At 38.6% G+C, this 144179-nt stretch overlaps 1 protein-coding gene across 2 annotated transcripts; it reads left to right on the forward strand.

Annotated features, from left to right (window-relative positions):
- On the forward strand, positions 8720-78104 carry LMBRD1 (LMBR1 domain containing 1). Of its 2 annotated transcripts, none has more exons than XM_021390813.1 (16): positions 8720-8794; positions 11078-11254; positions 16270-16330; positions 26100-26197; positions 26902-26969; positions 31115-31203; positions 35379-35452; positions 48949-49074; positions 50399-50551; positions 58998-59062; positions 59799-59901; positions 60980-61084; positions 62308-62457; positions 63379-63457; positions 76011-76102; positions 76214-78104. In XM_021390813.1, the coding sequence occupies exons 1-16, from the start codon at positions 8735-8737 to the stop codon at positions 76331-76333; spliced, it is 1620 nt and encodes a 539-aa protein (XP_021246488.1). In that variant the 5' UTR covers positions 8720-8734; the 3' UTR covers positions 76334-78104. The 2 variants fall into 2 exon arrangements, with proteins under 2 accessions (XP_021246488.1, XP_021246487.1); XM_021390812.1 differs by lacking the exon at positions 8720-8794 and adding an exon at positions 9920-10044.

The raw sequence follows: 144179 nt of genomic DNA on the forward strand, positions 1-144179 counted from the left end.
CTTGTGACAGTTCCTTGCTGTGGTAAAGAGTTTAGTGATGCCAAGCTATATCAGGTTGTTCTTTGAGTGTTAGAAACTCCCCTACTCTGGGGACTTGGTTTCACGTAGTGTATCAACCTTTATATATATCAACTATATAATTTTACATACACCAATTATTTTGTGGAATCTATTTTCAAAAGATGATAAGAATGTCATGGTACATACATGATTTTACAAAAGGATGGCACAGAAACTCTCTTTACCCTCCAAGAATTATGATGCAACCTTTGTCTTGGGTTCCTTGAAACATACCCTGCCAGTAGTGCTGGTTACGTTGAGAGGACCACTACATGTTTACCTTGTTTATGAATGTTTTCCCTAGATTCCACAAAATATTGAGAAGACTTTTTTTTTCTCCAACTCAATGTAACCATTTGTTTTTCCTTAACGTGACATCATTTTGAAAACTGTTCCTTTTCTTAGACTTATCCCAAATAAGAACTGAGCAGACTTAATCCAAGGTTTGTATCAGAAATAGTGTTGCCAGTAGGAGTAGGGAAGTCATTGTCCCTCTGTACTCAGCCCTGGTGAGGCCCCACCTCGAGTACTCTGTCCAGTTTTGGGCCCCTCACTGCAAAAAAGACATTGAGGCCCTGGAGCATGTCCAGAGGAGGGCGACAAAGCTGGTGAGGGGTGTGGAGCACAGGCCTTATGAGGAGCGGCTGAGGGAGCTGGGATTGTTCAGTCTGGAGAAGAGGAGGCTCAGGGGAGACCTTATCGCTCTCTATAACTACCTGAAGGGAGGTTGTAGTGAGCTGGGGGTCGGCCTCTTCTCTCTTGTAACTAGTGACAGGTCGACAGGGAATGGCCTCAAGTTGCGCCAGGGGAGATTTAGGCTGGACATTAGGAAACACTACTTTTCTGAAAGAGTGGTCAGGCGCTGGAATGGGCTGCCCAGGGAGGTGGTTGAGTCACTGTCCCTGGAGGTGTTCAAGAAACATTTAGATATAGCGTTGAGAGACATGGTTTAGTGGGGTTATTGGTGGTAGGTGGATGGTTGGACCAGATGACCTTGTAGGTCTTTTCCAACCTAGCTTATTCTATGATTCTATGATTCTAAGTTAAGGTCAAAATTTTTCGCAAGGTTCATAAAACTACAAACCTTGCCCATGCTGTTCATTCAAATGCTCAGTCATTGATACAACAGTAAGTAAGTAATGAAACTGAAAAAAGCTTAAAGGGAAAATGAGGTTTCTCTCCTAAAAAGCAGTCTGGAGACATTAGCACGATTGAGGTGCTTGCAACAAGGTAGCGTAAGGAAACTACAAGGAGCAAAGGACACATGATATTCTCTTCTAAGGAAAATAAACACTCTAGTCAATTTGGGGGTTTCTAAAATATTGTTAACTAGCATGCAGACTGACAAATTCCAATTTTAGCCAGAAAAAGTTGTTTGTTATTTTTTTTTCCTGGAAAAATGGAAAAATTAATTTATAGAATGAGAAATATCTCATAATAGTGTTTAGGAAGAAAAAGAAATCTGTGTAACTGGTTAAATAAGGCCAACTAAGCACTGAAGTCCACACTAATGGAAGGAAAGCTGCCAGCATTCACCTAATACAGTATAACTTCATCCAAGTTTAAGAGCTTTTAAGAAAAATCTCACTAGTTTTTATTGTCAATGGTTAATTGCATGCACTTGCACAGTACAAGGTAGAGTGCATTCTGCTCCATAGGGCTTACAGGCATTACTGGATTTTAAGCCACGCGTGACAAAGTATAATTATACCTTCAAGTACAAGGCTGTGATACATTTTTTCAAATAGAGCTAGCCCCATTTTTAGTAATTTCTAACATTAGAAAAATTACATAGATGAAGAAGAGTTTCTCATTTAGGGGATTTTAAAATATGCCATTCCCATTAGCCCCCACACTTTGAGCCCCCCTGAAACTTGTAGGATTATCAAGTGGGAGGAAAGCAGCTTAGTCAAGCGAGAAGGTGCACCTGCTCTCTTTTGGTACGTACACTATCTAGTTCAAGTATGATACTAATCCCATGTCCTGGTCAAAATGATCACTGTATAATGTTTCATATACTTTATTTTCTACAATATCTCTCCTCTTCTTTCACAGTCTTTTTACCACATGAATTTTAATAAGGAAACTTGCTACTCAAAAGTAAATTTTACATGTAAGGCATTTTGTATAGTTTATACTTATTTCTGACTACACACAGACACAAAAAATAACATAATGGTTGTTTTTAGACAAAGAAAAAAATAAAAAAAATAAAAAAATTATTCTCCATAAAATAAAATCTTTATAAAATACAATTTTTGCAATTTTTTTTAAGACTTCCAATGACAGTTCATAATGAATCAATTAATTATTAGCTTGCAGTAAGGATGAGAAGTCCACACAGGCTTATGAACCCTAACTAGCTCAAGAAAACTTTTCCAGAAATCATCCAAGCCCACTTTTTATACTGTTCTCACCATGTGACCTCATACACTAAATCCTACCCAAGCAATTCATAGTACTGCAGCTCTTCAGCACATTCTCAGACCTTGCTGCACCTTATGGTATCTTAATGATGAGATTTTACTCTTCCTTGCTCTTCCAAGTAACAGACAAAAAAGCAAATTTCTGAGCCTAGGCAGGAAGAAGCACTTTCACTACTGGAGTACAGAGGAGAACAGCACCATGTGGACAACGACCAGGCTTATTTTATGAGCCATGCTAACTTAACCGTGCTTTTGGAAACACAGCACTGATAACCACCAGTACAGCTGAGACCAGGTCTACTGATCATTAGGATTCCAAACACTCGTGTCACTGTCATTCATACCATCAGCTGTGAGATAATCAGCAATTTGGGTATGAATGAAGCCACTTCATTGGCTGGCCTGTATCACAACACTTTATCTTCTCTTGAGTAGTAACACTTCAGAAAATTACACCTAGTCTCCCCTTTGTGTGTAGTGGAGATGTTTCCTCTGCAGCAGTGACGAACTGCTTCCTTTCAGATTACTTGACTCATGATAACGAGTCTCTTGTTAATTAGTTTATTCTTAATTAGTTTTAACAATGAATGTGCCTTACAGGGTTTTATTCTGTGGTTCCTTGTTTTCAGTCCTAAAATACTAAGGCCTGAATAGTAGGCCTCAAACCAAAACTGACCTCTAGATGAATCTCACAACGTAGTGTTATATATCATCTGTATCTGATCATTAGCAAAATATGTATGATCATTAGCTATATATGTATTTTGGACAAAACATCTCATTAGTTTAGATGAAGTGTTATGAGAATGTATTAACCTTTCCTTGTTTAGAAGCATAGTGTCAAGACCTATTAGTACACAAACTTCCTGGTTCCTCCTTGAGTCCTGGCCAGGCTTGAGGGTTCATTCTCCAAAGGGAGATTGAAACCAGATGTTTCCACCTAATTGTCAAGTAAACTTGTTTATTAAACAGTATAAAAGATGGACCCCCTTGTAGTGAAGTTGGAGACCTCACCTATGAGTGTACACACTGTGTAGGACCTCCTAGTTTCCACGAAGGGTTCTCCATCCTCACTGCAACCAGGGCTCCCCAGCAACGGCAGATCTAGATGATGTCAAAGTATTAGGGCAACTGGTGATGTATCTTTCTTAATCACTATCACTATCCTCATGTAGTAATGGTTAGGTGCGTTGCCCTGTTCTGTATTATTCTTGCCATATCATCTCACTTATTCTCTCATTGCTTTAAACTTAAGTGAATATAAATGCACTTGTTTAACTTGGCATTTGACCTTTGTGCTGACCGCATCCACTGGCAAAACAAGTCCAGGATATATCAATGCAATTCAATTTTTTGAGTTTTTGCTGACACCTGCCTGAGCACAGCCTTAGGAATATCTTTGTCTGCACTACTGAATGTGCGATCTATGGACAGAAATCAGTAAAAGAGAAAGCTAGTGTTCTTTTTTGGACAATTTAATCATTCTTTGTCAAAGTTCAATGAGAATAAATGAATGTGTGCCCTCTTTTAGCTAGGATCTTCAAACTCACATTTAGCAAAATAATGACATACACAAAAAACAGGCTAGATTCTGTTTTCTTGTCCCTAATTATCCAAGAAACAGGCGTGTGACTGAAATGACAACAAACAATAACTACAAACAATAACTTTAGTCTCCTGTCCTCATTCAGATTTTGAATCCTGTGGGCTACTTAACAGACTGTAACTCTGGTTAAGTCTGTGAGACAAAACTCTATAAATGAAAGTACAATGTATACATAAGTATGCTATCAATACCCTCACACAGCAGAGAGGTATAGAGATAAAGATGAGGCATAGCCTTCTGAAGTAAAATGTAGGTGGACTTGAGGCTCTACAAACAGCAGTTGTCCTGCAAGCAATCTAAAATGCCTGCAGAAGACAAAATGCCAAGAAATGTCTAACCAGCATATCCTCAAAGGTGGTCCTGTCAATGGACATTGTGAACTCCCCAAAATTTTTCCTCACATGTATCCACGAGCAACCTCTTACAAAGCACTGTGTGAATACAGCCACGAAGGTTCCCCTAGTACTGGTTTTGGCTGAGACAGAGTTGACTGAGTAGGTCATACAGTGTTTGGGATTTATAACAAAACAGCGTTGATAAGATGCTGATGTTTTAGTTGTTTCTGAAGAGATTACAGAGAATCAAGGCCTTCCTTGTCTCCCTCACTGCTCTGAAAGTGAATAAGTCAGGGATGGGCAAGAAATTGAGAGAGGACACTTACAGGACCCTGGCACAAACCAATCAAAAGGATATTCCATACTATATTACAATATGCTCAATAACTACAAATGTAATCATTTGATGCATAGAGACGAAACCATTTTCACTGAATGCTTGAAAGCCTGTTCTGTTACCTAATTAATAGTAGGTTTGTGGAGACAAATTATATTTTCTACTAGTAAGAAATATACATATATATATACATATACAATTACATACACTCTAAACTGTTTAAATTAGCCATAATAGAAGGGAAAATATTTTTTTGATCATATTGAAGTTGCTTTTATGGCTTATTTACTAAAATAAGTTAAATATTTATGTAACCACTTTGGTCAAAATAAAAAGATGTGTGGTAGGATGGACCTATAGCATTTTCTTTTTTTACAACAGTCTTACTTCTAACTAGTTATGGGTCTCTGATGTTCACTATTTCAATATTTTATTGATAAAGGTATGCAGCACTGTAAAACTCATAAAATCTTTATATACCCCAAAGGCAGATTACTTTCCTTCCCATTTGGGAATAGTTTATTTTTAATGTTGTTCTTTAAGATTTTAATTCTTCATGGGGTCTAGGGTAGTTTTGAATTATAACATACATATTTAATAGTAATGACATCCAGAGAAAAATTTTCGGTGTTGGAGATAATATATACAAATAATTAGTAATATATATTAAATATATATATAATAGGACATACACAACATATTTATCATTTAATACTAGATAGACAATAAAGCATTATCCAAGGTAATGTTTTCCTTCTATGTGTTTTCATAGTTGAAAAGGAACAAGGACTGAAATGCTACTTCCTGTGACTCCTATTTCTTTAAATGTTTAAATGTTTAAATTATTCACAAGTCAGGCATTTCACTGTTATTTGCTGAAAAAATTAAGCTTATGTGGTATTAACTAGGTATTTTTTGAAAACTGTCTATGTGTACATCATACAGCATTCATAAAGGTAAGGACTGAAGAGACATTTAGCCTAACAGTACTTGTAGGGCTGTTTTGTGCTCTGCTTCTGCCACATTCAGATTATATGCATACAGAGAAAGGAAATGCCTTTTTGCCTTTAATTCCTTTAATCCTCAAGAATCTCTGCTTAAGAATAAATAAAAACAAAAAATAAAGGAACATTATGCTACTCATGACTTGTGTATTGACTCAGTAGAACCATTCTGAAGCCTTTCAGTAGTCACTACAGAGAACTCCTGAGTTCTGATATGCATTTTCAAATAATGTTATCACTGTATCATAGAATAAATCACCAAAAGCCTGACACACTCTTGTTTCAGTTTATGACTGCTGCCTCCTTCTCCCACACATCACGGTGAAGTGCTGTCTCCACCTTTTCCATGACCTTTCTGAAGGAGATGGCAGACTGACATCCAGTCACATCAAAACCACTTCTTTCCCAGGCTGACAAGCCCAGATCTTCTCACAAGGCAAGTGCTCCAGACCTCAGCATCCTTGTAGGCTTTCCTGAATTCACAGTAGCTTATCAATGTCTTTCCTGTACTAACAGCCTAAAATTGGACCCAGTACTCTACATGGAGTCTAACAAAGTGCCCAAGCAAGAATAAGGTAATCCTCAGGTCTACTGTCTGTGCCTCTGTTGGTGCAGACCAGGATGTTGAGGGCCTTCTGTGCCACCATGGAATGCTGCTGGCTCTTGGCCTTCCCAGCAAAACTGATTGTTAGCCAGCCTGGATTGTTGCAAAGGGCATTTTCTTTTCAGGTGCAGGCGTTTGTTCTTGCTAACTTTTGTAAGATTCCTGTTCGCCCATCCCTCTAATCTGGTCTGCTGGATCAAGCATATAAGTAGTTTCACCTAGGCTAGTGCACACAACAGCATGTGTACTCAAAACACGGGACTCCCAAAACAAAGATAATGGCTTTCACTCCTCGACACACCTGCTCAAGCTGCCAAGAATGGAACAGACTTAGCCTTCAACATTTCCTCTATCATGAAGGAACATTAGAGTGGAATGATAAATACCACACTGAGAGTTTTAGGAGTTTGGCTGGAGAAAGGGTGGGAAGGCCATCTTCAGGAACACTGATTTCTTTCACTGGGAGATGTGCTAAGACTCTACTGCCTCAGGTAAAAGAAAAGAAAGGATGAACAAGACAGAGGAAAAAGGACGGGTCTGATAAGGGAATTCAGATCAATTGGCAAGCATCTTCCACCCCATTAGAATGCTACTGCTAATGATCCTGGGCATACTCTTTGGCTGGCTTTAAAGGATGGAAACTGTGTGCACACATCACAGAATTATACTGAGTTTTTAGAATTACACTATACAGAGTGAGAAAGCAGATTAACCTCACCTCTTACAGAATCTCAACTAAGCTCCTGACAGCCATCGATCAACACAGCAAAGAAGAGGTATTAGATTTATACCAGCAGAATAACCTTCTAAAAGAGGTAGGAATGAAACAAGAGCAGTTGAAGCCCACTGACATGACATTTTTTAGCAGATGGAGTCCTCCTGCTGACACTTTATTTCACCTTTTTACCCATTTAATTGCAGAACAGTTATTACATGTACTGTTAATTATTACAGTTACTGCACTGCATGTTCATGTTTGGCAGTTTTTGCAACAATATTTTGTACTTTCTAAAATGACTTTATATCATTATAACTGTCTTTAAATAGTGATAATACAGAAGCAAAGGTGAACAGCATAGTGGTTTAGTCACATAAATATTTGAGAAATGAATGATGCTAGATGGGCAAATGAACTGAATTAGAAAACAGATCCAAGTGGTCAGAATCTAAACGAACAAGCCCCAGCTGCCCAGACAATGAATGTCCTCTGCGTTGAGACTGGAATAACCTCAACCCCATTATTACTTCGTTCATGAATGCTGTCACGTTAGTACCTTCCACACTGGCCTGACAGCAAACAGAAATGCAGCACATGTCCATTGCTCTGGGGGAAGCTTCCAGTTCTCCAGTCCCTCCAGCCACAGGTCCCTTCTTGCAAAACTACAGGTTCACCTGAACCCCTGCCCCAACCACTCTATGCATAGCTTGTGAGCACCACCACAAACCTCTCACAGTAAACTGGAGCCCAGCAAAATTGTCAGCCACTTCATAGCAGAGCTGTTCAACACACACACCACCAGGTACTGTCACCTAAGAGTGCCACATTAGATGCCCTAGACACAGTTTATGAGCACCAGTACACACTACCGTCCCACTGAAAGTTCTAAAAAAATAAACTAAAGATTAATAAAGGCAAAAGGCAGCCTTTGAAGCTCTCAACCACTCTTGGCACCAGCTCACCATTCGCTGCATGCAATTTCGGGTGCCACCATATAAGGATGTAAGTCTAGTAGTGAGTGTCCAAAGGAGGTCTGGTGAGGGTCGTGAAGGTGTATGAGGAGCAGCTGAGGTCCCGGGGTTTGCTCAGCGCAGAGCAGAGGAGCTGAGGGGAGGCCTCATGGCGGCTGCAGCTCCTCACAGGGAGCAGAGGGCAGCGCTGAGCTCTGATCTCTGGGGACAGCGACAGGGCCCGAGGGAACGGCATGGAGCTGTGTCAGGGGAGGGGCAGGTGGGGGTTAGGGACAGGTTCTGCACCAGAGGGTGGTAGGCATGGAACAGGCTGCCCAGGGCAGTGGGTACAGCCCCGAGCTACCAGAGTTCAAGGAGCGTTTTGACGCCACTCTCAGACATAGGGTTTGATTTTGGGTGGTGCTATGTGGGGTCAGGGGTTGGACTCAGTGATCTTTGTGAGTCCCTTCCAACTCGGGTTACCGTATGGTTCTATGAAAATATTTTAAGGTTTTTTTTTGGGGGGAGGGGGGAACTAACATATTGACTTAATTCGATAGCTCTGGGTCCCACACCGCTCACGCGCCTCGGAGCTCGCCCCGCCCCGCAGAAGCCGGTCACCATGGTGACGTGACCGCGCCTCTATAAGGCCCCGCCTCCGGGGGCGGGCTGACTGCTGCTGACGGAAACGAAGATGGCGGCAGCCGCCTCTGAGCTGCTGACGGGATGGTGCCTCTTCGGCCTTGCGCTGCTGGTGAGCGGGGTTCTCTCGGCCCGTTTTTCTTCGGCTAGTCCCACAGCTGTCCCAGTCAGACCCCGTGGCCTCTCACCATCTCCGTTCTTTTTCCTTTCCCGCCTCCCTTTGGGACGGGTTTTCCCCCTTTCCCCTTCCTTCTGTGAGCGGCAGCCCTCCACCTTCACTCTTTCACTTTCCTTTCGCTGCCCTTGCCGGCGGGCTCCCCTTATTCTCCTGCAGCAGCCCCAGCTTGCCCCGGCTGCCTGCTTCTCATACCCCACCCTGCTGCCTCCCGGCCGTGCCTCTGCCTCGCAGTGCCGTTGCTATCTCGGGGTGTTCCTGATACAGGCGATGTTGTAACGCTGTAAGTCAAAACAGAGTCCAGAGGTGAGGGCATGTGGCCATCCTGTTCTCCTGTCTGTATCACCGGCACTACTTGGTGGTGGGGAAGGTAAAAGAAGTGAATTGCATATAATGGATCTGTTGCTGATGCTCAGGTGAATAAGCATCCTGACGGTAGAATTGTAGTAGTGTAGAATGGTTTGGTTTGGAAGGAACCTCAAATATCATCTAGTTCCAACCCCTTGCCGTGGGCAGGGCTGCCCCTCGTCACCTCAGGCTGCCCAGGGCCCTATCCAACCTGGCCTTAAACACCTGCAGGGATGGGGCACCCACAGCTCTCTAGGCAGCTGTGCCAGGGCTTCACTGCTGTCTGAGTAAAAAAAAAAAAAAANCTCTGGGGACAGCGACAGGGCCCGAGGGAACGGCATGGAGCTGTGTCAGGGGAGGGGCAGGTGGGGGTTAGGGACAGGTTCTGCACCAGAGGGTGGTAGGCATGGAACAGGCTGCCCAGGGCAGTGGGTACAGCCCCGAGCTACCAGAGTTCAAGGAGCGTTTTGACGCCACTCTCAGACATAGGGTTTGATTTTGGGTGGTGCTATGTGGGGTCAGGGGTTGGACTCAGTGATCTTTGTGAGTCCCTTCCAACTCGGGTTACCGTATGGTTCTATGAAAATATTTTAAGGTTTTTTTTTGGGGGGAGGGGGGAACTAACATATTGACTTAATTCGATAGCTCTGGGTCCCACACCGCTCACGCGCCTCGGAGCTCGCCCCGCCCCGCAGAAGCCGGTCACCATGGTGACGTGACCGCGCCTCTATAAGGCCCCGCCTCCGGGGGCGGGCTGACTGCTGCTGACGGAAACGAAGATGGCGGCAGCCGCCTCTGAGCTGCTGACGGGATGGTGCCTCTTCGGCCTTGCGCTGCTGGTGAGCGGGGTTCTCTCGGCCCGTTTTTCTTCGGCTAGTCCCACAGCTGTCCCAGTCAGACCCCGTGGCCTCTCACCATCTCCGTTCTTTTTCCTTTCCCGCCTCCCTTTGGGACGGGTTTTCCCCCTTTCCCCTTCCTTCTGTGAGCGGCAGCCCTCCACCTTCACTCTTTCACTTTCCTTTCGCTGCCCTTGCCGGCGGGCTCCCCTTATTCTCCTGCAGCAGCCCCAGCTTGCCCCGGCTGCCTGCTTCTCATACCCCACCCTGCTGCCTCCCGGCCGTGCCTCTGCCTCGCAGTGCCGTTGCTATCTCGGGGTGTTCCTGATACAGGCGATGTTGTAACGCTGTAAGTCAAAACAGAGTCCAGAGGTGAGGGCATGTGGCCATCCTGTTCTCCTGTCTGTATCACCGGCACTACTTGGTGGTGGGGAAGGTAAAAGAAGTGAATTGCATATAATGGATCTGTTGCTGATGCTCAGGTGAATAAGCATCCTGACGGTAGAATTGTAGTAGTGTAGAATGGTTTGGTTTGGAAGGAACCTCAAATATCATCTAGTTCCAACCCCTTGCCGTGGGCAGGGCTGCCCCTCGTCACCTCAGGCTGCCCAGGGCCCTATCCAACCTGGCCTTAAACACCTGCAGGGATGGGGCACCCACAGCTCTCTAGGCAGCTGTGCCAGGGCTTCACTGCTGTCTGAGTAAAAAAAAAAAAAAAACCAAAAAACCCAGGAACTTCCCTCTGATGTCTAACCCTAATCTTCCCTCCTTTAGTTTAAAACCATTCAATTGTCCTATTACTGCCTATCCATGTAAAAAGTTGATTTCCTTACTGCTTATAATCTACCTTGAAACACTGGAAGGCTGTAGTGTGATCTCCTTGGGGTGTTCTCTTATCCAAACTGAACAAGCCCAGCTCCCTCCTCCTGTTTTCATAGGAGAGGTGCTCCAGTCTTGATATAGGGTCTGACTTTAGTAACTACTCTCTGATGTCCTTGTTGTGCTAGTCATAACTATCTTTCACTGTGTTTTTCAGGCTATTCTGATTTTCTCCTGGGTTTATGTGCGCAAGTATCAGAGTCGGCGTGAAAGTGAAGTAATTTCTACCATAACAGCTATCTTTGCATTGGCAGTTGCTCTCATTTCATCAGCTCTACTACCAGTGGACATCTTCTTGGTTTCGTATATGAAAAATCAGAATGGTACATTTAAGGTATGTGCTTTTAAAGATGTTAATTGTTTCTTTGAAAGAAGCAGCTCTCTTGTGTTAAGAACATGCTTTTTTGTTTACTTGATATGTCCAAGAGTTTAAAACCTCTTCTAATGCTGGTGCTATGGCTTCTGGGTTGTGTATTGCAAATATAGCATTGTCCTCTGTTTATTACTTGATCTGGGTTTCACCTTTATTACTTCATACTTTTTCCTGTAAGACTTCCCAAATGCTACATGTTTCCAAATACCTATTCCTTTTTTGTGTTAAAAGAGGTATGTATACTACTCTTAATCTGTAAACACACTTTGTAAATATTGCTTTTTGGTACATTGTAATGGGATGCTGTAGAATGAACTTGTTCCCCCATTATTTAAAAACTGGTTTGCTTATTAGCAATTCAAATGTCAGTTGCTTTTCCAAGGATTCTTTTATTTTGGTACTGAAATATTAACATAGTGAATCTGCAAAGGTCTTAATGAACCTGAAATGTCAAGTGTGAGATTAGCTGTTTGTGGAGCTTATTAAGCCAATGTTTCCAAGGGAAGCTGGAAAACCCCTTAAGGAGGGGGAGTATGTGTGTAGGAGAGGGTGCCTTACTGTATGTCTTACTATATTTCATGACATCTGCAGTTATTGTCTTTGTAGCAAGTTAATTGAGATATTTTGGCACTAAAAGTTTTGCATAGTAACCATGCAGTTCTTTTGTGAAGAAGTAGTGGTGCATGCACTTGGTTGTGATTATTCCTATGTATGCTGGAGTTCATTGAACAGAATAGTCACTTGGAAAGAACCTACAGAGATTGAGTCCAAAAACCAACACTGAACACCTTTTCTGGAAGCAGCGATTACTTCTATGTGTGTTCATAGTGTTGCCAAGCAGGGAAATGGATTTTTGATTATTGTACTGGTCAGAGGAACTTAAGAATTGCCTTGTAAACTAGGTTTGAGTAGTATTCACCAACAATTACTCTTGAAGGGTTTGGCTGTTCTCTTGGATGTATTCTATCTTGAGCAATAGACTTCAAATACATACAGTTAAAACGGATTTGTTCTGAAAGCTTGTTTGGTTTGATAACAAGCATTTAGGAGCAGAAAACCTCACCCCAGTTTGAAGACCTGAGATTGCAACTGGGCATGCAAGACATCATGTTATGATTTACATCTAAAATATTTAAAGCATGCTTTGCTACAGCAGTAGGACTGTTTGGATATTATCATTGATATGCTTTTTTATTCTATTCCTGAGGCAGCAAAGGACAGGATGATGGTGGGAACTCTTATTCTTGAAATGCATGAGTTCTTGCTGCTGAGTGAAATTAAAGGCCATTAGCTTTCAGTTAGGTTAGGTTGAACACTTTGCAAACCTTGCTTATCCTGAGCTGTTAAAAATTCAGTCATCTCCTTAGTGAAGACCCATCTATTTTATGGTAGGTGCTTTTTCAGACATTTCTATTACTTTTTCTGCCTCTTGGGAAACTTGTGTAGCTAGCAAAAAAAAAAAAACACGCAAGCAAACAGAAGACACACCCACACTAGAAATTCCAAGCCTTTTTATTCTAGGAAGGAGTTAGCTGAGATAATGCTTCCTGTCCTGAGTAGGGATTACTTGTAGAATAACAGTTACTGTCCAAAATGTTCATGGTAGCAGATATGGCTGAGATGTGCTTGTTTCTGGATGATACTTTCATCATTCAAAATCGTGGCTGTGTCTCACTTTTTGTGGTAACCCACTAGAAGATCTGAGATCTTGATGCTAAGTTTTTTATATCTAGCCATGTTATGACTCGCATTGCAGCCTTTGGTATTGTCTTCCTGTTGTTGGCTAAGCTTTGGGTGAGACTAATTAGCAGGATGACAGCTTCAGCTGCCTATGATGAAACATTACCTCCTGAAACATGTGATGTTGCACTACTTTAAGCTCTGTTGAGATTTACTTGCTGAGAGTGGAACAGTCTTCACTGGGGTACTTCTGAAATTCTTGCCCAGTCCAGCAGTGATAGTATTAATGTCCCCGTTAAGAGGGACTAAATGAAATTGAAAGCCATTCCCTCACCAAAATATGTGGAAGGTCTAAAATGCCAGACCAGCTTGTTTCCCTTTTGTATGGGGAAGTTATCTGTTGTGGTTTGAGTAGTGCTGTTGTGGTTGAATACATGAACATCAGTTACTGAGCACAGCTGTTAAGAGGACAAGGGAGATGCCTCTGACTCATACTAGTAAGGGAAGCAAAATGTTTTTTACGGCTAAATTTTTGTGATTATAATTAATAAAAGCTCACTCAAATGCTTTTTGCTTTAGTGTTTAGGTAAACTGGAACAGTATTTTCAGCAATCTTTTTATGTTTACATGACAACCTTTTACTGATTTGTTTACTTTAAATGTTTTTGACTGTATTTAAGAATTCCTAGATTCTTCAGCATGGCTTTTGTTGAGAAGTAATTAAGAGTTGTAGCTTAATTTAGGCCCCCATTCCCATTGCACACACTTAGAATTTGATTCCTTCATCTTACATTGTTACAGATGCTGTAAAGGTGATATGGTGTATTTTAGTTAAACTATTAGGAACAGAATGAAGTGGGACAGAGCTGTGTAGAATGCCTGAATTTGGTGGATCTTAAGGGAATTTGTCACATTTGCATCTTAAACTGCTCCTGAAGGCAGTATTGAAATCTCACCTCCTTAGTCTGTTGTGATTCTAATGCATTTGCTATGTATTTTATAAGTTTGGGCCATAACGGATGGAGAAGAAAACAGGCTGGACATTGAAACTGTCCTGATAAGTTAGTTCTCAACTGAGTCCTCTATGTGCTCATCCAATAAAATGATATACCTTTCAATTTGAGAAATACTAGTGCTGTTGCTAATAATGTCAAAGCTCTGATGCTCACTAGGTAGCAAGTGTGTGTCTTCTGACAAGGGCATATCTATAAGTTGGCTTGCATTACAGGTTTTTGTTGTGCGGAGTTGAAGATCAGGTGTACTTATATGCTGGAGTGAAGTGAATTTCTGTGTCTTTACCTATCTCAATGTGAGATGACACCTCTATTTTACTATGCTCTGATGTATGCTTCCTAGTCTATTACTGTGGTCTGGTACACAAATTGATTCAAGGAACAAAACTAAAAGTAATTATATTGTTCTACACCTTTATTCTGTTATCAGTCTTTCTGAAGTTAGATGAGGAACTGTTTTGGTTTTTAACAGTTAAGTCTGACTGTACTTCAGTTAATGTTAGCTCTTTTTGTAAAGTGGCTGGGCCACTTGAGCAATGATAGGACCAAAAGGTTTTCTTATGTTGTCTTTCTTGATGTCAGTTTTGAATCTCTTAGGTCTTACAAAATAGCTCTTATTCTAGTTGAAGCTCACATGCTACTGCTTTTCCCTCAGGCATAATTAAAGCAGCACTTTTTTAACACTTAGCAAATTAAACACTTTCATATTCTCTGTGAATATTCTCAACTTATTACTGTCAAATTCTTCAATGATCATACAAATGCCTAGAATTTCTTTTACTGAAATACTGCTAAGGACAGCCTCCGAAGACTGGACTTATTGTGTATGTAACAAGCACTTGACACTAGGCAGTGTTGCATCTATCCCTTCTGAGAAAATATTTTTCATGCTTTCTTTTTGCTGATTTAGAAAAGTATACATACATTTTTTTACTAAAATGCCATTGGCTAATCATCTGACTTTAAAGGTTCAGTGTCTTAAATGTGGTGGCTTACAGGGGATCTTAATAAATTAACACAAAGGAAGGTAGTGCTGACTTCCTGAGATAACAGGCTGTCATCTGTAATGTGTGTGGTGTGTTGTCAAGTCGATGTTGCATAGGAATTTACTTACTTCTGAGAGAACTGGTAAAGTAAATGTTGGCTTAGACTTACCTTATGCAGTCTTAAGCAGCGTGCTCTCTTCCATATTACATATGTACTATATATTTATATACATGCATTTTTATGTTTACCGAAAAGGCATGAATTTCTCAATTTGAAGAAAATATATGCATAAGAATTTACATATAAGAATTTAACAGTTCTGGATCAGGTATTTTGAGGCTTCAGTGTTTATGGAATTCAAGTCTTGTATTAGGCTTTACATTTCAATCTCACAGTCTTCACTTGGGTTGGAAGGGACCTCAAAAGCCCATCTAGTTCCAGTCCTCTGCTGTGGGCAGGGCTGCTCCCCACCAGCTCAGGCTGCCCAGGGCCCCATCCAAGCTGGCCTTGAGTCCTTCCAGGGATGAGGCACCCACAGCTCTCTGGGCAGCTGTGCCAGGGCCTCACCACCCTCTGGGTAAGGAATTTCCTTCTAAAATCTAACCTGAATCTCTTCTAGTTTAAAATTGTTCCCCTTTGTCTTATTAATGTCAAACTGTAGAAAGCTAATCTTTTTTTTAAAGCTGCCTTTAAAAGAGGCTTAAAAAGCTATCATTACAAAATGAACTGTTCTTCCTAATTTGAATTCCTAACAAAGCAGATGTTCTGCAAATGTTACTCTACCCTTCTTGAATTGCATCTGGAAAACACTTTGCATAACCTTTTTTATGGAAAGATGTTCCCAAACTCTGTGATGCCACTTCTGTGTCAGCTCCATGTGGGATTTTGGGGCTGTTTTTAGCAATTCCCAAACTTAGTAATGTGAAACCTTTTTATTGTGAGGAAATAACTGAAGAATGAGCATGTCACTGATTTGATCGTGACCCTCCCAGTGTCTTCTGTAGTGTTCCACCAGTGTAGGAAGAAAAGGGCTAGAACTGAGAACAACCATATTTTAAGTTAGGCAGGTGAGATGCTTGTAGTGTCTGTTCCATGAAACGTAGCACCTTCTTAATCAAATTTGTGTTAGTGAATTAGTTCGACTTAAATTCCAGTGATTAAAATCAACCAGCTGGATGCCTAATGCTTTCTTTTCCTTAGGCATTTGAAATAAGTGTGTTTTATGGCTTTTTAACTGAAGAAAATAAAATACTCTTCTTTTACTCTATTTTAAATGCTGTTATTCTTTATTACTAGGACTGGGCTGATGCTAATGTTTCAAGACAAATTGAAGACACTGTACTTTATGGATACTATAGTAAGTATTTCTAACGTTCTTCCTCTCTAGTTAATAGGATCCATCACTTGAAAGCTTTGTGCGTTCACTTAAAACTATTAGAGGTCGTACTGGATTGTTTCTATTTGATTACATAGTAGCCTTACATTTAGACCATTTCAGTGAAGTTTTTGCATTTGAGAGCCCCACTAAAAGCATGTATTGTAGACTTGTGTGTTTAGAGATCCATTTAGGGAAGGTCTTGGCTTTCGTATAGTTTTTATGGCACTGAAAATATGCAGCAGGGTGAAACTTGCATCAGGTGTCCAGTCAGTGCAACTGTGACTAATGCTGCTGCTGTACATGTTCAGAGTCAGCAACTACTGTATACAAAACAAAGAACTACTGTAAATTAGTGTATATAGACTACTTCAAAGGTGGTAATCCTAAGCAACACATAAACAAAGAGTTAACTGAATTGAAATCCTATAAAATACATGTTAACCAAACTTGAGTTGTTTTTAATCAGTTTTTTTGTTGTCCTTAGGAAAAGCTTCTGCTACCAGTAAAGATATTTAAGAGTTACAGAGAAGTGATGCTCATGACAATTGGAGTTAAATTACTGCCTTGGTCAGTGATACATATTCAAAGGAAGAATAATTACTTGTTTTTATTCTTCTAAGAGTTGGAAGGCTGTGGGTTTGCATCTTGAGTATCTTTTTTCACATCAGAAAATAATTGATTCCCAATAGTAGACTATTTCTTAAGCAACAGAATATGTATTGCCTATGGAGATAGTCGAACAAACTAGAATCAGTAGTTTCGTGCTTAGTGAAACCTAAAAGTAGAAGTTGTACACTACTTCCGTGGCTTTAAGTGAGCTGTGCGAACAGAAATTTCTTCCACAAAGTTTCTTTACTGTAGAATAGTAGAATCACTTTCTGTATGCTTCCTACTCCTGCTACATTGCTAAGGACTTGTTTCACAACTAATCATGTGAATTGGCTTCAAACTCCTCTCCGGACTGCCTCTGTAGATCTATAAAACTGGTGGATGAATTTCCATAAAATAGTTGGGGCCAATGATGGTATTAATCCTGTCTTGGAGGACTGGGGAACTCTCTTCAGGTCACAAATGCCTTTTCTGAAATCAAGTGTATCATTAATTCAGACTGGTTACTTTTGGTTTGTTTTGATTACTGAGTAACTTAAATAATGTATCAAATGGCTAGCTAAATAGTTTTATAAATGTGGAATTTGTTTTTGATAGTTAGGTAACTGCCATTACCTGCTCTCTATTAGGGGTTCAGCTAGCATTGTTCTCCCATACTTTACAGTGCTTCTGCAGCAGATACTTATAAGACAAGTAGGCTATGCACTAAAAGATATGTTTACGGATGCTTTTTAAACTTTTTTGTTCAAGAATTTAAATTTTATAGGTTGACTTGTGTCCTAGTGAAGCTGGTTTTCATTACTTCCATGAAGAAAGGTTAAGTGTTTTTGCCTTCTATTTGAAGCGCTACTAAGACTCAAAACCTGATTTAGTTTCTTTGGATTTCAGATTTTCAGGATTAATAGTGACTACAGTTTCTAATATCTTTGTATCTTAATGTTGATGAAAGCAATGTTCTTAGGGCATTGTCAAACTCCTAGTTCAGGATTTCTGGAAAATCGCCTTTTTTAAACTGCAATGCAGGAAGCACAGTCCCTAATTCAGCAGGTGGTTACTTGTAATTCATATCTGACATTATCAAGAATTTGGTTCATTTCATTTGCATTTAAAATTACACTAAATGGTGAAGATTAAGGTCTCTCTTTAAAGCAAGATATTCAAGGTTAAGCCTGAAGAACCTTGAAGCTTTTGATTTTTGGTCTACCTGCATAGGTTTCCTTGAAGTTCGGCAGGACTAATGTTTTATTTCATAGTATATCCTCCAGATGGTGGTAGAGATTTAAAGATGTTTTAAAATATTTTTCTTGCATAACTTTTAATTTGAGGAATTGCTGCATTTTTATAAATACAACTACACTGAAGTAATAAGTAACTTATTTTTCAGAAGACAGCGTCATTCCTGCATAGAAACACAACTTAATGATTCTCTTGTCTGTTTGGTCAAGAGCCCTGCTGTGTGATACAGTGAAATGAAAGCTGAGAAGGATAAAGTTAAACAACTTCTGTAGCACAATTCCTTTCTGATGTCTTTTAACAGTATTTGGTCTTGACATGTTTTAAAATAAAGTGATGACCAGACAGAAATCTCCTTTTGTACCTAGTCCTAATATTATGCATGTGAATAACAATACTTTCTTCTCCCTCCACGCAGTGCACTAATAGCTAGCTGTATACATCTTCTATCCCTCCTGTAGCTCTACTGTACTTGTAATTTAAACTGAAGGGCAGTGTCTTAAACCTACTAACTGACCGTACTCTACATCACCTCTAATTGTAGCAAGAACTTGGAGACTTTGGTTTTACTGCTGTTGGATATTAAGGACTGTTTCACTGCTTGTACTTGCAGCTTACAGGGAAAGCTGTCACTAAATTTAGGGAAGTGCTTTTCTTTACAAAATTGGTAGATTTCTTTTTCATACCCAACTGATGGATTGCTTGGCTTGATTATTTCAATGAAAGTAGAGTCGTTGTGTACCGCTAGCGAGAAAAATGAGGTAACTTCAAATAGGGCTTGAAATACCTCTTTGAAGTGAATCTAAAAGCCTGGCTTAGGAAAACAGTTCACTGATTGCTTCAATGCCATAGTAGCTTAGTGTATTATTTCTCATAAAACCAACAGTAGTGGAAAGGGTCTGCTAGTACTTAAGGGACTGAAGAGTGATCAGAGGTTGGCAGATGCTCTAAAACAGCATGTCAGCTTGTGTTTGGAAGGGAAACTGTTTTCAGAAAGGTTTGTAATTGGAAACCATGTAATGGCTCTTTCCTCTGTACCATAGGAATCAGGCTGAAACAATTCACAGCAACTTTAGAGTTGTTCTGTTGCTGTTCTTGTATTAAGTAAAGCCTGCTTATTAGAATCAGTAGTGTTTACTAAAGCATTCTGAATTGCGAAGGGATGACATTTCCATCTTCCTGTGAGACAGACCTCTTGACCTACATGTGTTAAGTGTCTGATAACTGTAGCGTGTTCAGGACTGTGCTAAACGCTACTGCAGTATCTGAGTATGTTTTACATTATATGCTGAACTTAGCATTAATAAGATTTCATTTCTATTTATTAATGGACAGCACTTTCTCAAGTCTGCAGTAATTGTATAGTGGTTCATAAATTTAAAAACCTAAAAATTAAGTGAAAATTTAATCTAATTTTTTTGATGTAGGTTTTTGATACTACATCATTGCCTTAAAGACCTGGACTTCCAGGAAGCAGTAGGTGGAAGTCAAACATAGCTGTATGTTTTCCTACTTTAACTGTAGCAGAAGACATGCTAAATACTGTGCGAAACTTGCTAGCTGTACATAACAAATGCTGTAGAGTGACATCAAACAAAAAAAACCACTCTCACGGTGTTTGAGAACCAGTGTTCTAGAGTATAAATACTTGTACGGTATTGGCAGCCTTCTAAACTTGAACTGTCCAGATTCAAACAAGTATTGTGATAGTTAGCTATCGGTTAAAACCAAGCAATTTGTCTCTGCAGTCTTGCTTAAAAATTGCTTTAACACATCTTCTATTAGATATGAGAGTATATTTCTGAAGGAACACATTTATCTAGGTCTTCTGAAATAGCTTGTAACTCACATTCTCAGTGGAAGTGAGGGAGTACATAACAAAGTAGTGTTTTAAGCATATTAGTAGCATTTGTCTTACATGATGCACCAGTATATGCTGCCATCTGGAAGAGCAGATGCTTTGTGTGATGGAGGAGACTTCTGATAATGCATGGCTGAGTCTGCTGTAGTTTCCAAGGCATGTGGGGGGGCTACTTATTTTGGGTGCTCTGCATGAAATCCTCCCAAACTTCTGAAGCATATTCTGGCTTCTTCTGCTTAGTGTATTTTGCAAGTCCTTGTCACTTCTAGCAGTATATGAGAGAAACTAGGAACAGGAATAGATGACAGGTCAAAACATAATGAAGGGACTATTGCAGTAACTTACTGGAAGAAGATTACTACCAAATCTGGCTCTAATTGTTGTCTTTGTATGGATGTGGTATAAACTGGAAGAAAACTCATAAGTCTTGCTGAAGATTGCTTAGATGTCCTCTGTGACATGAATTGTCATTGTGCTGGCTATATGACTCTTTTGCAGTGATACTGTTTCAAGCTTCAGATACAATCTAGGAAAAATGTTTTGAAGCAAAAGTTGAACCTCTGTGCAAGATCAGGGAGCAAATACTGATTTTGAACTGTTGTGGATAGATGTGGAATAACATCAAACAGTTATGCCACAAGGTCACATAGAAGGGAGTTGAGGGAACAAAATATTTATCACTTGGCTGACTGTTTGCTTCTGCAAAACTTCTGATTTTTTTGAAGGTTAGCTTTTAGGGAATAAACAGCCCATTCAGTGGGTAGAACAACAGTTAATTAGTTGCTTGCCCTAAGCGACTTGTTTGAGCTGTTGAAAAGTATTAATCTCTTAAAACAGTAAAGTTCAAATATCAGATCAGTCTGCTCTCCTGGGCTGGTAGGAACTTTACCAAATCTTCAAGTTTCCTTTGCAGTGTAATATAAAGAAAACTGTTATTCTGCTTTCACTAAATAAAATGAAGTTGTCTTAGGAAAGGAAGCTTTATTTTAGGAGATATAAAGCTTTCTTCAGTGTCTTCCTCGCATATGTTTTGAATAGGTAGTTTTAAGGCTTTACCTGATAAATGAAAGGTCTTGCATTGAAGGCAAAACAGAGGCAAAATTGCTTTTAAACTTGCTTTTCAGTGTTATGGCCCTGTAAAGTTACTATGGTAACATGGCTTTTTGACAACATGCTAGTGCATGTAAATTTGCCTTCAAATTGTAGTAACAAATTTTTCTGGAAATGAAAGCCAGTAACTCCTATAGAAATAATTTAGACTGAAGTTAAGGGCTAGATTCCAGCAGGGAATTTGTGATGGACGAGGAATTCAGAATGTTTAACCATGTGTGTAGGTCATGTCTCACAGGTAATAAGAAGTATGTGATTAGTGTTTGAGGCTTTAACACAACACCTGTTGTGTTGTATTTGCTGGCTGCAAACTTTAATTATTTTAGTGAAGTGTTATTTGAAGAATGTAAGGTTTAAACTCGTGACTGCGGGATAGAAAACTGCTGCTGATGTTTGTTGTTACACAGCTTAGGTGACTACCTGTTGGGTGGGCTTATGAACTGCCTGAAGCTCTTAATCTGTGCCTATGTGTTTACCAATGTCTTCTTTGCAGAACTCACAATGAGAGCCATTATAGCTATATGAGGATGTTTACTTTCACAATTGAGTTGGCACAAAAAGCTTTATCTGCACCTGGAATTAGCTTAGCTCTATTTTTGTAGTCAATAGCTTATAGTGCAAGAAGTATCACCTAAAGCTAGATGCTGCCTTGAAGTGTGCTATTCATGCCAGAAGGGGTCCAGTTTCCAACAGTGTGCTTTTTTTAACCTTTCTGCTTGGGCCAGTTTTTGCATTTGCTGGATGCTTGTGCTTTGCTAGTTAAAATTCAGAAATTAGTTGAAATTCACTTTGACTCATAGAAGTGCTGCAGTTGGAAAGAGGCCTCTGGAGATCATTTAGTTTAGCATCCCCCTTTGCAGCAGTGCATTCATGCATGTTGCCAGCTCGATTCAGAGCATCTCCAATGATGGAGACTCTTCTGTGTGTTCAAGTTGCTGGTCAATTTTCTGAATCATTTTGAAGTCACTGCTATATTCATGTCTTTGTTGCCAGTTTGGTGAGCTAAGATGACCCAGCACAAGGTCTAGCATACTGGAGATGGTGCAAAGATATGTTAATATGGCAGGTGGATGGAGGAGAGAGGAACTGGGACTACTCCTTGTGTCAGAGGTATTTTGTCACTTGATGATCACTGAGGTTCGTATAATCAAGTAAATACTCATGATTCTGTTTCTTTTGTTATCGGTGTGAGATGACGTGCTTCATTGTCTGCCTCGGGTGTTTGTCTAAAAATAGTTACACCAAAATAGTATCTTTAGCTATACTTACACAGTTTAATTACATACTGTGTATTTAATCTTCATCTGGGAAGCATGATCCAGCTCTGTAGTGAAGTTTATGTTAATGCCTTAAATGAGTCAGGAATGCTTTTTTTTTGCATTATGTTGTGACGTGCAGGAGACAAATCTAGAAGCCCCATCCCTGGGGCTTTGAGCAACCTGGTCTAGGGGGAGGTGTCCCTTCCTATAGCGGGGGTTGGAACTAGATGATCTTAAAGGTCCCCTCCACCCCAAACCATTCTATGATTCTAAGCAACTCATGCTATATAATTCTAAAGACCTGGGTTGAATACTGCAAAGAAAAATCTAAACTCCTCATATTTCTTAGATGAGGGAGAAAAGTGGAAGCTTCCCCATGGATTGGGGTGAGAGGGTGAGGGGAATGACTTAGTAAAAGCTGATTGCAGTCTTCAGTGTCCATTTATACTTATTACTTCTCCAAGTGTAAGTGTGGTTGCTTGTCAGTACCATGTAACAGCATCAGTCTTGCTGCTAGCTTGTCTTCAGTGTCGTTTGCTTGAAATAGACTAGTTCTGAATAGAAAACCTGTAAACATAATGAGTATCCATACCTACTTAGGGAGTTGAAAAATGAAGCTGCAGAAAGTCACTAGGCTCGCATGACTTCTCTAAATATCACCCATTGTTTCTGCCACTGGGAGGATGGTACTGGGCTTGATGTGCCTGATCATATCTTTTTCTAGTCTGTACAGAGAATTACAGAACAGTTTTTTCCAGATATGTATTGAGAATTGCAGAAACAACGCTACTTCATGGATTTCTTTAAGGTTTTGCTTATTAGAGTCTTCCAGTAGTTTAATAGCCAGCACCCTCCTCTTTAGAATGTATAAGGCTTGAGTTGGAGTTGTGTGTGAATAGCATCAAGTTGATATAATCTAGAGTGAGACTAAGCCATTGCAATCAGGCTTCCTCACCTTCTATGGGTATCATGGAGACTAGCTAGATAGATGTTGATGTTCTTGTAGTTTGCTATCTTTAGATTTCAGTTTTTGATTAGTTGAATCAATTTGCCAAAAACTCCTTAGCTCTGTCTTGCTGATTTGAATATACAGATCTAGTCAGATGTAGCTTAGCCTTTCCAGATAAAGACCAATAGCTATGTCTTGTTCCCTTCTTTAAGAAGTGGCATTTTTAATATTTGACTGAGTTTACTTTCCTTTAAAGCTTATCACAGGTACTGAAGTAACTAGTTAAATACAATTCCATTACTACTAATCTTTCAATTAGTTGAAGGATTTTGTTTTTTCTAGTTGATGGAAATACGTGCAAAAGGAGATGGGTAGTACTTCACCTCAAATTACTTTAACGTCAGCTTCCCATAAAAGGGATTTTTGGGATCTTTAAAAGGTTTTATCCTTCATTATGCCCAAGTTTATCTCCATTTTTCAGAACTCTACTTTGGGTTGCACAAAAGCAAGGCTAAAGCCTTCTGTATTGTTTTCATGATGCTAAACCAGTATGGATTTCTTTTCCTAATCTGATAAATTCCTGGTTACAATAATAAGATGGGAACATTGGTGAGAACTTCAATTGGATTAACTATGGCTTCACAGAAAGTGAAATGATTTAGCCTTTTGGTAAGGCTAATCTCGACAGTAATTTGCTTTGCTTAAACTGGCAGTGGAGAGAATCTTAGAGATGTGAACTTCAAAGTTGTGAAATCTAGGATGTCAGGAGCATTGTAATATTCTATTTAGAGCTGCTTACATGTGGATCTAAATTAGATTTAAATATTCTGGAATGCAACCATTATCTTAAATGTCTGTATTGTGTTTGTGTGAGCCATTGGATGTGGAAAAGGAAATGAATTTGAAGGAGTTAGAACTACTAGTAGCAATACATTCAGTAAGAATTAAATACATTCTTATCTTATTTGATTTTTGAATGACACAGACATGAACTCTTTGTATCTTCTAATGTATTAGAGAAATGGTGTACTTGTAGAACTGCTATAGATAGTTTTTGGACTTTTTACTGTAGGAGTTGAATCTGGTTAATTCAGGTGCTTTTATTTGGTGCATAAACTCCTAAGTATACATGTGGTCATGGAGTTGAATTGCTATGTCTTCAATAAAGGTTTTTAGTTTGTGGAATTCCTTCTGACTCAAGCTTAAGCTTCTTACTTCACTGTTTTAGTTGAAAAGCAACACATAAACAGCTTGGAAGTCTGGAATAGATTAATTTTGGAAAAATGTCTATCATCTTTTTGGCAACTAACTTGCCAAACACCTGTGACAGTCCTTGAAAAAACTAAATATGCTGTTGATAGCAGTACTTGAAAATACTTCTTGTAGAAGTGTTTTCTGTACTGAATTAACTTCGGCCATCATACTGTGTGGTGCTCAGATGGTTATGATATGAATGGCTTTTCAAAAACTTGTAAAGGCTGGGTGAACTACACTACAATTCAAAAGCTTTAAATATCCAATTAAATAAGACTTCAACAAAAATAGTTCAACTGATGATTAGTTTAGCTGATTGTCTGTATCTATTGATCATAGTCATCTGCTATATGGTGTAGAAGATCAGAAAAGCTTAGAAAACTGGATATTAGTTGGAAAAATTACAGAAGATGTCAGGAAACAGTTTCATAACATAAAGCATGCTATAAATCCCTTCTTTTCTGAAGACTTGAGTAAAAACCAAATACATGATTGTTATTAACTAGAGCTAAACCTGTAAACACCAGTAGTTCAAACTCAAAAAGGTCTTTAAGCATAGTGTCAGAAGCCTGAGCAGTTTTGAAAGTAAGTTACTGCAGCAATAGTGTATTTAGGTAGTACTGGTGTTTGCTGTAGCAATACCCTTATTTCACTCAGTTCTTAGGTAATTCATTTAGGTTTGAACCTTTCTTCCTTGATCACCTTGGAAGAAACATGGATCAGTTCTATTATGTGAGTCGTGGCCATACCTTATATACACACACACTCTATGCTGAAGTTAATAGATGTAAACTTAGAAGCAGGATGTTTTCTGGGCTTGCAGTGACCTCTGTATGTTGCTTATTTTTTTTATCTTTTATTGAAGTTATAGTCATCTTTAGTTACTGGCACACTGCAGCTTGTACTTATTTTTAATAAAAAAAGACTTTGACTGGGGAGGCTTGGCTCCTGGAAGCAGTCACAATATTGAAGCATTTTGTATCCTGCTCTAGAACATCTAAGAATGCTTTCAGGTATTTAGAACTGAATTTTATCGATGGATGTGAGAGTTTGTAGTCTAACCCAAAGCTGTTACTTGGTATGCTTGGGTACTCTGAATACACTACCCAAGATGAGAGGCCACAGAATTAAGTTATGTTCAGTTTTCTGTACTATAACTGTTATTCTCACCTTTTCCCTAGCATGCTAGTCCCATACGTTGCCTGCATGCAGGGGAGTGCTTCCTTTTAGTCTTCTTGTAATTGCTGAATGGCGGATTGTTCTGAAATAGCTAGCCTAAAGAGTTAATTCTGAAAGTCCTTTGGGGTAACAAAAAGCAGTAATTTACATGCCAGATGTTAAAACTGAACTTTTCAACATTTAAATTGAGATCTAGAATGATAAGAAACTGGCCTTTGATCCTTTCCTTATTATGCAGTAAATGAAGTGTCAATCTAACTTTGTATTTTTACTTAATTAAAATCTTTCTCCTAGCCTTATACTCCATCATATTGTTCTGCGTCTTTCTGTGGATACCGTTTGTCTATTTCTATTATGAGGAGAAGGAAGAAGATGATGGCAACACATGCTCAGTAAGTTGTCTGTAGCAAAGCACTACAGCAAAGGAAGTTAAAAGCATACCAAAAAGATAAGATTTTCCTTAAATTCTGGAAATATCTTTGAGTGGGTTAAGGCAAGAGAATTATACTGCTTCTGAGGTTGCAACAAGATACTCAGATTTAGCTTCTTCTTGTGAAAGTAGGCAGTAGTAATTTACCTTAAGCTTGCACTTGGTCGTGTCAGTGTAATACACTGAAGATTTTTGCCATACATGATATTCCAAGGAACACAAATGCATGCCATAAGCTGTTATCTTCTAAATTAAAACAAATGTTTACCTAAATAATCTTTTAATCAGTAATTTGAAAGGTCACTTTCAAATGCATTCATTTGTAATCTTAATGTGAGGGAAGACTTACAATTGTGGTCATAATAAGCAATAATGTAAAATATTGATAGTAAGAATTTATTGTGAGTTTATTGCACTGACCAAGTGCACTTTGGCTTCTGGCCTAGTTTAAGATGGAAGTGTGATTCAATGTCATTCGTTGTTCATAGTCCTCAAGTTACAAGAGTATTCAAGAATGTAGTTCTGAGTCCAAGTAAGTACTATACTTGATTATGTTTTGAAGTTCTGTAAGTCACCCACTGTGCTAATTATGATTTGTCATAACCTGCTGGACAAATCTTTGGATTTATTTTACATTAATATATTAAATTTTCTTTTAATATACAGCAGGTTAAAACTGCACTCAAATATACTCTGGGATTCATCACAGTTTGTGCAGTTCTTCTCCTAATTGGGTAAGTATTTATGTTCTGAATAGTAACAAGTGACATAATAAATAGAACCCTACATGGAAGTTTTTTCTGTGAGATATCAAAAAGGTAGATTATGATGCACTCAACCTATGTAATCAGTATTTATGTTATCTCTTTTAGGGATTAAATACTCTGGATGTTGTGCATCTGAAAAGCAAGAGTTTAACTAGAAGCTAAAAAATGATTTTTTTCCTCAGTTGTGGAGGTACTTTGCTTCCAAGTTCTACCTGCTTGTGCAGTATAAGCCTATCTCAAGAGCACGATGGCTCATTGAACATTTATTTACAGCTATACTGACATCTTAATGTATAACGGGGAGAAAGATACGTGCTTTTAGTGTTCACTCACTTTATGATCAAGTGCTTTCGTGGATGTCCCAAATGAGCTTTTAGGAATATGTGTAGCAGTCTCCCCAGTGGAAGTGCTCTGTGAATACAGTGTGGGGTTGTACTTGACATAGTTATACTTCATATGATAAAGGTTTTATTAGCATTTGTTTCAATTGTAGTCATAATGGAATGTATGTTAAAGTGATCCGTATTGAAGTATTGAAATATGAAGTAGAAACTAGTGAGGTTAATGCTTTTTGTTGCACACTGTCTTATTTGAGAATTGTTTCTAGTTTGGGAAAACACTTTGAAGTAAGTGTCTAAGAGTTCTAGTGTTCTTCCAATTGTAAGTCACTGACTGCTATGAAAGGTGATGGAGAGGAGGTTCAGGTAGTTTAACCAAGGTCTAAAAATATTACTTAGTGCTCTGACAGAAGCTGTTTCTCTCATCATTTACTTGTACTATAGATATACTTATAGAAACTTTTGCAGTATCTACTTTATTATACAATGTACCTGTGATGGGGTGCTCAGTCTCTGAATTTTTAAATCTGCAAGCAAGTTTGCTCATTTCCAATTTGGTTCTTGATGTCCTAATTATCCTTTGCTTTTTCCTTGTCCCTTTAAAATATGCAGAATTTGTAAGCTACAGTGGCTTCTGTGACCCTCTTCTGATACTGTGCCATGTAACAGTGAGCTTCTCTGCAAATTAATCGCAGCCCAAGCACTACAGCTTTAACCTTGTTAGTGAAAAAAATGCTTCTCCAAAAATTCAGAATAGCCACTGATCTACATCTGTTGCAGCAAAGCAGAACTCCTTAAGATACTAGTATGGAATACGGAATTTCTGGTTTGTAATCAGAAGCTTTTTTGCTTTTACAAATAAGAGGTTACTCGCTTTTATTTAAGTTAATTAGGTATCAAAACCATCCTAATGCCCTGGCAATGGTTAAGAACCCATATTATTTAAGATATTGCTGCAGAACAGTTTATTATTGACTGACTCCTTTAAGGGAAGCTTTTAAGACTGAACTGCTCAGTTTAGGAAACAAATGAGAACTGCACTGAGCGAAAATTTGAACTTCAGTTCCATTACCTAGTAGTTACGGGTGTCTGTAATCTGAATGTTTTATGTACGTACTGCTATGGAGAGGTCTTGGAGTTGGTTCATTGCCTGCTCAACAAGGGCAAAGAGAAGTATAAGAAGTCCCAGTACCATTGGAATGAGCTTAAATTGTGTTGGAGCTGAAGCCTCAGCATGAGAGGTTTTATTTAATGTGGAACTGAAGACAATCTGAGACAAATTGGCAAAAGCAGGAGAGTTTGTTCCCTGGTTTTAAGAGGTAAGCATGTGGTTAGGATCAGATCAACATTAAAACAGAGTGGAATCTTACATATGGGATTTAACTTTGGGAGGCAAGCTTAATGGACTAGGATGGACTCCTGTACATAGGTTGCAGTTGCAGGAGGGGCTGGAATATTTCCTGTTAACTTCCTAGTAAAATAGACTTTTAGCCTCTGTTGTTCTTGTGCTCATATTGTTATTGCCTTGTATCAGAACAGAAGTTTTCTTGACTGATTTAGCAAATTGTATTATTAACAGATCTGTACGTAGCTTGTCTAAATTAAAGATGTCTTGTGGAGACCTTGTCTTTCCTGTTAAGAGTTATTCAAAGAAACCACAAAAGCTGGATTAAGCTTGAAGTTTAAGAATAGCTTAGTCTTGGATAATTGCCTTGCTTCATTAGAGATCTATGTAATTGTTTTTAAAAATGTCTTGTTCCAGATAATCTTGTAGTTTTAATTTGATGACACACTCTGAGTAGGATTCCATTGTCTGAATTGTTAACATGAATATTTATACTCTAAACTTCAGTGATCTTGTTATGAAGCATCTTACTGTGGCAGCAATGTGTGTATTTGTAGTAGCACTCAAGTTCTCAGCACGCGATTTGCAGCTTATCATTGAAAGAAAAGCATACAGAAACAAACTTACTGGGATACTGAGAACTAAGCTTGTAATGCCCTTTCTTTCTTAAAATTATTTGTTTTTCTAATGTAATTATTTATTCCTGAAAATGTTCGTGGCTAGGTTGGTTGGAGCCTGGGGCAGCCTGTTCTATAGGATGGCAACCCTGCTCCTGACAGTAGTGTTAGAACTGGATGGTCTCTTCCAACCAAAGCTGTTTTATGATATTGTGTGCTGGAGGCAAGGAGCTTGAGATGTTACAGTCTACATTAAGACATCTCTATACAGCAGCCAGTTTTAAAGTATTTGAGGCTAATGAGTATTTCAGTCTGAAAATACTGTTTCTCTGACTACCAGCGTTCAGCGTTAAACTTGTTACATTAGCTTTCCATAAGTTAATACTGTCTGAAGACTTATATATTTCTAATTAAATTATAATTATTTCTCTATAGGTTACAGCAGAACTCTTTTAAGGAAAATAGTTTAAAACTCCTTTGAAATTGACTTGCTAGAAATAACAGCTAGTGGTGGTCTTTGATTTAAGGATCAAAAAAGACCTATCTGTATCTGTGTGGTGCTAGTTCTGCCAAATGTTAATAGTTTTAAACTGCTTGTCTAGCATTACTTCTGTTCTACAGCCTATACCTTGATTATAATATTCTCAACAAATCTTTGAAATGTAAGACAGCACTATTGAGCAGTTCTGTTCAATTGCTTTAGCTGAGTTCTCAGTTATACCTGTGAAACTGTGTATTGGCACTGTGCTCTATTCACTCACTGTCAGTAGACTGATGTATTGTAATGTGCTGGTGGTAGTTCAGTAGTTATTTAGCATATCACCATCTCATTCTGTTGCTAGCTACTATGGTTCATTAGCCATTTACTCAACATAGCAAAATAGTTAAGACTTCTGTCAAGTTTTTCTTGCTTCATGTGTGTGGAAAAATTAGCCTAAATTGCTCTGTACTACACTGGTGCAAAGCATGAGCTGTGTTTTAGAGCTCCTTTGGGACAAGACTAGATGCTGGTCTGTAGCATGCCTAGCTGTCTAACTAGGCCTTACTTTTGTTGTGATCAAGGGGGATAGTCTTCTGGCTGGTTGGCTACTAACTGAGGGACCCTGTTCAGAGTAGAAAAGATTCCTGCTTATTTAGGACCGAAGTATGTGAATTTCTAGCTACTGCATTCTGTAGTGAGGCCCTTATTGCCATATGGAACTTGAGAAGGTGCAGAATTGTAGACATGTATCTCCTTGTCAGGATTTATCTGAATCTTCATTGATGAGTGTGTAAAATGGGTTACTGTGGATTCTACTCTGCTTATTATTCTTTGACATTCCAGTTTGTAGGAACCAAACAAGAAATGGAATGCAGGTGTTGACGTAGTTGTAGAAGTGGAACATAGACATGAACTTAAATACTTCCTGTGGGGATCTTGAATTTTATTCTAGCTTTCAGAAATGGGGATATATAAGATAAATTGTTTCAGTGATGCTTATTTTTTGAAAAATGTGTGGGTCAAATCAGGTTAGTAAATCAGATTAATGCATCTTTTAATGATGCTTGAGTGTAGGATCCCTGCCTCTCTTAGGAATGGTAAATTGAAAACAATTTCATTGAACTCATACCTGACTGTGCACAGGCTCACACATGATCTCTGATCTAATTAAACCCTATGTGTGGAATGTGAATTACATGAAGTGTTGCCTTTAGAATTTTTAACCTTAAAACAATTTTTCCGCAGGGATAAATGTATTTCCATTTTCTGAAGTTGGAAGTACTTCTTAATATTTGCCTTCCTAGGATAAATAAGAGACTTTCTTGTTATAGTGCTTTTGTTCCTTTGGATATTCCCAACAAGAAGAATTCGACAGAGTGGGAGAAAGTGAAGCTTCTGTTTGAAGAATTTGGAAGCAGCCGTAAGTCTGAGATGATTTGTTCTGAACTTTGTTTTACTTGCTACTAGCTTATTCTGGAATGCTCACCATTAACTGAACGAAAAAGCTACTTTTCTGATGGTGGTTATTTTATAATTTGAGCTTATCTGTTCCCCTACAGGTTTTTCTTCATAGTAAGAGTGTTGTTCTAATTCAGACAAAAATAATCAGAACAGTTTAAGTATGTAATGCGGAATTAGTAGAATCTGCTTTCATTATTGTCCCTTTTTAAGGATTTTAATACTTTCTCCTATGATATTTCACTGTGGAGGGGCTTGGTGGGGGTGGGAAATGGTACTTTCTTCCATGGGATTCTCACTAATCACAGCTATAAATATTGCTTGGATACCCTACAGTCAATGAGCTTCAGTTTGGTCAGTGTGTATCTTGTGATATAGCAATCTTCAAGTGGGTTAACTGAGATATTACTGGTCACAGTAAGAGTGAGAATATTTCATAGACAAGAGTATCTTATGTATCTCATGAGCTTTTTTCCTCTTCATTCTTCTTGTGTTAACCTTTTCTAAAAATAGCATTAGAATTGGAATAGTTCAGTTGGAAGAGACCTACAAAGATCAGTAAGTCCAACTGCCTTGCCTCTTCAGGGCTAACCAAATGATAAAGTACATTATTAAGATGATTATTCAAGTGCTTCTTGAACACAGACATCCATGGGACATCAGTCACCTCACTAGGAAGACTGTTCCAATGTTCAACCACTTATGATTAAAAAAATTTTTTATAACAAGTCTGAACCTTCCTTGGCTCAGTGTTGATGACAGGATGAGTGGGAATGGCACAATCGCCAAGGATCGTTGCTTCCTTGTCTGGTTCCTTTTTATGCTTGAGTTTAGCCAGGAGCTCCATATTCATATGTGCAGGCCTCCTGGCACATCTGCCTGACTTGCTGCTTGTTCAGGTGGATCATTCTTGAGCTCAAAGGAGGTAATCTTTGAATATCAACCAGCTTTCTTGGGCCCTTCTTCCCTCTAGGGCTTTTTCCCATTGTACTCTTTCAAGCAGATCCCTGAGCAGCTAAAATTTGCTCCCTTAAAGTACAGAATTATGGTTTTACACTCTGCCCTACTTGCCTCAGGATCCTCAACTTTATCATCTCGTGGTTACTGCAACCAAGGATGCCTTGGATCTTTGCATCACCAATGAATCCTTTCTTTTCTTAGTGTGATACTTAGCAGAGCACCCTTCTTCCTCCTTCACTTAAGGAGGCTGTCACTGATGCTTTCCAGAAGGCTCCTGCTGTGTTATTTCTCTAGCACATGTTAAGGTGCTTGAAGTCCACTATGATGGCCTGCGCCTGTGAATGAGACTACTTACAGTGTGTTCATGACATGCTAATTCTGATGAATGGACTTATCTGTAGCTATCCCCTCCAAAACAAAATCTCCCTGCTTTTAAAACTGATGCAGAAAGGAAATGCTAAGACCAATGTAAGTAATATGAAGTACTGATGTATGCAGGTGTGAAAGTATTTAGCATTTCTCATAAAAAGTGAAGCTGTCTTTAGAAAACTGCTTTTCTCTGAAATAGGTATATTCTGAGCCTCTATTTCACATTAAGGTTAGGCTGAAATCTTAGCAAAAGATCTTAAAGCTGTCATGAACAGAACCTGTCGGCTTGATAAAGCATATTTTGAAGTAAAAGGGTTCTAATAATTACAGATTAAGGTGTTATCAGCTTGCCCTATTCCTATAGAAATGCATCTCTAAAATCATGCTTTGAGTAAAGCTTGTGCTTTTTCATCTAGAACCAATAGGTATTTGTTACTGATTCTGCAAAACTTTTTATTTATTCAGTGTAATATCTAATTCAATCAACTTTACCTTAAGAGCTGTTAAGAGCTTTCACTGAGAAAGCCAATACACCATTTACATTTCTTTAATGCAGTAGAATATGAGAAACAGCGAGCTGGTGGAGAGTACTGAATCTGACCTTTCCATCTGCAAAAACTGTAGCTACCTTCTGCTTTACAAGATTGAATTTGTTCTCTGGTTATTGAAAAGGAGTTTCTAAATCCTGCTTCTGTATGTCTTATGCACTCCCTTTTATTTTGGATATTTCTCTTACCACAGAAGATGCATGCAAGTATCTTATTTTTGATTTCAAGTCCTAGTCTATGGACCAAGTAAAGTCTTCTGAGACAGTAGTAATTGAGAGCACAAAACTGTCAGTTGCTCCATTGCTACCTCAATAGTAGTACTTTGCACATGTGTTGGTTTCTTGCAAGCTTTGGAATGTTTTTGAAACTTTTGAGCTGCTGATTCCATAGCAGGAATAAAATGACAAAGAATAATATATTTTTCATTTTAAGAGACACTTCAGTTTGCTGGAGCTGATTCCAGTGTGCTGCATGTACTCCTAAACTTGTGCATCTACTGTACACCTAACCCAACAGATATTTGTCTTTGTTACTGCTTATAGGGATGTAGCTGTTGGACAGGTCCGAGGATTCTCAGTACTTCAGCAGTGTTTCTTACAGAGTCTTTCATAATGAACTCTGATATAAGCTGTTCATACAAACACAAGGGACAGGAAGGATAAGTCCATTGTTTTCTTGTAAATTTTACTGTCGCTTTATTTCTCTTTCTGAAGCAAGAGAAGTATTCTGACAGTACAGAGTGAAATACTTCCTAAAAACTGTTTATGCAGGTAGTGACAGTAGTTGAGCTGAGATACAAGCTAATTTCTCTATGCGACCTTGACATGACTGTTAAATTTTCAGTTCTGTGGCTGTTCTTGGTCTGAAAGTATAGCATAGTTGATATTTATTTCTGGTATGCACATGAAGATACTGGATTGAGATGTGCAAGTCTGGATTTGGTTTCTGACTGTACTAGCATTTTACTGCGACCTTAACTTCCCAAGCTCAAACAACAGTTCAGACTGAAGGAACCTCAGATCTCAGGACACATCTAGTGCAATCTCCTGCTGAAATCAGGAAGTTGTAAGCTCACACCAGGCTGCTCAGGACTTTGTTAGCTAGTTTTTTGAAAAACCTAAGAATGGAAGCTCTTTCCACCCATGGTGGAAAAAGCTTTCTTATCAAGTGTGAATATAAACATTGTCAGCCTTTGCCTCCTGTTCAGCTACTATACACCTCTGAAGAGCCTGAGCTTTGCCACTTTGATAAACACCTCTGAGGTACAGCGATCTACATTTGGTGTCTCTAAAGCGGTCTCTGTTCCAGGATGAACAAATCTAGCTCCCTTAATTTCTCTGTACAGGATATGCTCCAGCCTCTTGGAAACTGGCTAGTGGATGAACACCTACTAACAGTTAAATCAAGTAAAAGCTATTGTGTTCTAAATCATTGAATCAGTTGAAGAAATTGGGAGGACAAGAGGGGAAATGATGGACAGTGGCTTAGTTTGCTGTTACATTACTACTACATTACATGTTACCATTTAAACAGAAGTGCTCAAGGAACTTTGCTGAATTACATCCTTCAGGGCAGCATTAGGGACAGGGCTTTTAAGTAGGATTGCACAGGAGGATTCCAAGTGTTTGATGTTGTTGGGGAAGAGTTTGGTGCTGCATTTCTTTTTCTATTCCCTCTAATTTTTGATAACAAGGCAGCAGCAGCTCCTTGGTTCTGACTCTTTTCTAGTTTGTATATGGATGTATGTGGTCTGAGCCAAGCTGAGGCCAACAGTCTGACTTGTTTGGTTACTTGAGGGATCCATGCTTAACTGATTCTTTGAACAATACTTTTATTATGCAATTTATGTGAATTATGAGAAAGAGGGGATAACAAATCTGAGATGAACTGTCCAGGATGTATGCTTAAATTGTGGAAAGTTATCACAATACTCTGTGAAGGCCAGAAGTAAGTCTTACAGATGTGTTAAGACAGTGGTGGGAGCAAGTTCAGCAGTGGCTATTCAACCGTTTGACTGAATGCATTATCTTCAGGCTTCTTGTGAAGGAGAGATTGCTGTCCTGCTTCTTGCAGTATTGAAGGAAGAACAAAAAGCTTTGCTAGGTGAATTTCATGTCTGAGTTAATATCCGATAGTTACAGTTTTCTTGTTTTGCTTTTTCAGTTCATTAGATTTAAAAAAAAAAATTCAGGAAATCAATTCAGGAAAAGTTCTCCTACCTCTGTTGTAAGAAATAACAGCAGGCTTGGTTTTTTTGCAGATGGCTTGACTGCTCTTTCATTTTCCATTAGTTCCTTGACTGTGATTGGAATGCTGGCAGCTATCACTTACACGGTAAGTTATTATGCAGGCACTATCATGGACCACACTTCTTTGCAAATCTGTTGCCATGCCAAGTAGCTTGAGCAGTATCTTCTAGCTCTTATTATTGTTTGAAGTAATACTTCTAATTTCTTGGAATTAGAGAAATAACTTTCTTTATTGCAGCTTAAGAACCAGTTTCAGTACTTGAAATCAAGTCTGAACTGTGCTCAATGCATTTCTTTGGGGGAGATCATTCTTCCATGTGGCTTGTAACACAAAGTTGCTGGTTTCTGCCATTTTAAGTTCTTTATCTCTTTTTCCACTCCGCAGTGGGGAACTAAATGTTCCTTTTTATTCATTGCACTATGGGATATGCTAGCTTGGTCTGGTCAGTCTACATAATTCTGAATGTAACTTTACTACAACTATTCTACGTTGATGTTTTTTTACCCCTATGGAGTTTTACAAACAGAAGTCTGGCAGAATAACTTGATATGTAAGGAAAAATGGGAAACTTGTTTTTCTTAAGTCACTGAATATCAATCAGTTTTTAGTCTTAAGTATTAAATTGTCATCAAGATACAACTTTGTGAATATGAATTTTCAAAGCCTAACATAACTGCAGATGAAGCTTTAAAGCTGGTATGAATTCAGTGCTTGATAGATGTTAATCTTTTAAGTATGTTCTTGCTAAAATAGTTATCTTTCATTGCAGGTTGACTAATAATGTAATAGAACCACATAGTTTTGCTAGTGAATTTTAAGTGGCTCAGTAACAATAGCTCAGAATAAAATTATTCAGTTATCTTGTGGTAGCTTGTTGTCAGGCAGAAGGTGAGTGAACAAAGCTATTGCAGAATAAGGATAAAGAGTGCTTTAGTTGTAACTGGATAAGAGGTTGAAGTGTTTACTAAATACTACTTTTTGTTTCCTAAACAAGTCTGAACTTACTAAAAAAACATAGCTAACAATTTTTCTTTATATTCATGATGTTCCGCTGGCATAAGTTACAGTAGGAGCATGGGAGTCCATTCGGTGTAGATTTGTAAGTGAATATCAAAACACTGACAGTTTAGTTATGATCAGGCTCTGTGGAGTTAGCAGGAGAGCAGTTTGGTTGACCAACTAACAGTACTATCTAAGGTGGTGTTCTTGGCTCTATTTACTAAGTGCTTCCTCTGAACTGAATCATAAATGTAATTAAGCCTTTTTGTAACTGACTTAGAACACTAAATTGTTCAGACTACCTTGCTGATGTCTAGATAATGTCCTGGTCAAAAAAAGACCTGGACCTTTGCTTAGCCTGTAACAACATGTCAGATGTTGAATTTGTTTCCCTTTATTATGGAAGATTAATCTCTTGTTGAATTACGTTAGTTTAGAGCGTATGTAGACTTTCTGACCTTCAGGAAACTAAATTTAAGAATGAACTTGTTACCTGGGAGAATACCCACAGCGTTCTGCTTCTTTTGTATACTCAAGTATGGGTTTATTAAATGGTAAAGGTGTCCATAAGCATCTAAAGTGCAAGACTGCTTAGTTTTAAAGAAGTTTATTATTGACTGAAGCATATACAGTGTTTTGGTTAGTAGCATTTGAAAGCTTTTGAATTCTAGTATTCCTACTTAATTTCTTTCTTACTATGTCACTGACATGAATTTATTTCTGAGCCCAGTTTTTAGGCTCTTTTTAGCTGTATTTCACATGCTTCTTTCCTCAAGGCTAACTGAACCTGGAAATGTGAATTTTCCTCAGTGTTCAGTAACTTCAGTATGCTATGCTGGCTGTGTGGGTTTTCAAATGAAGACAAAAACTTGTCCTTAATGCTGTTGCCTAGTTTTACTGTATTTAGGACTTGTAGAAATACTGAGTAATACATGAAGTTAAACATCAAGCATGATAACTAAAATAGGTGTCTTTAATAACCTAATTACTCAATTTTTTTATTAGTTTACCTTGAAAACTTTCAAGTATTTGTGCAAATGTTTGGAGCATAGAATTATTTTCTTTGCTTCTAACTGCTGTATAAGACTCTAAAACCATCACTTTTGTTCTACAATAAGGATTAAGACATGGTGGGAGAAATGAACTATTTTAAGGAGACTTAGGGATGAGCTCACACAGTCTACTTTTGAGTGCTGTGTGGCACTGCATGCAGGCAATCGTAGAATCTTATGCAGAAACAGTGAATTGATTTTGATACATGAGTGAACTGAGGTATAAATGCATCACTTTCAGTGAAAGCACCTAGCAGAAAGTCCATGTTATCAAAGTTGGAGTAGGAAATTTTTTTATGCTCTGGTGTTTCTTCATAGGACTTTACTCACAGGTAGTTATGGTAACAGAGTGACAGTACCGTACTAAAGCCATTCTTTGGACAACTGGAGCTGTGGTGCCAGTGACCAGTTGAGCGACAGTGCCTAGAATTGGATTTATACTGTGGGTTGTGCTTTCCCAATGGTAGGACTTAATGTGGAATTTAATTTAGTGAAAAATCTGTGTGCTGTTATAATTTCCCGAATCTCAGAAATTAGTAAGATCCTTTTACCCTGAACCACTTTGGATTACTCCAGACCCTGTGGCTGAAAGGAAAAGAAGTGTAATTTTGAAAGGAGTAACTTTTGCTGACTTTCCAGGTCAGTTTTTCATACAGTGTGCCTTTTAGACCTCTAGATTTAAAAAAAAAAGCATCAGTACCCAGGCAAGTCTATGATGCAGCATCTGTAATGCCTGCCTGTGATTTTTAGACATCTAACAACTAGTTGAGTACTGGTATTTTTATGCAGGCTGTTTATTACAGTTTCTGAAGATGGGAGGCCTTCATGGTTAGTCAAACTACTTCTTGGTAATTGGTGGTAGATTCTAAGGTCCAAAATGAATATCCCCTTCTGTAAAGGGAGCAGAAGAACCAAGATGCTCACTTAAAAACTTGGCACAGATGTTTAGCAGATGATGAGAAAAGGGTGGAGAATAAATGAGAACGTAAGGGAACTCCGTTACCACATGATGTCTGAACAGAGGTGATCTTAGATGTTTTCTTCAGCCTTGTTAAGAGTCAAGGATGCAAGTACAGGTACAAGTTTTTGTTCCCTGTCTTCTGAAAATCCTCAGGCTGTTCTGCTAGTTCTGTATTTTGCACTGTTTAAACGGTATATGGTTATAAAGAAAATCAAGTACACATGCAGATGTATCCAGTCTTCTGTATAATCATTCTTATTATTGCAGAGAAAAATGCTATTCTACATAAACATAATGATAGTTGAAGTGTATTAAGTGATAGGCTAGTAAATGCTTTCATACTTAGTCTGTATTATAACAAATTCTTAAACTAAGGATGGTTTTACGTTAGAGACCTACCGTTTTAAAGCAAAACACTTCAAGTGAACAGTGATGCTGTGCTTGTACTTGCTGCAGTTAACTTTGTTTTACTCTTTAAATGTTATTTCTTAAAGTACTGTGAAACAGACAAATTAAGTGGATGCTACTTAAGATGCTTGATATACAATTTATCTGTTCTACAATGAACCAAACATTAACAGTACTGCTCAATGTGGCCTTGAATGTTAAGGATTAGGTTATAGCTGTTCTAAAATATCATTTCTGTGCTGTGGTAATATGCAGTACTCAGAAGTTAAGAGCATATTTGGTATTGGCACCAGGAAGCCTTGAATTTGTGTAGATACTGAGATCCAAAGCTCACTTCTGCCTGTGTATGCTCTTAAGCTTTCTCTCTGGAAACATATTCTTCTCTGGGAAATGGTATTTTCTCTAGATTGTAAATGACTACAGTTCAAATTATGTAACTAACAAACTTACTGTAATGACTAATCCACTTGAAATCTATTTTTGTACTACTGTCAGCATTGATCTGGTATTTTGGGCCTCCCAAGTAACTACTGATTTTGTGTTACTTGTAAGTCTATGGTGAGCTATTCATGCAGTAAAGCACAGACTTGCCATGTCTGGTATGATGTTCTTTAGGGCTGTAGGGGACATGAATTGAAGCATCACACTGGACTAGGATTGCTGATGGTTGCAGACTTGTGATGTTGAGTGTGGTGGGAAGATGGATAATACTGTGGTTTTGTGGCTTTCATTTTCTGTCTTTAAATATCAAAATCAATCTACAAAACTTACTGATGAATGCGTAGAAGAGGTTTTTTTCACAGTATGAGAAGAACAGAATATTCACATTAAATTGTGGACTTCACCCCAGCTTCTAAATGGAGTATCATAAAACAAACTGATAAAGAACATTAGGTAATTTAGCAGAGGGAATTGCCAGGTCCTGCACCCTGGGAGGAATTACCCCAGATACCAGGACCTACTGGAGGCCCAACCGGAAAGCAGCTTGGCAGAAAAGGGTGGGGAGGTCCTGATGGACTCCAAGTTGAATATGAGAGAGTAGTGGGTATCTGTTGTGATCAAGGCTAATGGTATTCTTAACTATATTAGGCCAAGTATTTCCAGCAGATTGAGGTGAGGGATCCTTCCCTCTTAATCAGTGCTGGTTAGATTGCACCTCAAGTACTGGGTCCAGTTTTGGCCTCCTCAGGGAGAGAGAGAGACATACTGGAGAGAATCCAAGGAAGGACCACCAAGATGGTGAAAGGACTGGGGCATCTCTGCTGTGAGGACAGGCTGAGAGAGTTGAGACTGTTCAGTCTGGAGAAGGGAAGGCTCAGAGGGAAATCTCATGCATGTCTATAAATACCTGAAGGGAAAGTGCAAAGATGGCAGAGCCAGGCTCTTTTCAGTAGTACCCAGTGCCAGAACAAGAGGCAGTGAACACCAGCTGAAATACAGAAGGTTCCCTCTGAATGTTAGGAAGCACTTCTGTACTGTATAGGTGCCTGAGCACTCATGTGGGCTGCCCAGAGCAGTTCTGGAGTCTTCCACCATGGAGATCTTCATAATTTGCCAGGCCATGATCCTGGGCAACCTGCTTTAAGTGTCTCTTTTTGAGCAGGTGGTTGGACCAGAAAATCTCCGGAAGTCCCTTCCAGTCTCAGGAATTCTGAGATCCATCTACCTTACGGACCTGCAGGATTTATGAGTGTTACTAAGGGTCGCAACTGCTGTGTTATGCCTAAAAGCTTAAGGAAATGGAAAAACTGGATGGGACAGTGAATGATTCTTTTTTGATTCAGTTACTTGTTTTGCTGTTATAACCTCACCTAAACCATGTTGGAAAACTACTCTATTGTATCACAGCTGTTCTTTTATGCAAAGGATTTAAATTTTTTACTGTTTCTCTTTTATTCACTACTTATGTATCTAATGCTTAAACTGCATTGAGCATTTTGTTTGTAAACAGTATTCAGTGTCTTCAGAGAAGTAGGTAGTTCTGTGTTCTAGGAGTCATGAACTTTGCATGACTATGTGCTGATAAATCCTTATTCTATGCCAGGGAATAGTAACAACTTCTAAATGGTTTGGTAGGAGGTAACTTTCAGAAATTAGTTCTGCAAGTGGAGGGGGCAGTGATATGGAGAAAGGGGTAACATTTAATGCTTGCTCATAGTCTAAACATCACAAATCACTTCATTTTTCTTCATCTTGTAACTTGAGAAACTTGTTGTACAGGAAGCAAATGTGCATGCTTTGGCAAATAATTGTGGGGAAAAAGTATTTTAAACTGTGGAACCCCCATTACATTTCTTGTGACCAACTTTGGGTTGATTCCCATCATTAGCCTGGTTTTCTTCAATGTAGTACTGAAACTCCCACTTGATGTTGTATTTACTTGCTGAATATCCTGAAAAAATGTTATTTCCTGGTATGTATTCCTCCTTCAGGGAAGAGAGAGTAGAGAGCAATTAGGAAAAGAAATATATTCTGAATTTTAACTTGCTGAGGGTGGTTGATAGTGGTTTTACAGAAGTGTGTAGATGAAGTTGGTTACAACTTACATGGACATATCTATCATGTGATTACTTATGAGAGCATAAGCTTAAATGTCATTTTAAGTACATACATTGTTTAAGTAACATTGTTTTTTGGTATGGCTCAACTTTCAGCGTGTTCTTTAGAAGAGAAAACCCATTACAATTAAAGCCTTAACTCAGTCAACTTTCCTGGTGTTCTGTGATGTGTAATACAGAAGTACAGCACTTGGTATGGAAGAGTTTCGAAAGAAATGTGAATGATCCTTAGGGAGGCTCTACAAATCCATGACCTTGATGATCTATACTGATAGCTTTCAATGACTATAGCATGAAATATAACAAGGAAATGATAAATTAGGACTGCAGTGCTTTGCTTGAAATAGTTTCACAGATGATATAGTTTGAATCTATTTTCATTAATGTGTTTTGCATTGAAATGATTTTATGTTGCCTTAGGTATTTTAGGTATTAATACAATAGTTGTTGTCAGCTCCAGATTGCTATTTGAATTCAAAGCAGAATAACATATTACTCACACAATGATAGGCAGATTAATTTTTGAGTGATCTTGTGCATCTCATTTAGCATGTCCTTGAAGGATGATTATAATTGGCTTTGTAATTTTTCCAAAACATTTAATAAGCATTATTTGATTTCTCATGGAATCATAAAGTGATCTTTTCTCCATTGTGAAAGAAGAGACATTACAAAGCTCATTTTTGTCTGCTGACAAAATAATAACCTTTTCACAAATAATTTTCGTCTAGAGTAAGATTTACTTTGCTTTCAATTGACTTACTTTCAATAAAGGGGAAAAAGCTTAAAGCCTTTTGTAATCTGTCTAACCTTAAAAGGAGTCGTTTACTACTGATTTTCTGTTATGTAGACTTCAAACAGTCATTGAGAAACCTGTGAGTTAGTGGCATTTATGGTCATCGCTACTTAATCACTCCAGTGTCACTTCTTAAATGCAAAAGAAATGCAGTTATTTGATTTGGTTTACAAAGAACCAATCATACATAAGTAGAATAGCAAACCAATTTGTTCTTTTGTTTTAACAGCCTGATTCCTACTGCACTCCTGGAAAACTATAGAAGTTCAAGTGCTGATCAGTGTTAGTTTTCTTACATTCAGATTTTGAGAGAGTGCACTTAAACTTCATTTTTATCTTTTCTTGGTTGATAATACTCTTCTCCGCCTGATGAAGCAATGTAGAATATGACAACTGGGCATAGCAGCTATGTTCAGTATTTCAACTGATCAAGTTAACTTTTTTGACAGTTGAGTGATATATCCAGCAAGAACAAGCTCACTGCACGTGCTGTAGTGCAGAGGCTGTTGTCTTTGAACATAAGTATTTAAACTCCTTGGATGTTATCGCATTACCATGTGAACCATGATTGTCTTAGAGTCACTTATTCTTCCATAGGGCTCATCTTTTGAATCTGTGCAGTGGAAATGAATTTTTGTTAATATGAAAACTGAAAGTGAATGTATTAAAGCAGAAAGATACTGTCACAATGACTGTTACAGAAATGGATGACCCTTACATTCAATAAGGGCAGTCTGTTCTGTGCCTTGAGATCTTTAACGGTGTTTTTGAAGAAATTGATGTCCTCCTTTAGAAACTGAATATTGGATACTAAAACTTCCCATGAGAGAACTGAAGCTTACTGGTAAATGTTGAATGATTTTCCAAGGTGCATAGAATGAGCATTTAAAAAAAAAATGCACAAAGCCATGCACAAAAACAAACTGTCCATGAGATCATAGAATCCTTAGGGTTGGAAGAGACCTTTAAAGGCCATCTAGTCCAACTCCCCTGCAATGAACAGGGACATGCATAGCTAGATCAGGTTGCCCAGGGCTTAATCCAGCCTTGCCTTGAAAGTCTTCAGGGATGGGGCATCCTCCACATCTCTGGGCAACCTGTTCCAGTGCCTCACCACCCCCACTGTAAAAGACTCTTTCCTTATATCCAACCTAAATCTACCCTCTTCAAGCTTGAAACGATCACCCCTTTTTCTATCACCACAGACCCTGTCTCAAGTTGTGCTGGGGAGATTCAGGCTGGACATTAGGAATACTGCTTTTCCAAAACAGTGGCCAGATGCTGGAATGGGCTGCCCAGGGAAGTGGTGGAGTCACTGACCCTGGAGGTGTTCAAGGAACGTTTAGACTTTGTGTTGAGGGACATGGTTCAGTGAGAACTATAGGTGATAGGTAGACGGTTGGACTAGATGATCTTGTAGGTCTTTTCTGAACTTGGTGATTCTATGATTCTCTGGGCTGAACATCCCCAGCTCTCTCAACGTGTCCTCATAGGAGAGGTGTTCCATCCCTTGGATCATATTTGTGTCCCTCCTCTGGGTGCACTCCAGCAAGTCCATGTCTCTCCTATACTGGGGACTCCACATTTAGATGCAGTACTCCAGGTGAGGCCTCACCAGTGCAGAGCAGAGGAGATGCAGCCTGTTCAGATACTTTTAAAATATCACACTTTCTCCTTTGCTCTTCCCAACTTAGGAAAGAGCTAAACAGCTTCCTTTCTGCCTTCCCCTTGAGCTTCTTCATAGATAAGATAGTGATAACTTGTTAAGTTATGATCTGTTCTCATGTGACTGTCAAATGAGTTGGCACAGATGAGCAGAATGTCAAGTTTGGATTCCCATGGCTGATCGTACATTGAGGATACCAAGCATCTGGAAATTCCCATCAGTGAATAGCAGGCTGATGTTTAAACACATATGTCTAATATCATTTAAATGTCCTTGGCTCCCTGACTTGCCTGTGCCATCTCTCTGTCCTGCAATAGACTTAGTTGAGAGGTAATGGCCTCAAGTTGCAGTAGGAGAAGTTCAGGTTGAATTTTAAGAAAGATTTCTTCTCAGAAAGGGTGGTCAGGCATTGGAACAGGCTGCCCAGGGAGATGGTGGTGTTGCCATTGCTGGAGGTGTTCAAGAAACATGGAGATGTAGGACTGAGGAATGTGGTTTAGTGGGCATGCTGGGGGGGATGGGTTGATGGTTGGACATGATGATCTTAGAGTTCTTTTTCAGTGTTAATTATTTTGTGTGTGAACCACTGTCACTGTTTGCCATGCCTAAATAGTGCTTTGGAAATACAATGTCTCTAGTTGAGTTTTTTATCTTTAGAATGGTAGTAAGGGTAAATAGCTAGATACAGAAAAAAAAAAAATGTTACTGTTACTTGTAGAATCAGAGATTACTCTGGGGAAGAAACGTGCAATCTAGGTGTGCAGAAAAGAAGGGTAATGTTTAAAGGGAAGGTCCTTACACAAGCTTGAAATGCTGTTGCGACACAGCAGTGAATCACATCTAAATCTACTTATTTGTACTAGCTTGCCTGCTCCAACAGAAACAATGCTGATGAGGCTGCGTTGTATTAATATGAAGTAGTGTTGTAGTTAGTTGCCTGTACTTAGCAATTACTATGAAGAAAAAATAGCAGTTTCCCCAGTACTTAAGTAAAATGCTAATTACATAATATAGAATACTTTTATACCAAACTATTTTTGGAGTTTTTTTTGTGGGATCTTCATACTGAAGAAATCTAGCTCATGTTCAACACATCTGTCTTTAAAGCACTTTATACCCTAAACTAAAGGTGTTTATCTAATGGGCATCCATTTGTGTTAAGACTGTAGTTAGTAGAATTGCATGTTTTGCCTTCTGTGGTCATGCTCTCAGCTATGTCTTGAAACAAGCTGTTATGCAAAGACGGTAACTCAACTCTTTTTTTTTGGTAAGTTTAAAATTGTGGCAAGCACTTACCTTTCTTAAGCCTATTAAACATTCATACCATAGTTGACTTGGGTGCTTTAATTTGGCTGTTTCATGCAAATTCACTAGAGGGCAGTGTTCTGCAAGAAATGTTTGTCAGTCTAATTTGTGTTATGTGCAAGATACTGTATATGCGTATACACGCATACCTTTTAAAACATCTCAGTGATATGGACCTGCAAGATAGAACATGTACTTTCTGTTGTGCTGCACAAGTACTTTCTAGTTACGTTCTAGTAACTTAAAATTACAAACTTAATATTAAACATACATAAAGCTAGTAAGCTACTGTCAGTTATAGTGACATCTGGGTACTAAGATCAGAGTCCTTATTTTGATAGTTGAACACAGCAGGTGTAGACAGTGAAACACAGATTCTAGTTAAACGCAGCTTGATAGCTGCCTTTTGTGGTAGATTTTCACAACTAGCTTTAAGTCCTTTGACTTTTCTAAAGGTAACTGCTACCTTCATTTCAGTGTTTTCTTTTTCTTGTGTTTATGACTGATCTGTCTTCCTGTGGTTGGTCTGGTTGCTTACTAGGTGTTTCTACCTTCATAACACACTTTTCAGAAGTATTTTGGTAGCTTGTGCAATTTAAAAATGTTAGGCTAGCAGTTATGATTCCCAATGGCAAGCCTCTCTGGGTATTTTTAATATCAAGGATTTATCCTTGAAGTACTTGCTTGTTGCAGCTTTTGTAAAATGGGATTTTTATGACTTAGCTCAACTGCACTTTCGATTTTGTGCTTATGAGTCACTAAACTTATCTGATACTAACTAGTAAGACAGAGTAATGTGTTATGTAGCCATACGCTGTGGGATTTTGGCAACTCTAAGGTGTTGTAAGATGCTGAGTCTGCAAAAGGCAAAAGCAATAACAGCAACTGCTTATTTGAAAATATCTAGTTTTGATTGTGGAATGTGAGGATTGTAGCTGGATCTGTTGCTGACAGGGTAGGAAGGAAGGGAATGCAGGAGGACTGAAGACTAAACAAACTGAAGTAATGCTAATGTAATCCCTAAAGTAGTATCTTAGTGTTCTCTGAAGTATAGAGTAAACTTGCATTCTGTGATGCACTGAGAGAACAGCTAGAGTATGATTCTCATTGTTCTTCAGTGCCTGCTGATATTACATAAATAATATTGTACTAATTGTTTCCTTGTGACTTGCAGGTTTCTGGCCTACTGTGAATACAGATTTCTTTGCAAATTCAAATCTTGAACTTGCTATCACTCCTATGAAAAACAGACAAGATTGTCTTCAAAATTCTTCATTGTTTAGATTTGTTTTTAGAGGATAGGTGAGCTGGGTTTCCTTGTATAAGTTTTACATCTTCTCTGTTAGAGTTAGATTTCCTGAAGTAGGAGGTGTCCATGGAACTTATATATTAACTTCATCTATTTAGAGATGCAGTGTATGTTACCTGTGGGCAGACTATCAAATCAGAATGAAATGACTCTTTAAGATTGATGCCTCTCTGTATTTACTGGGTAGTAAGCTGTTAGGGTTTTAATTTTTTTTAGCTCTTAAGCAGACAAAAAGAGGTTTTCTCCAATATGAATCATTTGTGGGGGCTCAAGAGGAGAGAATCTTCTCTGAAATAAGTTATTTTTAACCATAATTTTGTGATTTTTTCCCTTACTTGAAAATGAGGTTTCAGTGAAATTGGGCATTATTTAACAGCTCTGGTAACACACAGAGACATGGAAGACCTAACGTTACAGTGTTTAGGAACAGATTCAGTTCACTTTAGAGAAATGTGGAAATTCTACAAATACATGGTGTAATTACTGGTTGTATTTGAATGACTGCTTTACTCATCTTTACTGCTTTACTCTTTAGGGCAGTTCTTCTCATCTGATCCAACATTTCTAGGCACAGGCTGTCTAAGAAATCCTAGAAACTGCCATTTCAGTGGAGTAAATATGTCAAGAATTGATTATTTGTTTTATCAGAATTTGTGTGTAAATTCACATCAGCTTGTGAATGTTAAAACTTTGCTCAGGGCAGACTTGTACTTATTCTGCAGCCTAAAGAGAAATGCATCCCTGAATCAGAATTAACAGATCCAGTGGAGACTTGATGTACCACAGCACATGACTTGTCCTTCTGTCCTTCATTCTATATATTGATATCTTGAAGGACCAGTACACCTTACCATCCCACTGATGATCAGGGACTTACTTTGGTAATCATTTGACTGTTAATATCTATGCTCAAAGGACTTAATCTAGTTATAAAGGCTGTATAAGCTTGATGTTTAAGTATGTAATTCACATTGGGAACAAAACAAAAAGATTGCACTGCTTTGATTTGCTGTTGGCTTTCTAGAAATGTAGGCTTAAATTTAGAGTTCTGATTTATTTTCCAATGTCTTGATCTGTAGCACCTTTTTGAAGAACAGATGGAAGCTTTCTGGTGGAATCAAATTGTTTCTAGTCTCGTGTTTGTAAAACTGTGTAGACCTACTGTCATAGCAATCTCTAATTGTGTTTCTGCGTACTGAATGTATTTGGCTCCAATTGGAAATGGTTTGGATTCCACAGAGGGACTGTACTTAAACTGTAGCCTGCATTCTAGTTAAGAATTAAGATGGTGTACTTATTCGTTAACCTAAATTCTAGAGCGACCAGACATGAGTGGAGTTTGCTAGGGTTGATATGTATCCAGTACTATTCACTGTCTTCATAAATGATCTGGATGATGCAGTTGAGTATACTTAGTGAGTATGAGTACATCAAATGGGGAGAAGATGTGCTAGAACAAGGGGCATGATATAGAGACAGACAGATGGGAAGACAGGGCTAACAAAAACAGCATAAGTTCATGGTGGCATCTTACTGGCAGAGGAGTGTTTCTGCTGAAAAGACTTGCAAGTCCTTGTGGATAGCCAGCTGAACATTAGCCAGTGGTGTGGCAGCAGAAAAGGAAGCAGTGTCCTGGGCTGCATCAGCAATGGCATAGCCAATAGAGAGGTGATTACTCCGCTGTATTTGGTGCTTCCAAAGTCTTACTTGGAATACTATATTGATGCCTCTGTTTAAGAAACTGGAAGATGGAAGCCTAGCTAGGAGAAAGCTTGGGGGGAGGCTGCTTTTTAGCTCATCTAGATGGCAGTGTAGTTTGTTCTCAAAGATTACAACTGTCCATATGCATGGCCCAGATTTCCCAATGGAGATGAGTCTAGCTGAAGTTAAATTCATTTCAGTATCTGAAATACTTAATCTTTTATGTAGATTTCTATGTGGTAGTAGTGTTCAAACCAGAATGGTTTGGAAAGCATGAAATTGCTTCCTGCTGTTACTAGTCTGTGATAGAGGTCTTCTTCCAGTGTGTGTATACAGCTCCTATACTTAAGAAGCTCTAACATAGGAACTGAAGTTGCTAAGTTGCCTTCTGTGGCTAAGGGGAATGAAATTTTACTTCACTAGCAACTCTATAAGAAAATGTTTTTGATATTTGTCAAAATTTTCCTTGAAACCATGGAGTATTGTTATTTGCAGAGCAAAACTGAAGTTTCTGAGTTCAGTGGCAGATACTTAATGTGTTATGACAGTGGAATTAAGTAGTTAATGAATTTTTAACCAAAAAACAAGAATTAGCTTCAGAAGTTTTCAGTAGGTTATGCTTACAGAAAGTCTTTAAAATATTCTGAGGGATACTGGAACCTGCATAGTGTTTGTAATGTTTTGCTCAAAAATTAACGGAATTGATTGTTTCAGAATGTGACTATGGAAGGAGAGAACAAACCAGTGATACTTTACAGCTATAACATACAGTAGGCTTAACAAGTGAAAACATAACAGAAAATGTATTTTCCTTCTTTACTTTAGGCTTACGGTATGTCAGCTTTGCCTCTAAACTTGATTAAGGGAACTACCAGCGCAGCTTATGAACGTTTGGAGAACACTGAAGATATTGAAGAAGTGGAGCAACGGATATTACGGATTAAGTCAAAGGTAACAACTTCACTGTTCTCACTTACCTAATGGTCTTTTTTTCTTGATTAGCTTACCATTTTATGGTCATATTAAGTAAATTTGTGTTCCAGACGAAACTAGCAAGCCAGAAGTGATTAGCTTGCAATTTTTGACTTATTTTGAAACAACTATGGCTAGTTGCTTAGTACAGATTGCTGGTATTTTTTCAGTCTGCCAGTTGCAGTTGTTCATGCTTTGCTAATAATGATGCTGAGGAGCTAAACTCAAACTTCTCCAGTCCTGTTTAGATATACGGAAGACATACTTTGTAGAAGTTAAGAATATTAACTTCACTTAGCTTGCTACCAGTTAGAGTAGCTACTCAGTGCAGTTATCAACACTGGATACTTGCCATATACAGCTGCCATGAGTTCAAGTTATGATTAATAGTTTGAATCTCTTTATGAATAAGTAACAGCTCCAAATATTCTTCCTTCCCAGTTAATGTACTTTGCTGTTATAAAACATTTATTTGTGAAGTGTATACAAATGGAAATCTGTTGTGAATTCCAAACATCTTCAGGATGTAATACCATTTGTAAATCACTGATGGCTTTGCAGCTCACTGAAGTGTTGAGAATTATATAAACACTGAAGTTCTAACAAGCAGAGAGTGCAAGCTGAACAGGGAAGATTTATCCTGTACAAGATCCCTCACCCTTTTCCCAACCCATTTCAGATAATGGCTTGATCAGTGATTTTCACAGTCCTGAGTGATGATGTGTTGGGGTGGAAGAAATTAGGTTAGAACATTTTAATTCTGGTAGTCCACATGTGCTGTAACGTCATAGTGGACTCCCAACAGTGTTTGAATGATTCTGACATTAGCACTTGGCTACCTTTACATAGTGCAAATACCTTAGATGTTGTATGGGTATTGTGTAATGAAATCTACGAAGTAGCTTTCTGTGGTATAACTTAAGTATGACTGGAGCAAAGGCATCTCTCATTGAAATAATGAGAATAATAGACCCCTGGTAAGTCAAGTATTGTTACAGACTATTGGGCTATGAAAGCTTGCAAGTACCTTTTGTTAGCTAGATTCCGTAAGATAATTAGGATCAAAAAGCAGGGTATCTTGTTCTAATTATTTCTACATTTTCATGTATTCATTAGTACAGACTAATTTTCCATTGCTTATGAGTTATATTCAAGGTTGTGCCTCAGTGTTTAATTCTAAACTTCACTGTGTGAATTATATGTCAAAAATGAATTGTTGTAATTCAGTAAATCAGGTATCAAGTCTATCTGTTCCATTGATTCAGTGTCCCATGATCTCTTGCGCTAATTTTCTGATAATTAGTGCAGAGATGGTCGACCTCTATCATCAAGGGATAGACGAGCTGTTCAACAACTAGAAGAGAGACTAAGGACGCTTCGAAGGAGAGAGAGGCATCTGGAAACCATTGAGAAAAGTTGGTGGTTGAAGTTCTGTGAAGCTATCCGACCTCTGAAGGTAAAAATTTGTTACAATTTTTGAGCGTCGAGTCGCATGTAATACCTTTCAGCTTCCTTCTTTCGATTGCTCTGGAAGTAATACCTCTTATTTCTCTGGAAACTACAACTAATGGAAAGAAGACAATAACACTATTTGATAGAGCAATTTCTCAACTACAGTACATTATTTTTCAAGATAGTTGCTGCCGTTAGCTATCCATTTATCAGTGATGAACAAGATCATGCTTGCTGTGCTTGTGTTTAAAAAAAATTCTGCCAGTGCACTAGCAGAGGTGATCTACTGTTGCCACTGCTGAAACACATCACCCTCTGCCTCACCGTTTGATCTCCCTAAGTGTTCAGTAGGTGTCCATGAATGTCAGTGGTTGCAGTTTTTCCACATGGGGGAATTCAGTCACACACCTTTGCTTCATACATACTTCCATATCAGACACCATTTTGTCAGTCTGCCCCTCTGCTGCCATCTGTTGCATGGCAACAAAATGTAACGGAATTATTGTTGTGAATGTTCAGCCTCTGCTGCCATACCACCAACATCCGCCTCTGGTGCTGTGGGCTGATGTAATAAAATAAGAGACATTACTTCTGGAGCAGCCCTCATAAATTATAGGTGAAGTTCATCAATTACCATGCTGAATATCAAGTGCTTATTATCACTATAATACTCCCATGACAATGCTACAGCAAGTAGATATCATAATACTACATGAATATGAGTCTTCTGTTATAATATACATCTAAATAAAAAAATTAGTTATTTTGCAGACAATATTCCTGTTTTGTTTGAAGCCTTGAAATATAGGCATAAGAAATATAGGCATGTGTAGTTGCTATAGCCTTGTGTATCCATAAGTGTTATTTCTAATATGTAGAATGTAAAACTGTAAGAAGCCACTTAATCATTAAGATATAAGGTCTAATGTTTGGCAAAGCTAGTTAGTTTGGTTGGACCTAATAGGGGCTTTATTTGTTGTCAGCTTGTTCAGCTTTTACTATGATAACCTTCTTTGACAGAATAGAAAAAATATTGATACTTAAAACTGCTTCCAGATCAGACTTGGAAATGCTTTAATTTTGCTTTATTGTAATCACTTTCTGTTATCCTGCAAGGAAAATGATTCCTTGAATAGATTATATGGTGTTGGGGGTGGAATATTGCTGCTCTTTACTTCTCCAGCCTTCTCACTTAAAAGAATTCCAGCAGCATGAAGTTCTGTTTGTCACGGTGTTATCTATGGATCTGTGTCCGTGCCAGGGGCACAGCAGGCCCACAGGCCCGGAAAGGAGAGAAGGGAGGAAAAAAAAATGTCGGCAGTTGAGGGAGCGAGCCGGCCCGGTCCCATGACTAACGCGGCACGGGACCTGCGGACCCACGCCCTGGGGAGAACAAAGGGAAAAAAGGGAAGCGTAGGAAAACCGTAGACGGGTCTAAAATAAAACAGCGGCAACGATCTGAGGAGGAACGTTAATTTACTAAGTATGATATCGAAATTGAGGCCAACAAGTAAAACAACAGTGAGAGAGTTCAAAGCTGAGTCCGTACTCTGTAAGCTGCAGGGGGACCACGTGCTTCTCCACTGCAAAACGAGGAGAGGAAACTCCCGGTCTGCCAGCCGGCTTCACCAACTCCCTCCACGTGCAAAAAAAACCCTGGGGCATGCAGCTCCTCCCTTCCCCCTCTGAGAACCAAGCACCCAGAAGTGGCAGTCCACAGAACCGGAATGTTAACTCGTTAACTGCCAGTGCTTTACATGGTGCTATGATGTGGAATACCGACAAAAAAAAATCACAAAACCATGGCAGTCTTTGTTTCAGTTCTGTTTTCCGTTCTGCAGCTCTTCAAAACAAAACAACAAAAAAAAAAGCTGGATAGGTGCTGATTTGAGCATCATGATTACCAACTTCTGTTTCTTTTCCTGTGGTAGTTTCAGTCAGTGCTTGGCAGCTGTAAGAGGTTTTTTCCAGTGTCCTCAACAGGCTAGGAGTGTCTTGCTGTGGATCTGTTGGAAACAGCTGTATTCATCATAAGGCTATTTCTAGCCTATTCTTACAAGATACACTTCTGTAGTTCCCTGCTTGTAAAACCTTGGCACCTGCACCCAGTATACCAGTATGTTATCTGTCACAGGCTTTATGTAGCCTGTGTATGTGGATAAAATGGTGTATGTAATGCATATGTATAGGACCTATTCAGAATAACAAGTGTCAACAATTCTCAAAGTCAGTTTGTATTTATGATGTGGTTACAGAAGGAAGATGGACATCTTGTGTGGAATAATAGAGTAATGCTTTGAATAGATCCCTGTAGGCCAAAGCCTTTTTATGCTCTTGTTAAGAGTAACTGTATGGCTAACAGGTTGTTGAAAACATATCTTGTAGATGTATTTACTTGTCTTCTGGTAAAGGATGTCTGGATTACAGATGTGATAAACTTTCTATGACCAGATGAGTCACAGAGAGCATGCAGAAATTGTTACTTGTAGCTATGTTGGACAAACAAATATCAAAGGACTGATATTTCTTACAGCTTGCATTGTAGTCTGTGATGTACATATGCAGTTAACATTAAAAAGTGGTGCAACATATTAAAAACAAGATATGATAAGGGAATGTGAAATGTTGTACTGTGATGTTGCCATAGCAAATTTGGATGTTATTTTTTCTCAGGCATGTGAACATAGGAAGAATAATCCTTCCTTCTCTATAGCTGTTAGGTGGCTTGTATTAACTGAAGTTGCTTGTAGCCAGCAGAAGTGAAGTGTTGACAAGAATATATGCATTTTGATTAAGCATCTTGTGAAATAATTGCTCGAACAATAGTAAACTAGATATGTAGAACTTCTGTCTTGATACTCATCTGGTGCAAAAGACTGTCACTGTGGTAAGTCTTTGATCTTAGTCTTTTGATCTTAGTTGGTATATACCTAGTTTAGAAGAAAAATGCTTCTATGGGACAAGATTGCTGTATAAAGTGTTTCTTACCAGCTGTAGGGTATAATTTTAGCATTACGTTAGCCTGTACTTCATAAAACTGAAGATGGCTGTAAGCACTTTGCTCTGCTATTGCTGCTGTTAATGCTGAGTGCCAATGGAAACAAGCTGAAATTGAAGTCCAAAAGCTTTCAGCTTGAAACTCTTAGTGGATGACTTAGAAACTATGCCGAACTCTTTCATTTAGGACAAATGTCTGTGACTCTTCACTTTACTTTCAAAGGAAACATCAAAACTGTTAATCTGTGTAGTTCCTTCAGCTTATTGCATTAACATTTGAGAAATGCAATGGCTGCATGTAGTGTCTGTATTACTTCAACAATCATATTCTTATAGGATGATTTACAATGTCACTAACTACTTATAGATTATTGTTTATGGTCAGGATTGTATTCAAGTGTCTTTCATGTTTTTGTAGTTTTATCCTCTCATTATCCTCTAAGTGAGTTGCTGACCTAAGAATGCCAGACTAAAAAAGCAGAGCTGCACATTAGTAGTTCCTCCTGGCAAATTTTAATTTAAAATAGGGTGCTTTGAAGCATATTACAAAACTTGTTTACTTTGACTCTTCCTAGAGCTATCCTATGAAGGTTATAATGTCCAGCATTCAGTTGTTAACATCTCAACTCTTGCAAAACTGTTTTACTGTTACTTCCATAATATTTTGAGTTGTCTCTGTATAAATATAACTTTTGAATGGTTCAATTAGTGGCCCTTATGAAGAGAAGGAGATATAGAATGGGCTGCCCAGGGAGGTGATTGAGTCGCTGTCCCTGGAGGTGTTGAAAAAACGTTTAGATATAGCGTTGAGAGACATGGTTTAGTGGGGTTATTGGTGGTAGGTGGATGGTTGGACTAGGTGATCTTGTAGGTCTTATCCAACCTAGATAATTCTATGATTCTATGATTTTTATAGCCATATATAATAGTCCTGATCAATGTAGGAGTTCATTAAAGTCTCTCAAACTTCACCTGAAGCTCTTTGTGTCAAATACTAGTCAAAGAGAGTGCTATTTCTGCTTTGTTTGGGGTGGTGAGGTTTATGGGAGTTGTAATTGTATTCTATCAGTTCCAAAGGCCTGCATGTTCAGAAATAATGCTGTAAAAAAACGCAGTGTTAACGTAATGTCTTCACTCAAACTTCAGTCTTTGTGTATTGTCCTCCTACACTCTTATTTTTGTTAGATTTGAATATCTATTATGTGATTTCCTGTCTAAGACAAAACTTTATTTTCTCCTGAGGAATACGTTTTCTTTGACATGGACTAAAAATTTTGCATATCAGACTTGTTTTACTCAAAGTCATATAAAGCTGTATCAGACTCAGAACAGAATATACTGAGTTGGGAAGGACTCATGTGAAGTCCAAGTCAAACATGAAGCTGTAGGCTTTGAATTTGGACAAAATCAAGACACCTGGAAGACCCTGAGGATGTGAGTAGTGAATGGTGTGGGGTTATCATGTAATGTCAAACTACTCTAGTTTTTCTACAAAATCTAACCTTTCCTGTCAGAAGAATCTACTCTAACATGTGAGATCTCTGTAGGCTGCAGTTCCTTAAAGAGATAGCTGCCTTCTCTAAGTGTGAATATCTGTTCCTCTGTGGTCTTTTCCATAGATGGCATGGAGTTCTCTACCCTGGTGCCTCCAGTATGTCCTTGTTTTTCTATTTCTGGCATTGGTGTTTGTAATGCTGTTACTCACTTTTTATTCTTTTCTGCTCTCTGATATTTTGCCATTTCCAAAATGGTTTCCCAGAGGTGCCATCACTGGCTGCTACGTTCAGCTGTGCACTGAAGTGAGGCTGTTTGGAGCTAGCTGGAACTGGCCTCTTTTTTGAAGCCAACTCTCCAGCCACTGCACTCTCAGCTCCTTGCTGACAGTACAAATACTGAAGTATTACTGTTGAGAAATCCAGCCTTGTTTATTGGTCAGTGTAACTGATCAATGATGTTACATTTGTGCCACCATATTTTTTTACTATATTAATGGACACCAGCCCTCAGAGAATGACTGCTCCTTTAAATGCTTGTTTCTTTGTTCAGAGTCATGGAACAGTTACTGTAAGCTGATTTGCTATTTCTTTTTCCATTGGTACTTGAGTACAACTATAGGAAACAACTGGGAAGGTGAGGACAAGTATTGTAGCTCTTTTTGTGAGGGACACCCTCCTGCTAACATGTGGTCATGTCTACTAAAAATGAATTAGGGTCAAAATTCCATGATCTCAGTAACAGTTAAGAGTTATTCAGAAACATTAAACAGCTTGGCTTCCCAGACTTCTGGGGGCAGGGATAGGATGCAAAGACCTCTCTGCATAACTCTAACAAGGATGATGTAGAGGCTAAGGTTTAGGAAATTGAAGACAAATAATAAAGAAAATGATGTAAGCAGAACATGAATAATGTTAGAAGAGCTTCAGTTCCTTGTATACAGCAGAAGTAGAAAAATACACTAATCATTATAATGTCTAAATAATTTGACCTGGTTTACCAAACTTGAATACAGCTCAACTTTCCGTTTGGACCTAGAAATGGCTTGCTTATACCTCTGTTACTGAGGATTGCCTATTTCCATGCTTTTGCCTTAGTTTTCATTTAGCCATGTATCTTTAATCTTGTATGTTCAAATATAAAAATGAAGCTTTGAGTAAACAAGTTCTTACTGTCCTCTGCTTATAGCTGCTTAATTCCTGTGGTTGTCAAGTTTCATAATATGAAGAGGCTAGAGAAACTCACTTCAGGAAGCAGCACATGCTGTATACTAGTGGCTGTTTGTAATGTCTACAGTCTCCTAAAAATCTGGTTCACTGGGTTTTTTGGCAGTCACTTGATACATACTGACTTACGGATTAGAAGACCCAAGCAAATGCTTACAGTTGATGTAAGAGATGTAAGTGCAAGGCGGCAGATCTGCAATCTGCTCAATAGCAAATGTATTTTGAGTTCAGGCAGTGGTGGGGTTACTGTTTTGCACCTGATTGTTTTAGGAAGTGACCTGACAATGGAGCAGGTCTGATTGATGTGGAAATGGTAACATAGCTTGAGTTGTGGTAGCATTGAGATCTTGCTTGCAAAAATACTATGGAGTAGAAATAAACCTAATCTTGTGTTGAAAGTTTTTAATTCCAATGTGGATTAAAGATTGTATTTTCTTTGGATAATGACCTTCTTCAATTCCTCTGTGTGCTGTTTGGCTGAAACCCAGGTTGTTTTTGCCTGTTCTAGTATTAAAAGGTTTTTAGCACCAGTTGATAAATAGTCTTGTTAGAAGAACAAGAGGTTTTGTTTAATCAAGTTCTGTCCTTTGCTTTAAAGTAGAACATGTTCTCAGGGGCTTGTATTCCTTCTCATTTGTGCTGTGACAAAGTGGAATTAGAACCCCTGGTAAATCTTTATGGCTGTATCTAAATTTAATTTAGGAGAATCTATTTGGCTTGACCTAGTAGATGGCAGTGCAGTTATACCAAGCTGCTTTTAATTTAACTTTGTCAGATTGATCTTTAGCTGATAAAGACTCAGACAAACTGTGTAAGTTGCAAGCTCACCTATGAGTCTGAGTGTTAGTGTTTATTCATCAGCTATATGGTGATTAATAGAGTAGAAGTGAAGTCTTGATTAGTCTGTAGTCCAAGTTATAAGGTATGGGGAGAATGTAGATAATATGAGAATTTCTTTATGTGAAAGATCTGAGTCAATAGTTGCTTTGAAATTACATGAATATAAGTTGATGTTAACTGTTTTAGTAGTCTTAATAGCATGGTAGAAGGATAAAAATGAACTAAGGCAGAATTATAGGGATAGAGAAGGCTTACGTTAATGGGACTGGAGTTGAGGTTAAAACATGAAAAGGAGCGCTTTCTTCAAAAGATGTATACCAGAGGAAGTATGGTATACTGCCTGTAGTTGATAGAAAGTCATAAAGTAACGCAAGCTTAACTGTTTTTAAACATCTGTTTCCTGAATGGCTAATTTTTGGTGAGAATTTACTGTAGAGAGAAAGGATCTTAAATTCTGTTCTTAGTTTGTACATCAGGCAGTTGTTATTGGTGTTCTAGATTTCCAAGCAAATTTTACCAAAAAAGCTTGCCAACACTTCAAAAACAGTAGTGGTAACTGATAATTATAGTGGTCTGTAGCAGTTATCTGTACTTATTGTGCCAAGTCATAAGCATAGCTAAGAGGGGAGGTTGTTTTTTGATGTTTGTTTCAAACCATTGAACAGGTTAAATAACTTGCCATAGGCAGCTGAAGGAATATGGAACTTCGGTTCTAGAACTCTATCTGGAGGAGAGGTTTTTATCTAGTTATTGTGATGTGCTAATGACAACTTCATCTTCATTTGTCCCCAGATGAAAGCATATTTAAGTATGGTAGTATTTGAGTTGCATTTATATTTTTCTTGAAACTCCAGTATCTTTTCTACTACTGTCATAGTTATCTTATTATTGTAGCATCTTACTATTTTCTTGTCTGTTCTCAAGTCTTAACATCACTTTGAAGGTAAGTGTCTAGATAACTTAAACCTATGAGTCAAAACACTCTGAAAGCTGCTCTCTGTAAATTGAGACTTGAAAACTACTTCGGAGTACTCGATAGTGATGACTGAGGACCTGCAGGCAGAAGTAAGATGCGAACCTAGTATATCAGTCCATCAAACTGATTTTGTCAGTGTACCTGCAAATAACTGTATGGAAGGGAGCTCTCAATTGAGAAGGAGTTGTACTTTGTTGGGAGTACATGCTCCAATCCAGCATGCTACTGGATGTGGTAGCATGGCAGTGGAAACATGCTTAATTTTTCTTAAGCCCAAATGCCTTCATATTGTAAAAGTTTTCCACTCTATATAGCAAGTATAGGTAGTGCATTCTGGTAAATGCTGTGTTCATTTAATAACATCTGTGTTCTTAATTGCACTTTTGACCTATTTCTAGACTTTTTAAAAGGATGTAGTGATAGGACAAAGATTTAGCCTGAAAGAGCATATGTTTAGATTAGATATAAAGAAGAAATTCTTTACTCGGAGCATGAGGTACTGAAATGGGTTGCCCAGAGAATTTGTTTATTCCCCTTGAAATGTTCAAGGTCATGTTGGATGGGACTCTAGGTAACCTGAAGGTGTCCCTGCCCATGGCAGGAGGTGCTGGAACTTGATCTTAAAACCCAAGCCATTCTGTGACGTACTTCAACACTTGACTCTGAGCTCAGTGTATTGACTAGACAGAAGTGGTTCTCATCTTGGGTGATTATCTTTTTGAATGCTTGACATAAAATCTGTTTGCTTGAGTATAAGTGTTTTTAGTGCTTCTGTCAAATCTTTACCAAAATTTTTTCAACTGCTTGAGCTCTGAGGTCCAAGATCACTAGTCCTTTATTGGAACTCACACAAGTTTTCAGTTATTTTATTAACTGCCAGCAATTTCAGTTTCACTGTAGAATATTTTTGCTTCTAGATTGTATGGGGAGTATTCTTCATTATTGTGGCACTGCTCTTCACTGTCTCCCTGTTCTTGTCAAAGTAAGTACATTTCAGCACTTTTCTTAACCACTTGAACTACGCACTTTCTCTTCTAACATCAAAGCCAGTTCAGGGGTGGCTTGCTTCAGGAGTAGTTTCTTTCCTGTGGTATGTTTCCACAGCTAGTGCTGCATTTTTTCAATGTAACGCATATTGAAATCAAAATGCCCTAAAACAATCAAGGGCACATTTCAGTTTAACTACATGCTGCTGAAAACAGTTCTGACGTATTAAAGAAATTATGAACTTTAAGGAAATTTGATTAAGGCTATGGAAGTACTGAGTGCTTGAATGAACCGAAGTGTGTAGGTACTTGCTGGGCTGGTTAACAGGTGCTTCTCCTTGCAATGAATGGCATGTATAATGTGTGATCATGTGCATTATAATTGTTTCATGGAATTGAAAGTAATGTAGACAGCTGCAAAGTAGAGATTTCATTGAAGATTGTTTCTTAACGAGAAGTTTCAAATGTTGGTTTCTCTAATTTTTCAGACAGGGCAAAAAAGCTATATGGCCTGAACTAAGAAAGAACTAAAATGTCAAGGAGATAAAGAAATAATATATATTTCCTTAGAGTGAGTTCAGTGAGTTTTATAGAACAATGGATCCATATAGGTATGAAAAAAACTCAATCTCTAGGCTTAGTTCAGCGTTTTTTTTTTGAGCTGCCATTTTAAATTTAGGACAACTCTTGGATAACCATAGTACTTACCCAGTTTTTTCTTCATTTCTGCAGTTTAGACAAAGCTCTACATTCAGCTGGCTTTGACTCTGGATTTATAATTTTAGGAACAAATTTGACCAATCCATTGAATATGCTGCTACCTGTTCTTCAAACAGTAAGTAAATGGTGACATACAGATATAAGGATGTTCCTCTGATTATCTAAGCTGTTAAAAGACAAACTGTACTTGTAAATAACTAACTTAAAGAAAATAGTCTAGATGTGTGTTCTGTAAAAGCAAGGCAGCTTCCGTACTGATGGATCTGTTCGAGTTAATTGATGTGGATATGAAGCTCTTGAGTTGATGAAAGTCATCCAAGCAAGACGAGTGTAGTGCTGGAGGCTAACTTTGAACTGGGAAATGTAGTTGCAGTGTTGATGATGGTGAAGTCGGAGGCCACTTGTTACATGAGTTCTGTGCAGAATAAAAACAAATTTTTTCATGCCCTAATTATATTTGAGTTGTTTAGTAACTTATCCCCCTTAAGGGAAGTAAATGTACTTCACTTTTCAGTGTATTTATTACGCCTTGAAAAGATATACTAACTATGCTCTGTGCAGTTAGGTGTGTTGTTATACTGCATTACTCTGAAATAAAATGTACATAAGAGAAAACACTAACTTGAGTAGATTTGGAAGACAACAATTCCACATTAGTTTTACAGACATGAACAGTAATGAGTAAACTAACAGAAGGGAAAGCTGTAATTGTTAGTGCTTTAGTGTCTCCTGAATTCTTTCCACGAAGCATTGCTTACTCGATAGTTTCAGAAACTACTGACCACTACAGCTTATCACTAGGAAAAGTGGTGTTCAGCAGCAGTGTTATCTCTAACTGTTAAATGCTGTATGCAAGTATGTTCAGAAACAATCACATGCTTATATAGTTTTAAGATTAGTTTTGCTACTGTGGGCTTTCTGTTCTGAAAGTATTTCAAAAAAGCAAGTATTTCTTGGCTGGAAAGTATGTAAAGTTTTGAGAAAAACACTTAAATGCTTTCACAAACTGTAAGCTCTATTAACAGCAAGCCACGCTAGCTCTATTTGGGGATACCTACGAAGCTTTTTAAATGACTCTTACTAACTCAAAATGACTTGGATTAAGCTAAGTAGTTTCTAAATGGGAAAAGAGCATGTTTTCTAACTGAAGAGTTTATTGTCATTTCAAGTCCTTGTATGCTTTTTGTTCTTAGGTTTTCCCACTTGATTATATTCTTATTACAACTATTGTTATGTACTTTATCTTCACTTCAATGGCAGGGATTCGAAATATGGGTATTTGGTTCTTCTGGATAAGGGTAAATATCACTTAATTTTGTAAAGCAAACTATTAATGTTTAAGAAATGTTCCATGGAATATTTTTAATAAATGGTTATTTATGTACTACTTCATAAATAGAGATGCCACAAATGTTATTTATATCCGTAATGAGTGCTAAAAGCATACTGTGCAAGTTTTGCTGTTTTTGAAAGCTGCTCTGTTTTGCAAGTTGTCAGACAAAACTTTTATTGCGATAAACAATAGACAGCTGACTCCTTTGGCATATGAAATCAGTGGCTTCTGGCTTTTCTAAGTTGAAACCATATGATTCTGGTGCACTGGAAATATTAATGAATTTCTTAAAATCAGAAATGTGGAGTCAGTAAGGCTTGACTTGATTTTAGGTGGCAAGCAAGTTTCTCTGATTTGAGAGTACAGTGATGCCATATCTAAGTATGATGCGAAGAATATTACTATATTTGAAAAACAGCTTTATATCCAACAGCATAGCAATCATACCTATGATCCTTGGCTTAATACTTCCCCTCTTTTGCTCCTGCATTGCTTTTACTTCTGTCACTCTTTTCTGTGGTGACATCCCAAAACTGCAAATGATGACACTGAGTCCTGGCAATGAGCTGAGGCTTGCTGCTGTTTTTGGTCTTCATCATTTACCAGATGCCAGATTCTTTTCTATGGTACTTCATCTGAGCCTATGGGAATCACAGTAGAGTAGAGAAGTTATCTACAGGTAACAGCAAGGGATTATACCATTCGCTAGAGAAGTGGAGAAGATGCAACTCCATAGTGCACAATTTTTTTCATGTTGTTAAGAATACAATCTCACGATTCCCTTCTCTGGTTTTCGGTCTGATTAGAGAAGCAGTGATAGATGACATTACACCTTAGCCAGCGGATGCAATACTTGGCAAACCAAAGCACTGCTTGATAAGTGTGATAAGCAACACTATTTATTATCTTACTATCTTGCTATTAATTGTTCTAGGAAGCTTCCTGATCTATAAATGTTCTGGGTCACTGGTATAATTATTTTGATTAAATAGCTATGTTTAGAACTTTATGTAAATATACCTGAAAAATCTGCTTTAACTCACTGGAATTAAGTTGCCAGAAGAGAATTTATAGCAGCTTTCCAGTAGAATTGTATTTGTTACTTAGGTTTAGGAGAAAGTGGAATTTTTTTTACCTGAAACCAACTTGATTTTTAATCACTAACTCTTGTATGCTTTCTATTTGTAGCTTTATAAAATCAGACGAGGAAAAACTAGACCTCAAGCACTCTTATTTCTCTGTATGATACTTCTGTTGATAGTTCTTCATACAAGTTACATGATCTACAGTCTTGCCCCTCAATATGTAATGTATGGAAGTCAAAAATACCTGGTACAGGTAAGATGTAACATGGTATGTGTTTATTTAAAAACTTCATGTTTACGAAGACTTCAAATTGGGCTCCTTCTCAGTTTTTGAAGATTTTGTACCCAGGTTTCTTCAGCTATTAGTACATTGCTTGGTACTGCATAAGCCTAAAATGGCTATACTGTGTGTAATGTGACTTAATTCCTTGATAATCTTTACACAGTGCCAAACTTGGAATTATGCTTCATTTCTTTTGATAAGAAGCTGCTTGCTTCCACTGGACTTCGTAGGTTACATGAGTGACTAAAAGTGATGCTGTTGTTCCACAGTTAATATTCTCATGTGTACATTTGAGATGACAAAGGTACAGCCTTGTACAGCAGAGGATATTCAGAAAGCATCTGAATTTGCACTGATGAATCAAATGTAAGGGTCAATTTTTCTAGCTGTATAGCAGTTTGAGTTTGAACAGGAGTATTTGAATTTTCAGTATTTCATTTGCAAAACCATCTTCCTCCTATCTGGCTCCTTCTCTCTATTGGCTAAGTATATTGGAGGCTATCAAAGTGCAATGGATGCTATCATCTGGCTCTTACACCAGGTTGTAACTGTATTCAGTATCATTATTCAAGCCTAGTACTTCAATGGTGTCTTCATCGCTGAAGATGAATTTAAAATTGTATTTATGAAAGCATAAGATTTAATTTTGGATATAAAGTATTTTGCACTAGCCTTTAAAGGCCACAAACATTTATTCTAAATTGAAGCATAATTAGAATTTTTCATATGAAGCTACTCTTAAATGACAGCTGCTTAATGTAGATACTGATCAAATCTTAATCCTTCTGAATGTAAGAGGTCCATGAAAGCTTTTTTAAAAAAAATAAACTAGTAATGTACTGAGAAATGTTTATTTGAGGGAGTGTGGAATAATCTTATGTATTTATGTAGAGTAATAAGACAATTGATGGCCAGCCAAAGAATGTCACAACATTTGTATCAAAAGACTGTGATGCAGATGCACCTGAAGGTAAGAAACTTGTTTTTTGTATATACAATATATGAAATGTGTGCTTAGCTGTAATAAGGAGCTCAAATCTTTGCCTTGATTTTGTGCTCTAATATGAGACTTTGACATACAATTACGTCCAGAAAACATACTACTGACAACTTAATGAAGGAAAGATTTTTAGTAGAAGCAGTTTAACAGTGCACTGCAGTTAACTTTAGTCTTCCATTTATTTTAATATGTTTGTAGAAGATCTTAAAAATAAGCCCAAGGCTGTGAATAGCTTAGCATTTTAGCATCTGAAGTGCAATATTAGTGTGTATTTACTATCCAGACATTCAGGGAGATGTTCTATCAACATCTGTAATGTACTCAAGAAAATTAAGATCTGAACTTCTCAGTGCCAATTTGCAAGTAAGAAAATTCTGCAGTTAGGATGCAAGTACGCACTGTTCTGTGAGCAACAAAACTGGAAGAATTTGACATCTTAGACTATTGTCCTGCAATCCGCTTAATTTTAATTTCTCTCTGACATTCAGTATAATACTTCATTATCTGTTATTAATCATCCCTTTTTGACTGCTGTTTGGGTGGAAGTTGTACTGTAGATAATATGGAGCTGTGAATAGTGACTAGCAAGCAGATGAATAATGGGGGAGCTTTTCCTGACTTTATCTTTGCAGTCCCTAATGTTGGATATTTTGAGACAGTTTTTGTAGATATTGTTCTTCCTTTACACTGCTCTGAAGGTGGGAATTCCCTTAAGTAACAAAGCTAATAATGCTGGATTTTTTCCAACGCTGTCTGCCCTTTTTTCTTCTGCATATAACCAATTCTTGAGCCATTTGAATTGCACTAGTTATTTCAATATTGAAACTGCAGTTTAAGGCCACTATCAATTTTTGATTGCTTTGATCTTTTTCTAAAAAAAATCAGCTCAGCAAAAGATTTATGGCCTTCAGAATGGTCCATGTTTTTTTGTTGAAGCTCTCAATTGTTTTCTTTGGCGAACTTTCGGCTACTCTGTGTTAAGAAGTTGAATTGAGTATGCGTTTTAATATGCTTAGAAAAAGGTGTGACAGTGTCTGTAATTGATAGAAAAGATAAATAGTGGTCTTATGTCCTATATTCTTACCAACATTCTGTAGCTACTGAACCCTGACTATACTTTTAGAAGATCTTAGCAACTCCTCAGTTTCTCTTATTTGTGTTATTGGGAAACACAAATTGTGTTTAATTTCAAATGCTTGTAGTAGTGGAGTTAACTGGACGTATGATCTGTTCTCAAATTTTTGGTCTTTGCAGGGTATTTCCTATGTATGTACCCTTCTCAAATTTAGTACATTGTTCTGTTCATATTCCTCTTGTTTTATATAATCTACCATGATGGATGGATTTTTCTAGACTTCATTGTAATAAATCGTTCATCCACATTTTTTGATAGGTACTTTTAGCTATAATGCAATTTGAGGTGGTTTTTTTGCGGGATATAATAGTTCAACTCAGTAACTACAACAGTATTGCAGTTTCAAAAATAAACTCTTCTGTGGCAGAGTTCAGAAGAGTAAAATCAGTCATCTTGCAAAATGAGATCACTTAGAGAAGGTTTTACAGATCTTCATTTTTTGTAAGCAGCTTCTCAGCTTGGCTAGTATTTGCTGGAAGAAGAATGTACTCTTGACATTGATAAAGCTCATTAGTCTTGACTTCTCTTGGAGAAATTCAGGTTTGATCTTAATCAGACTTTGCTGTTAAATTTAAGGAAGTGAGGTTGGGCTGAGAAATTTCTTAAGTTCCACCTGTAGTTGGTGATATTCATAAATACTTTAAATACCTTCTCTGTTTTTTCCTAACTTTCCTTGAGCAATGGAAACAATATAGCTGGTGCTTAAGCTTGTCTTCTGATGTGCTGGACACAAGAGTTGGCCTGTGTAAATGAAATGATAGCTTGAATTTGTTAACGTGCATCATTGCACTGGATATCTTTGAGTCATGCCCTCCTTCATTATTGGTAAGAGATGGTGAAGGTATTGATATGCTGTCCTATGCTAGCCTAACCAAAGTAGAAGGTGAGTTAACTTTTTGTTAGATGTGAATACTAATGTGATCCAAAGGCTATAGTAATGTTCTATACAGATGCAGTCAAGTTGTTAAGTTTTCATCTATAAAAAGACCTTTCAACTTCACTGAATAAGTAAGTCTGTTAGTGAAAACTGTTCACTGTTTCATCAAGTGAATTGGATGGGCTGTGTTAGAAAGGTGAAATGTAGTACTTGTCTGTGCCTTACCTGCTATTGTAATGTCTGTTACATAATTTAGTGAAAGAACTGGTTCAAATCTATGTGATCAACTAGAAAATGTCAAATGAAATTTATATCGAAGTGAGGAACTGGATTTTTTATTTTCTCTTCATAGGGATACCAGATGCATATTAAGCACAGATATATAATGAACTTTAGAAAGAGGGGCAAGCAGTTGTTTTTTATTGACCTCCTTACTGCTAGGGTTTTATCGTATGAAAACCACTGAACTAGAACTAAGTGCAAATATTGATTTTTCTTCTCAATGCTTACTGTATTTTGTTTTGCTTGAACTGAATTCATTCTATTTTTTTCTTAAAGGTATAACTTTTTAATAGCTATACTGATTGACAGATACACCTATAGCAGTCAGCTCAGTTTTATTGAATACTCGGATACTGTGGAGATCATGTCTACTATATTTACACTATTTCTGAGATGATGGAAGAGATCTGATCTTGTTTAAGGAGCTAATACTCAAAAACTTAAGTATTGTTAAAACTTTAGCATTTAGTGGGGAATGTTTCCTGTATATACTTGTTTCATACTGGTATTCAGTTTGAAGGAGATGATGTCTTCCAAAGAAACATGAGACAGTTGAAATACAATATTAGAACAGGTAACTCAAGTATTTAGACATATATATATATTATTACTGTCTGGTTTCATTAAATGTTATTTCCTTCTGTTATTCATGAGGTTAAATTGCTGTATACTGAATGCCATAGGCCATGATAGCACACCTACAGGAAACGGACTTACCAGAAGTAATAGAGCAGACTATATCTTATAATTCAATAAAACACTTTTACTTAGTTGCACTTCAATACTTTGTGCAAAAGGCTTGGTCTTTGGAGCAGTAAATTGCCTATATTTCTTATAGGCAAAACAAACATTTTTTCAGAGTTTGCGGTTGGGCAAAGATCTCATTTGATTGTTGTTCTTAAGGACTAATGCCAGCTGAAGTACTGGGTCCACAGTTCCTTTCTTTTTAAGGTCAAAAAAAGGTTTAATTATGTGGTTAGAACTTTGCAGCTGTACTAATGAACTGAAAACTTGATGTAGGTTAAGCTCAACTGGTTAACAGGACTTAATGTAAATAATGTAAATGAGCAATGATTCAACTGAAAGCTTTAATCCCAGACTTCTCCCAGCCTCAACTGTGTGATGTTATAAACAGTATCTGCCTCTTGTTAGATCAGAAGTAATGAAAATGTTTGTATAATACAGGAAGTGTCATTTACTTGAAGTGTATAACATGCTATGAATCATCTTGATTTGGGTTTTCCTTCACTTAATTGGAGAAATGAGATTTATCTGAGGTCTGTTAAATGCTAAGCATAGTCTATCTGCTGAGCTTTTTCCATAAACCTGCTCTGACTTGAACTGTATATATGGAGAGAGGAAAAAAAACATGTAAATATTTAAGGCTTAATCTGAGCAGGACTTATGGTACTAATTAGGTATGTGTTTCCTTATAAAACTGTCTTGTCATCTGAAAATCAATAAATGCAGGTTTTATACTGGCCTAGATTTACACCTTAAGTTATAAAGAAGTCCCAGATTAGAATGCCAAATGGGGGTGTGCTCTGTTTTCTATTTAAATAGAGAAATCCAGGTGATGTGCACAGTGGAGGTTCAGTGCAGCTTTCTTATGTGTATATTGTCATTTCTGAAGAATCCTAGATCATAGATGACTCTTTCCAGTTGGTGGTTTTAACTTAGTTTTTGAAGTTTTTAAAAAAAGAAAATGACAAAAAGCCTGAACAGGAGGAAGCTTTTAGCAAAGACTTGATCCTTTCTCCTATTAATTTTCTGAATGACCTAACCTAGTGCTTTGCCCTCAATGTCTACTTATATATTACACCATGGAAGCTCTCCATAATCATGACAAATCAATTTAAGCACCATGGTGCATATCTGACTCCAGACAGTCCTATTTAGCAGCCGTAAATAGTGTGAGTAGCTAAAATACCCTTAATTTTTCTTCTGCAGTACAGTGTTCATGGACACAATCATAGAAAAATTAATTACTACCAATTTATTTTGCTCCCACTACTGTGAACAGTTATGAGCTGCTCTAAACTACCTCTTTTCTTCTTCCAAGAGCTCCTAACTAATAAAGAGAGAAAAGGATACATTTAAAAATACTTCTGTTAAATGGAGTTGAACAATAAGGGAGTGGCAACTGAGTACTTTATTCTTGGATCAACACCTTAATTCTACTGCCTGTTGAATTTAAGCGTAGCAGTAAAGTGAGATGCTCTGATATTATCAGTGCTATAGAATAACACATGAATCTCTTTGCAAAGAACTGGAGGGTATGTATGCATTCTTAAAAGGGAATAATGAACCCAGAGAGAGTACCTCTTTGAGTAAGAAATCAACCAACACTGTCTGCAAAATGATACTTCAAATAAAGCCAGTACTCTTGCCGTAAGAAGGTATCAGATGTGATCTGGGTGAATGGCAAAAGCCACCAAGTCTTTTCATAACTGAAATGTTAGTTGTAATGTAAATACTTTCATTGAAGTATAGGGAGCGGCTTCTGTTGGCTTAATCAAATCCCTTTTTTATTTTGACATGACAGCGGATGATTCATACTATAACATGCTCAAGAGCAGCTATGCAGGGGAACTGGACAGCAGCCTGTTATTACTGCTGGTAAAGCTTTGTACAGATGTTTCTTGTCCAGTAGACTTAGACCACCTTTTTGAATAGATCCTCTTGATTTCAGTCTCCTAGGACCTCTTGTCCTGCAGCTCTGCTGGATGAATATCATAATATTGAATAATTACTATCTGAATTATGAGAAGATAATGACTGGACTAAAGTCAACTGCATGTATGAAGGAGATGGAAGATGTCAAAGGATGGGAACTTGTTTTCAGAGCATCATTAATGATAAAATTGCTAATCACATCCAGATCTTATTTAAAAGAATTTGGCATCAGGACTTCAACTCTTTAATGATAGTCGTAAATTTCTTTGTTATCCAGAGAATAATAAAGGCGTTCCAATGCTGAAAGTTGCTCTGTTTTGTTAGAAGCCTCTATGTATTAACTGGCTGTAAAGGTCTTCTAAGGACAGGAGTGTTTCATGTGAAGGTATTACAGAATCAAGATCTGTCTGCTAAAATATCGTCAAGTGCATTCTCCAAATTTTTTTCCATATAGATGGAAAGTATAGGGAGCTTAAGACAGTATGAATGCAAATACAAAAAATGACAAAAATTGGGTTAGTGTTGAAGGCCAAGTGGTGTACTGTAGTTTCAAGGAGTCTGAACCTAGTGCAAGATGAAGCTTGTACTAAGTTAATACTGTTAAAGGAGGTAGGTGGTTAAAAGTGCTTTGATTAAAGTGAAAATGATGTTTATGCTGTACGTTGTTTCCTTGCTTTCTGAAATCTTGCATCTATGCTCATCTCGAGGATATTGCCCTCAAAGTTAATACATATTTTTATGGTCTTTAAAGTGGGGAATTTGTTGCCTTGAGTTACTTAAAAATGTGTTCAGAGGAGACTATCAGAAAATAGCTCTTGCAAATGTTCAAACTAAGTCTGATTTAAAAACAGGAAATGACAATTGTATGGTCTGTGCCCAAATGCTTCAAGACAGGTTTGATGATTAACATAAATGTTATATACAACTTTATATATATTTATATCAGTTTCTCTGAAGCACAGAATGCACCTTTTACTTCTGCCCGTTGATTGCAGTAGTTTACTGCTTCCCTGTCGGATGTGGTCTCTGGAATTAACATTGTTACAGATTCCAGTCTTTGGTTAATGCTGTGTCTTCTCACTAGATGGTGTCTCTTCAGCACTTAGTATATTCCCCACTTAAATGTATTTAAATGTTACAGTTAAATCATCCTTTAAACTTGACAAAAAATGAGATTAATGAGTTTAGCTCTTTGAATCTCATTAAAAGGTTTCTCTCTATTTTGTTAAAGGGTGCCAAGATCTGCATGTATTAAGATTCTGTGTAATCTAACTAAAGTAGAAGATGTATAGCTGGGTGCTGTTTTTCATAGTAATACCACAGCTTTAAGATGAACTCCAAATCTAAAATGTCGAGGAAAAGCATTCATAGGCTTTTTCAATGTATACAGAGAAAAAGAATGAGAACTTGCCTATATTTAGTTAAAGCTTGCTTGTTTTTTGTTCTCTAAGATCAAATACCCTTTTTCTGCAACTGACCTGAACTTTTTGTTCATATGTGCCACTTTTCTTTCTCAACAGTCAAATTTAAGCAATGGCTGTGTGACTCAAATGATTTTATAGGACTATGTTCTCAGTGTTAAGAAACTTAGCTGACTAGTGACTTTACTAGTCAGCTCTTATTACTTTTTAGCACAAAATCCTGGAGGATCTTACTGGAAGCCTCCTTATTCTATCAAGTCCTGCTAGCACTGTTGGGGCAGCAAATTCTTGAACTATTTAATACAAATATTCAGTGTCTAATTTTCAAAGTTGTATGACTGCTACAGTAGTCACAATATCAGACTGATTCATGTTAATTACATCATTTTCTGGCTTTGTCTAGAGTTGTATCAAGTTGAGTTTAATTTGCAGGTATCTGATATAAGGTAACCAATATATGGCTTGAGTCACAGAAAAAGCAGAAATTGTCTTCTAAATATTAAGGTGTCCTGAATAGTTTGACACTTAAGAAATCATGTAACAGCATCTCTAGTTTAGAGCTAATAAGCATTTTCAGAGGGAATGTTATTCCATCTGAAACTAGCTTTCTCGGAATTTAAATATCTACTGGAACACTGCTAACTTCATTTTGAGTGTTTGTGAAAACTTGAATATCTTCCAGTGGGAACAGGATTTACTATGGAGCACTTAGGAAGTTGGGATCTTCCTTCTTTTTCTGCTGACAGTGAGCCATGTTGCAGGTTCCCTATTAATTCCTGGTTTCCAAGCTGCTGACTCATTAACTTGTTAAATTTTTTCTTTGGAGTTTTGACTAGCTTTGGAATCATCAGCTCTTGTTGAATCAAGTAGGTTTTGGACAAGAACTAAGCCTATTCTGCTAGACTTCTGTGTGGTGTCCATGGTTCCCTAAAAGGTGCTATCTCACTAATGCTCTGGCCAAACACAAAATATTAGATATATTTTAAGTCTCTAGGTAGTTGCAGTTTGTTTAACATCTGAGTGATTTATGTCTTACACTTCTGTTGTGTATTTGTACTTTAAAGTTCTGTAAATTTGAGTTGTCAGAACCTTTGTGATTCATGTGTCTTTAAATGGGGAGTTATTGGTAGCTACATGGAGTCTGATGGAAAGTGTTTTCAGGTCTTTGCAGTACATGAATGAACCAATTTCCCAACATCCTTTTCCCTCTTACAAGGAATCAGAGGTGTAAATTTGTTAAAGTTGACTGTGAAGTTAGTATAGTAGTGGTGAAGGTCTGATATTAGCATCAGTGTGAAAGCTGAAGGAGTAATAACTCAAGTTTAAGCAATTTCTGGCAAGAGTCAGCTGAAGGAAAGGGACAATTTGTATGTGATGCCACAAAGTAAAAACTGTAGAAGCTTATTGTAGCAGATGGATTTCGCTAATGAAACCAGAGAAGCAACAGCAGAGGGACTGCATTGTGAAGTGCAAGACAGCCTCAACAGCTGCAAGTATTAACTGTGTGTATGCCACAATAAAGAATAATATGGGACTAAGAGGGAAGTAGCTCAGATGAGACATGATAGCAGCTACTTTACATGGAGAAACTGCTGAGTAACATGCAATAAAAAGCCACTTTTTCCTTGTTTAACCACCAGTAATAAAAACTACAGTAGTTGTGGCTGCTGTTATTGCCACTCCATAAATCTCTTTCCTTTGAAACCTTAGAAAGTGATGTATAAAATACAATTATAAACATCAAACTTCAGCAGCAGCTTGAAGACCTGGAATGACCTTAACACTTGCAGAAAAGTGGATGAGTCTGTTAAGATGCTAGATTATAGGTACAGAGGCAAAGAGGAAGCTTATAATTAAAAAGTTTTGATACACTTGCTTAAATCTGAGGATGCCTGAAGCTTATTTTACCTTGTCTGAGTGCTTTGGTCTGTCAGCAAAGTTGGAACTGGAAGCAAGTCCACGTTCTGTTTCTTGAGGCATTAGTCTTTAGCAGAGTATTTAAATTTAATTACTTGGTGCCTGTTTCCACTATTTTGTGTAAATAAACATTTTTGAACTGAGAAACCATACATGTCTCTCAGGATACTTTCCAGTGCTGTAGCGCTTCTTCCATCTGGTGGTCAAAAGGGAATCTGATCTGCTCAACATGAAACCATGGCAGAAGTGTAAGTTTTGCTGTTCTGTTGAGAGAAATGAATTGGATGTATCACAGGATGATAAATATGACTTTATGGGTCTCTTGCACTATTGGATGTCCCTTGATTTCTTACCTAGTTGAAATGTGTTTTTTTGGCTGTTATCTTACGCAATTTCCTTTTATAGATTAAGTTACTTAATGTTTATTTTAGTCAGTTTGGTTATTATAAATTGACTCAATTTTCTTATTTCTTAGTGAAATGTAGAGTTGCAAGACAAAACATAATAGTAGGACTTTTCTGTATGCTCTGTAGTCACAGATTAATCCATGATTCTTTAATGTTTCTATGGTCTTTCTAATGGTTTGAATAAAACCATACAACTTTCTTGTCCAAGATGAGATATCCAATTAAGAATTCTTTTTATTTTGGAGTTTGCTAAGGCATTACTTACATTGCTGAGATATTGCCATTATATTCAACAAAATTTTTTCAGAGCCCTTAGTCTACCTTAGAGACATCCCTTAGCAACTCGCTAGATGGATAGCAGAGTGATTCCAAGAAAAGGCTTTGCTATTATAGCTTGTTCAAATGAATCCACAATCTGCTTCATTTTCTGCTGCTGTACACTCTAAGTAAAAGGCATATTTCTCTGAGACCATTTTTAAAACTGAGATCTCTGCCCTTTCCTACTCAGCTCATAGGAATTTTAGTGTTTTTCTCATTTTAACAGAGGAGTAGTTATATTGATACAACTTGTAGATTACAGATGGAACTTCTAGAAATCTGAGTGTTTTCTGGCAAGTATTTCATGAGTCACTGCATCCGGACTCAACCATTCCTGCTGTAGTTGTTTACCCTATTTGTCAAAATACAATTTAGCTCTTTGTTGCGGGAAAACCATAGTAAGGTAAGTTACAAATCCTTAGGTGAAATCTCGCATCTCAGTCTTTGGAACTTAATAGATGATTAAAGTTTATAAATGCATCAAACCCTTTCTTGAAACTCAAGTTGCAAGTTGTACTGTTAGCAGCAGCTGCTTTCTGCTACAGAGCTTTTGAGTGAGTGGCAGCAGGGCCATATGAGATGTTTTTTGAATACCTGAAGCCATGCCTTCAATGCTTGTATAGGTTTTTTAATATGCAGTGCATTCTAACATATACCAGGCTTTCTTTTAGGATTACTTTTGAGTGCATTTTAACGAAAACTAGGTTCTGCTTGAAATCAGAACTTGACTTTGTGTGTAGATGACATTATCAGTGTCAACCTCTGTTTTCCATCCAAAATACCATGTAAACTATTAAATGTTTGTGATGTCCTTGTATATACCTTGATGTAATATGGATTATAATTAATTTGAGCATGCAAGACATAGATATCTGTGCTAACCCTCTAGCAGGGTTGGACAGAGCAGGTTGCTCGAGTCATGCACTTTCTGTAAGTGTCTCCACAAATGAATTCTGAAACCTGTGTGGGCAGCCTGTTGCACAATGTTAAGTATGCTCATGGTGAAGTTTTACTTGTTACCTGACAGGAATATTTTTTGCTGCAACTTGTCTGTTATCCATTGTCATCTTACTGTGCAGGTCTTCAAAGAGTCTTGCCTTCTATTTTTAATCCCCTGCTACATAGCAGAGGTAGCAATAAGGCACACCTGCAAGCACTTTTACTCCAAACTGAAGGAACTAAAATCTTCATTGTATGCTGTGTGCTCTAGCTGTTGCAGTGTTCCTCTGCCAGACTTGCTCCATTGTGCCGGTGTTTCTCTTATACTGGGGAGTCTGAAGTAAAACATTTGTGGTTCCAATTAGAATAGAAAGAAGAATTCTCTTCCTTGGACCTGCTAACTGTGTTCTTGTTAGTGAAGAATGATTTTCAGTTAGATTTTTCAGTTGCAACTGCACACCAATAACTATGCTTCCGGTTTATTTACCAGAGCATTGGGGCACTTTCTTGTTGAATGAGTAGCATTTGCAAAGTTGCAGACTTCGTGCAGAGTTGCTTTGTGCCCAGTCAGTTTTTAGCCTGCACTGTTGCATGGTGTTATTTTGTTTGAGGTATGGGTACTTACCTTCCTTGTTGAACTTCAAGGATTATTTCAAGGGGCTGGAATATTAGGCTCCCTCTGAACAGTGGCGCTACTATATCGTGTATTAGACCTCTGTTCTCTGCTGCTCTGTAATTTCATCTGGGCTTACTGTGGGTGTAATCTATAATTGTCCAGATCATTAATGAACAAGTAAAGCCAGTGTGTACCTCAGTGAATGTCCGAAGAATGTCAGTGTTCTAAAGTTTTGTGTTCACAACTAATATCTCTCCCTTAAAACTATTTTTTACATCCTTTTGTGAAAGCTCACTATATTTTTAGATTCAGAAAAGATAAACTGCTACTATAACCTGTGCATTTCAGTGTATTAAATAACTGTTTAGACTTTAAGGTTTGTTTAGAACATATTTCTTTATCCTTGTAATTCACTTCTAAGAAAAAGCCTTTGTTCAAGAACATAAGTGGATTGAGCTTAAGGGTTTTCTAATTCACCGGAATGAAAAACTTTCAGTGGATCTGACAAAACATAGTTGACTTCAAGTAATTGTGGCTATTAGCACTTGTTGCTGGGCATCCTTTGTTTAAGAAGCTGTTCTATCTTGAATTCTTGATTATTTTTTTGGTTCTGTTCCTCGGTCAGCTCTATATAGTATGCTCTATTCTTAGTGGTAGATTGCCTATCAGGCATGGTACATTTCCAACCTTTGTTTAGTGTTCACAAAGATCAAGGAACTGTCAGTAATATTCATAACTATCATTTGCAACAACGTTTTTATCTAAATTCAGTTATTCATCAACTTATTCTAAATTGTCATTATAGAAACTTAAATGTTGTTACATCAGCCTGTTCAGTAACATTTTAGTCCAGAGGGAATTAATGAAAAGTTGGTGGAACTTCTGACACATTCCATTGAGATGTTTTCTCAAGGTCTAAGTGTTCTAAAATATTTACCATTTATTTAATCCAGTTACTGTAGAGAGACATCTGAAAGCCCTTTTAGCTGTTCTTTAATTGAAGTAACCAGCTGGAGAGCTGCAGATGGTGTTGACAACACTAGCAATTGTGAAGCACCTTCATGTTAGCAGTATTTCTTACTTTATCAGTAGTGTGCTAAATTATTACTTTTCCCCCTTTTCATGGTATGTACTATTGAATGGTGTTAAAAGGGAAATAAAATCATTGATCTCCTTTCTTTGAAGAAGAGAGCCAAGAAGGATTACTTCAGCAAAATTCCTTTTCCATTCCCTTTTGCTTTCATTTGATAGTGGAGAAGTCTGCTTTCTCTGCTAGAGCTGTTTTACACCTGGATTATTTGTAGAATGTGTCAGTGTTGTATGTCTAATGTTTAATAGCTGTGAAATCCCAGTTTAACTTTTTGTTAATGCTATCTCATAACCTGTCAGGCAAATAGAGATCAGTGTGCTGCATAACATAGTATTTAAACTTAAAACTAACAGAAGAATTTTAAATATTGTCAAGTATAAGTTACTGAACTGTTAAAGGACTGGAGTTTGTCTGTTTTGATAAAGGTATTCTAGGCAGCATAGTTTTGTTCAGGGAGAAGGTCATCTTGGGATGGTCAAGCAGAAGGCCTTCCCTGATGAGGCCTATCCTTAACTCATACAATGTATCTAAAATAGAAAATGAGTATAATAGGATCTGTCAGAAAAGGCAGTAATGTACAGATCTGTACAAGTACCTGATGCTAATGGATTTACTTGTGTAACCATCAGTTTCCAGTGCCATCTGTATTTCTATTCAGTATCTCAAAATCAAATATCCCTCTCCTGTACCTTTTTGATAGAGTAGCATACTTAATTTAATGAGGTGAAGTTATTTTTAAAAGCTGAATACCCTCTGGAAATGCTGAACTGTTGTGCTATAACTAACTGGAATTAGCTGACATTTGTTTGTTCTCTGCTAATCAGTACTATTTGCTTTCCTTTTAGATCAATGTATTGTTACTCGTACATACCTTTTTCTTCATAAATTTTGGTTCTTCAGTGCTGTCTATTACTTTGGGAACTGGGCATTCATTGCAGTAAGTATTTTGATGTAGAGATCACTGAAATATTTGCATACTCACACTGCCATTCAGTTTTCTATGTGTTGTCCTTAAGGAAAAGTAATTTTACTAATTTTAAACTTGCAGGTCTTCTTAATTGGATTAATTGTATCATGCTGCAAAGGCAAGAAATCTGTTATTGAAGGTGAAGTGGATGAAGATGATTCAGACATGAGTGATGATGAACTGTCTGCTTATTATTGTTGATAGCCTTTTGCCTTCGAAATAGGAAAATGCAACTTAATATTTTGTTGAAAGTAATATCCATATGGAATTGCTATCCAAATAAACATCCTTGCGCCTATAAAATAGAGGAAATAAGTGTACTTCCTTAAATGGAGTCAAAAACTGAATATCACTTTTAAATGTCACTGTATCAGAGCAAATTGTGAAACTGAATTTGAGTAATATATAGATAACTGTTTTATGATGTATGTGTAACTTTCTAATGTACAGTTTGATAAACTGACTGCAATTATTTCATAACTCATGTTTTTCTCTTAACTTGTGCTGCTTAAATATTTTCATACCAAACTTACAGAGCACAATTCTTTTATTCAAGCTTATAAATAAAATGAGCTAAAATCCTACAAAAACTGGTATAAACATTGCTAGAAAGATTTGTACTGACTTTTCACTTTCAGATGGATGCAATTTCTGCATTAGTATTGATTACACTGGTGGAATTCCCATTTAAAACTATAACTGGTAAGAAACTGTTGTTAAAATAGACCAGGGACATGAACTTGAAGTAGCAAGTCCCCAGTATGTGAAGAATGTCCTTTTCACTGTTATCACCACTAAGCTACTGTGGAATCCTCTAGTAACTATGAGGTGTCTTTTGCCTTGTCAGAGGAAATCATTAGTATAAATGACAATATTTATTATTGTTACAGTGTTTTGGTATAGTTCAGTTCTGAAGCTGCCACGTGCCAGGCTTATAACCAATGAAAAAGTGAAGATCTGATTAACTTTCGATATTTTTTCTCTGACATATTGTCTAGTTTGAATTTTTCAGTATTTAACGTGGATGTTGCCAACTCGTTTAGAAGCCTGTGTTTATATAAACACAGTTCATGAATGTTTTGTCATTCAGTCTTTTTAAAATAAGGTTAGCTACACCATTACTGAGCTATTTTTTTGAGGCTGAAAAAGTATCTTCAGCTAGTCGTTAGTGACAAGTGAAAGAGAATTAGTACAGATTTCTAAACGTCTAATGCTACCTGAAGTTATAATCCACACAAGCACATGAAATGTAACTTAGATAATCTTTTTATAAATCAAACTGACCATTGAACTATCTGGAAATTAAGTTCTGCTCATGTGTTTGCAGACTCTTGAAAACTGACCACCTTCTAATCCTTTTTTTGAAATAACAGTATACCTCTCCTTGCAGTATTTCAGAACAGCAGACTCTTAAGAACTTCTGAATTTTAATTTAGTTCCCGTATTGTAAGTCTTAAGTGAGTTTAGTTAATTTGTGTATACTGGTAATCAATACTGGACTCTTGCAGAAACAAAAAACCTGAATTTCTTAGTAAGTATTCTGTGCCAACTACTGCAATATCCATGTTGATGTGGCAACCTGGATTTTGGATCCTAATCATAAGCTTAACATATGTAGTCAAGACTGCTCAACTAATGGCAACAAATTTGTTTGCTACCAGTGAGACATTTGAAAGGTCAGATATATTCAAATGCTGAGAGCAGGTACTGAAGCTTGATTAGACATTCTGTGCTCCCTTTAACTAGAATGAGCTGAACACTATTTAAATATGACCATGGGGAAACTTGCAATGAATTATTTATAAGTAGTTCAGAGGACTCAAATTGAATGTGGAGCCTGATACTGGATGTCTGGAAACTCCCTACAAGCTACATAGAGAGGATATCGACAATTTACAGCAAATGCTGCTTTGGGTACCCTGGTGGAAAAGTTATGTGAGCTAATTTAAATAAAGTCAACTGCTCAAATGTTCTCATTCTTCTTTGTGGCTTTTGTTGATATTTTCACCAGCAGCTTTAACTGACAACTCACTTTCCTTCTTTGGCTATATAATACACCAGTTCGTTTACTAGTATTTGAGTGTAAGACTGGGTCTTGATACCTGGTTTTGTAGAGTTGCGTCCATTCATTCTCAGCTTTCCATTGGGGGAGATGGCTACTTATCTGGGGAGGATTGGCAGCGAGATACTCCTTTCATGCCATGAAGCTTCTTGTGAACTGCACACAGTCTGAAGCCGGGATACCTAACCATTCCTAGATACTTACTGCTCTGTTGGTATCTCCTGCTTCTATGGTTTTCATCATTTCCCATTTCTAGGTCCTTCTCAATCTATCCTGGTTTCACAGTAGTCTATGTGTGAAAGTACACTGATCAGCCTTTGAACTTGTGTTGCCTTTCAACTCTTGGAGGATTCAGTAAGTACCACCTACTACCACCTACTTGATCCAGGTGTTGGCTAAGTTTTTACAACCAGCCCCTTACTACTTTAGTTGCAACTATTAAGAAGCAGCTTTTCTCTCTGAATGAGAATTTGGAAGGTGTTTCAGACACCTGCTGTCATCTACTGTCATGCAAGCAGCAAGTAATTGTCGGCACTCATAATCTAAATTTTATTCATGTCATACAGTTTCTCAAGAGTTCAATGAATATTTTGACTGTGTGTACTAATGTACTATGTGCTATTGTAATTTTCTTGAGTATACACTCAGGAATTCATTTCTGTTTAGTATGGCCTTCACGTGATGGAAACTTGATGTGTTCGGCAGTGCTGTGCCCTGTAAAATGAGCCAGAGATGCTTCTGAAGTTTGGTAAAGTCAGCAGCTGGATTTGAACATCCTGTAACAGCCAATAAAGAAGACTAGCAGTGAAATGCAGTGTAGCTCTGACTTAAAATACATATTGTTGATCAACACTTGGAGCAACTTTAAGAAACAGAACTTCCAGTATATTTTTTCCACTGTTGCATCTTGTGCTGTTTTCAGTAAAATACTAGTAATATAAACAACAAATTGCTTTACACAAGTTTATTCCTTTATTCCTTCTGTGGCAGCTTATCTAATTTCACTGATAAAATTGACTAATTTGACTGTTAGCTGTGAAATGATCATCCAGAGTTTTTTGCAGTTTTGAGCAAATTTAGCCTTTCCAGACATAACACAATATTCCATGTTAGATATTTCCTTACTATCAAGTTTCAGAGATTGAATTTGTCTATACTAAAGTTACCTGAAATAGCATCAGAATTGTTTTGCTGAGTATATGAATATTTCACATTCATCTGTGAGCTTTTGATAGATGTAGTGCTATAGTCAGATCTAGCTTGATTTCATTTTTCTAATCATTTTCTATGTTTGAGGCTTGTGAATGTTTAAAAGCTATAAGCCTTAAATTTTAACTGATGTATTAAGCGAACAATTGTCATCACAATTGTTTAATGGAATTTGGCAGCAATGCCTGCCAAATGAGACCTCTTCTTGCTACTTATTCTGTAGTGATTGGTCTATCTAGAACTACATATCATAAATACAATAAAGCCTATAGTAGGCTGTTAAATTTTTTTAGCTGACATGATACTATGCAGCAGATTTCCTGCTGATTGTTAAAATCTAGTGAAAATATTTTCCTGTTTAAGACTGCAAAGCAAAACAATACCATTTCTGTATTTTTGCTGCTTTGACTCCAAGTGAAGTTGTACTTAAATTGAAGATGTGAGAGTGATGTTAAGGCTTCTGACATGGTCCCACACCACATTCTAATTTCTACATTGGAAAGATGTGGATTTGAAGAGTGTACTGTTTGGTGGATAAGAAATTGGTTGGATGGTTGTACCCAGAGGGTTGTGATCAATGGATCTGTGTCCATATGGAGGCCAGTAACTCTTGATGTCCCCCAGGAGGTGTCTTTAGACCAGCATCTCTATCAGTGACCTGGATAGTGGGACTGAATGCACTCTTGAGCAAGTTTGCTGATGACATCAAGCTGAGTGGCACAGCTGATATGACAGAAAGAAGGGATTCTGTCAGGATGGACCTGGGCATGCTTGAGAAATAGGCTTACATGAACTGAATTGAGATTCAACAAGGCCAAGTGCAAGCTGTTGCTCTTGGGTCAGAGGCAATCCAGGGTATGTGTGCTGACTAGGAAAACAGCTCACTGAGAGCAGCCCTGCTGAGAAGGATTTAGGGGTTCTGGTGGATGAAAACCTGGACATGAGCTAGTATTGAGCTTGCTTTTGCAGCACAGAAGGTCAACTATATCCTGGGCTGCATCAAAAGAGGAGTGGCCAGCAGGTCCCCGTCTTTTCTACTCATGTGGCTTTATCTAGAGTATTGTGTCTTGGCCTGGGGCTCCCAGCACAAGAAAGATATAGCTGTTGGAACAGGTCCAGAGATGTTCAGAGGGCTCGAACCGCTCTCGTACGAAGGCTGAGGGAGCTGAGCTTGTTCAGGCTGGTGAAGGCTCCAAAGAGACTTCATTGTGGCCTTCTAACACTGGATAGGCTCAAGAAGTGGGCCCAGGTGAACCTTGTGAGTGCAAGGTCTTGCACATTGGTTCTGGCAACCCCCACTACCAATACAAGCTGAGTGATGAAAGGAATAATTGAGCGCAGCCCTGCCAAAAAGGACATGGGGGTACTGGTGGATGGCAAGAAGAACCTGAGCCAACAATGAGCCCTCAGCCCGGAAAGCCCACTGTATCCTGGACTGCATCAGAAGAAGCGGAGCCAGCAAAGCAAGGGCAGTGATCCTGACCCTCTGCTCTCCATGGGTGAGACTTCACCTCGTGTACTTCGTACAGATGTGGAGTCCTCAGTAAAGGAGAGACATGGACCTGTGTCCAGAGGAGGGCCACCAAATCAATGCAAGGGATGAAACACCTCTCCTCCATGGACAGGCTGGGAGACCTGGGGCTGTTCAGCCTGGAGAAGAGACAGCTCTGGGAGAACTGAGAGCAGCCTTTCAATATTTAAAGGAGGGCTGTAAGAAAGAAGGGGACATTCTTTTAGCAGGGTCTGTTGTGATAGGACAGGGGAAATGGTTTCAAACTAAAAAAGAGGAGATTTAGATTGGATGTAAGAATATATTTATCTTATCCATGTTAAGGTTGGTGAGGCACTGGAATAGTTTGCCTGGAGAGGTCGTGGATGCCCAATCCCTGGAGACATTCGGGATCGAGCTGCAGGGGGTCTCAGCAACCTGATCTAGCTGGAGATGTCCCTGTTCAGCGCAGGGGAGTTGGACTAGATCATCTTTAAGGGTCCATTCCAACTTGAAGGATTTGATGTGGTGAGGCACTGCAACAGGCTGCCCAGAGAAGCTGTGGATGCCCCATCCCAGGAGGTGTTCAAGGCCAGGTTGCACAGGTCCCTGGGCAAAATGATCTAGTGCCTAATTTAGTGGTTGGCAACCCCATGGCAGGGGAGTTGGAAGTAGATGATCTTTAATGTCCCTTCTAACCCAAGTCATTCTATGAACTTAAGGTTTTGTGCTCAAAACAATATTCTGGTAACCTGTAATTCTGGACCCTGTAACAGAATTGTTCTGCACAAAACGTTCATTTAATGTTGTAGTTTAATGAACCCCTTCAGTGCTCATGTTTTGCTTATAAATTTTCAGTGTAGGCATAGCTGTTAATATTCTATTAATATTCTACTAATCTTCTACTCTTTAGAAAGTATTTTGGGGCTCATAGCTGTTTTGTTATCTGACTTCTTAAATGCGAGTTCCTGAACTGTATGGTAGCTTACAACAGAATTTGAAGAAACTTTGCCCACCTCCAAAAGCTATTAAACTGTTTATTCCAAAACACTGATGACTACTAGCATGCAAAGCATAGTTACAGTTGAAGTTTAAAAAATACATTGAAAGGTTGAGCATAGAAGATAACTTGTCTGTATGTAAGTAGATACTCAACCTGTTGTGACAGCACTAGAACAGTGAAGCTTCAGTATGAGAAGGAAATAAAGCATAGCTTGTGACATTAAGTAAGGAAATCAAGTCTAAAATCATTTGAAATATGCAAGCTATAGCATTCTTCAGGCTCTCTTAGATTGAAATGTACAGATGGAGGTCAGTGACAAGTGGTGTTCCTCAGGGGCTGGTACAAGGACCAATGCTCCTTAATACCTCCATCACCAAGTGCACCCTCAGAAAATTTGCAGCTGACACCAAGCTGTGGTTGTGGTTGACGCACCAGATGGGTGGGGATGTCATCAAGAAGAACCTAGACAGGCTCAAGCAGTGGGCCCAGGTGAATCTCATAAGGTTCAACAACTTCAAGTGCAAGGTCTTGCACATGGGTCATGGCAACCTCCACTACCAATACAAGTTGAAGGATGAAAGGATCATAGAATCATCCTGAGGATGGTGTGAGGCCGGTAGCGGCCCCCCGGCGCGCCGGGCCCGGGGCTTCTCGGAGTCGGGTTGCTTGGGAATGCAGCCCAAAGCGGGTGGTAAACTCCATCTAAGGCTAAATACCGGCACGAGACCGATAGCCAACAAGTACCGTAAGGGAAAGTTGAAAAGAGCTTTGAAAGGATGGAGCACATCCCTGCTGAAAAGGACTTGGAGGGAGGTATTGGTGGTTGGTGAACTGGATATGAGCCAACAATGTGCCCTCACAGCCCAGAAAGCCAGTCCTTAGTGTGAGAATCCACGTGTCTTCTGCAAGGCTGGTTTGTGAATGTTCAAAGCAAATATCAAGCACAACATGTGCATAGTTCCTACTGTAACTCAAGTTTGTGGGCTTTCCAACAGAACTTGTCAAACTTTCTCTCAAGGAGATAAAACAGATTGATTTAGTAGCTGTTGTTCTTCTGTGCTGCTTAAGCATAAATTGTGATGTTACTGTGAGCTCTACAGAGTTTGAAAATACTCCTGCAAGCTGGAATTGCATCACCTCAGCTGGGAGTATTTCAGAATTAGGGCAGTAAGAAGGATTTTTATTAATGTGAATTTTTGCAATATTTTTATTCCTCCACCATGCTGGGGAAAAAAAGACAACTTGCAGCATGTGGACTTAATTGTTGTATTAAGTACTTGAAAGATTGCTGGGCAAGGATATTGAATTCTGACATTTTATGTGTGATTTAAAGGTATTCCTTAGGTTTTGAGCTTCTCTGAGTTGTTCTTCTCTAAGCTTTCAGGTTAGAGCAGTACCAGTCTGCATCTGTATTGTTTGCTGACTTTACATTCCTTACAAATCAAAACGTATAAGATATTGATATCAGGTGTCTAATTTGCATGGAAAATTATTTTGGACATCAGTGAAGAAAACTTCATTTTAAAGAAATTTTTTTTCTGTTTTGGGATGTGTGTAGGCTCGACTGTGTAACAGCTTGCTTTGCCCTAAAAATTAGGTTCTTCAAATTGAGTACCTCTTTCTGCTGCATGGAAACATCACACTTTCAATAATTACATGTGAATTCCAGAGGAACTCTCATTTTACCAAGTACTAAATGTAGCAAGTGCTAATTTTTTCACAAACATCAAGAAGCAATAGTGACAGCTCTTTTAAAATCCTTGACTAGAAAAGTATGGCTGTTAAGTTGTGCAGATAGTGATGTTAGGATAATTTCATGGTCATATTTTTAAAAATGGGGAGTACAGCAATTGCTGAAAACCTGTTGGAGTTCCTATCTTAAGTGATACAGAATATGCTGATTTGATTTTGTATTTTCCCTAAGCACATCCAACATAATAACATGTTTTCTAGTTCATGAAGGAATTAAAAAATAAATCATATTTTAAAATACATTCTTGATATGTTAATACTTCACTAATGCATTTACTGTTGAAATTTTCATGCTTTGCTATTCGTGCCCCTTGTTCTGGTAGAGAGTAGAATAGCATGCAGAAGAGACTGGTGTTCAAAAGCTGGATTGTATTTTTCTTGAATATTCATCACATCGGTAGGAAACTTGATAGAGAACTTTAATTTATTTTTTTAGATTTTTAATATGTGACTTCTAGTCCTGTGCTTTTTCTAGTCTACGTAAATGCTGCTTGACAATATGTTGGAAGATGCTAATGTCTCTAGGGAAACAGCATCGATGAAACAGCAGCTTGTCCCAGATGAGACAAAGGCAAGGGGAAAATACTCTTCTAGTTGCTGAATAATTAAATAACATAATTTGCATTGTGGGGCTCAACGCAACCAAAGTTAGGTGCTGCTTCACTCTAGGCTATTTTTCTTTGTGAGGGCAGGTGTTGCTGTTGGATAGTGTATGCAAAACTAGATTGCTAAGAAAATTATTTCTGTTAGAGGCAGGCAGAACCTAGTGGCTCATACTTAGTTTCCTGGGTTTTGATCTACAAAAAAGCTTTCATTGCTTAATGGAAATCAGATCTTTCCTGATGAGATAGGTATTGACAGCTATACCACCTATATGGGAATATCACTTTGCATCTTTTATGGGTGAGAGATATTTGTCTGGGGGAAGCTGGACAGGTTTTTTTAGACCTGACACTTGAATTATTTTGGATTCATAACGAGGATTGATAGAAAGGTGTGGGCATAACTTAGTCTGAACAAGCTCTGTCTAAATCCTGAGCCATCTAAGAAACAATGCTAGATTTGGGCTACTCAGTTTGGTAGCGGACATCTGTAGTGAAGGTCCTTTCTATCTTCAGAGGTTCTCTCTGCAGACGTGTCTGACATCTGATTGTATTAAGTTAGAAATACAGCAGGAACTGCCCATTCCTTTCTGGCTGCAATACTTTCCCAGCACAAGCAGGCTACGATACTGCTGAATTTGAATGGAACAATCATTTGTTTTTGTATTTAGAGAGGAATCTTCACCTCTGAATTCTGATGAAAAGCGCTCTATACCCCTGCTGTTGAACAGGGCTATTACAGATATCTAAACAAGTGTTGACATAGAGAGAAAAAAGCAAAAGATGCTGCTTCTGTAGCTAACTGCTCTGCGGCATATGCACAAGATAAGAGCAGGTGAGGTGCTCTGACTGCGGAGGATGGAGCCCCTGGATGGCAGCAAATTAAAATTTGTGGCGTTGGAGGTATTCTGGGAGTGGTGAGATGTGTCCTATAGGATGGAAGAAAGATGCATTGTAATGTAATTGAGCAAAAGAGCACTCGTTCATCCCTTATCTTGCTGTTACCCTGCTGAACAAAGGATTTATCAAGCTGTAGAACCAGTGCTACCCGTGTAATGTGTGGGGTCCAGTGCTGATGTGTACGACTCGCTGAGCAGACAAATGAGCCAGCCATAAGCAGTAACAGTAAAAATCTGCATCCCACTAACAGGAATGCTGCCTTCTTCCTGAGGTGAAGCACATCCACTTTTGCATTAGAAAAAGCTTCAGATCAGCATCCTGACAAGCTGGCATCCTCCTACAGAGGAATGGAGAGCTGTTTTAATGCCTTTCAACTGCTTCCTCAGATTTCCGATGCAACTGCAGAAGTCATGTGAGGATGGTTCTGTCTCATCCTCTTAGCTACGTGTGAACAGTCCCTGTTTTGACAGGCTTGCTGGATGTGTCTTCACAGTTCCCAGTACGGCTCCCAGGTCTCCTGCCAAAGACACAGTGATAAGTACGTCATTGAGAGTTGGCAAATCTGTGTCTGGGCTGGATGAGTAATGTGGAGAAGGGCTGTTCTTCACATACATGGATTTGTCTTAAGAAATGTAATCTAAATAGAAATGCTTCTGTATTAGTGTCCTTTTTTAGGCTACTGCCCAAACAAATCTTCCTAGCAGCAGCAGAGTTGTCTGATACGATGGGGATACCATGAACTGAAGAGTTCATCTCTGAAAAATGCAGGCACGTTGCTCCTGATAGTGTTTCTTTAAATCTTACACCATCTGTTTTTTCTAGGGCCTTATGTAAATTACCTGTTCATCTTAGGTTAAGCGTAGAGCTGAACTCATTATTCTCCAAGGAGGAATTTTTAGGCTTTGATTTGCTATTGTTTTTTAAGTTATTTTTAACTGCCTTTTCAGGATTGTAATCCAGTTCTGTGCGCAAATGATCTCAAAGGGCTGTGAGGAATCTGCTCCATTTTCTATCAAAATGTTGCCAGATTTATCCTCAAATCATATACCTATTGCCCTGTTGTTGCTGGCTGATGTGGATGCATTGTTTGGACCCTTCCCAGAACTGTTCTTAGAGTCTCTTTTGCAAATCTTCAGCTCTTTAACTGCAGAGATTATGCTGCGAGTTGATGGATGTGCTTTTTTATTTCCCATACATTTTATCACAGTTCATGCAGCATCATTATTTTTTGAAATATGCCAGTACTCCCGAATCTGTAATGCTCCTGTGTGAGCAATTGCAGTTATAAAACTTTACATATTGGACTTGACTATTAAATTGCATGCTGGATGAGAGCTATTCTCCGTAGTATAATGGATTCAGCTATCTCCTCTTGTTCCCGCTGTTCTGGAGAGAATCCTGCTTTGTAGCCTCCTACAGTGACTGTCATCCATATGAAGGAGGAAAAACTATCTAATGTGCTCCTGTGGGGGATTGGCATGGTACCTCTGGAGTTCCCCAGCCCCAGAAAGCCTCATATAGTTTTTAACTATTCGTAAAGCACTTTTAGCTGTTTGACAATGTGTTACTCTCTGAAGAGCAGGTAATGAGTCCTATTGTTTGCATCTTACGCGTTCATTTGATTAGTTCTTAGTTGTTATGAGAAACACTACTCTACTGTGATGATGCAAGTCTGACTTTAAAAAATTCCTGGGCTGAAAACTATGGCCCCTGGTGGTGTTGCTGTGGCTCACCTCAGTCAAGAGATAAGTGTAATTGTTGTAATGTGGAGACTTCTATGTTTTAATAATATTCAGGATGATGCAACACATAGAGATGAATGTAAATTATTTTGCATTTAATTATACTTTGTGTTATTAGAAGTGAAAGTTATTAAAAACATTGCTTCATTCTTGAAGCAATTTTTTTTAGCCAGACCAATACAAAAATATATTTAAGGAAGAGAGGCAGTGCCTATTTGAATTAAGAACAATCACATTTCGCTTAGGAAAGGAGGAAATAGGATGAGGATGAAACTGTGTCATGCTGCACTGTTTTAACAGCTTGCTGCCAAAAGGGACAATTCTCCTCCTTTTTTTCTGCCCCTCTCTGTGTGTTTCTGCTGCATCTGATACTCACCTTATCTGTTCTTGAGCTGATTAATTTGCTGCTGTAATAGTAAAAATGAGCTGTGACTGGAAGATGCAAGGGAGTGGGAAGGATGCATGGCAGGTGGAAGGAAAGAGCTGGGGAAGGAGCATGGCTGCCACTTGCACAACAGACAGCAAGTTGCCCACAGGATCATATTGGGATTCTCTAAAGGAAGATTTTCCATCCTCTGGAAGACTCCAGAAAGACATCTGTAAGAACTGATATGCTCTACCAGAGATGAGGAAGATCCTTTGTCAGGGCTACAGGCTCAGTTATTGGGGTAGATGTCATGCTCTCTTAGCCACTCTGGAGGACACTTATTCAACTAAGGGAGAACTTTCTGATCAGCCTTAGGCTTGCCTAGGGAAGTCTGATTGCCAAGGGCTCCTTCTTTTCTCATCCCTTCCTTCGTTCTGCCTCTAACTCTTATCATGCCCTAATCTTACCCACTTCAGCTGGCTGAACTAGTGGTATGTAGGTTTGGCTTTTGGTTTGTTTATTTATTTATTTAGGAGTGTTTTGCTGTAGCTTGGATTGAATGTATTCTATAAGGCAAGTTGATAACATTCTCCGTTTTGCCTGGAGGATCTCCTGTATGAGGAAAGGCTGAGAGACCTGAGACTCTTCAGTCTGATGAAGAGAAGGCTGAGAGGGGGGAATCTCATCACTCATATGTTCTCCATGCAGGTAATGGTGTGTAATGGGTTATGCCATGATGGTAGCTGTTTTGCGGAGAGACAGCCTGAGGACTCAAAAGGGGCTTCTTCCCAACTCTTCTGGGCCATCCTGGCGACTGGCTTCATTTGAAAGGACCAGAGGAAATGTCATGAAGCCAAACTTGTCAAAGTACTTCATAGCTACCATCAGGCAAGTTAACTACTTCTATATAACATTCCAATATGAAATTTTAGCCGCTGTGTTTCTAGCAAAAGCACTGGATATCTCAGATTTTGTAGGTGAAAAAGTACATGTGCAATAGGGCATAATAGATGAAGTACTGCATCAAAATGAAAAAAATATATACACAAGAATGGTTAGTTTACATTCTGGCTGTTCATGAAATCCTTACTTCTGAAAAGGTATGTTTCAAACCATAATCCCCCAAAAAACAGGGCTGGAAGAAATCTCAGCTGGTCATGTAGACCAGCTGGGACAACTTTCAATGCTGGACAACTATTTGTGCAGTATTATATCATATCTGTTAAAGGTTTTGAATCAGTTCAGAGCTAGCTCTAGATGGTCTCTCTCAATGGCTGTTATCCTTTCAGACACAGTTAATCAAAGTGCATTTTTGCAAATGAAGTTGACATCTTTTTGCTATGTGGGTATGGAAAATACTTGTTCACTGTTTCCTTAGTAATCCTGATTTGCATTAAAGGACTGCTGTGACTTCTCTCTTCTCCTTGCTTCCTGATTTGGTCTTCATTTATTTTAGAAAAGGAATTTCCTATAGTCCTGCCCTGTAGTTTGATTTTTTTTGAATCTCCTTTTGTTCTCACTGCCCCTCTGTGGATGCTTTTGACTTTGCCTATGCCTTTGTTCAGTTATGTTAAAAACAGGACATTCATCAAGTGAAGGGTATAAGCACTACAGACTTAATAAAGTCCTTCATTTTTTGGCTGAGTTTCTACTTAGCTTCTATTCCATATTCCTGCATTTTTTTTCTCTTTACTAAGATGTTATAGGATAAAGAAAAGAGCTAATAAGAATATTGCCAAACAGCTTGCAAGTTGAATTTATTTTTGACAAAGTATTCCCAGTGGGGAAAAATGTGTAGTACAGGAAAATTCAGAGCTTCTTTTCTTGTAAATGTATTTTGGTCTGTCCTTTTTATGTCCTTAGACAACAGAAGTGGAAATTCAGTCAGCTACTAGAGTGCATAAAATGAAGATGTAATGCCTGAGTTGAAGGCTAAAAAGGGATGCAGAATGAGATTTAGAAAGAAAGGATTTCAGTAGAAGTCAGTCCTATAAACATCAGTAAGAAAATGGAGGGAGACCCCCTCTGCTGCTCAGAGTGGGAAAGATAATTAACATGCATTGCTAAGATCATCAGGAGTTTCATTGGATTTTTGTGTGTGCCAATGTTTACTGAAAGGGTTATATGGCTAACTGATTTGGAACAGAATTTCTGAAGGTAAGCAAATAATTCAGAGAAAAACAAGATGTGAGAGTAAGCTGCAACCTCCCTCTCCATTCCTATGTTAAAGAGCATGTGTGTTCTTGTTTTTATATTGTGGCACTAGTAACGAGAATAAAATGTTAAAAAAAAAAAAAAAAGGTGGAAAAATGCTGTAAAGGAAAATGCAACTGATTTGACTTATTCTCACAGGTTGAATATTCAGTCTAGGATCCTGAAAACTCAAAGGAGGAGATAAAAAGTAAGGGGTAGGTATAGTAACGCTTTCTAATCTTCTCAATATCCAGTGGTTCATTCGGTTCTTGTCTTTTCTCTCTATTTCCAGCCAGAATTCTCACTGTCATGGATACCAAAAATTCTTAGTCACTGTCATTAGCAAAGGACAACATCTGTCTCATTCTGCCCTGATTTTTCTGCTTTTCATTTTTGTAATGTTCTTCTATTTCAAATTTTAAGCTGCTGAACGCATCATGACTTCTTTCCTTTTATCTGTGGAAGAATCCTTTTTAGCTGTGCTCTTAATATCATTCTTTAAGAGTTGGAAAATCTCTCCCTTCCCTGCCATTAGCTTACCCTTGTCTTCTGACTGTCCTAGCTGGCCAATTTTTGAAGACTGCTTTCTTAAAATCTGTGCCCTCATTTCTTTACCTAACTATTGATGCATCAGCAGTATCAGATCATAGAATCATAGAATTAGCTAGGTTGGAAAAGACCTACAAGATCATCCAGTCCAACCAGCCACCTACCACCAATAACCCCACTAAACTATGTCTCTCAACACAACATCTAAACGTTTCTTGAACACCTCCAGGGATGGTGACTCAACCACCTCCTTGGGCAGCCCATTCCAGTGCCTGACCACTCTTTCAGAGAAGTAGCATTTCCTAACATCCAGCCTGAATCTCCCCTGGCACAACTTGGGGCCATTCCCCCTCATCCTGTCACCAGTTATAAGAGAGAAGAGGCTGACCCCCAGCTCACTACAACCTCCCTTCAGGTAGTTGTAGAGAGTGATAAGGTCTCCCCTGAGCCTTCTCTTCTCCAAACTGAACAATCCCAGCACCCTCAGCCGCTCCTCATAAGGCCTGTGCTCCAGACCCCTCACCAGCTTCGTCGCCCTCCTCTGAACATGCTCCAGGGCTTCAATGTCTTTCTTGAAGTAAAGGGCATCATCACTTATGTTCAAGTTTACCTCTTACCTTCATGTTTTCAACCAACTTTTTTTCTGATTCATGTGAATGACTTACAGGAGAATCTTCCTCTTTGTATTTTCTTCTACTCAAGAGTCAAAAGTATTAGGTTATCTCTTTTGAGACTGATGAAGAGTCTGTATTTACTTGTACTTCCCTTCTCCCCGACAGCAGAAGTCTAACTACTAAACTATCATTAGATTAGAACACTTTAGAATATTTCAATGGATAACAAAAATTAAAAATCCTAATTCCTCCCATCTGCCTGGTGGTCTTCAGTAGTTCCTACACTGTGATGGAGAGCTTGCTTTGTTCTTTTTCTTTGGATTCAATGTCATTCCAATGCAGTCACATTCCAAACCAGTCACAGGTTTACAGCCTACATGGAGGAAGGTTATTATAACTTCATCTACTATTTAGACATGAGTAATAGTAATTGTCAGAAGAGATATGTAGGGATGTGGGTTGGGTATGATTTTAGGTGAAGCTCTCACCTTGAAGATTTGTTTTTGGATTTCCTGTTGGACCTACTGAAAGCACTGCATTGTCTTCAGATATCCCAACCGTGTGTTCTGTCTTTCAGGCTGGTGGCAGTCTAAGCCTGAGTTTCAGCCTCTGCTAGTCTGAAGTTATTCTACACTACTAAAATAAACAGTCACTAAATGAGAGTTTAACACTTGCTTCTCTTTGTAGAGCCTCCAGCCACTTAGGCCACTTTCTAGCCTAGTCACTGTGGGTTCACCCCAGCAAGCAACTGAGCACCCACCTCATTGCTCTCTTGCTGCCTCACCCCTTCTGCAGTGGGATACAGGGGGTAAAGACTGGGAAGAGCCAAAACAAGAAGATGTGACTTGAGATAAAGACAGCTTAACAGGTAAAATAATGCTGTGCCCCCAAGGAAAGCAAAACAAAGGATTAATTTGTTACTTTCCATTGGCAGGAGGGTGTTCAGCCACTTCTGGGAAAACAGAGTTCCATCAAATTTAATGATTTGTTGGGAAAACAACCACCATCACCATGAATCACTGTCCATTTTTCCCCTCAGTTTCATAGTTCTGCATGACCCCATATGGTATGAGATATTCCAATGGCCAGTTTAGGTCAGCTGTCTTGGTTCTGTCCCCTTCCGGCTCCTTGTGCACCCTCAGCCCCCTTGCTGGCAGGACAGCACAAGAAGCTGGAACATTTTTTGACTTAGTGTAAGCACTGCTCAGAAGCAACTGAACCATTGGTTTATTATTAACACTTTTTATCAGCAAAAATGCAAAATACAGCATGATATGAGCCTCTTATGCAGAAAACTAACTCTATCCCAGCCAAAACCAGGACAGATAAAAATGAGTTGTTCATTTCTGAGAGATCTGATACCTGTGAAAGACCAAAGGAAACTGATGTTGGTGCAAACATATGGACCTGGCTGGCCATAGAATGTACCTTGTCTGTTCAATAAAACAAAACTTGCAATGACTGTGCAATAAAACTTGTGCTGGCAATAAAATATGCCTTGGGATAAAACAGTTGATGGTTGACCTGTTCTGAAACTCTCTATGATGAGATTCCAAGAATCCATAAGGCTTAAAAGTGCCTTTTAGCTGTTTTGTTAGCTTTCTGTATTTAATGTTTTGCGTGGTGACTTGTGGCTGGCAGGAGGGATGAGAAGTACTTTTCCCTTCAGCTCTGGCCTAACACTGAGTTTAGAGAACTGCCCAGGAAAAAGTATGTTGCTGAAAGCCTTCAGAGGGAAGAGCTGACCCTTTGTCTGCTGTATCCTGCCTGAATTCATTAAATACTTTACGATGCTGATGTGTATACTTACTCTTTAGCCCCAGGTTGTACATAGCTAAAATGTTTTTGTGTATCTTAATTGAAGTATCTCAGATTTTGAAGCTGTTTCCCATAGGCACCCTGTGTTTTCTTACAGATGCCCAAGTAGGGCATCTTTGACCCTGGTCACGCTGCTGTATGTCCCATTCTTAAGTTACTGTGCCTATTAGCTTTGCAATGAGCTGAAGTATGTAATTCAACCCCATGTAAATCCACATCGTATACTTTGTGCTGGAATGTTTGATTGTCATGACTTACACTTGATGCAAAAGAGATTTAAAGCTTTTGATAACAGCAGTGTTGCACCATTAAGAATTATTAGTTTGTAAGGAAACAATTGAATGCCAGCATTCCTTTGTTACATCTCCTGGGACTGATTTCAGAGCATTTATTGGAGAGTCACAATCATCAGTGTAGAAATCAAATACATGCAGCCTATTCTACCATGACAGCCCGCTCATCCATTCATCTCTAGAGCTCCTGGATGCAGCAGATTGACTTTTTCTCTGTATTCTGAGTTACTGGAGCTATGAGGGATGAAAAACAGCAGTTGTCATATTTTCTGTTTGAATTCAAATGTTATAACCTCAAATGTAGACCCAACTGTTCATAGCCATAGTGTGTAAACAACACTTTCTTTACAAGTTCTGTTCCTTGAGCCTTTTGAAGCATTTATGAAGGATGACTAATAATGTTCTCATTAAATCTTTTTTCAATCTGTGAATATTTACTTTGAAGGCTAGTATTATTTGCTTTGTTTGATGGGTGTTACAGCTAAAATTTTTATGCTCTTAGGTGAAATATGTTATACTGAAAACCCATCAAATGTGCTCAAGAGTTAAATCCTGTTACCATAGGAATTCATGAGTAGCAGAAGAGTATTTAAAATTTTAAGTCTTTTATTTCTTCTTGGAATTACATTTTATTTAAAAATGTAGCAAAACAGTGTCTTGTTTCCAGAAAATATTGTCTGAAGGCTCAGAAGAAGAGACCGGCCTCACTGCTTTTAAAAAGTGGTAGTGGCAATACAAAATTATCACTATTGGAGAGGAAAATAAGTCTGGCTTTTCTGTTTTCTGAATCTCAGTTGTTTTCCTGAAGGCTCTGGTCTGATTCAGAGATTCACAGTGATCTTAAAATGTCATGCAACATTATTCTATGCAGAGCTCATGTGGGAATCCATTGCAAATGAAATGAAACTCCCATCAGCTGTTACTGTTGTAGTTTCTGGATGCAAAGCTAAGCTCCAGCTCCTCCTCACAGAACCCTGCAATAAGATGTGCTTGAGCTCATATATGTGCACTGGTTTATGGCCAGAGCTTTGAAGAAGGAAGTCTGGAATAATTGTATTTCATAGTCTATTTCAAGTCAGTTTTGGATGGGATGTTGTATATCATGAAACAAAAAAGCTTCAGAATGTCTGTAATCTGAGATAGTTTTCCTTGACCATATAACTGGAAAATAGCATAGCAATTTGCCTTGCCAAAGGGCTTCAGTTTTCAAAAGAAGCAAGAAGACAGAAAAATATCACAGATCTTAAGAAGAGTACACTAAAATTTTAAAATAAACAGTAATGACTTGAAGGATCATATGACTGGAGAGGTGTGAAGATGTTAATGGGACTGGAGTACCTTTCATACAAGGAGAGGCTGGGAGAGCTGGAACTGTCCAGCCCAGAGAAGTCTCATCTTATCAATGTATATATTATATATATGTGGAGCCAGGCTCTGCTCAGTGGTGCCCAGCACCAGGACAAGAGGTGATGGGCACAAGCTGGCATATAGGAGCTCCCTCTGACCACCAGGAGCACTTCTGTGCTGTGCGGGTGACAGAGCACTGGCACAGGCTGCCCAGGGGCTGTGCAGTCTCCTCCTTGGAGATCTTCAAAAGCCATCTGGACATGGTCCTGGGCCCCCTGCTCTGCGTGTCCCTGCTGGAGCAGGGGTTGGGCCAGATGGACACAGAGGATCCTGTCGGCTTCATTCATTCTGTGAAAATCAGTTAACAATTGCTGTAGATCAGAAGCACGTTTCAGAAGAAATTATTATTTTCATGTCATGATATTTCCTGCTAAGCAGTAAAGCTCTTGAAATCTCCTCCGCTCTTTCCTCTGCTCATATTCTCTGTCAGTTCTCACTTAAGGTTTGGTTCATCATCTGATCAGTCTCATGCTTTTCCTCTTCTTGAGATAAATGGTCTTACTGAGTGCTAATGGTTTAATGTTCTCAATGCCAATTCTTCATTAGAGGCTATGGGGAAATAAATGATTAACACATGGCTAGCAGTCAAGTTCACATGACACACGCTCTTATGCTTGTATGTGTGTGCATATATATACTTTTACATGTAGGCACACAAGCATAAATATGTATTCCTGTGTACTTTAGCTGTTATATTACAGCTCAAATGCATTCACAGCCTTCCTGTACTCATCCCATTCTAAATTTTTACTTGTGTAACTAGATTTAGCTAGTAGTTGACTGTAAGTGCTAGGAATGAGAGCTCTTTCTTTTAATGGGTTTGTGAAATGTCAGTAATAATGGAATCCAATCAGGATCTACATCCCTCAGGATTCTTGTTGTATAGAAAAATAATCTCATCTCCTGTATTGCTCAGCCCGCAGTGCAGGGACTTTTACTATTTTCAAGCAGAAATTAAGCCAAAGCCCATTTATACTAGGTTACTCTAAAGTAAATGAAACATTTGTTATTTAAATGATTTTTCGTACTTTGTTCATCTCCTTTGTGTTGTAGCTTATCATAGCTTTTAGGTCAAGGTTTTAGTAATACAGTCAGTTTTTTCTGGTATGCAGGGGAAGCAATACAAAAATGTGGTGCTCTGTTTAAAAAAAATATGTTTGTAGTATCTCCTTTAAAAAGTTACATATGAGAGGACCATGGTCATAGTGACGAACACTATCCGAATGCTGATTTACAGAATTCTCCCCAGTGTGTGACTTTCTATTGAGAATATAGTTGCAAATAAAACTACCATTTATATTAATTAAAATAATAGTGAAGGCTGGTTCTGTTTTTCTGTTGCAAGTTTGACTTTTTGTGCCTCCACTCATATACCATATCTCTGTTATTGTACCACAGCTTCTAAGTGGTAGGGGTAACATCAACTCTGAGTTCTATTTTTTTCTTGAATACCACCTGACATTTTCAAAGTCCTGGATTTTTCTTTTTTTTTTAAGTGAAATAAATGATATGTATGCAATAAATTCATTTATATTCTCCAAAGACTATCTGAGCACTTGCAGTTATCAAGTCACATGAAATAATCCTGGATTTCTTTTTACAGTCTTAGTAATTTGTGTAGGCATGTCTAAATTATCTGTCTCCTTCCCTTCTCCAATAGCAATCAAACCAACAAAATGATGATTAACAAGGAAGAAATATGTTATGCATTTACTTAAAAATTTAGAAATTCCCTGGATATTTTCTTCTTCAGAATTTCTTTTATGGGAGTTCATGAATATTCAGTATTCTCTGTCTGAAGTGATTGGCATCTCTCTTCACTCCAGGTAAACTACCTAAAAAGAAAAAAACTTCCACTATTTAATAATGTTAGTATGGTTGAGTCTATACTAATGGCCACAGATTTCCACAGTCCCTCAACAAAGTCATTACTGAGAAATAAAATTAGATGTGATGCTAGCAAGAAGTGAAGTTGAATTAATAATGGTATGACAATTGTATATTCAATTAACCATCTATTTAGGCAAGACAATTGCTTATTCTTCAGCTGTTCCAGTTCTGGACACACAGTGCTTGCAGATTCTAATCTGATACTTAGCTGACTGACTTTGAACAGTAATTTTTGACAGTGACTTCTCTATGTGGAAAGTTAAATGTTTATTTGACCAGAGGGGGGGGGGAAATCTTTCTATTTGAAGTTCTCGTCCCAAAATCTAATCTGAATCCTTAACTTTTTCCTACAGTAGAAGTCAGTATGTTTTCATTACTTCCTGGTGATGATGGTTTTTATTGTTTTGTTTTATTGAGTGCCTCACACTGAGGAATTCTTCTCAGTATATGTAAGTGCTCCTGTGGGAGCAACAAGTTATTCTGTACATTGAGAAATCAGATTTTTAATTTCTGTACATGCAGAAAATTAAACTCATTAAAAAATAATAAATTTAAGAAAATTCTGATAACATGACATCTCCAAATTGCTAAACTATGATGTATTGATTGGTCTAGAGTGGCAGACAATCTTGTTTGCAAGTGAAGATGGTGACTTCTGTCATGAGAAGGGAGATAGATGCTTTATGAGTGGCAAATGTTTCCTGTAAAGATTTTGCAATCAGGTATTAATAAAGTGTGATTTTTCTTTTCTTAAATCTCATTTTCAGAGAGGGAACTAAAGGCAATTTTTGAATGAAGTGGGATCTTTTAATACTGATCCTGATAATTTTAGAAAATTCTGGAATTCCACTGAACAACTTATAACAGTGAGTTTTAGCACACACAAGCTTAGGGCATTTCTGAACTGGCAGTAATCCAAATCATTGACTCACAGTCTGAGAAATTGGTATGGATGATTTATCTAATGGCCTAGTATGGTGCGTTTACTCCAAAGCAGAGTAAATCACAACCTGCAAGACTTGGATGTGTGACCAATATGTTTTGTTCACTCAGTCAGCAAGTAATTAAAAGGAAGATTCAAGACCTGGCACACAACACAAGCCATCCTGGAGAAGATGAATACCCCCACAATTATAAGCTATATCAACCTTCAAACATTTTCTGTTTGCTTCCAAGTCCCGTCAGCTTAAAGTCCTGTATTAACTGCACTGCTTGTTGGAGCTACTCCCGTTCATAGGTGCAAACCCAGAAAGATATGAAGAGTATGCACATCCTTTTATCTCGTATCATAGTTCCTCCATTATGTCTTCCTTTTTGTATTCTGTTTCATTTACTGACTTTAAAAAAAAAAGTCTGAATGTATGTATGCTTGTAGGAGTACTTGGACAGTCAGATGAAGAAGGTGTCAGAGAAAGAAAATTCCTTTTGATTAAGTATTTATTTTTTGAAAAGCAAGAGATGAATTTTACCTTTCTGTACAGCTATTGAGGAAAGCTGCCATCTGCACTTTTTTTTTTTTCGTGGAAGGATTGTCTGATTTTTTTATTTTTTATTTTTAAAAATATTTTATTACAGTGTGATAACTGAATGGAAGAAGGACTGATAAAGGGTCTTTGATCATGTAAAACCTGAAACTTTTGCAGGAAGCTTTACGTGCCTTTTCTGCTTCAAGTTAAACAAAGCAATAATTTAGTTATGAATCCCAAGTACAGAACTTTACCAACAGCAGTAAATGCAGATCTTACTTGGCTGAATGTTTGAGAGGATGGCTACGCCCTCTATGTCTTTTATTATGTGCAGGGATAGATTGATTGCTGCACTAACTTTATGATCCAAGTAATATGTCTTCAGACGAATATAGCAGGAATAACCTGCTGCACAAGTGGATTGTTTGAAATTAAATTATATACAGTGGTCTAAAAAAGGTGACAAAGGGCCACGTTCTTGCAGCTAGGCATAATGCACAGTAGCAACCTGGTAAGCGTCCAAGAGAACTTTTCCTGTCTGTGGCAGGAACAGAGGAATTCACTACTGAACTAACCTTTATTTTTTTTTTCCTCACCTGAGTGCAGAGAGACTGCACTTTATATTTTGACTTATTCCTGAGAGGGGAACCTTGCTTCTAAGTCCAAGAAAAGAAAGAACAAATGTACAATGTCTAGTTCCTTTCTGCAAGACCCCTTCCCCATCCTTCCTCTTTTTGGATGCTTTCTGTTCCAGTCAGGTTAATCAGGCATTCTAGGCATGGGTGCTCTGAATTGATCAGACACCACTTAATCTTTTCCTTTCACAGCTGCTGCGAACCGAGTCTTTTTCTCTTCTCTGACACTTGCTTTGACCTGCAACTTCTTTTTCAGACCCAGATCCTTTGGTTTCCAGGGAGAAAAATTACTTTGTGTTGACTTTTCTTCCCTTTCCTCAAAAAATAATGGCATTAGAATGACAAATAGCTGCATTTGGAATGCATATTCTTGTTTTCTATGTTGTTCAGTCGAGAAAAAGGTCAATTTTTAATGGAGTTTTTTTACTCGGTCAGTAAGCTCTATCTGAGGGTTTCTTTTGTCCATTTTATTACTACTGTCATCTTTTCTGCTGCTAAGTAGAAACTTCCCATATGAAGGGTTTTGGGCTGAGATGGAGAATGAGATGTTTGCTAAATTCTATTTGAGGAAGGCCTCTCGAGTATTGGTAGTGATATTTCAGAGAGCAATCACTCAGAAATGGTACTGAGCAGGTACTGACTCCTTGCAGAACTGTCTTTTCAAAGGTGTGAAGGCTTTCCCACGATCATCTGTCAGCCAAGCTTTATCTCTCCGTCACTGTACACCTCCTTACAGCAGCTGGGCAACCAAGTTGGATTTTAGCATAACGAGCTGTTTTTCCCCCCCATGTCAGGCTTCAGTAGGTTTGTGCAGTAATTCTGTAGGTGCTCTGTCTTTACCAGGAGCCTGATCTCATAACACCAAGCTACTTCACATGCCTTGGCTGCCTCTTTATCATATATCTGGTTGTTTTCTCTCTGCTTCAAGGTATTTACTACTTCTTGGAGGTCATAACAGAACCTCTGAAATGCTACACTAAAATTATTTGCAGTAGTGGTCTGAGATTTTGCAGGTATTGTTTCATGGATGGCGTGGGTCTGAATAATGACAGTGTTCTGATTAAATTATTTTGAAGTTTTAGCATGCTTAAATTGAAATTATTTTGCCATCAAAATGAAAAAATAATTAAAAAGGGAGAAAACTCATTTTCCATTCCAGGAGTGAAGACCATTTTCTTCAAAATACTTTCTCAGCTCTTGCTCACTTGCTCTTCTTTTGGAATTGGATGTCACCCATTAAAAAAAAGAGCAAAATGTGAAAATTAATTCTGCAGAGCTCCCAAGGATCTCTTTTATACTGAGGATTGTTAAGACTGGAATCTATTTGCTGTCTGAGTAGCAATCAAATCTTGTTGAATCTAGATACCCTTCTGTGGATACATCAAAAAGAAAATGTACTCTATGCTCCTCTAAGTGCCTCAGTATAACATTTAGCTCCTGCTAATGTTCACAGAATATCCATTAGACTTGCAGTCACTGAAGCTGACTCTGCAACTAAATTTTACTCATCACTGCCTAAATCTTGATGACTTCAATCACTTAGTTCCAATCTTCTGTATACTTACCGACAGAATTGACAGAACAGACATTCGCTCTTCAAAGAGTGAGGTTCTGGTTTGCGCTGTGATGTCACCTAACATGATTAAGGGCATCTTTCCTCCTATCCCACTTGTAGAGACCATTGATTTAAGATGAATGGAGTAGGGGATTTTTCCACTAGTCCCTAAGTTTTATCATCTTGTAATAAATCCATTTGGTATGTACTAGTTAAGTATTCATGGGGTGAAAGACAGAAACCAGAACAGACTAGAGCTGTACAGGCTAGCAGTTAGGACACCCACTCGGGAAGCAAAACACCATCATTTTGTCTCCTGCTCCAATGAATACTTAATATGAAGTTCTGAAATATTTATTGGTAAGTGGAAATGGTATCTGACCACATAAGAAGAAACATCTTCGGTTGCATGAAGTTAAAATGAAGGCAATCCTACAATGAGCCTGAGGAAAATGGTCCCATTCCTGACACAACATTTGTATAATTAGCTGGTTTGTGGGACTTTCCAAAAAGAAAAGAACTTTGTATGCGCTACCACTGAGAAATGTATTTCTGGGTTTTTATTAGGAATATTAAATAGTACATATTTATGATAATATAAGATGTAACAACTTGTTTCCATTCGATTAGGCACCGCAAGAAAAGAGCATGTTTTTGTTCATAATGGATTGGTCAGTACCAGAACTAAAAAAGATGCTGCATATTAAATAATGCTCAATATTCTCTTTTCTAAAAGAAATAACATTTTCAGTGTGCCATGAAGTGATGAGCACCAAACTCATGTATTATTGTTCAGAAATTCTTATAACACGCATTAATATTTGTTTTGTTGCATAAAGTCAGGCAATTTATTACAGCAAAGCAGGGAAGTCCAAGCTTTCTGTGAGGGCTGTGCAAATGGTGAGTAACTCGTGCAAATGTGTTGCTCAGAACAATACAGATGTTCCCAATAAGATGGGTATGCAGTTGCTGGGAAGATATAAGTAGTAGGAGCCTATAGACAGATGGGCATGTCACAGAAACTGCCACCGAAATTGCCATTAAATGGAAGCCTTTGTTGGTAGCTTCAGCTGAAAGGTCAAATCCTAAATGGACACAAATTAATCTAGCATCTCTTTCTGGCTTGTTGGTAATAATTAATTTGAAGGATCTTTTCCCCCTTTTACTGATCTGACCGAGGCATTTGCATTCTGTTGTATTTTAAGAACTTCGCTTCCTCTGTGACTCGATGGTACACAGGTAAGGTGAACAACTAATCACTTGCTATCCAGTTCTGCCAAACACATCTGTTATTTTTTTCTTAGTGCAAAACGCTGAGTAGAATGTTGTTCCTTTTAAACAGTTATGGGGGAGTGGCTTATATAGCACAGGTATTTTGCTTTTAAACATTACATCGTTATTTAGATGTAATGCAGTCATTATCTTCACATTTTATTCTCTCACAAATAGTCCGTGAAGGATTTAAAATATAAGTACTTGTCTTAAAATGTTGGAGGATGCTGTATAAATGTATTCAAATTGTGGTTTTTGTGGAGTTGTTTTTTTTTTTTTTTTTAGAATTCTGTATTCAGGTAGTTAATTTCTCCTTAACAAATATCATTTATTATTTGATATTTTTTGAGCATTTGATCAGGCGATGTAGAGGTAACAATATGTTCTGCCCTCCTAACAAAATATGGTTATAAAATTAGCCTGTGTTTAGTTACCATGGTGATGAGTTTTTTATATAACTTTGTTCTTTTACCTTTTTTTCATCTTAGTGAACATGTATACGCTTCAAGACTTTTCTTAAGCCTCCATAGGAACAAAAATTGAACATATAAAATGTTCAGAGATTTCATATTAAATGCTATATCAATTCACACTGATAGTTCACAGTTTTAGAAGAAGTATTTTCAGATGTGTATTTCCTTTTAAGCTATCAATCCAGGCAATGTATATCTTTAAAGGGCTAAAATATATGATACAATGAAAGAGATTAAAACATGAGAAATTTGAGAGGTCTCTTTAGTTATCGTGTGCTTCAAGGATCAACTCAATTACTCCTAAGGGACAGTGGCTTTTTTAATTCCTGGCAACATCCAGTGATCAAAACTTTGTTTTGAGTTTTTTAGTGAGAAAGAAACTAGAAAGAAATGGAGGAAATAATTGCAAATGTGGTAATCTCAGTGTTATATTATCTATAAATCCATGCTTATTTTTAAGTTATGCACACTTTTGCTCCAAATCCCGTTGTACGTAACCCTAATACCTGCAGCAAATGTGCATGAAAAGAGGTTCTCGGAGATACCATCTTGGGGCAGCAGTGGGGGAAGGAGAAGGGAAGAGGGTGTCTCACTGGCAGACACAGGTGTGGGTGTCTTCTCCAGTGTGTTAAACTGGGGAGACTTTGTTATGCTTTTACACTGGGGATTGGTTATAAGAGCCACAGATGACAAAAGTAAGCCAAATTCAAATTATGTTTTGAGTCTTAAGTGCATTTTAAACTTGAAGACGTATTTACGGCTAGTACCAATGTAATCATTGTTTCTACTAATTAATTAATTGGAGATACATATGAGGTTTCAAAAGCAAAATGTGCAGCATTGTAGGAGTGGGATTGTGTAGACAGAAATAGGAAATGACTGGCAATATAAAACTGCAGAACCAGATGTATTTAATTGAACTACTGTGATTAAGTGATGCGGCTGTGAACACTGAGACTTGGAAGCTGAGAGAGCAAAAAAAATGTTTTAGGTGAAAATGAAAGTTCTGGTGTTTAGAGGGACAAGCACACAAGTCTGGAGATGCCTTATGTTTGAAGTACAATTTTAATGCGGTCATTTTTTTCTGTTATCTTTGGAAGTTCAATAAAAGAAGCTAACAAGTTCTGCCAAATGACATTTAAAAATACCTGCCTTTTTTTAGAATAGACCTTAAAAATGCTACAGATGACATAAAATTCTTGAATATTTAATTTCTAAAATATTTTATCTGTATTCATATTTTCTTACATTTAAATACCCAAACTGTGTTCACAGTCTAAAAGCATCTTTGAACTTTGCCATGACTAGACTTCTCAGATATAACAGCAACACCACAGTTTTGTAACTTTTATTCCCCCAAACACACTATATACACAAGACCTTTAAATGTTCAGTTTGTTTACTTCACTTTCTAAAATAGTAATCTGGATTTTCAGAGTACTGCATGCAATTATTCCATAAACTGAGCAATGCAAAATAAAAATGAGATGCCCTGTGAACATCCGTAGTTTAACACCAGTGGCTCTGTTCACAGCGGTGAACCCTGCAATGGTTCACAGTCTTGAAGATACTTTTGACATCAGATACTTTTCTTTGTTTTTTCAAGGTTTTCACCTTGGACCCCTCTGTGTCACAGCATGCAACTCAATCTTATGCCAAAAGACTTGAAACCAAATTACACCTTGTTTCAAAGGAAGCTTACCTGTTACAAATCCGTCTATGGTGTAAGGTGCTTTCATGGCACAATATTTTAAAAGGCAGATGTAGCCATTAACAGACTTGCTAGAATACATTTGGACATTCAACTTAATGTGACAAATGTACGTCCAGCTATACACAGGTCTAGAGTGAGGATAACAATTTCACTTTCTTTCTCAGTGCAGATAGACAACAGCACAGAGACAGCTGTTACAATACATTCCAGAACTGGTAGTCTGGTCTTGATTTGTATTAGACTCAGTAGTTGAATACCTTTAACAAAATATGATGGTTTCAGTTCCACTAAATCTTCAGCTCATAAGAATGTACACAGGGCACAAACTTGCTTTCATGTAAATCTGTTCTAGTAGTGATATTGAAACATTCACTGACAATAGAAAGAAGAAGTGTAGTCATTAACTTGGAATAGTCTTATCTCACTTGTCAACCCCCCAGGGAGGCATATGAGATAAATTGTATCGCTACCAAAGTTATATGTCTGAGCAATAAGATTTTTCTTTGATGTGAAATCAGGTTGTAGGTGAGACGAATGACCAATTCACAACAAGGTAAGAGAAGAGATGTAGAATATTTTTTTAAAAACCGAATTAAGGATTGCCAAGAACAGATCTGCTTGGGCTACTCTTTCAGAGAGTTCTGGGAAGTGTGGATGTTGCTCTGCAATAAGGAACTACCTCTAGCTCACTTGCCTGCTTCTGCATTTACTTTGGACTCATTTTTCCTGGGAAATAGGCGCTTGTGTGATTACTCAAGGAGCTAGGCTTGTTCGTATATCTACCAAACATCATTTACAATTGTGAGGCATTTCAGCTGAAATTCATTTCAATACACAGAACAACACTTCAAGAACTAGGCATATCCTAGATCCTTTTAAGCTTTATTTTGAAAACTGTATTGTTTGTGTGATGGATAGGCCTAGTGAAATAGCGCTCTACAGAAAATCATTTCTATCCTTTCTGAATTTTCTAACTCATCTGTCTCAAATCCTCTTCTTCATAAGCATGTAACTTCTGCAAATGCCAACCTACCGTGCATTACGGTCCTATGGTTCTGATTTTAAATTCTTTCAGGAAAATAAGATATTACACAGACGCATATACTTACTGTCCCTTAGTGTCTGCAAGCACTATCTTTCACTAAGCCTTAATGCATGTGGTCTGACCACAGTGGAGCAAGAGTCTGGCTTCTAAATCAAAAGTAACATTGGCTGTACTGTTGAAGATGTTTGAAGAAATTCTCTAACATGCCAGAACCTTTTGGTTGACAGAGTTTATTGTTGAATCTATATTAATGCTTAAGTTTGTATCAGAAACAGACTTCTGATGTGAATCTTCTGACTGTTCTTACTAACCATACTTTGAGTTGTATTGTGGTGAAGTCTCAGGATGTGTGAACTGAAATGAAATCTAAGGTGTGCTGAGGAGAAACTCTAGTGTGCTGCAGCCACTAGTGAAATTCAGTCTGTGGGACCAGAACAGAAATTGTCTGAATTAAAACCTTCAAAATGCATATACTGTGGGTATCTGATTCTCAGCACAAAATATTTCCCTCTGCAAACTTTCCTGTTGTGCAGCACTACTCTTTAGTGTAGGCATAGCCTAGATTCCTTTCTTTCTTCCTTTTATTTTATTTTTTTCTTTTCTGGCAGCTGTTTACTTACTGTTGAAGGAAGAATGAGCACGCTAGGCTTAATTCCTTTTTGCAAATCACATTTTGTTCAAATTAACTCTCTTTTCAGATGGTTCATTACCAGTAAATCACAACCTGTGGATATCTGTCTGTCTGAGTACTGTGCTAGAAGTTTGATGGCAGAACCTCATCTGTCACTTCAAGGTTTTAACCTGATCTCAATCACAAAATCCTTACGTTAAAGGGAAGAGAGAAATTTACTAAAAATGAGTCTTGTTCAAAATACATGAAGTCTTGTTTATAGTGATGGAAAGGAAAAAAAGAGAAGTTGACACTATAGACTTTTCCTATTATTCACTAACATTTTTGTCTCCTCTTGACTACTGATCAGTTGGCAAAATAGCACTGTACAAAACTGATCCCTGAACTGATTTAAAAGGAGACTATTCAGATGGTTTAAATAGGCTTTATTATTGCCACATTAATAATTTAATAATTGGGTCTACCTTGAAAGCACAGGGAAAGTTTCTTCAAAAATCTGTCAGCATTCTGTTGGCTTTTTCAGTGATTTTTCACAACCCCATCTTACAAAGAGTGAAGCTGTTTAATTTATTTCCAATTCCTAATTCATGTACTGTGTATAGCAATATTCTCACTAGTAACACATCTTCACGTGGCACCTTGCTGTAAGAATTGGACTCTTGCCCCACTTTAAAAATTTCCTGCAACTGGCACTCAGCATGAGACTGCAATTATTTGGGACCTCTCTTTCTCCCTCCAGTTCCTCCTGGTGTGAGAGCTGCCGCCCTACTCTTTTCTGTGTGTCTTCTTGTGAAGGCAAGAACTTCTATATTTCCAAAAAAAAAAAAAGTTGAGGTACATGAGAGAGAAAAAAGCAGTTTGCTGCTGCGGCATGCTTCAAATAGGAACTCCAAAAAAAGGGAGAAGAAGTAACTTGTGCCCTTCTCCAGAACAGCTTGAGTTCCCAGGGAACTAATTGGAGTGCAGAGCAAGATGAGCTGAGAAATACCCTGCAGTCCATGCTCTCCCTGTAAATATATTGTTGGCAGGGAGGATGTTCGTAAACACTCTTAAGAAAATCTTTCTTTTCACCTGTAGATGGATTTTTTGCTATTAACAGAGTTATTAGACATACATTAATTGTGTTCTAACCAGATATTTTATGTCCAAGTAAGAAGGGGCATAATTTCACTTCAAGGCTTTTTTTGGGCAATCGAAGATCCTGGCACAGTGCTGCAAAGTCAGATGTTTCAGACACAAATATTCTCTCCATGTCCCTACCTCTGAAGAAGGAAGAAGATCCCTAAAGAAGACATCTCATTTTTTTCCACCCTGTATGGATAGCCCCTCCTCTGTCAGTGTTGGGAAACTTGGGTCCTGATCTGTAGACTCAGCTCTTGTACATTTCAAAGAGTAGCTGACTATTTTTGAGAAAGCAGCAGACAAGGATGCAAAAGAACATGTAATATAATACCAACTGCCTTTCCATTTCAGTTTGTGTTCTCTGAATCCTCAAATCACCAAGCAAGACAGGACTTTTGTACCCAGAGGACAGAACAAACCACAGAGTTATTTTTGTCTTAAGTCGTAAGTAGAAGTGATAACTGTTTGGCTTATCCTGTTAACATAAGCCTTGGGTTTGTGTTAGCAGAGCAGGGCTGAAGTTAACTGTGCAGCACTGTGAGAACTCACACAAGCACTATAACTTCTTTCAATCATTCAAATTCAGACCTTGAGTGAATCTGCTTCTGAACTCTCTTGTGCTATGTTTGAACCTATCTGCTGAGGGTTCCCATATGCAGCTTCTAGCTTTATGCCTGAGATGGTCTCTTTTTCAGTGGTCAAGGGAGAATATGCAAGAGTGGCTAAAAAGCTGTGGTTGAAGGTTGTACCTTCGAAGTTGCAGGCAATAAAAAGTGATACACTGCTGCCCATAGTGAGGGCAGTGCTGTGAGTTGAGGTCTGGCTCCTTACAATGCCATAAATCAGACTTGTATAGCTATAATGGGAGAACACCCTAGAACACTTTGTCACAGATTCTCTTCCACCCTAACTCAGACCTGTTGATTACACTTACCCTGATTGAGGTGGTGTCCTGCCCAAGGGGACATGCAAATGACTCTGTGTGGTAGAAGCAATGTCCCAACATCGCCAGCCAGCACATCAGGTTGTACTGAATGTGGCTGGAAATTTGTGGAAGGTGGGTTGTGCTCACCAGCTGTGGAGCTGGATGGTCTCCAGCACAATTGGAGCAGCTGTCCCTTGCACAGCAGAGCTCTGGGAAGGATATAGCTTTCTTCAAATCAGTCTGCAGATGGAGCCTATTGCCTATGGCTGTTGGCGGGGCAGTCAGAAGTGGTGGTGTCTGCAGAAGGTGTGCAGTGGATGTGGAGTTGTGGCCAAGTTATGGAACTGTAGGAGTAGATGAGCAGCCTGTATAGTAGGTGTTATTTAACATCTTTGTAGGCAATATGGACAGTGAGATTGAGTCCACCTTCAGCAAGTTTGCAGACGACACCAAGCTGAGTACAAAAGAAATGTAGAACTGTGGCTTGAACCCACATTCTTCAGTACGCAAGACTGATGCTAGGTGTGTGCTCTATCCACTAGACCAAACCGGCTCTGAATTGACAGGGTCTTCCCTGAAACCTGGGGAAGGAACTCCTAGCTGTGCAGATGGAGGGGAACCTGGAGTCTCTGCTCACTGGAAAGGCAAATGGAGACTTGTGTTATGGGGAGAATGGGAAACCTGCAACTTTGGATGCCTCGATGAAAGCTCCTTCTCCCCCATTCAGTGCTCTTCAGAATAGGTGCTAAACTACAAGTTCTCCACTGATATCTGCTTTTCTTCTCTGGGGAGAAATTCAACTTCTGAATAGGTTCAGTACCCTTCTAACAGATGAGTCAATGTGCCCAAATGGGCAACACTCACAGAAACGTGTGCTGTCTTGGATGGTTATCAAATCATTTCTTGAGATGCACAGAGGTGACAAGTGAGAATGCTGACTGAGGTGGCAGCAGCTATCCCTACCCTTGCAATGACCTTCCCTCTTACATTTCATTTACACTTACCTCTCTTACACTTCACACCCAATTGAATTCTGAAAGATGCTTCCCAGCTCCAATGCAAATGGGGATCTCAGACTGGAATGGTGTTTTCAACAAGATAGACTTTTAAAGGAAATGTGGTCATTTCTCATTTTGCTTACACAACTCAGTTTGACTGCGGTCATAATTTGGAAGTGTATGTGAAAGGATGGGTGTGAAGGAATATTTTAGGGTTGCATACTGTAAGGCCTTGTGGTGACTGACATTCCTAAACTGCTTCTTTGAGACCTTATAAGTTGTAAATCAGGACTCAAAAATTGTGGCATGATACATTTATATGTGTCATAACACATTCATATGTATGCTTTCTGACAAATACCCTTTTGCCCCTTCTGGTTTTGTAGCCCATTTTTAAGCTTTTATTTAGAACCAGTAGGATAAGGAACGCAATGGGATTTTTTTTCCTCAGACTTTTTTCAGACTTTGCTTTTTAAACTTCATTTAAATTGGTAGTAATGTTCTGGTGTGTTCATACAATGATTAAGATAAAGGCCCGTGATAAGAATTTATGAGCTGGGAACAACAAAAATTAGATGCAAATATTGTAATTTAGACTCATTTTAGATATGATTCACATGGATGTACAATGTAATTCTTATGTCTATAATCATAATTCTTCTTAATGGACTGCTTAGCGTGTGATTATCACAGTAATTTCTGGGGCTTAATACCTGTAATAGAATAATGTTTGCTTTTTCTTTTAGAAAAAATTCACTGACTTCACAAATCGTGGCAGAAATTTCTCCCCAGCAAAGAAAAGCAGCTATCAGTGGAGAACCTGTAGTTTAACAGCAGGCTGTAGTGTGAATTTAAAATTCTCAGTTTCCAGGGTGAATTATTATTTGCAGATTTATGCTTAGAGCCATACATTCGGTGTTTATATCTCATGCTAGGCTGCAGGGAAATATTCCTGACAATGTTTTCCTTGTGCCCTGCACTGACTGATTGAAATTTACAGCTGACCTCCCTGACAATAACTCTGTCAGAGGATTGGGCCTTCAGGCAGCTTGCCAGCTCAGACATGAAACGCTGCAAATGGGAGAATGCAGAAGGCCTTTTGCATTAAAACTGAAGAGATGTAAATATTTCCTGACAAAGCTGGCATTGTAGTTTCTTTTGCAGCTTTTTCCATCATCATTTTTCTTCCAGCTGAAGAGGGGGAAATGATATTTTTCTTCTCCTAGGGATTTTCCAATCATCCTAAAACACAGTTAAATTAAATGCCAGGGACTCATTAGCGTTCCCGAAAATTGGACTCGCTAATGGAAATTTGTGGCCTCTAAGAAAGTTTCAGATAGTTCCCAATTCCACGAATCAAAATGACTTTGAAATGTCAAAATAGAAGAGATTAATTATGGATTAAACTAAGAGAAAGATTATTTTCCTTGCAGAGGTTTTACTGATAGATCATACCCCTTAAAAACTTTATGGCTATCAGTGTACAATATGCTGTAAAAATGTCAGTGATTCAATTTTTATTAACAAATTGATACATGAGACGATTTCACAGGCATTATGTTGCTGAAAGTGCTATTTTTGAGCTGGGAAATACATTAAGCTATGTGACTATGTTCTGCCTTATGATTCACTTTTCATATAATTAACAATTTACTTCTTTACCCACACACTCTGTTGGATGTTGCCATGTCCTGTAGAATAACTACTGTATTTCAGTAGTTCAGGAAGATGAATCCAGAATTAAATGAATAATTAACATGCAAATTTCATAGGTAAAGTGCCCTGGAAGCCCCAGGGATGAAAAGTACCATGCAGAAGTGCTACACTGACAGTTAGGGTGAATTTATGTTGAGTGCAGACATGATCTCAGTTCAATTCCTGTTTCTTTTGGAGCCTTCCCAAATAGTTACAGGTAATTCATTTAGGCATAGGTTTTTGTGCCTGCTCCCTGGAGCAAACCACTGCCCCCTTGAAGGTGTTCTTCACTGAAGCGTTCAGGAAGCTGAAATAAGATCCGTGTTGGCCAGAAAGCTGATAGAAAGTGCTCCCAGGCAATGAGCAGCAGATGATGCACTCAAAATCTTTTTATGGCCAGAAGGGAACACATTATGTATGTGCTAAGACTTTATTGTCAGGCCACTTTAACACTCTAATAAAAATACAACAAACATTTATTGTTTGTTTATTAGCAGGAATACCAACACATTGTCCAAACTGATTAAGAAAGAAAAATAAATGTTTCTTTAATACCCTTAAAAATGTTACTCAAGAAAGCCTTCAAATATCATCCCTTTTTCTTGGATGTCATGCTCATCCTTCCAACACAGCTTGGAGTCCTCAGGCTGACAGCTTCCTCCTTAAGCAGAAGGGGCAGGAGGCGTTATGACAAATCATCAACATCCTGCGGTCCTGTCAAGGAAGGAGCATGATGCTCGTGGTGGTTTCTTCTCCTCAGTCATAGGATTGCTTGTTTTTCTTTCTCCTGGGCTGCTGGTCTCAAGCTGGCAGCCCCACACACACTAAGGGCTGTTATCTGTCACGCAGTAACTGGTGTTGATGTCACCCCTTCAGTAGAGCGGGCCTTTCCTTTAAAGCAGGGGAGGAGCAGTTACTGGGCCCCAGTGCAGGGGTGAAAGCATTGTGACTCTGCCAGGTTCTTCCCCTTCTCCTTTTCTCTCTATTACATGTGGTTCTATAGTTAGCTATTCACTGGTAGATACGGTCCCAAGCCAGAGATTTCTGATTAATTCATTGCTCATCTGGTCTTACACTTCTGCTCTGTCTCTAGTTTGACATCAGCAATGTTAATTTCATTGACTGATTTAAATATTTTCAATACTCGATCAAGAAACACAAGCACTCTTTAGCTAGTTTATAAGACATGATGCCCATAGCCTGAAATGTAAGGGTCATGGTACTAAGGTGAACTATTTTGCTCCTATCAACTCCAAAATAAAAGATGCTGATGGGCAATGATTTTCTCCTTCCTGCAGGGAAAGATGCAGTGGGATTTAAAATGATTCAGGAAGTTTTCTTTTGATAGTTTGGTGCACTATGGGGAGTCGGGTTGAATAGCAGGCAGGAAAACACACAACGATAGAGCACTACCCAGGAAGCTGTCTGAGTTCCTGGTTCTGGCTAAGCTCTGACCCTTGGTTTTATGCTGTTTTCAGGGTGTCCACACTCACCAAACTCTGATTTCCTGCAACTCCTACCTGCTTTTGCAGCAGGTCATACACAAGGGAAAGGTCCTGGTTATCTTTAAGCTCTGCTGACACAGCGCAGGAAAATGAGAGACTAAGAGGCTGCTTAGACCATGGAGCCTGATGAGAAGCATTGGCCAGTGCTGCTCCTGAGGGTCCAACCCCACACCATGACTCCAGGAACACCATCAGATGAGCCACAGAAAACTCCTGCCAGCACGCACTGTTGCCTGAGCTCACCCTTGTAGCTGTTTTCCATGATAGAGTAGACACAGCACTTTATAAGATGATAATTTTCGAAATTATCTCTCGGTTTGCTCCACCTGGCGTAATCTTACCTCCATATACGTGGTGTGTTCTCCTCCATCCTTAAGAAGAATTTAGGTGTAACAGCACACATCCTGAATTATACTATCTAGAGAGCTCCAGCAACTTGGAAATTATGTCCTGAAGTTGGATGCTTAATTCCATTCTTCTAAATAATGAAAATAGGGTCACTTGTTTGTTCTGTGGCACAGAAAGATCCAGGCAAGTTTCTTCCCTTTTATAGTTCAACTTTGTATGTAAGACACTTATCCAGATTGTATATAATTCAGTTACTCAACTGAAAGGGTTTCCATTCCCTGCCTTCACAGTTTCATGCCCCTCCCCTCTAGGAGAATGTCTCACATGAGACTATTTGGGGATGAAAAGGAAGGGAGAAAGAGTTCGCTCTCCTTGAAGCTCTGTCAGTGAGATGAAATACGAGTCTCCTTGTGCCTGTAAGTGTAGCATGACTGTACATCCTACTCAACCTTCAGAGCTTCTTTAATGAGAGAGCACCTAACTTTGACTTCTTCTCCTGGATGACTGTTACATTTATGAAACATTTATCAGTTAAAATTGATAAAGAAACCTTTGGAGACCCAAAGATGTCTTTATTTTTAGCATGCTTATTTTAAGAATTCTTTGACTTGAGAAAAGATGGCTGAAGGGTGACATTGTTGCTCCCTTGAAACTTGAGTATCTCAGGTGAAAAGGGGCTAGAACATGAGGAGATGGACTCAAGTTGCACCAGGGGTGGTTTAGATTAGGAGTCAGGAAGAATTTCTGGATGAGGGGATTGAGTGCACCCTCAGTAAGTTTGCAGATGACACCGAGCTGGGAGGAAGTGTTGATCTACCTGGGAGGAGGAAGGCCCTACAGAGGGATTTGGACAGACTGGATAGCTGGGCCAAAGCCAATGGGATGAAGTTCAACAAGGCCAAGTGCTGGGTCCTGTACTTTGGCCACAACAACCCCAGGCAATGCTATATTTTTGGGGCAGAGTGGCTAGAAGACTGTGGAAGAAATGGACCTGGGGGTGCTGGTTCACGTTCATCTAAACATGAGCTAGTATTGTGCCCAGGTGGCCAAGAAGGCCAATGGCATTCTGGCATGTATGAGAACTACTGCAACCAGCCAGAGCAGGGAGGTGATCATCACTCTGTACTCAGCTCTAGTGAGGCCACACCTTGAGTATTGTGTTCAGGGTTGGGCCCCTCACTAGAAAAAAAAACATCCAGGCCCTGGAATGTGCCCAGAGAAGGGCAATAAAGCCAGTGTGAGGACTGGAGAACAAGTCTTATGAAGAGTGGCTAAGGGAACTGGGATTGTTTAGTCTAGAGAAGTCTCAATCACAGGGGAGACCTTATTGCTCTCTACAGCTACTTGAAAGGAGGTTGTGGTGAGGTGGATGTTGGCCTCTTTGCCTGCATAACTAGTGACAGAACTAGAGAGAATGGCCTCAAATAGCACAAGGGGAGGTTCGATTTTGATATTAGGAAATATTTCTTCTCTGAAAGAGTGGTCAGATGCTGGAATGGGCTGCCCATGGAGGTGGTTGAGTCACTGTCTCTGGAGGTGTTCAAGAAATATGTAGATGTGGTACTAGGGACTTGGTTTAGAGGGGAAATATTGGTGGTAGGTGAACGGTTGGACTAGATGATGTTGGAAGTATATGCCAACCTTGGTGATTCTACAATTCTATGATTCTTTACAGAAAGCATGGTTAGGCATTGGTATGGGCTGCCCAGGGAAGTAGTGGAGTCCCCATCCCTGGAGGCATTTAAGAGATGTGTGGATGTGGCACTTAGAGATCTGGTTTAGTGGTGATCTTGGTAGTGTTGCATTATGGTTGGTTTTGATTATCTTAAAGGTCTTTTCCAATCTAAATGTTTCTACAATTCTGTGAAATATATAACAACCAGAAGAAATCTCATATCTGAATTAACAGAAATATAGTTAGATTAAATATATGATGTTCAAAACAATTTCCATAACTTCTTTGTGATCTACATAATAGCTCATAAAGTACATGTCTTCTTGTTCTTCAATCATAACAGTTTTGTGTGATCAAAAAAAATGGGTTAAGAGGAAAAGAGATTATTTTGTTTGTTAATTTCACTTTTCTGTTAATCTTTCTAGAGCAGATTAATGATTTGGTAACTAGTAGAAGGTTCAAAGTTACGGAATTCTGTATTTTGGAAAAACAAAAAACAATGATCAAAAACTGTGCTAACAGAAAAAAAATGAGTGGGATCTCAAAAAGGGAAATTATTTGCTCATTTTCCTTTTCAAATAGTTCTACTTACTTTGCAAAACTACTGTAAAGTGAAACTAAGGCATCCAATAGCATCAACACTCAGTTTCCGAAGAATTAATCTGCCTGAAAAAGAGAGCAGTCCCTTTTCCTCCTGTATTATACAGTTAATTAAAATCCAGGGCATGGCTGGGCCCAACAGCCAAGATGGTTGTGCCTCTGGGAAAAGAATTTAAGAAAAGGTAGAACACAAGATCAAATCAAAGCAAAGCAAGACATAAACCACAGAGAGAAGCAGCAGAGGGAACATGAAGGGCAGAGGAAGAGGATGAGATGGTGGAGGAGACAGATATCTATATTGCAGCCCAGGGAGAGCCCATGCAGGGGCATGTTTGTCCACAGGACTGCTGCCTGTGGCAGGGATCCATGCTGGAAACAGGAGAAAAGTGTGAGGAGGAAGGAACAGCAGAGAGGAGCTGTTCTGCTCTGCATTCCTTGTGCCCTTGAGCTGCTCTGAGGTGAAGGAGTTTGGGGAGTGAAGAAGGGAAACTGACTCTGGAAAAAGGGACTGGGTAATGGAAAAGTCTTGTTTCTCACTACCCAAACCACTTATTAAGTATCTATTTCAATTGCAAGCAACTTAATTTTCCCTGAATTGTTTCTGTTTTGCCTGTGATGATAACTGGTAAGCAATCTCCCTACCTTTCACTGCCAATGAGATTTCTCCTTCCAGTTCTATTTTCTCTCCAGTCCTGCTGATGAGTGGGAGGGATGGGGGCAATGATTGAGTAGCTGGATGGGAGTTGGGCTGTTAGCCATGGCTAACCCACTACAGGGACTAATTTTACCCTATCCTTTAATAGCATCTTTTTTGTGTGTGTTTAGCAGCTGGAAACAGAATGTGCTATCCAGAAGAAAGGCATTAATTCCTATCAGTTTTAAGTCTGAGCAGCTGGGGAAGCAGTTACTGACTTTTTTTTTGTAGGGTCACAGGAGAGCTGAGGCTGGAAGTGACCTCTTGAAGTCACCTGGTCAAACCTTGTTTTTTTGGAACCAAAACAGCATCATACCAGACACACTGAAGAAAACAATTCTATCCCAGCTGAAACTAAGACACCAGGATGAAGATCTCCAAGAAGGAGACTTCACAGCCTCTCTGGGTAACCTGTGCCAGTGCTCAGTCACCTGCACAGCACAGAAGTGTTCAGGCAGAACATCCTCTGTTCCAGTTTGTTTCCATTGCTTTTTGTTCTGGCACTGGGCATTACTGAAAAGAGCCTGAATTGGTTCTCTGCACCCTCTCTTCAATTATTTCTAGGCATTGATGATATCCCTCCAAGCCTTCTCCAGGCTAAACTGTCCCAGCTGTCAGCCTTTACTCATAGGAGACACATCCCAGTCCTTCCATCACCTTGGTAGCCCTTTGTTAGACTCTTTCCAGTGTGTCCATATCTCTCTTTTACTGGGGAGTCCAGACTGGACCCAGTGCTTGAAATGTGGCCTCAACAGTGCTGGGCAGAGGGGAAGAATCACTTGCCTTGTCCTGATGGCAGTACTTTGCCTAATACGTCCCAGGATATCATCAGACTTTTTTCAGCAGTGGCCCATTACTGGCACATGTGAAACTTGGTGCTCACCAGAGCTACCTGGTCCTTTTCTTCAAAGCTGCTTTCTAGCTGAGTGCCACCCAGCATGTGCTGATGCCTGGGATTGTTCCTTACCACATGCAGTACTTTGCATTTCCCTTCACTGAGCTTCTTGAGGATCCTGTCAGCCCAGTTCTTTAGCCTGCTGAGGTTTCTCTGGATGGCAGCACAATCCTCTTGTGTATTTTATGGAAAAGAAGAGGATCAAAGCTGCTGGAGACTTCAAATGAACAGATTCCAGAGAGAGACCTCTCCAGAAGCCACTGATGGAATAGACCCCATTTTCAGTTCAGTTGTGTAACATTTGGAGTATTCTAGGTAAGAAATTGTTTGGCTTTTGGAATACTAAAATGTTTTTGTTTGTCCTGGCTAATGAAAGCATCAAATGTTCACCTGGCAAACAGTCTGTCTAATCTATATCACAATCTGTCCAGTTGAGTCAGACAACTTAAACAAGAAACTCCGTTCCCATCTCTACAGAAATACAATCAGGGAAAATGTAGTCCTAAGAAACACACCTGATATAAATGAGATGCTTATCTGGTAGGCAGACACAGAAGTCACTCAGTTTTCCAAAATAAGGTAAGAGACATAGTTAAAGACAAAGACAATATATTTATTTTTAATTTTGTTAGAAATGTTTGCATATGAAAAATTGCAAGGTGAGTTTCTTATAATGTTATTTACATGACAACAGTTTCATGTGTTGATGCCAGCTTGGTGAAGAAAATTTGCAAAATTAATCATCATTTTTTCAATTATTTTAATTGAAATCAATGCACTAGCTAATAAAATCAAGACAAGTTTATAAAATTAGCACATTCAGGAGACAAATTAAGATGGAAATCTATGCAAAATAAGGTGGCTTTATGGATTTTTTTCTGAAACTAGTTCTTGTGGACCTGTGATGTCTTCTTTTTTGCTAGGACATGCCAAGGTAACCTCAGTAGCCAACTCTAGTCTCTGAACAGTAAATTCACTACTTGATTCCTGCAGTGTTTGCAATAACTTTATTCTGCCTGGTCAGTGACAAACCCATCTGGTGTAACAGATGTTGTATGAGCCCTGTCTAATCTCATTCTAGTTGGAGGACAGTAGAGAATGAGGTTCCTCTCACATGAGGGAGTGTCCTCCTGTTTTGAAGGAGTTTCATAAGTATTGTAAGTAAATGTGAAAGTTTAGTACATAGCTAAGGCAGCTACAGGGCAGACTGGATGTGGAGGCAGCTCGAGGTGCAGAGCAGTATATAGGTGATTTGATCTGATACCCTTTGTTTAGGCAATTGAATTCTGTGTTAGTGGAGTAGAATACTTGTTGAATGGCTGTGTAATAAATAACACTACTTGAAAAGGGAGGTTGAGGTCCTACATACACATAGTTTGATCTGGTTTTGTTTCCAGAGGAAACCCCTACATTGTTGCACCCAGATCTTTTTGGCTTTGCAATGAGTAAGGATTTCAGTCTTGGTCTACCTACACCAGAGTTAAAAATGTGAGGACGTGTCATGTTGACCTACCACAGTAGAAATATTGTGATGAATCTATACATTATGGGTGTGGTTTTTTTTTAATGAATTTTTGAATTGAGCTTAACAGGGTTATATGTTTTACCTGCTCAGAGGCCAGCAAAATGGCATGCGATAATCACAGTAGGATGACATTTATTTAAAAGAATGATACTTGAGTTTTAGTTTTCTTCTTTTCTCCTTTAGCCTGGTATCATATCAAATTTTTAATGGCAGAGGTAACTTGGTTCTTACATGTAGTGGGCCAAACTGCAAAGATTGTGTGTAAAGAATACAATGCCTATGAATCAGATTTTGTAGGAGTAGGAAATAAGAGACCAGTCTCCCTAGTACCATCTGTGTTCACCTCTGATTTAAGTCCAGTGAAGCGGGGTTTTAATGAACCATGTACTCTCGTCTTAAAACACTAATGTAAACTCTTCCAGCTTTGAATAACAGAGGCAGCAAGGTATTAATTTTTAAATGGGACATTCTGTGCAGGGAAGCTTTCTGCCAAAGTATATCTTAAGTCTTAAGATGGATATCCAAACAAGGTGTCAGATGAAGAAATGAAGTAGTACTGCCAGCTAAATTTTACTAGGAGAGATTATATAATATTGCCAGTAATATTACATTACACTGAAGTCCAACTCTAAGAATTACTAATAAAACAATAAAACTTTTATTAGACTCAATTATGCATATCTGAAACCATTATGTGGAGCTCTTTGTTTAGCCATAGCTTTTAAATGGACAGCTGCATTAAATCCCTTATCCACTTCCCAAGCCTTTACTTCACCATTTGTTTTGCTAAACTGAAATCTGCTGTGTTTATTCTAAAACCCCCCTCACTGAGGGTGGATTCAGAGCTTGATGTGGACACTTCTCAGTCTGCACAAGGACTTGAGACAGGAACAACTGTGCCTATATATACACATTTGCTGCCTCTGTTTTGTCCCTGATAGTGTTGGTTTGTCACAGGCTGTTTGCTCTGTATTGCTGTACAGTTCAGAAAAAGGATGATTGTTTAAAACTAATTTGAGAATTAATGGCCACTGTGACAGAGATTAACCTAAAGCAACTGGTGTGTTCTTCAGTATACAGAATATCATATTTAGGAAGGGATTCAGTGCCTTGAGAGAAGATGAATAATACATTTTTCCCCATGACTAGACAATTACATTTGCAGTTTGAGTCAGAAGTCTGCCTTTGTTTCAATTAGGATAAATAATTTTCTTGGTGGTTCTTTTATGAAGATTGCTAGCCCAATTCAGTTTGAAAATTCCTTAATGGTTTATAATTTGTAGCCATCTGTCAGTGGCCTGGTAAGGCATAACAACTGTCTCCTGTTCTCAATCATACACGTTACTCTGAAACATCTTTTTCCTAAACCACACCAGTCATTATAATTTACCCTACATTCCATTATGCTTTAATTGCCTGATCATCTGTGCAATTGTGGTTCAGCATTACAAAAAATAAAAAAGGGAATTTCACAGTGTCTTTTAGAAGGAACTGTCCTTTTCTCATTTTACCTGCTGGGTATGTTTGCTCTAAATTAAGCTAAGGTTGCTAATTGAAGAAATTAAAGAGATTGTGTGACTGAAAATCAATTTGGTGTATAGGAACATACAGCACAAAAAATGCCTTCTTATGAGATATTCATGTTTTTCACATTTTAATATACCTGTAATTATTTATGCTAATTATAACTAAGCATCTCTCATTACATGCCCATAAGGATGGAATTTATATGTGACCTGCAAGAACAGATATTTATAAGGAAAAAGTTAAAAATATAATGCTAGAAAATAAAAGCCCAGTTATTGGAGCTTCTTGCATTGTTTTATTTGTCCTGAAATGCAGACAGCTCTCATTCCACTGCACAAAAGCACAGCTAGTGTTTAGAGTAAAGGACTTGTATCTTCTAGTTATGTCCTGTCTGGTTATATCACCAGAAGATTTCATTTAAGAATATGTTTTCCTTTGGCTGAGTTTAAGCCAGATCCTTAACCAGAGAAATTAGCTTGTCTCTGAATCCACCCAGTTAGGTTGATGCACCAGCTGAAGATCTAAATTTGTGATGAACAACTTAAAGAAGCTTGTATGGGATCTGCTGAGTGATGATCTGAACCACTGATTGAGCACCTGGAGGAAAGACTAAGTCAGCCCTGGGAGCACAGGTGAAGGCAATTCACCTGTGTGACCTGAAGGGGGGGTGGAGCCTGGCTCTTGGGCCTCATTTAAGGGCTGACTGCCACCCAGGAAGGTTCTTTTTCTGGAGATCCCTCCTTGGTGGAAGCTTTTCCCTGTAAGACCAGAGTCTTCTGATACAGGTGAGTGATCTTCTTCCCTTCCTTCAGAGCACATTTCTGTCATACTGGTCCCTCCACCTCTTTTGTAATGCCTTTTCCATTGTGTTGATCTTCCTGATTGGTACAAGCTGTTATGTAGTATGGGGAGTTGTGCTGGTTGGGAGTCCCTCTCCCTTGCTGATGTGTGGCAGACTTCTCCATGCCCTTGTTCCACAATGCTAGCACTGTACGCCTATGCAGCAACATTTCGGTGCAAAGTCCAAGCAGAATTCCTCATGTGTTTTTTTTTTTTTTGTTATGAGCAGAAGTACTCTGTACCTAGAAATCAAGAAGCATCAGGAGAGGGGTATTCTTTACTACTTTATTTATGAAACTAGGGTAATAGAAGTAGCTAAAGCAACATTGATCAAATAAAATTTTTATTTTGCTCTGGGCAATAACAGTACCAAAAAATGGTGTACTATTCAGGGTGGTGCTTTATTTTGCAGCTTCATTAGTTGATTTTATGCAGTTTTAGCTGATGAGGTCATGATGTGAAACAATACAGTAACTGAACAAGTTAAATAAAATTATTATTTTTCCTGCTAATTGTGGAAGTTGTGGGCTTTGATTTCCAAGTTCTGCTTTTGAGGAGGAGGGGAGATTGGAGTTAATTTTATCTGAATATTGCATGTTCATTTCACACTATAACAATGACTGAAGTAAGTGCCCATTAACCGCATACTCACTACATTTTCCAGATGTTAATTGTTAGCATTAATTGTTGTAGTCCCAAATCTTTTTATTTTTCCCTTATGTGAATGCTGATGAATTGTATGAGCTAGATGTATCCTTGTGTAAATGAGAAGTAGGGAGGCCATAGACATGTCATTTGAGACAGGTGCCTCATCAGGTGAGGTCACATGGCATGGTGTCCGTGGCAAGGAACCAAGCCAGGGCTATGGCATGACAGCATTTGCACTAATTGTTGTAATTAGATATATTTGGTAATTAAATATTTTGGATAATAGTAAGACTTATTGCTTGCAGAGTTTGTGGAAAATCCTGCAGATGTGGCTAATGGCATATTTCTGATATGTTTATTAACTTCAATGCTAATGTCATCATATAAAATATTAACAAATTTTCTGAGTACTTGATGGTTTGAGGGCTGTGTTAGATGAATGAAGTAACTCCTTTGACTGTACTGATTGAAAAAAGATTCCCAAGCAAAAGAACTAATGCTTGACAGCCTTTACCATCAATCTGGAATAGTTCACATTGTCATGGAAATTTAGTTTTTATTTGTAAGTGAATTTGTGGAGGGGAAATATCATGTGATAGGCCAGTAGCTGATGTTATGTACTAACTTCAGGCTTTCTGGATTTTAGTCAAGTCGCAGAACCACCACTGCCTTAGCTATTCTGTTATTGGGAAGTAGAAAAATGTATTTGTTTAATTAAAAATCAGTCTGCAAATACTAAGGTAATGAGATAAAATATTCTTAAGATAAGGCATTTTCACCCCATTGATCCAAGGATATGCATGCACACTAAGTTTCTGAAGTGCAGTAAAAGCATATCCAGACTGGCTCTGAATGAGCCAGCTGGGATCTAGAAGGCAAGTATCTCTTTTTGCACAACCACATAAAAGCTGAGGTGGCCTGTTGACTTTGATAAATTATCAGATGGCATGTTCTGCCTTCAGATCTTGGCTGGATGTCCATTTTGTATTTGAATGGTACCGTATAGAGCCTTGGTCTTATTTGGAACAGGGATCTCAGCAACATCCTTCACAGATGAAAGCAAGTTACTGAAAGTGTATGTAGGAAATGTAGCTTACATATATGTCTGTAGATGTATACTAAGCAGTATATAACTCTATATTAAGTAATATTAACCTGGAGTAGATTAGAAGTGAATAGATTCTTATCTCTTCTGAAGTGAAGAATGGTTCCTGAAAGATGCTGCTTTTTTGGTTCTTTAATATACACGTGATTTTTGAGGTATTGATAGCTGTCTGTATGAGTGAGTTTGAATATTCAAGCTATACATTTACACATCTCCTTGGATTATATACCTCTGTATCGTGCAAAGATACTGGATCTTGCAGAGATGCTTGTGAGACACAGTATAGTCATGTGTTAGTAAGTGTCAGGTTTAAAGAATCTAGATTAACAACTATAATAAACTGACAGGAAAAATGCTGTGAAAGATTGAATTATGTACTGAAGAACCAACCACAAATAAATGGCTTATTTAGCTTGTAACCCTTTGGTGTTGCATCTTATCTTTGCACTGTCTCATACTTTGCACTTATTGGCAATACCATACACATAATTAATAGAAATTATGATTTGTGATAGTTCATACTAGTCCTAAAAGTTCATTTGAAGAGGACAGGTAACTAAAATGAAGAGACAAATTCCAGATGAGTTTCTTGCCAAGAAAACATAAATTCATTATAAGGATGAAAACTTGTGATAAGGATGATAGTTTTTGTGACCCGACTTAAACATAGTTCTATCACCTCCTACAAGATAAATAACAAAAAAATTCTAGTTTCCCTTTAAAGTCTTCACCAGTATCAAGAATTTGCCCCAGTAATGACTTTGTGAGGATGAGCACCCTAAATGCTTTTGAAAACATGATGCTGGAGATAACAAATGAGTGACTCAGTTCTTTGGTACACTCCTGAAAATGAGAACAGTTGGGACCTACAGCTAACAGCAACAGATGGGGAGTTCTCCACCTTTGAATGTTCAGTAGGAGACCAGAGTAATGCTGCCAGCATGCCGAGGAAAACACCAAGTTGGAAGAAATAATTATTAGATTTGCATCCTCCTAGACTCTTCAGTCTCCAAAGTTATTGTTTGATGCATTTGTTCATGTTCAACTGATTATTGCACCATCAAAATATTTCGCCTTGTAAGCAGTGTCAAAACACCCAGAACTGCTCGATTTCCTACACTACAAAAATAGTCAGCTTCGTGTCATCTTGGTTGAAGACTAGCTGAAGGCATTTCATGTGAAAGCCTCAAACTGGATGGGCCATTATATACAGGTTTATGTGGTAGGTGCTACTCATGGCACAGTTTATGAGTGTCACCAGCAATCACACTTATATTTTGTCCTCTTCATGTCAAACTATTTGCTGAACATTCTGTCTCTGTATTGGGCCACAAGAGAATTTGATGAGGCTTGCAGTGATTTTACTGGCACACAGCTGTCAGCATGACAGCCTATAAGACTGAACACTTAGGCCAGACTCCAGGTGTGACCAAGGACAAACTGTGATTCTGTGGCTCTGGGAAATAGCTAACCCATCAGGGATTGTACTGTGCTAGGAGCTGGAGAAAACATCAGTTAGGGAAGAGAGGCTGAGATGAGATTTCTGACACTGATCAAGACCTGTGATTTGACACTGCATCTGGCCATAACACTGAGTTCTTATTTTCACTTAGCTGACTATTTTGTAGCATTCTGGGTAGTGTTTTCTGTGTCTAGACCTTCTATCATGAACTGTGAATCTACCACTTCAAGGCTTCGTTAGTCCTGGAGGTGTAACCACAAACGTAAGTTGTTCAAAACACAAATAACCCTGACAAGCGTAAGCCATACGTGAAGCAGCACCTTGCAGTGCTGGTTATTACAAGGCTACACTAACTGTTCAGTGATTTCCAGATGATTGCAAGATGTCACTTTTCACCAAATAGAACGCAGATGGTATGGGAGTAGACAAATAAGTCAGGATTCAGCCCATATTACTGGAAACTTAATAAATAGAGCTAATAAAGTATAATATATACACTTTAGGTAACTAAGTTCAGATACCTTCTTCAGGTGATTTGAACTAATTCCTTTTCTCCTTTTTCTGTACTGGCTAGATCTTGGTTGATTATAATAGGAACTGAGACATCTAGTATGCATATAGACCCTCCCAATTGGACACATAAGGGTAGGTGGCTTAGAATGGAGAAGATTTTCACTCTTCCTGTCTGGATTACATTCTGTCATTGTTAGAATTAATTCAGGTTGATGCTAGTGAAAAAGAAAGGATTTTCAGCTAGAACTATTTTCCCTTAATTCTCATTTTAGAATACCTGATGTCACATGAAATTCCATACCTTCTACAGAAATACGTAAGTTAGTGGGTGCCACAAGAAGTCTAAGGCAACCAATTATGGTATCTTTGACTAATAGCTGAAGTGTCTATGTGTATGCTTTAGCTTAAACATAATTTAAAATGGAAAGCTGTGAATTTAAGCTCAACTATTAGAGCTAGCAAGCCTTTATTTCTATTTGTGGAATTAACAGCAGCAATAAGGCTGCATATGAGAAGCATAGCTGTATCTGTAGCTAAATCTGTATCTAAATATAATTAGAGGAAATATACATAGTAAAACACACTGCCTCCTAATGATTAAATGTTGTTTTCCCCTGTGGTATTTTTGAAAAATATGATACTAGGGTTAACTGTGGCATTATAAAGGAAAAGAACTTCCTTGTAAGGATCTTCGGTTTGTTGGTTAAGCATTCCAAACGGCAGCATTAGTTCTGCTCTAAAATCTACCACAGCACTCTGTAGTGAGTACTCTGTGGGCATGTAACATACTTTGTCCAAAATCCTGTCAGACTGGGTAACGCTTGCTGGGCACAACTTAGATGAGCACTGAGTTTTGGATCTCAAATTCACCTTGTGATGAGGAAAGGGAGAAACACAAGGGAAGTGTGCCTGCCTGCCTGCCTGTCCCTCTCTTCACAGGCATGCACAAAGAGATTTTTTTTCCTTGAATAGTGTAGGATAAATAGCTAGGACAAGAGACAAAGAAAGGAAGAAATTTGTATATTTTGCTGAAGCACACAGCTTGAGCAACCTTGTACAAGGTCATAGAATCGTAGAACATCTTGGGTTGGAAGGAATCTCAAAGATCACTTACTTCCAATGCCCTGTTGTGGGCACGGTTGCCAACCAGTAAATCAGGCACTAGTCAGGCTGCCCAGGGCTCCATCCAACCTGTCTTGGAACAGTTTCAGGGATGGGGCATCCACAATTTCTCTGGGCAGATCATTCCAGCACCTCACCACCCTCTCACTGATAAAATTTCTCCTAATGTCTCATCTAAATCTCCCTTCTTTTAGCTTAAAACTGTTACCCCTTGTCCTATCACTATTAGATTGTGTAAAAAAAATTGGTCCCCTCCTGCTTATAAGTTCCCCCACAAGTATTTGAAGGCCACAGTGAGGTCTCCCTGGAGCCTTCTCTTCTCTAGGCTGGATAAGTTCAACTCCCTCAACCTCTCCCCATAAAAGAGGTGCTCCAGCCCTCTGATCATCTTCATAGCCTTCCTCTGGACCTGCTCCAACAGCTCCATATCCCTCCTAAGTGATGTTTCCCTTTTTCAGTCACTGGGGACTTTTCAAATGTGACAGAGACTTGCTTGACAACCACATCAGACAGCTCCTTCTGAACCCTCAGAAGTGTGCCATCCACTCCCATACACTTGTGCATATTCAGTCTCATGCGGCTGTCTTGGACTTGCTCTTCTCTTACAGTGGGGGGGATTTTGCCCTCCCCCCCCCCCAGGCTCCACCTAAAGGTTTGGGAGTGTGAGAGACATGAGAATCCTGGCTACCAGTGAAGACTGAGGCAAAGAACACATTGAGTATCACAGCCTTCTCCATGTCTGTTGTAGCCAGTTTTCTCTCCTCATTTATCGGAGGGAGTACACCCTTTGGTCTGTCTCTTCTAACCAATGTTCCTTCTTGTTACTTTTCATATTTCTTGATAACAGAAAGTTTCTGGTGTAACTGGAAAATGACTTCTAATACTCTAAGTCACAGCTCAATGAAATGCCAACAACATGCTTTTTCTCCAGCAAAACCTTCTGCCTTCTCTATATGAATACTTGCTTGTCCTGTAAAAATAGTGCTATGTTAGTTCCCTGTTACTTTTTAATATTCCTGCTATTATGCTACTGCTGGTTAGGCAGAGAATATAAAATAAACAAAACCACCTCCGCATGCCAGTAATGCATTCATTTATTAATCATACTAAAGGTAATTACTTTAAATGGGTAAATGTGAGATGGTGTATTTTGCTGGTCCTTCAAGTGATGTGGAAAAAAAGATTAACTCCAGTATGGAAGAAAGGTAAGTACAGGATAAAAGTGATCTGAAATCTATATATTCCACAAGAAGTGAGGAAAATAAGCAAGAAGCTTGCCAATTTGATAATGAGGCTGTGGGAGGTGGAAAACATCAATAAAGAGTCCAGAAAAAGCTGATCTAAGCAATGATCTAATAAGCTCCTATTTTATCGCATTAGACATTTTTCTTTTAAAGAGGCATAGTTAAATAAATACACTTAGTGTCTTGTATTAAAGTCATTCTAATCTTCTGGAAATGTCCATAGTTATATGATCATTTATTTCATTTTTAAAATCTTTCCCTTGGGAGAAATTTGAAAACCTAACTGCTTACAGGCTGTTATGCTTTTATTTTCCCTGTAATGTCTGTGCAGGAGGCAGGAGCCAAGAAATGTCCCATATTCTTTTTTTTTAAAGTAACCTTAGTAATTTCATTATGATAAAACGGAATCAATTGCTTGTAGTCAAAAGGGAATTAAATATATGTAATATATATTTGCTCTTACTGTTCCCTCCCTCCCCCATTTCTCATTGTGTCTTTACATTTCCCCCCCTTCTGTTTATTCTGTGCTTCCTAGAATCTTGTTTCCCTATAGGAAAGAGAGGGAACAAAAGAGGTGGCATAGAGATTCTGGAGAGGAAGACAGGAGCAGTAGGCTGGCAAGAGCATGTGATGCAGCTCTAGCCCACTCTGTCCTCGATGGATTGAATTGGGCACATGAAGATACTAGGCATGTGGCAAGGTAAAATAGAAATGGTCCAGAATCCATTGTCAGCCTCCAGTCTGAACTTCACTTGGTATAGGTCTCACCAGTACCTCCACTCTGCAGACCCAAAGGTGGTCCCAGAGGTGTTCAGAAAGGTTGGCGAGGCGTCCCCTGTTTACCTGAAAGTATGTAATGCACTTGCTAAATGCTCCCTTAAACTGACAGGCTGTACTCACAGAAGCAAATAGGAGATGCAGATGCTTGCATTGGGGTACCTTAACAGATCAGCTGAAATCTGCAGAGCTTTCCTGGCAGGAGTATGCTGAGAGCATAGAGACTTGCAAGAGGTGACAAATCAATAGGAAACTTAACACAGGTGTCCGTGTGTGAAATCTTAAATTTAATGGTGCATTAAGTCACAGTTTTGTGCCAGGTTAACATCCCTTTGAGAAAGCAGTACTTTTCAAAGAGAAAGGTTTATCTTTAAGTGGAAAAATCTGTCGTATATTTGGTCAGCTATTAATCTGAACTGAGCTGCAGTCTCCCAGACTTGTTGATTCATATATCAAAAGCAAGGCTGTGAGGTAAAGGTTTATGACTAAAGGCAAGGTAGGTTAATTGCTAACCAATGGGCTGAATCCTAAGTACCCTGCAGCATGATTTAAGATTTATATAATGGTGATTAATTAATAGAGAGGTAGGATGGATTAAGATCAGGTAAAGGGTAAAAAAATCTAGTGGAACAATGAAGATGATAATTTACCATGGTTGTACAGAAGCATTCATTTTGTCTGTTTATCTGAAATGCGTGGTAAGTCTCTTAGAACCTCTCCACTTCTTGAAAGTAAACATGTTGTTGTTTCTTTTATGATTTGATGTGTACTACATATTTTCTAAGGTATTTCAAGCTAGCATAAGGAACTGGTAAAAGGAACAATGTGTGAAAATACTAGGCCCAGTAAGTCTCAGCCTATAAATAAAAACTCTCTTCCTGAACCAGCTCTAATTGTAACAGATGTGTAATTGAAGCTTGCTGACATATATATACACACACATCTCTAGGTCCGAAGGTCCTTCTTACAGAACACTGTTGTAAATGCCACAGATTCTGCACAATGATCTCTTAATAAAATCAAGTGAATTCCATAGCAATACAGTCTTCTTGGAAAAGAATCTTCATTTCCAGGAAAAGATCAATTATTCCCAAATAACTTTGTTATTCCCCTCCTTGAATGAGGCTTTAGGAAACACAAGACAGCTGTGAAATCTGAAGTTCAGTATTTAGTTTTACCAGCCTAAATAAGGTAAATAAGCCATAAGGCTCATTTGTTTTGTTTTTTGGTGGCTTTTTTTTTGTGGTGGATTATTTGTTCCTGTAAAGTTATAGATCTGCACAGAAGCAAAAACAAAAAAAAAAAAGCTCAAAGATATGGAACTTGCAACTAACCTGGAGGGATGGTAGACAAAGTGCTGTGCTGCTGCACTCAGCCTTCTTATGTTACCACATCAGGACTTAATCCTTGAAGACCGTCTTATCTATTAAAATAATTTTTAAAATTACTCCCCTTTAAAATATCCTAGTGCATTTTAGTGAAAACAAATTCTGACTATAAAGTGAACTTCTTTTCTAGATGGTATCTGCATTGGACCAATTCGTGTTATGAGTCCAGTTAGTGAAACTGTAGGCACAGCAGTCAGAATCACAGAATCATAGAATTGTAGAATGGCTTATGTCAGAAAGGACCTTAAAGACCTTCCAGTTCCAACCCCACTGCTGTGGGCAGGGTTGCCATCACTAAATCTGACTGCCCAGGGCTCCATCCCACCTAGCCTTGAATGCGTCCAGGGATGGGGCATCCACAACACTGGACAAACTGTGCTGGTGCCTCACCACCCTCTGAGTAAAGAATTTCTTCCTAACATAGAATCATAGAATCAGCTAGGTTGGAAAAGACCTACAAGATCATCCAGTCAACCAGCCACCTGCCACCAACAACCCCACTAAACCATGTCTCTCAACGCTATATCTAAATGTTTCTTGAACACCTCCAGGGACAGTGACTCAACCACCTCCCTGGGCAGCCTATTCCCGCGCCTGACCACTCTTTCAGAAAAGTAGTACTTCCTAACATCCAGCCTAAGTCTCCCCTGGTGCAGCTTGAGGCTGTTCCCCTTCGTCCTGTCACTAGTTACAAGAGAGAAGAGGCCGACCCCCAGCTCACTACAACCTCCCTTCAGGTAGTTACAGAGAGCGATAAAGTCTCCCCTGAGTCTCCTCCAAACTGAACAATCCCAGCTCTCTCAGCCGCTCCTCATAAGGCCTGTGCTCTAGACCCCTCACCAGCTTTGTCGCCCTCCTCTGGACATGCTCCAGGGCCTCTATGTCTTTCTTGCAGTGAGGGGCCCCAAACTGGACAGAGTACTCGAGGTGGGGCCTCACTAGGGCTGAGTACAGAGGGACAATGACTTCCCTACTCCTACTGGCAACACTTAGGCGACACTAATGGCAACATCTAACCTAAATCTCCTCTCTTTCAGTTTAATGCTGTTCGCCCTTGTCCTATCATTATTAGATCGTGTAAAAAGTTGGTCCCGCTATCCTTATAAGCTCCCCTCAAGTACTTGAAGGCTGCAATGAGGTCTCCCCGGAGCCTTTGCTTCTCCAGGCTGAACAAGCCCAACTCCCTCAACCCTTCTTCATAAGAGACATGCTTCAGCCCTCTGATCCTCTTCATGGCCATCCTCTGGACCTGCTCCAACAGCTTCACATCCCTACTGTATTTGGACACAGTACTCCAGATGGGGCCTCATGAACGCAGAATAGAGAGGGACAATCCTTGCCATGCTGGACACCCCTCTTTTAATGCGGCTCATGATACTGTTGGCCTTCCAGGCTGCAAGAGCACCATGCTGGCTCATGTCCAGTTTTTCATCCACCAGGACCCTCAAGTCCTTCTCGGCAGGACTGTTCTCAATGAGTTCTTCTCCCAGTAAAAGTTAAAGATTGTTAGCCCAACAGGAAAATCTCTTGCTTCATTTGCTTTTGGTGAGAGATAAATTGGTGAGACACTGAGCACAAAGTTGTACTTTGTGAGTGGCTGAACTTACCCATTTCTGAAAATTTTGCAGGAAATCTGAAGAAACTATGACACAGCTTTAATAGCAATCCCAAATGCTTATTGCAGTGTATTCCAAAAGAATGATTCTATTCTAGTGCAGCTTTGGATTTGGCCCCTTTAGATGATTGTATTGTATTTGTTTTGTTCTTCTGGAAGCAATATCTGTAAATATTGATGAAACATACTTGGTGATTTGAAAGCAATTACTGCAGCCTCAGGTGGAAATTTGCATCTTTCAGTGCAGCTGAAATCTGTAGTAGCCATCAATAAATCAATGCAAAAAGGCCCCAAATTGCTGTAGATATCTATGACTATGTCTTTCTGGCTGTAGTCTAATCTATATTGAGAATATAAATAATGGCTTGTATGGTTTGTGTGAAAACCTCTCTTTTTTGAATTCAAGAAATATGATATAAAATCAAGCTAGATGAAGTAAGATTGTAGCTCACTCTATGCCAGTGCAGAGTTGCTTAGTATTGAACATTGTCAACGGTTTACGGGTGTTCGGCCCGGTTCTGTGACGAAGGGGACAGGGGATCCACGGGTCCGTGCCCCGGGAAAAGGGGAAAAGGGTAAGGAGATGGCCCTGAGAGCAAAGAACAGCGGCAACAATCTGAGGAGAAACAAACTAATTTACTAAATAAGATATCGGAATGCAAAACAACACACTATAATACAATATAATTACAATTTAAGCTGATAAATCCAATACAGAGAGAGAGAATGTCCCAAAATCAAGGTAGGCCTTACTCTACTACCAGTGATAAGACGGCTGGAGAGCGAGGTGCTGCCAAGACGAGAGACAGGTGGAAAAAGGGACGAGGTCTCGTGATCTGCAAGTTTTTATACTGCAAGCTTTTATCTTTTCCCTCCAGCTGGAAATGGTAACAGAGGAGAAAAGTATGGTGGGGACTGTGGTAGTCCTTCTCTTCTGAGAACCAGGTATATCCACTACATGATGTTATGATGTGGAATACCAATAACTGAAAATCACAAAACCATGACAAACATTTATTGAAATTCTGGGTATTTAAAAGTAGACTGAACAAAAGATGGAGGGTGCACTGTTTTTCTTGAGATGCCATTCCCCAGCCAAACAGATTTAACAATCAGGGATATTTGCTGGTTCTTTGATTTCCTCCCCCAACCCCCCCCCCCCATTGGATTCCATTACTCCTAATTATATAGACTTTTACTACTCTAAAGAATTAATCTTCATTTAAGGAATATACATAGGCATTAGCAGCAGATACATTTTTTTTTTTCTTCAGTAATAAGCTATACTGTTGCCAGTTTCAAATGATTGTACTGCTCAGTCTATAAAGACTAATTAAACATGTCATGCCAAATAATTATGATATTTGAAGAAAAAAGACTGTAACAATGGGATGTATCTGAAAACTTTAAAGAACAGTAAAAAAAAAAAATCCCAGGTTGCTAAAGGAACTTTGCTCAGTCATTCATAATCAGCTCTGAGTCCTTCAGGTTAAGAGCTGAAATGATATACATTTTTGTCTGGGAGCTGCCTGATTTCTTTGTTCAGAGCAGGCTCAGGGACCAGCACAGAGGATCGTTTTCCTATCTCAAAGACAGTTTGCAGTACATGATGTCTCTTGAAGACTCTTTCTTTTCCTAAGGACATGTAGGGTTGTCTTGAATGTTAATTGAATATTAAAGGTTACATTGGAAATACCTAGTGGGATTTGGCAGCTGGGAGCACCCTGTGTGAGAGGAGGAAGGAACTACCTGGAAAGTCAACCCTTGGGCTTGACAGTGGCTAGAAACTCTGTGTGCCAAAACTGAAGCCAGTGAGGGGGTGCACGCTCCCCAGATGTGTTTAAGAAAGGGGGAGCGCTGTTAGGGACTGGGGACATGTGTGGTGTCTCCTGAGGGGTTATGTGAAGACAAAAATGAGCAAACCCAGGAAGAGACATGTAAGACCTGGTGGGACACGGAGATGCCCTTTTGGAAAAAGGCACTCTTGTTTTGGCACACTCTGAGAGACTGCAGCCCATGGGCAACCCACACCAGAGTAAGAGGGGCAGCAAGAAGCAAGGGAGTGTGGAGGGAAGTGAGTAAGAAGAGGAGGCAGAGAGAAACCATTACAGCCTCCTGGAATGCCCATTGTCTCGCCTAAGGAATTAGGAGGGCCTGAGTGTAATGGACAGTGGAAACAACAGAGTTTGGAATAGGAAGGGTGGAGGTGCTGGAGAGAGGAGGGAGGAGAGGTTTTAGACTGAGGTTGAGACTGAATAAAGTAGGAAAAAAAAAGGCCCTTTGCTCCCTGCCCTGCTAGAGCTTCAGTTCTGACTGGCTGCACTGGGGAGGGTGTGACACCAGTCACTGCAGGACAAAGAGCAGCCCTGGTGTGTGTGGCGCAGGGGACACTGCCAGGCTGCAGCCTGCAGCCCAGGAGAAGGAAGATGATCGATCCCAGGGCGGAGGAAAGAAACCCTCATCACAAACATCATGCTTCTCCTGATGGTCTGTTTCAACACCTCCTGCCCTTCTGCTTGAGGAAGAAGGAAGCTGTCAGCCTTGAGTTCCCTGAGGAGCATTGGAAGGATGTGCATAACACTTAGAATAAGGGTTCGATGTCTGTAGGCTTTCCTATATAATAATTTTAAGGATATTAAATGGGCTTTGTAAAAATCGATTTAGACAATGAATGTTGGTATTCCTGCATCTGGGCTGACAGTAACTGTTACGTTTTTAGTAGACTGTAAAAGCTCTCACTGTCTTAGAAGCAAACTCTTAGTTCTTCCTATAGAGAGTGTTTGCTTTTATTTTTCACAGTTTTTGAGAATTACAAAGGGGGGCAGATAGTAGGCAGACTTCCTCCTAGCACACTTGTCAGGTGAAGTCCTGAGGGACAGAGGTCAGCTTTTCCAGCTGGCCTGTCTCTGAAAGCCTGGGCTTTGGTGGTAAGACTCTCTTCTGTTTCACTGGGCCTTATCCAGAGGCTGTAGTGCCACTTCAGATGTTAAACCAAAAATAATAATAATAATGTCCCCAGGGAAACATAGGGCTGGAGATGAGGGGATTAACCAGCATAATCCTCTCTTGTAAAGCAGCATAAAGGTAGTTTGTCACAGATGAATATCAGAGTCATCAGAATCCTTGAAAGAAACCATTTCCACAGCTTTTCCAGGTGGTGTTTCACTTCTCTGTCCTTTTAAGAGCTTGTCATTATAGCTGAGCTATTATTTTGCTTTTGAAATCTGAGGATTTTTATACATTTCTCAAGGCTTTCTGGGCTGCGGGCAGCCCCAACAGCACAGTAGTGCACTATAGCTCTGACACTGATCAGCCGTCAGATGTTCAGCCTCTTGAAAATGTAGGCACGGATCAATGTTATGATGCATGTGCATTCTGCTATGGTGAGTCTGCTGCCCAAGCAAAAGTATGTTCCTGCACTTTCTAATTCACAGTTGATGTTTCCAACCTGTCTTCTACTGATCATCTCTGTCTATCCAATCTGATACTCCCTACCTGCCCTGGCCCTCTAGGTATGCTTTAAATACTTCAACCCTACTCATGATTTTTGCTTCTCTTACTTCTTATCACACTCCACCTGCCACATACCCTTTTTCCCCACTTAACCCCACCTCACTTTGCAGCCATGTCCCTGTCACCCTGCTCTTGCAGCTAAGCCCAAAATGCACATCTTATGCCTGCTGCTGCTTGCAGAAGTGGCTGTTACTGCATATCACTTTGAAGTGGTTCATGTAACATTGCTGATATTTATATTTATGGCGTATGAAAGAACAATTGATCTAGGCAATATTTCTTCATCCTTATTATAAGAATGTGTCCTAAGACAGTTTCTGAGTCCTTCCTAAACCAAGATCCATTGTATCTACCGCTTCCCTTTAATCTATTATGCCAATTATATTGGCAGACAAGGACATCAGACATCAGTTCTTAGCACATTCATGTGAGCTGTCTTTTATCATTTTGCTGTCATCTACTGCTTTTGCATTGATTGTTTATCAGTTTGTTCCAGAATCTTTCTGGGAATTGAATTCAGTTCTATGTATCCATGTCCTTACCCCTATTTCCTCCTTTTAAAAATAGTACATTTTTTCTTTTTTTCCAGCACTTGGGACTTCTTTGGTTAAAATCTGGTAGACTTCTGAAAACATTATTGAGCCAAAAGGGCTCAAAATAGTTTGTCCTAACTCTTTTTCCCTTGTGCATATATTGAAAGTCATGAGGCCCTGCGGAAATGAATACATTACCTCACTAAATATTGAATGTCTTTTTTTTGGCTTACATTCCTGCTGATTGTTAAATTTAATTTTGTTAAGCCTCAGCAAACTAATTTTTGGAGGAGTGAAGCCCAGAATATAAACAAATTTTCTTCATCACTTGTTGTTCTTTTTTATTTTCCTTTTGGTCCTCTAACTTTTCAGAGCAAAGGACTTCTTTTGGTATTTTTTGAAAAGCATTTTACTCACAGATAAATTAAATACTATTTGACAGACTGTAATCTATATTCAACCTCCCTCTTACATGCCTAAATCCAAGCAGAGAAATAGTCCTTAGAGACATAAGACTATTTACCTTCAAGTAAGGCAAGTGTCTAAATGTCTGGATTAATAGAGATAACCATGCAACCACTGGGAGAAAATCTACTGTGTCAAGTCCAGGTGCTGCATTGTCTGTTAAACGTAATAACTGGCTTTGTGCCTTTCTAACAGTAACTTTGAATCTCCCCTGTGCTTAGGTTGCTTCCATCTTTGTACCTTTTGAACCAGCATCTTTCATAACCCATGAATTCCTGTACATATTTTGAATATTTCAATTGTAGACTTGAGGGAGATGGTAGAAATGGTTACAAATTTAGTTGTCCAAGTGGAGAGCAAGGCACCTTGCTTTGTATGAGCCAGAGGAGATTATTTTTGGGGGGGAAGTTCAAAGCCCTTTAAAATAGTCATTTAAAATATACATTTTTATTTAACACCTTCCACCAAAAGATCTCCAGATGTTGTAGAAATGTTAATTGAATCCACTTCGGTGAATCGTATGGGATAGAAAGGAAGCACCTCAAATTTGTATCAGGAGAATCAAGCACAGAGGATAAATGACTTATCTAAGTTTACACAGAAAGCCTCTGAAGGACCAGGATTAAAAATCAGGCTCCTCACTCACAGTCCTTTGTCTTCCTAGCCTTCCCTGGTATAAAGGAGGGCTTATAGTAGAACTGCTTTCTTTACAGGGAGTTACTGCTTTGCTCTAACAGCATTAGAAAAGTAAGAAAAAAAACCCACACAAATCTCTTTGGTATCCATCTGTTGCAGCCTCTTTTAATTCTGCTTTCAAGGACTTGGTCTACAGAGAGACTTCACCGAGTGTATAACATTCCTCTCATTTAATTAGAACATTAATATTCCCACTGTTTCCTTAGCTTCGAAGACTAATTTTAATTCTTCCCCCTCCAGTCACTTGGCAAAGAACATGAAGACTTAGTATCAGGATGAGGTTCTGTATGCAAAGCTTTTCTGAGTCACAAAACACAAGGCTGTGTTGTTATACCTGTCATTTTTTTTGTATAGCAGTACCTGTGCAGGCAAATGTCACATTATCTCTGCACCACAGCAGGATTTATTTGCTTTGCTCCTTCACTCCCCTGAGCAACATTTCCCTGTACTTTAAACTGAAGGGAATTATGTCGTGAAAGTATGTTTAAAATGGTTGCAATGCAACAAAAAGTTTACCTCTCCAAATAATAATAAGAAAAAGCTGTTCTGATAAGTGCGTTGCTTAGCAACTTGACACAGAGAGCCAGAGCAACTGCTAGAGTCCATTTGAATTGACAAGGCATCTGCAGATGAGTTACTGAGCAGCCCTTGCTGCAACACTGGCATGGGGCTGCAAAGAAGGAATCACACACACACACACACACACACACACACACACACACACACACACACACACACACAATTGCTGATGGACAGTGGGATGGCCTTCATGAGGACAGGGATGGTGGACTCCCAAGCAGGGAAAGAAATAGCAAAAGGTAAGAAACAGAAGTGGAAAAGTAAGATAGAGAAAAATGATGATTAGGAGCCCATTCAAATGGTTTACTTGGCCAGAAAATATAGCTAGTGGTCAACCCTGAGCAATTACAGAAAGCAGCTGAGCATGGTAGCTGTGAAGTGACACAAACAGGAAAGAGGTGGGAATGTGCCTTTGCACGTGCAGGTATTCCTGCACTTGTTCACATGACCTGTGCTCAGATTTTTGTGTGTACTTGGGAGGGAGCTGGGAGCTTCAGGGCAGGCATCCAGCCATCCAGTAGGCATGCTTTAGTGGGCTGTATCCCAGCTCCACCACTCTGGAGCATTAGGGGGGTAAAACAGCACACAGTGTTTCTCTAAACTCTGTAAATTTGATACTCTTGAATATTCATGCCTATTTGAATAAGCATGAAAACAGAGGCTCTATCAGTAGCTGCCAGTGTGCACACCTTTGAGATCACAATTCAGCCATCATACGCTTTACGCTGGGGTAGAACTCCCAGATTTTCAGCACCAGCCTAGATGCACGGAGGCAATGAGGGAGCCAAAGCTGGGTCAGGCACAGAGAGTACTCAGAGCAGCTGTGGGAGTGCAGAGCATGCTGTTATTCCCTCATGCTGGAACTGAGTTGTGCTATGTTCCACCTTATGCTTGGACCTATTATATATGGAAGTACATGTATCAATAACTGTTAATATGCTTTAAATTTCTTTCAGTACTTCTTTCCTGAGAGCTTTTAAAGTGCTTTCAAGATTTAATGAAAAAGAATATGCACTGTGGCCAAATTCTGCTTACACTAATATCAACTCATGATAACCGCACAGATTGTAATGGTGGTGCATTAAACACCACTGCATCTGAATGCAGAATGAAAGCTCCTGTGCCTACACTGGCATCTTTGGGTATACAACAAATGCAGTACATTTTAATGTCTTCACCTTCTCCCCTGAAAGATAATCATCTCTAGAGTCAAGTGTGGCAACTCTTTAACAAAAACAGTTTAGCTGTTTTAAATAGGCTATCATCCTTTGGGAAATGACTAGAAAAATGGGATGTTAGGTTGTCTGACTTCAATGAGCTTACAAGTGATGTATTTGATTTCAGATGATTAATTATAGCAATCCCTCTAGTACTTCTAAGGAATGACACTTTAAATCACATCTGTTATCATTTATAACAACTGAAATTGATTTAGTATTTTGACATGATTCATTATTTAGATGGCATAAATTTACATGTTTCTGTGGTGTTGGTCTATACTCTCTATCAGGAGGAGAACGCCATGTCTCCTGGAATTCACGTGTTATTATCTACAACGTAAATATCTGAAAAGTGGAAAAAAGAAAAAAGGGGAGTTTCCTTTCAAAATCACTAGACACCTCTCAGTCAATTCTATATTCCATTACTTATTGTAGCATACCTGGTCTTTAGCTATGCTTTCTTTTGAATTTTCTCAAATACAAACTTATAGTATAAAATACTGGGAAGCCCACACAGAATACCAGGAAAAATGCATGTAGAGCCAATCTCAAGAAATGTTGACAGAAGGTCGATTTATCAGATGCTGTGCTGGTTATTCAAACTTAAATCTGTTACACAGTTGATCCCCAACTGGGTTTACTTTCATTTCTATCAAGTGCTTGACACAGTATGTGAATGTCACAGCCCATTTGTTTCCTTCTCTGACTGTTCTCTCCTGATATACTTCGATCAGGATATTTCTGCCCTGATTAGTGCTGGGTGGCTAGAGCCACCCATGTCACTGGTCTCCCAGTGTGAAGTCTACCAGTCTGTGAAGAGCAACTTATCAGTACCCTTCCTCAGGTACAAGGGAACTTGGTAATTCGACTGTTCAGCTCTTTTTTTCAGCAGGTGAAGGTTTTGCAAAGGTTGTTTGGAAAAGGGTCTGTTTGAAACAAGGAATCATTATTAAAACTACTGTTTTAATGCTCTTGAATTTCCAGAGCGGCATGTATATTTCTGTACAGCAACAACAAAAAAAGCAACTCTAAAATTTGGCAGTCAGGAAATCTATTTTGCCCGTAAGATTCTCCTTCTTCAGGGAAAACTTCAAACTTGACCTTGATGCACTGGTGTCTGGCACAAGACACTGGGATGGCAAGAACAGGATGGACACTTCTGTAGAACAAATTGCCACTGCTCACAGGCAGCTCACTGGGTCAGGTGTGGCTGGCTCCTGCAACTGTCAGCTCTCGTGAGGGGTGCCATACCAAGCTGGTGTCATTGAGATATGTGATGTTCTGAGGGATAACTTTTGCTCTCTAACTTAAAAAACAAACAAACAAACAAACAAAAAAAAAAACAAAAAAAAAAAACCACAACTTTGTGACAAAATGTCTATGGTTTTTTTACACATCAGTCAACAATTTTGAAGGGTGACAGCAGTCATCTCATGCCACCTAAAATGTTATATTTCAAAGCTTATTACATTTCTGGTCAGTTTTGAAGAGATGAGGCAATAAAATGTCCTTCCTTTTCTTGGTCCTATGCCTTCTTTTCCCATTAGTATTCTAATTTAAGTGCCAAATTCAGTGCTTTTCTCTACGAAAGCTAGCGCTCCTGGGTTTCCGTATGTGTTACTATGACAATTGCACTCTCTTGCTGTTTGGGATGGGTCAATGCCAAGGATTGTGATCTTTGCCCGTTGTATACTTTTTTTTCCATAGGTATTTAAGATAAATAAACGGAGAGGCTCATGTAGATTTTGTTTTGTTGTTGTTGCTATTTGTTTGCTTGTTTTAAACTCAACTGTCACCTTATTCGAAATATTCTATTCTTAGTCTAGAGGGAACTCTCAAACCGAGACATGGTGATTGGCCTAGGTGGTGCCTCATCTGAAGAAGGGGATCCTTGCATATGGTGGAACATAATAGTCTCTGCAGTTTACAGACCTCTGCTGTAGCTTCTAGGCAATAAAGCACAATGTATTAGCCTCTTTGGAAAAAATTAATAAATGAACAGAATTGCAAGAGAGGGCAGAGAGTGCACAATTGGCATCAACTATGTTATCAGAACACTCTTCAAACAGATAGTTTCCAAAAGCCATCCAAGAAAATGACCTACTTAAAAAAGGCACAAGAAAGAAGCTGAAACTGGACTTATGCCACTTTCTGATGATTATTCAAGAGGAAATTAAAAGATCCCTCAGTGCTTTCTGAAGAGAACAGAGAAAAATACAGTTTTCCTGGCCCGTGCTCTGTCTGACAATGAAAGCAATTTTAAAGCCTGAAACTTCATGTAGGTTACTGCCAAAGCTACTGCAGTTCTTGCAGTTGCCAAAAGAGGCATTTACAACACTGGTATCTGAATTATTCCTCTGAATCCCACAGAGATGAGGACAGCACTCTGCATAACCTAACTAGTCTTTACTGGAAATTACATTTATAGATAGACTTTTATACAGCAATTCCTTTTTGTCCTCACTGTGACATATCAACTGCTTCTTGTCGTATCAGTCTCCTCTAGGGGTAGATAGGGATGTTTCTCTGCTGCCTCCTGTACTCTGAGAAATGTCATATCAATTAGAGAATCTCTGATAATCCTGAAACAGTATTGAAAGGAGTTCTTTTATCCAAATAAATGGCAATGATATTTCAACAGTTTACTACAGTTGTACAGAAACATCGTATTTACTTTGCAATATAACTCCTATTTTACTGTTCATCCATTTTCTAAGGTTTCTAATTTTTTGTGAATTAAATGGGAATTATTGAAAGACCTAGCAAGAAATGTTTAAACATGAACTTGCTCTCTTGGCTGAGAACTGTGGTCCTGTCTTCCACAACTGAGCGAATACAGCTCTCTTCACAATTCAGCTCATCTAACAGAGTTAATCTGCTAATGAAAGCAGCAGTACAAACAGGAGGATATTCTCTACATTATAGAAGACCTGAATGAAAACTTTGTACTGTATTCTGTGTTTTTTTCCTTATATTTATTCAAAAACCTAATGATGTCACGAATGGAATACTTTCAGACTTGTAAACATATTCATTCCCAATTTTCTGTAGCAGATAATGCTTGGTCTGCTGGCGTTCAATAAAAAGCTTGTTATGAAGTAGGTTCTTTCTAGTTTCTGTTTCTAAGACTGCCAGAGCTACAGTAGCTATTCCAGTTGCCAGAAGAGGTACTTACAATGATGGTATCTGGTACAGAAGTTTGTGATCTCTGGATATAAAAATGTTGCATGCTGATGTCTGAAGTAGACTGAGACATTAGCTGTGGGCAGTGCTCCTGACTTGGCTCCAAGGGTTTTCAACCTCTCACTTGGAGTGCTCGGATGTTCCCTGTAGCCTTGTGTCACATCAGCTGTTATCAGCTGGGCCATAGACACCATAGAGAAAACTGGACTGTCACCTTGGAGGTGAATGGCTAAGAAGGGAAACTGGACTGAGCCAGGAAACAAGATTTGGAAACCTAGCAGGACTGGAATAAAGAAAAAAAAGGTGAGGAAAAATGTCACTTGAAGCAGAACCAGCTCATGAGGAAAGGGATTACAGGCTACCCTGTACCACTGAACCAGACAGAGGTAGGGTCCATCCTCTGGCTGTGAAGCCAGCTAGTTCTGTCTTGCCACATCTATGCTGTTTTGTGCTCCTGAATTCAGTGGCTGCACTCAAACTTTTGCCTGTCTCTGGCCACTTGTAAACCTTTCCAGGGGCTGAACTGGGAGAAGGCTGGCTGGCCCAGATCAAGTTGCAGCAGGGGCTGTTCTAGTTTATAAATATAGAGTACAGATAAACAAGTTTCAGAGACAGTGTCTGTGTCCTGGAACACTTTGTTTTGCTAATATGTACTCAACTTTGAATAATGCTAACCTGCTATTTGCTATCAGTTATCCAATTTAGGCTGCATTTTCTTCTTTCACTACATAATAGAAACATCTCGTCTCATGCAATGGCTGAAATTGTGCCACTAAGAAATTAGGTTAAAAGAGCATTACCAAGGCTGCAAAATCAAGCTTTCAAAAACTACAGAAATACCAGAGTACCTCACAATCTTCGCTGTGTCTCCAATATGTACACATTAGGATAGTCTCCAACCACACAATCACAAGCTGTTTTTCTCGATGACGTTTACCTCACTCAATGCACATAGTAGATAGCCTTGGTTTCTTGATATATGGCTATCCGTCACAATATCTGCTAGTAAATAATTATAGTCCAAGCACATCAATCACTTCTGCTGATCGTACTGGAAATGAACTGAAAATGTTATTTAATTAGACCTGTGTAGGGAAAATAAGGAAAACTCAAACAGAATAAGAGGTTATATATTAAGGGAAATGAAGATCAATAACAGTTGTGGGTACATTTAATTGCATATGTGTAGAGGCTGGTGTGGTTAGTTTGCAGCTGCTCAGCATGGCCAGATGCATGGGCTGGAAGCTGTGTGGATGGAGGAGTGTTCAAAGCACAGTAAGAAGCCAGCTGTGGTTTGGACTCAGCATTGTACATGGCTACATGGCGGGCAGAAGCTGACTTACATGCACAAGGTAAACGTGAGGCTGTCTGTAGCTGTCCGTGTAGAAATATTCACAGCACCTCTGAGGGAAGCTGCCAGTGTGCACTTGTCCATTTCTGCAGCACAGCCATGCTCTGTTTGTGCTCCTCTCTTTCCCTGGTTGTTGTTGGGGAACTAGGAGGACAGAGTTGTGTGGTTTGCTATAATTAATAGTTATAGCTGACAATGATTTGAATTTTGTGAGTCCTTTTCTCTTTATTAATGATATTATTATCCTATATTTCTTGTGATATAAATATGTCTTGCTGCTGTGAAAGAAGTGACTCAATTCCCAGTATCTTTGCTCACAGATTTCCAAACGGCAGGTGTTTGTGGATAGTAGCACTGTCACATTTGGCTTCTTGGACTCTACCAACATAGAATGATCATCCAGTAAATAGGGTTTATACATGACAGTATGGATGTTTGTTCAAACTGCCAGTGGCTAATTCACTGGAACATGCTCTTAAGTCTATTGCATTTGGTTCAGAGCTGAGCACTACTCTCCTCCAATTTAATTAATTACTGACTGGTCCAAGCAGTATCTTTTCCCTATTAAATTAATCAGCTGCTCTTTCTTCAAAGCTCAGCTCACTTTCTATAGCAATAAAGAGTTACTTAACTTAATCTAAGCCCTTTTGCAGTGCTTATCACATTCAATCTCTCTACCAGACTATCTGTGAAGTTGACCTGGATTATCAGAAGACTTCCTCTTTCCTTGGAAGTGATTTCTTAAGTAGTGGTTGACTTTAAAGGATACAGCATAATTCTCTAACAGATCCTTAAGGAAGGTTTTTAAGGAAGGATTGGAGTAGTCTGGGCAGCGGCGTCTTTATCTGGCATCCTTCCATCCCCCACGAACGATGCTCTTCTCCTGGGGGTGATTCCACTATTGTGATGACTTCAGACTTGGCCTTTTCATGAACCTTTCTTCCATCTCTAGGGTGGTGTGTTTTAAACTGTTTAAATTTCTGGTGCTTTGCTTGGCTGTCTTTGCTATGTTTACCGAGGCAAACACAGATTACAATTAAGTATATTAATGATTCTTTGTCCTTCGTATTTGCATAAGAAACAGCGGTACCTAAATAGACGTATTTTTGAAGGAATATAACAACTTAGAATTTTCAGATATTAATTTTTGCTGCACTTTTAACAAAATGTGATAAGCAGTCTGTCCTCCTGCAAAGCATGTATATCTATTTAGTCCTTAGCATACTTTTTCTATAACTACTCCTCAGTAATCATACTCATATAAACATGTTTTTTTTTCCCGAGTTCTTCACAACTCTAAAGTTTCCCCAGTGGTGATACTAAATTGAGGTAAATACAGCTCTTCAGAGAGCCAGTATTTAGAGACAAAAATTCCTCACTTTAATAATACATACTGAGCAGCATTCAACTTAACAGTTGCTCATATGGATGAATAAAAACAAGAGCTGGTAGCTCAGCTGGAGTAAATTAGTGTAATATTGTTTCAGTCACCAGAGCTGTAGCAGTTTAGATCAGTGGAAGATTTTTGTTTTATTTTATTTATTTATTTAAACTCTGACATTCATGTAATAGATGGCAGTTTCAGAGAATTAATTAATTGATTCATCTATATAGTCCCTTTGGGAACTAGGGAGGTATGATAATCATTTCACAGATGATCAGCTGAGGTACAAAAGGGTGCTTTTTAAAGACATTTCCATTTCTAAAGTTCAGTGGGAGTCTTGGTGATTACAAAAAAAAAAAAAAAAAAGCATCACTGAATCACAGAACCATAGAAATGTTGTCTGGAAGTGACTTCTGAAGGTCTCAAGTACATCCCACTGCATGATGCAGAGCTATTTCTGGAACTACTGCAGGTCAGCCATGACTTTGTCCGGTCTGAAATCCTGAAAAGCTGCAAGCAAAGAGACTCCAGAATCTCTCCAGGATACCTGAGGCAGTAATACATTGCCCTTCAGGTGATATTTTTATTGCTCAGTCTGAAAATCCTAAACCACAACTTGTGGTTGTTGCAATTTTTGTATCACTTGCCATTTCCAAGGAAGGTTTAGCTTGTTTCAAGGAGTTTCAAGTGATAGACAGGTAAATAACTTATACTTTAGACTCTTTTCCATCAGATTAAACCAGCACAACTCCTTCAACATCTTCTGTGTGCCAAGTGCTCTCAGCCCTTAACCATCTCAGTAACAATATACTGGACCCTCTCCACTTTCTCAGCATTAGGTTTACACACAATATACTACTTATTTGTTCATTAATAAATTTTTGATTTTTTAAAATAATCTAAATGTAAAGGGAGAGTAATTTGTCCAGGACCAGCTAACCCTGGATGCATCAGGCCCACCACTGCCAGCCTGGTTATGAAACAAAAAGTGGAAGGATGTGGATTAAAATGTATTGAATCTCAAGGGATGGTGTGTGAGGCAAGGATGCATAAAAAGGTTTGTTGTGAGAAACGTAAATGATTGATGGCTTGCCAAGTATTGTCATTAATGAATCCACTGCAGGTTTGCTTTTCTGTGCTTAAAAGGCTTGTTTCAACCTGAATATTTGTTGGTTAGAACACAGGTTGTTGACATTTCAAATGTTTATTCCTATGAATGTTCCTAGAAATTCAGAAATAATGCAGAGGTACCGTACAGTCCTTGAACATTGTTCATCTTCTAGAATTAAGTCCTTAAGCTTATCACTATCACTAACATTGCTTTGTTTATTTTTATTATTACATCCAGGATTTGTATTCATTAACCAGAAGCCCTACCTGAACTCCAGACACTGTGCAAATGCAGAACAAAGCAATAATCCCTGGCCCAACTAGTAGTAAGCATAAAAATAAGGAAAAATCAGATGGCTATAAACTCAAGAGGAGTACAAGAAATAGTGAAATGACATTGATCAGAAGAATAAGCAGGACTGCTCAGGGTATCAGAGGGTACTATGGATTTTTGTAGGCATCGTGATATCAGAAAATGAGTGAGTGATTTTCTCCCTTGATGTGGAAAAATGGCTTGGAGAAAGACATGAGAAGAGGAGTAATAGCTTTTTTATCACTTATATTGAGAATAAGATGATGAGAGCACACTTATTGCAGGACTTCCATGTGACAATGCAAGATTTTAGTGAGGACACAATAAGGTGAAGATGAAATGGTCTCAAGGTTTCCCCATTGTCTGGTCTAAAGAGCAGCTAGCCATAAGTAAAAGAACTTTTGTTTGGAAAGGAAGAAGCTGAAGCTATCCCTGAATACATGCTTTCTCTGTAAAAGTAAATGTGTTAAAACTATTGTATATACGGGGAAAACTATGTGTGTGAGGGAATTCACCTGGAATAGTTCTTCCCTTACCCTGGGAAGAGAAGGGAAACAGTGAGGATGGTACTTTGTGGAAGACTTCCTTTCTTTCCCTTTCCTTCCAGCTGTTACATTACTAGCCTTTTGCCCTGATGGTGTTTTTGGCAATATCAACCTGACAATACTTCTTCAGCATTACCCCACTTCTTTCCTAAAAAAAATTGCAAAGAAACTAGAGTCTTGCAGTAGCCTGTAGGGTTTTGTAATGTAGGTGACATACAGAGATGGTGGTCAGTTTCATCCCTTTTGTTGTT

Source organism: Numida meleagris, chromosome 3 (genome assembly GCF_002078875.1).
Source record: "Numida meleagris isolate 19003 breed g44 Domestic line chromosome 3, NumMel1.0, whole genome shotgun sequence".
NCBI lineage: Eukaryota > Metazoa > Chordata > Aves > Galliformes > Numididae > Numida > Numida meleagris.

What these genes read in the sequence shown, in the direction of transcription:
- LMBRD1 (XM_021390813.1), top strand. Translation starts at nt 8,735, where the DNA reads ATGGCGGCAGCCGCCTCTGAGCTGCTGACGGGATGGTGCCTCTTCGGC. An exon ending in TGTACTTTATGGATACTATA is followed by an intron (nt 16,331 to 26,099) that starts GTAAGTATTTCT and finishes TCTTTCTCCTAG; the next exon opens with CCTTATACTCCATCATATTG. An exon ending in TATTACGGATTAAGTCAAAG is followed by an intron (nt 49,075 to 50,398) that starts GTAACAACTTCA and finishes TCTGATAATTAG; the next exon opens with TGCAGAGATGGTCGACCTCT.